Source organism: Phyllobates terribilis, unplaced genomic scaffold (assembly GCF_046119375.1).
Source record: "Phyllobates terribilis strain yellow unplaced genomic scaffold, ASM4611937v1 Scaffold_4__5_contigs__length_816908805, whole genome shotgun sequence".
In the NCBI taxonomy this organism is placed as follows: domain Eukaryota; kingdom Metazoa; phylum Chordata; class Amphibia; order Anura; family Dendrobatidae; genus Phyllobates; species Phyllobates terribilis.
In genome coordinates, this window is record NW_027362764.1 from 748,623,989 (window position 1) to 748,768,167 (window position 144,179).

The 144,179-nt window shown below is 44.4% G+C and overlaps 2 protein-coding genes and 1 long non-coding RNA gene across 4 annotated transcripts; 2 read left to right on the forward strand and 1 right to left on the reverse strand.

The window, feature by feature from the left end:
• Positions 1-13,039: 13,039 nt before the first annotated feature.
• On the reverse strand, positions 13,040-48,058 carry NTAQ1 (N-terminal glutamine amidase 1). 2 transcript variants are annotated; one of them, XM_073679852.1, is made up of 6 exons: positions 47,661-48,058; positions 47,484-47,583; positions 29,592-29,642; positions 29,050-29,198; positions 25,101-25,248; positions 13,040-13,407 (listed from the first exon to the last, which is right to left on the reverse strand). In XM_073679852.1, exons 1-5 carry the CDS (start codon positions 47,732-47,734, stop codon positions 25,116-25,118), a joined length of 507 nt encoding a protein of 168 aa, XP_073535953.1. In that variant the 5' UTR covers positions 47,735-48,058; the 3' UTR covers positions 13,040-13,407; positions 25,101-25,115. The 2 variants fall into 2 exon arrangements, with proteins under 2 accessions (XP_073535953.1, XP_073535952.1); XM_073679851.1 differs by having other exon boundaries at positions 25,124-25,248; positions 47,661-48,056.
• A 22-nt stretch (positions 48,059-48,080) lies between these two features.
• On the forward strand, positions 48,081-85,114 carry ATAD2 (ATPase family AAA domain containing 2). Its single transcript, XM_073679850.1, has 28 exons — positions 48,081-48,584; positions 58,721-58,878; positions 59,046-59,092; positions 60,565-60,730; positions 61,183-61,285; positions 62,968-63,058; positions 64,223-64,387; positions 66,223-66,346; positions 66,510-66,617; positions 66,705-66,813; positions 66,931-67,046; positions 69,095-69,269; positions 69,544-69,632; positions 71,209-71,368; positions 74,706-74,796; positions 74,900-75,211; positions 75,568-75,700; positions 76,067-76,253; positions 77,076-77,261; positions 77,405-77,540; positions 77,630-77,826; positions 77,964-78,123; positions 78,272-78,394; positions 78,937-79,083; positions 79,485-79,808; positions 80,945-81,078; positions 82,134-82,262; positions 82,450-85,114. Exons 1-28 carry the CDS (start codon positions 48,402-48,404, stop codon positions 82,483-82,485), a joined length of 4,089 nt encoding a protein of 1,362 aa, XP_073535951.1. The 5' UTR covers positions 48,081-48,401; the 3' UTR covers positions 82,486-85,114.
• A 48,255-nt stretch (positions 85,115-133,369) lies between these two features.
• On the forward strand, positions 133,370-143,122 carry LOC141266018 (uncharacterized). The gene is made up of 3 exons (XR_012320184.1): positions 133,370-133,526; positions 141,178-141,283; positions 141,361-143,122. It is a non-coding gene; the product is annotated as an uncharacterized lncRNA (long non-coding RNA).
• The last annotated feature ends 1,057 nt before the right edge of the window (positions 143,123-144,179 follow it).

A 144,179-nucleotide genomic window follows, 5' to 3' on the forward strand; every position in this document is an offset into this window, starting at 1 on the left:
TAGTTGCAGTTGTTCGCTCATAGTGCTGTCAGCTCTGCTGCTGAACTGTGCCTGATTACAATTAACACTTCTCCAGCTTCCATCTCACACACAATCAGTGTGGATGAAGAGGCGTACAGCGGAGTTGACAGCTTCATGAATGGAGAGCTAAAACTGCAGTTGTGTTTGTGTTTAGACCAAGTTCAGCTCTGCTGTACTGTGTTAGTTATACTCACACACAGCTCTGCAGTGAGATGAGGAGGACCGACTGTCAGTCATTATAGGTCTCACACTGGTAACGCCCCTTTCCTGTAAAATAATTTTTTATTGTACCTATCACTTAAATATGCATTTTTTTTACCTGATGTAAATGCCGCTGAATCCGGTGATGTTTTTCTTATTTTCCTGTGCCTCTCCGTTCCTGAGATATGACCTCCTCAGCAATATGTCTAAAATATGCCAATTAGGTGTGGTAATTAATAAGACAACTAAAAAGAAAAATTCAAAAACATGCCCAATTGGTTATAAAGACTTGATTCATATACAGGGTAGAGGAGGCCATATCTCAGGGAGAGGCGCAGGAACAAAAGAAAAACATCACCAGATTCAGGAGAACAGCAGCATTTACCCCAGGTAAAAGAATTATATATTTATGGCAATTCACAGATCGTCTTTAAAAACTACACTTGACATAAAAACCTGATTTAAAAAATCATTTTTTAACTCCCCTTTTAAAAACAGGAGTGCATGAAAACTTTTCTATCAAGTTTTTTTGTATTTATTTTTGTCTATTTTTTTTTTTTAATCTCTTCTTTTTTTAGTGCTATTAATTTAAGGGATAGATATAATTACACATACGGGTATTGGTGTTCACATTCCGGCCAGAAAACTGTTATTATAAGGCCCATATGTTGGTGTAAATCACATGTGCCCCAGCTGTGTGGGATGGAGACACCGCAGGACCTGGAAGCTGCGCTTATATTTATACCACGGCCAGGAAACTCCAATTACTGCAAACACTAAGCATCCAACAGCCTCCGTCAACCAAAGGGAAGGGCTCCGAGGCTAATTTATCACTACCAGAAAATCCCAGTGTGTACGTTGGTTCTAGGTTCTTTAACTCTTTGTATTTTTGAAAAAAAAAATACAAGTAACCCATTTTACTGAAATGGTGCAGAAAAGCAGCAACATCAAAAACTCACCAAAAAGCTCACTGTGGGGACGTAGCCTTATGGCTTTTGGAAGGAGGGGAGAAAATACAAAAGGTGTGAAAAAGTGTTTGCCCCCTTCCTGATTTTTTATTCTTTTGCATGTTTGTGCACTTAAATATTTAATTTTGTTTTGTGATCTGAAACATTTAACAAAAATAACACAAGTAAACACAAAATGCAGTTTTCAAATGAAGGTCTTTATTATTAAGGGAAAAAGAAATCCAAACCTACAGGGCCCTGTGTGAAAAAGTGATTCCCCCATTAAAATATAAATTAACTGTGGTTTATCACATCTTTGGGAAGCGGAGTTTAATTTCCCTAGCCAATCACAGGCCTGATTACTGCCACACCTGTTCTCAATCAAGAAATCACTTAAATAGGACTTATCTGACAAAGTGAAGTAGACCAAAAGATCCTCAAAAGCTCGACATCATGTTGCGATCCCAAAAAATTCAGCAACAAATGAGAAACAAAGTAATTGAGATTTATCTGTCTGGAAACGGTTATAAAGCCATTTCTAAAGCTTTGGGACTCCAGCAAACCACAGTGTTAGCCATTATCCACAAATAGCGAAAGCATGAAACAGGGATGAACCTTCCCAGGAGTGGCTGGCTGACCAAAATTACCCCAAGAGCGAAGTGACGACTCATCCAAGAGTTCATAAAAGACTCCACAACATCCAAAGAACTGCAGGCTTCAGTTGCCTCAGGGAAGGTCAGTGTTCATGACTCCAACATAAGAAAGAGACTCGGCAAAAATGGCATGCATGGCAGAGTTCCAAGATGAAAACCACTGCTGAACAAAAAGAACATAAAGGCTAGTCTCATTTTTGCCAGAAAACATCTTGAGGATCGCCAAGACTTTGGGGAGAATACTCTGCGGACTGACGAGATAAAAGTTGAAATTTTTGGAAGGTGTACTGTATGTCCCTTTACATCTGGCTTAGAAGTAACACGGCATTTCAGAAAAGGAACATCATACCAACAGTAAAATATGGTGGTGGTAGTGTGATGGTCTGGGGTGGTTTTGCTGCTTTAGGACCTGGAAGACTTGCTGTGGTAAATGGAACCATGAATTCTGCTTTCTACCAAAAAATCCTGAAGGAGAATGTCTGGCCATCTGTTTGTGACCTCAAGCTGAAGCGCACTTGGGTTACGGTGCAGGACAATGATCCAAAACACACCAGAAAGTCCAGATCTGAATGCCTTAAGAAAAACAAAATTAAGACTTTGGAGTGGCCTTGTCAAAGTCCTGACCTTAACATGATTGAGATGCTGTGGCATGACCTTAAAAAGGTGGTTCATGCTCGGAAACCCTCCAATATGGCTGAATTACAACAAATTGGCAAAGATGAGTGGCCAAAATTCCTCCCGAGTGTTGTAAAATGTTAGAACCCTCCTGTTTGTTTTTCCATCTTGTGTTTTGCGGTCACGTGACCATCTGCCTTTTTATTCCAGCTCCGCCCTTCTGGATGTGCTGGACTTAAGTATTTGACTGTCTCTTTAGCCAGATGCTTCGGTGCCTTTCTCTGTTAGTTCGCTTGGTCCTTCTGGGACCTCTAGTACTTTTTGTCAGTTTGTCTTTTTGTGTTCTGCAACAACTTCTCTGTGTAGGATGTGTCCCATTTTTGTCCCAGTCCTTAGTTCTTTTAGGGACCCCACCCTTAATTCTATAGGTCTTCGTTCAGACTAGCCCAGGACTAAGGCGGATCTGTTCGCTAGGAACAGGCAGCCCTCTACATCGTAGGGATTCAGCTTAGTCTTACTGTAGGGACAGCTTTCCCCTATCTTTCCTTAGTACATGTTGCAGATCATAACTGGCAATGAGTCTTTTATGTTATCACAAACGCTTCTTTGCAGTTGTTGCTGCTAAGGGCGGCTCAACCAGTTATTAGGTTTAGGGGTCAATCACTTTTTCACACAGGGCCCTGTAGGTTTGGATTTCTTTTTCCCTTAATAATAAAGACCTTCATTAAAAACTGCATTTTGTGGTTACTTGTATTATCTTTGTCTAATATTTACATTTGTTTTGTGATCTGAAACATCTAAGTGTGACAAACATGCAAAAGAATAAGAAATCAGGAAGGGGACAAACAGTTTTTCACACCACTGTAAATGTACGCTTAAAAACAAAATATTGCCTGGTCTGGAAGGGGTTAAAATTCTTAGTAGTTTGGGATCAGATATTAGCAAGTACAGGAATATCTAGAAAAGTCTAAGGCTGTGTGCCCACTATGCGTTTTTTAAGCGTTTCCGCAGCGGCAATTCCGCTGCAAAAATGCTTGGTAGAAGGTCTGCCATGTTCCCCAATGATAATCCGCATGTGCTGTGCACATGCTGCGGAAATTTCCGCTGCGGATTATCACTGCGGAACAATACGCAGCACTACCATTAATTGTGTGGAATCGCGGCGTTTTTGCCGCCATTGATTTGCATTGAATCGCTTAATATCCGCATGACTACATGTGCACATGCGGATATAAAGCGATTCAATGTGCGGATGGTACACGGGTCTGGAGAAGAGGAGACTCTCCTCCGGACCCGGGTACCATAGTACCTGTAAAAAAAAAAAAAAAAAAACCATTATACTCACCTTCTGATGGCCCCCGGTCCCCTGACGTCAGCGGTCGCGTGACCTGTCACATGACTAAATGACGTCATGGAAGGTCCTTTTATACTATCGGGGAGACCGGAGAAGGAGATCGGGGGCGAAGGTGAGTATACAGGTTTTTTTTTTTACCATTTTATTCTTTTTTTTAACTATTAACTTGGTCACACTATATAAATCCATGCCGGTTGCATGGATTTATATAGTGTGACCAAGTTGTCAATCACTTTTCCAAGTGATGCTAAAAATCGCTTGGAAAAGTGCTGGACAACCCGCATGCAGAAATGCATGCAAAAAAGCTGCTACCTGGCAGGAAAAACGCATGTACAATCCGCATGAAATTTTTTCTGCCAGGGAAATGTAGAAATGCTCAGGAAAAATCCGGAGCATTTTTGCATCGTGGGCACATAGCCTTATGGTTTGTTCTGTAAATCCAGCCACCTGTTTACGGTCAGAATTTCTAGATTAAAGGAACATTGCGTTACCTCCTGTATATCTGTAATAATGAAATCCTTTATTTTCAGCTTCGTAGAGGTCGTGTCCGACCTGTGAAGGACGATATGGACCCAATATGTCCCACGGTTCCCGTAAAGAATTTTGGCAAGTCGGAGGACTCCATGAAAGACTGAACGCTTCTTATAAATCAGGATTTCACAACACACTTAAGTCTCTCTGAGGATCAATTTTCCAGCTAAAATAGGTAAATTGGATTACCCAGCAAATCCCAAATATTATCCAAAAAACGATCAGAATAATTTTCTGTTCACACTATCGGATTATCAATCATATTTCCTAACCAATTTATCAAGAATACAAACAGAAAAAAAATTTTTTTTGGAGACATCCAGTAATTCAGAAAACATTAATGTTCCGTGGAATTCCACAAGAACCAATGCAGAAGATTCCACAGACAGACGATAGACGTGTTTTTATGGGACAACCGCTATTTTGCCTTCCTGCGGAGTGGTTTTCAAAAATCTCAGGTACAACTGCGTTTTATTTTTCCACCTCCGTGCCATTTACATTTCTACCTCCAGCATTTGGAAGAGTATCAGTTGAGCTGGACCAAATGACACGCTCAGCTCTGCTACATCGCATTCTTTGAATCAGTTCACACTGTATTTCCGTCATGTCAGTGATGAAACAAGCCTGGCTCATGAAGGACGTTTGCTTCGGTCGTCTCCCCGAGTCCCCAGCAGATTAGCGTTTATCGTGGGGTGGGAACATTCCCACGATCGCAGCTTCGTTCCTGGTGGATAATCAGAACAAATCTATGAGACCGGAGGGTCCAAGTTTCTCTGGACTGGACGACACTGATGTGTTTTATTAGTGATAATTTATCATGTCCTTATTTCACAATCTCAATATTTCATGAAGCTGCTGCACTACAGGGATCATCACTACACAGATTTCATGAAATATGCTAAAATTCGAGTATCTCGTCTCCCTAGAATTGGGCCAAATTTAGCCAGACGCCAACTATCTGCCAGAATAAACATCAGGAGGAACACAAAGCTGGCGAAACCTCCATCAATCATCAGTGCTTGTTCAGGAGGAGCAACTGGATGCTTGTACTATAGCACACCGTCCTTCTAAAGCCACATTCACACGTCAGCGTGACACATCCACGTTCTGCCCGTCTTCTTCACAGACGGGACACGGACCCATAGAGTGTCATTGATCCATATGCCTCAGTTTTCGGTCCGCAAAAATCGGAGCAGGTCCAATTATCATCCGTTTTGTGGATCAGAATGTCTGTTGGAACCCATATAAAACGGATGACACATGGAAGACAGACTTTAAACTCATTTTTCCATCCAAGTTACACCCATTTATAACTGATACAGTGTTAAGTAATGTCTGACCCGTCGGGTCCAACTGGTCACTGGGAAGACTGATCAACACTGATCTGACAGCTCAGACGAGCACCACCTCTCCAGGGTTTATCAGGTGCAGCTCCGCACATTTATAGCGGTTGTGCCTTGTATAAAAAGTCCACGGCAAACGCACAATTCAAGCCATTACGGGCGATAAACAGGAAGACTGGCGCTAAGTGCAAATACTACACATCTGTCCGCTTCCAGCACCATGTACTGCCCTGTCTAGTCCTATTTTCTCTTCTGTGCAATATGAAGCAATCCTATAATAATCCCTCAGCCATCGCCGTCGCAGCACCGCCAACTCAGCCGTCGCAGCACCGCCAACTCAGCCGTCGCAGCACCGCCAACTCAGCCGTCGCAGCACCGCCAACTCAGCCGTCGCAGCACCGCCAACTCAGCCGTCGCTGTCAGGGCTGTGGAGTTGGAGTCGGTGTGAAATGCACAGACTCAAACTCCTAAAATATATAATAAATTGGGTACAGTAGTTCAACGCAGTTTGTGGGAAATATTTTTTTCATAAGAATTTGGGAAAGTTATGAAATGTCCTATAAATGTCTGTCCCATTCCTGATCTAAGGGTCTAGACTTTTAGCTGAGATGAATCTGTGCTACAGTAAATTTATCACTTAAACATGAGCCATGTATGAGGGAGTCAGAGTCATGGAAATTGAGGGGTCAGAGTTGGAGTCGGAGGCTTGGCTGACCGACTCCACAGCCCTGGTCGCTGTTCCAGCTCTGCTCCCTCAGCAGCCGCTGTTCCAGCTCTGCTATATTAATCAGATGTATAAGGATCCACCTCATCAGCTAAGACATAGCAGGAACAGTCTGGCTCATTCTGTTACTTAATGATGGAGAAATTAAAAAAAAAAAAAAAAAAAAAAAAAAACAATTAATGGATGTTAAAAGATGGAGTGGAAATAAACAAAAGCGCGAAAACGGAAAATCGTAATGTGAAAAGCGCTCTCTCTCAAAAGGCATCTGTCATCTATTCCAGTGAGCAAGACTGATTGAGTAGTTTTTTCTTTTTTTTAGAGTGAATGGTTCAGGAGGCAAGGGAAGGAAAAGTGTCTCATAAGTGGAGAAAGAGGCTCATTTCTCCTATATTATAGATTACAAAGTTTCTTCTAGTCTCTTGTACTACAGATTTAGGTAAGGTTTGCTGAAACAACAGTGACCATGGTGCATTCCCTTTTTTGCTAAGATTAGAGGTAGTCCTGTTTCTGGAATCAGTAACAAGTGTTCAATTTCCTTTCAGCGCCCCTGCAGGAGAAATAAAGCACTGCCGGTACCCATTTAATCAATTATATGTCTGTATATTACTTGTTAAGCCAAAGTCGTCCAGTGCAATAGATACTCTCGTGGTCACCTCCAACTCTGCCATCACACATTTAGAAGGTGTTATTTTTAAATGGTGGTTGGTACCAGCCTCTTGCCTTTTTCATATACAATTGGCACAAAAACTAAAAACATCCGGTTGTCAAAACTCCCGTTGGTCTTGTCAATGATGAATGACAAATTGGGGCACAAAAACTGACTGTGGACAGTGCAGACAAAAATCATTGGAGCCTCTCTTCTTCCTGTGAATAGTACAGAGTGAAGATGGGACCACGGAGACCCTGTAGTCGTACGGTCTACTACACATCTACTAAACCAGCCGCAGAGTATCACACACGTCATACCTTTCTAGAAATTTGTGACTTTATTTTTCAGATGCATTCTCCACATTTCCAAACAGTGGGAAGAGGCGAAGGCACTTGCAGCCCAATGAATTTTATTAAGAGCTGCCATATTTTGATTTGTGGTGCACGGGCTGACCAAAACGAGAGGAGTTTATTCAGAGACATTCGTCATTTTGTTGATGTTTTATTTCACTGGGATTTCAAGAGCATCATATCAACACTGCCCGTAAGTAAGTGTACCCTTTGCTTCTATGCAGTACAGGGCAAAGCTTAAATCTGAGAGCCAAGTACGGCTTGAAGCTCCGTGCAACAATACCGAAACCTTAACAGCATTTCGCCCCGATGTAGAACATTCAGCCCCGTTGTATAACATCTTGCCGTTCGCCCCCGGTGTATAATCTCCAGGCCTCCACCATGCCGTTTGCCTTTACGATCGTAAAGCAGCTGGTGGTGAAGAGCTCACTGATACCAACACGGTCTTGTAATAGGAGCCACAGGGGTAACAAGTGACATTTCTCCTCCTGAATCTTCCCCCATCACCTGTGAGTGATATTACTGAGAAGTGGAAGGAACTGCAGAAACTCAGCCAAGAAGTGGAGACCCCAAAATGTCATAGAGTGGGGGGCCGAGTGCTGAGGGCAGAAAAGTTACCACAGCTCTGCTGACCCCATAACTGCAGAGTCCAGACCCCCTCTGGTAACACCAGCACAAACACTGCGCCCCCGCCGGGAGCTTCATGGTTGAGCAGCTGCATGCAGCCTTATATCCCCAAGCACAATGCCGAGCGTTGGATGGAGTGGTGTAAAGCCGCCACCACTGGACTCTGGAGGAGAAGTGTCCTGTGCAGTGACGGATCACACTTCTCGGTCTGGCGTCTGATGGAGGAGTCTGGGTTTGGGTAAATGCCAGGTACACATTGTTTCTCATATCTCCTGGATGCAGGGTTGGGTACCGCGTAAAACTACTTCTATCAGTGGTCTAAGCTCCTCAGTGCACCATTTTGTCAGGCCAACTCAACACGCTCCTCTGACATCACAATTCCAGGTCTTATAAACCAGCTCAGGTGGTAAGAGAGGACGAGAGTATTCAGGTAGTTGAGGTCTACATTGTTACCATGGACTACGTCTTTGTTTGACCTATGATTGTACTTCCTGACAAACTCAGCTCTGCTACATCACTAGGAACTAGATTACTTGGTAACGCTACTGTACTGGTGGCCAGTTCTGCCTTAAACAGTGACAAATTCAGTTGTCTATATCACAGAGTCAACATATGCCTGTTTGACTGACTCCTCGCTGCAGTCTCCTCTGCTTCTCCCTGGAATACAGCACCTTCACCTCTGTTGCTGTAAATTCAACTCTGCTTCATCGGATCTTGTGATGGAGGAGTCTGGGTTTGGTGAATGTCAGGAAACGTTACCCCCCGACTGCATTGTGTCTGCTGTACAGATGGTGGAGGAGGATGATGATGATGAGGCTATGGGCCTGATTTTCAGAGGTTATCACCGACCCCTTATTTCCAGTGAAATCTTAAAATTTCAGCACCAGACATTGTGGACAATTGTAGCTTCCAGCTTTGTGGGAACAGTTTGGGGAAGACCCTTTTTCTGTTCCCCATGACTGTGCCCAGTGCACAAGCTCCATACAGACATGGAGGGGGAGCTCTGTGTTGAAGAGCAGACCCCCAACCCCATCCAAAACCTTTGTGATGAACTAGATCGGAGATTGTGAGCCAGCCCCCCCCCCCCCCCCCAACATCAGTGTCTAACCTCACAAATGCTCTTTTGGATGAAAAAACTAAAATTCCCACAGTAACCTCAAAAATCTTATAGAAATCCTTCCCAGAAAAGTAGAAGCTGTCCTATCTATAGAGGGACCGACTTCATATAATGTCTCTAGATGTAGAATGAGGGGTCAGAAAGCTCCTAGAAGTGTAATGAGAAGGGGGCACATACTTTTCTCCATATAGTGTATATTGCATTATTAATATACATGTTCTCTCATATACGGAAGAGACTTCTAGGCCTATTCAGTAAATGATGCCACCCGTGATCCGATATATAAATCCACTCCTGCTGATGATGATTTACATATAAAGAGCATTCACTACAATAATGTGTATATACAAAAATACAACCATGAAATCCCAGACTGTAGAGCACAGAAGGGGCCATATTGTAACTTCGAGCTATGGGAAGATTGTCCACTTGTGTAATTGCAAATGACAGAAGCAATAGTCACTGTGATATATGTCGGTGTGATACATGTCGGTGTGATACATGTCGGTGTGATACATGTCGGTGTGATACATGTCGGTGTGATACATGTCGGTGTGATACATGTCGGTGTGATACATGTCGGTGTGATACATGTCGGTGTGATACATGTCGGTGTGATACATGTCGGTGTGATACATGTCGGTGTGATACATGTCGGTGTGATACATGTCGGTGTGATACATGTCGGTGTGATACATGTCGGTGTGATACATGTCGGTGTGATACATGTCGGTGTGATACATGTCGGTGTGATACATGTCGGTGTGATACATGTCGGTGTGATACATGTCGGTGTGATACATGTCGGTGTGATACATGTCGGTGTGATACATGTCGGTGTGATACATGTCGGTGTGATACATGTCGGTGTGATACATGTCGGTGTGATACATGTCGGTGTGATACATGTCGGTGTGATACATGTCGGTGTGATACATGTCGGCCTCAGGTTGTGTGCAGCTGATTTTATAATTATGTATTACATATACATACAGTAAGTGATTGGGGTAAGGCTGTGCCGTGCCAATACTTATCACAGTTTACTTTCTTCCAATCATTTGCGTTAATGTCACTCATTGCCAATACGTAAAAGGAAAGATTTCATTTCAAAATGTTCCACAGTCAAAAGAAAAATAAACTTTTCAGATGGCTCCTTGTATACAGAAGTAATGCTGGTTATGCACTATGCGCATTGTGTCTTTGGGATGTGATCCAATCTTATAAAAAAAGCTACAACAAATAATCCATTCAGTCCGAGATGGCAGAATTACAGCCAGAACCTGGAGCGCTGCTTCAGCCTTGGATCCATTACATCTCGAGAGCTCTTGTGAGTCCTGGCAGCGACGCAACACCTGGGAAAGCTCAGACCTGGTGAAGAACAGCGCGTTACCACCGGGAAGACAACACGCTCCCATCACAGATTACCGGAATACAAAGGCCATGGACTGAGCAAGAACAGGCACAGCAGAGATTGAGCTCAATGTAAGAGGAAAGCTGTATGGTAGACGAGTATTTCTTAATAAAAAAAAGTAATAAAAACTTATATCTAATTATTCAGAATGCCTCTTCCATCAGCCATCTGGACACAAGAATATAACTACTATAATACTGCCCCCTATGTACAAGAATATAACTACTATAATACTGCTCCTATGTACAAGAATATAACTACTAGAATACTGCCACCTATGTACAAAAATATAACTACTATAATACTGCCACCTATGTACAAGAATATAACCACTATAATACTGTCCCTATGTACAAGAATATATCTACTATAATACTGCCCCTATGTACAAGAATATAACTACTATAATACTGCCCCCTATGTACAAGAATATAACTACTATAATACTGCCACCTATGTACAAGAATATAACTACTATAATACTGCCCCTATGTACAAGAATATAACTACTATAATACTGCCCCCTATGTACAAGAATATAACTACTATAATACTGCTCCTATGTACAAGAATATAACTACTATAAAACTGCTCCTATGTACAAGAATATAACTACTAGAATACTGTCCCTATGTACAAGAATATATCTACTAGAATACTGTCCCTATGTACAAGAATATATCTACTATAATACTGCCCCTATGTACAAGAATATAACTACTAGAATACTGCCCCCTATGTACAAGAATATAACTACTATAATACTGCCCCTATGCACAAGAATATATCTACTATAATACTACTCCTATGCACAAGAATATATCTGCTATAATACTGCCCCTATGTACAAGAATATAACTGCTATAATACTGCCCCTATGTACAAGAATACAACTACTATAATACTGCCCCTATGTACAAGAATATAACTACTATAATACTGCTCCTACGTGCAAGAATATAACTACTATAATACTGCTCCTATGTACAAGAATACAACTACTATAATACTGCTCCTATGTACAAGAATATAACTACTATAATACTGCTCCTATGTGCAAGAATATAATCACTATAATACTGCTGCTATGTACAAGAATATAACTACTATAATACTGCCCCCTATGTACAAGAATATAACTACTATAATACTGCCCCCTATGTACAACAATATAACTACTATAATACTGCCCCATGTACAAGAATATAACTACTATAATACTGCCCCTATGTACAAGAATATATCTACTATAATACTACTCCTATGCACAAGAATATATCTACTATAATACTGTCCCCTATGTACAAGAATATAACTACTATAATACTGCTCCTATGTACAAGAATATATCTACTATAATACTACTCCTATGCACAAGAATATATCTACTATAATACTGTCCCCTATGTACAAGAATATAACTACTATAATGCTGCCCCTATGTACAAGAATATATCTACTATAATACTACTCCTATGCACAAGAATATATCTACTATAATACTGTCCCCTATGTACAAGAATATAACTACTATAATACTGCTCCTATATACAAGAAAATAACTACTATAATTCTGCCCCATGTACAAGAATATAACTACTATAATACTGCCCCCTATGTACAAGAATATAACTACTATAATACTGCTCCTATGTACAAGAATATAACTACTATAATACTGCCCCTATGTACAAGAATATAACTATTATAATACTGCTCCTATGTGCAAGAATATAACTACTATAATACTGCCTCTATGTACAAGAATATAACTACTATAATACTGCCCCTATGTACAAGAATATAACTATTATAATACTGCTCCTATGTGCAAGAATATAACTACTATAATACTGCTCCTATGTACAGGAATATAACTACTATAATACTGCCCCTATGTACAAGAATATAACTACTATAATACTGCTCCCTATGTACAAGAATATAACTACTATAATGCTGCTCCCTATGTACAAGAATATAACTATTATAACACTGCCATTTATGTAAAAGTATACTTACTTGCTTATTACTTTAAACCCTGTTACAGCCATTCTTACATGGGTTTGTCAGTGCATGCACACCAGCCTTATAAGATCTAAGAGATGTATTTAATAATAAATGCAATTTGTATTATAAAATCTCATGGCAGATTTACTCTAAAGGGAATGTCCAGGATTAGAGAAACATGTCAGCTTTCTTCCTACCGCCAGCACTGACCCAGTATTGCATCTCAGTTCCCTTCTCTTCAATGGGGCTGAATTGCAATACCATAACCAACCTGTGGTCAGGGGTGGCGTGGTTTCTGTAAGAAAGCAGACACGTTTTTCTAATTGTGGACATTGCAATTAATTCCGCCTACTCGTAACCATTATTGATTGGCTCTAAAGTTATACAATTGCACAAAGTGCAGATTTTACACAGCGGCAAAAACCAGATAAATTTTTAAAGCAACTTTCTTTGCAGAATGGCACGGAAGGAAATGACAGAAGAAACTAAAGAAAATGAAGCATTTAATGAACGTCTGGTCGACTGGAGTCCAAATTTCCCGAATTTGTGCAGCATTATTCCACCATCATATAAAATAAATACCCGCTTGATGACAGCTTTTATTACGTAGTTGTCCCCCTTCGTCCCTCCACTGGGAATCAGCCGAGCGGCGCTGCGTCTACAATGTCTCCGATGAATTATGCATGGTGGAAACTTGTTCTTCACAAAGGATTGTTACAATGGATTGTCCCCGTGAACTCGGAGGTATCAGACGGGTGTACCGAAACGTTGTGTGAAAGCGTCCAGTGTGTACACCGCGCCGTATCCTACCCGGGGGTCCATGCTGATGAAGTCGTCCAGGTTCATAGAAGATTCTGCAGAAAAGGATTGAAGGTTTAGTAATTGCTACTCTTGTGTTATGGACGGCGATGACATCTCCTGAAATGATCTGTTCAGCAGTTACTTGACAATGGCATTGTCACATGCAGCCCTGTCATCAAAAACAAACAATCACAATATAAAACAGGTCACTGTCACCCACAAAATCAGCACACTTATCTCCTGCTGTCTTAATCCTTCCTGCGATCTGATCCGGCACAAGGTTTTGTCATCTCCGCCTACTTCATGATACCTGCGGCATAGTCCACTCCCTGAATAATTACCTTGGTAGCAAGTCACTGCTGGCTCACATAATCACTACACTCCGCTCCTGCTGCAATCATTCTCATTAAATAATATAAAAACAAGTTTTACTGTCCCTGCTCTCCCTGCCAGTGGTCAATTAATACGGTCATCCCGGCCTGTGAGGGGAAAGCAGGTAGAGGGAGCTCTTCTCCTCCCTGCACACACCGGGATGTCACTTACACCGCTGTGGGCATGCTCCTTTTGCCCAGACACATTTATTGACGGCAGTCCCGGGCTAGTCCAAACACCGCAGGCAGGACGAGCAGGGACAAGTAAACTTAGGTTTTAGACATAAACACAGCAAAAAAGGACAACGGTATTTACCTGCCCAGGTCTCATAACGAATGCATCAGGATGTAGCTTGGGTTTGCGGCTTCCTTTTTTGCGGTGTTTATTCTTGAATTTTGGGGGAATTTTAATTACTCTTATTGCGGCTTTGCTTTTAATTTAGTGGGTTGCGAGTTTGCATATTTTGACCTAAATATCAATCAATAGCTCATATTATATACCGTATTTTTCGGATTATAAGATGCACTTTCCCCCCACAAGCTTGAGGGGTGCGTCTTATAATCCGAATTGTAGGTGCGATGCAGCTGGGTGCAAGGGTCGCTGCTGACGGAAGCTTCTGGCAGCTGAGGCAGGAGTGGGGCGATGGCGGCGGGCCCCAGGCCGGTAGGACGAAGTAGGCCTGGTGCTGCGGGGGCTCTGCCGACATTTTGTGAAAGACCGGAGCCTCGTACCTTCCATACTTTATGAGGTGGACTCCGGGAAAATGGCTGGTGGAGGCGGCGCATGCGCAGATTGAGATCTCATCTCCTGTGCATGATGCTCTGATTGATGCATACAACAGATGATTATCTTCTGCCATGTGCATTAACAGAGCAGCATTTGCCTTTTCACTTCACTGATCTTCCAGTAAACTCCTCTCAGCCGAGCTATATATATCCCTAGCCCATCCTGCAGTATAGTACTCCTCTTAGCCCCGCTGTATACCAGGGCTGTGGAGTCGAAGTCCATTTTGTTGGGAGTAGGTATAAAATGGACCAATATACACTGCTCAAAAAAATAAAGGGAACACTTAACCACTTCACACCAGAGCCTGTTTTTGCCTTCGGGACCGGGCCAATTTTTTCAATTCTGACCACTGTCACTTTATGAAGTAATTACTCAGGAACGCTTCAACGGATTCCCCTGATTCTGAGACTGTTTTTTCGTGACATATTGTACTTCATGATAGTGGTAAAATTTCTTTGATATCACTTGCGTTTATTTGTGAAAAAATCAGAAATTTGGCGAAAATTTAGAAAATTTTGCAATTTTCAAACTTTGAATTTTCATGCCCTTAAATCAGAGAGATATGTCACACAAAATAGTTAATAAATAACATTTCCCACATGTCTACTTTACATCAGCACAATTTTGGAACCAAAATTTTTTTTTTGTTAGGGAGCTATAAGGGTTAAAAGTTGACCAGCGATTTCTCATTTTTCCAACAAAATTTACAAAAACATTTTTTTTAGGGACCATATCATATTTGAAGTCACTTTGAGGGGTCTTTATGACAGAAAATACCCAAAAGTGACACCATTCTAAAAACTGCACCCCTCAAGGTGCTCAAAACCACATTGAAGAACTTTATTAACCCTTCAGGTGCTTCACAGGAATTTTTGGAATGTGGAAGAAAAAAATTAACATTTAACTTTTTTCACAAAAATGTTACTTTAGACCCAATTTTTTTATTTTCACAGGGGTAACAGGAAGAAATGGACCCCAAAATTTTTTGTGCAATTTCTCTTGAGCGTGCTGATACCCCATATGTGAGGGAAAACCACTGTTTGGGCGCACTGCAGGGTTCGGAAGGGAAGGAGCGCCCTTAGACTTTTTGAATGTAAAATTTGTCTGAATAATTAGCAGACGCCATGTTGCGTTTGGAGAGCCCCTGATGTGCCTAAACAGTGGAAACCCCCCACAAGTGACACCATTTTGGAAACTAGACCCCTTAGGGAACTTATCTAGATGTGTGGTGAGCACCTTGAACCCCAAGGTGCTTCACAGAAGTTTATAATATTGAGCTGTAAAAATAAAATTTTCACATTTTTCCCACAAAAACGTTTTTCATCCCTTAATTTTGCATTATCATAAGGGTAATAGGATAAATTGCACCATGAAATTTGTTGTGCAATTTCTCCTGAACACGCCGATACCCCATATGTGGGGAAAACCACTGTTTGGGCGCACGGCAGGGTTTGGAAGGGAAGGAGCGCCATTTGACTTTTTGAATGTAAAATTTGTTTGAATAATTAGCGGACGCCATGTTGCGTTTGGAGAGCCCCTGATGTGCCTAAACAGTGGAAACCCCCCACAAGTGACACCATTTTGGAAGCTAGACCCTTTAGGGAACTTATCTAGATGTGTGGTGAGCACCTTGCACCCCCAGCTGCTTCACAGAAGTTTAGAATATTGAGCCATAAATATAAAATTTTCACAGTTTTCCCACAAAAAATGTTTTTCATTCCCTAATTTTGCATTATCATAAGGGTAACAGGATAAATTGCACCATGAAATTTGTTGTACAATTTCTCCTGAGTACGCCGATACCCCATATGTGGGGGAAAACCACTGCTTTGGTGTACGGCAGGGTTCGGAAGAGAAAGGAGCGCTATGTTGGCTGGGATAGGCAGCAGACACCATGTCACATTTGAAGAGTCGCTGACATGCCGAAACAGCTGAAACCCCCACAAGTGACCCCATTTTGTAAACTACACCTCTCAATGAATTCATCTAGGGAAGTAGTGAGTATTTTTTAATTTTTAAATTTATACCATTGGGCAGTGAAGAAAACAATTATATTTTACCACAAAAAAATGTTTTCCCTCAGATTTTATATTTTCACACAGGGCAATGGGTAAAAATGGTGCCGAAATGTGTCACACAATTTCTTCTAAAAGTGGCAATACCCCATATGTGGCTGTACTGTACCGCTTAGCCATACGGCGAGATCTGGGAGGGACGGAGCGCTATTTGACAATTGGAGAACAAATTATTGTAGAATAGGCATTTGGATTTGGGAGCACGAAATTTTCTGAATTTCTTTTGGGGGGCAAGGGTCATTTTGCTTTTCCAGAGCCTTTCTGCTACCAGTAACTTGGAAGTCCCTTATATTTTTAACAGATGACGGACCTGAGTGGGGGCTAGCTTTTTTTGAGGACTGAGTTGAAGCTTTTATTGGGAACATTTTACGTAACATTTATCTGGCACTCTAGGCTGAGCACTTACATTGGGGTTTCCATCTAAATTTCCAAGTGATGTAATTCAGATGAAACCCCTGCGGGATCCATTCACTGTAATGAGGCAGCAGAGTTACTCTGGACTCCATCTGGCCTCTATTTAGCGGTGTCCTTTTTTTCTGAAGTGCACAAAACTGTGGCCAACTGCACTTTTAAGCACGCCTAAAACAAATGACACCGTGGGATCCCAGGCTAGACGGCGTCCACAGTGGCCTATATCTGCCTCATTACAGGGAATCTTCCGTCATGGGTTCCGTCTGAATCACGTATTTCAGAGATTTACACGGAAACTCTGGTGTAAGTGCTCAGCGCAGAGCGCAGGATAAATGTGAGCAGAGCCTTACTGCGATCTTTGGGAGACATAATAAACAAATCAGTAGCAGGTGAAGAATTGGTTTTATTTATTTTTTACGCCGTTCCTCGTGCGGTATAAGTGATGAGATTACTTTATTCTTCGGGTCGGTGCGATTACAGAGATACCAGATTTATATCGGGTTTTTATGACTGACAGCTGTCACACACTAAGAGATGCTTTTTTTTTGCAAAATCTAGTTTGCATCGCCATATTTTGAGAGCTATAATTTTTCCATATTTCGGCCGACAGAGTCATGTGACGGCTTGTTTTTTGCGGGACGAGTTGACATTTTTATTGGTACCATTTTTGGGTACGGGACATTTTTTGATCGCTTTTTATTCCGTTTTTTGGGAGGTAAAATTAACAAAAAACAACAATTCAGGAATTGTTTTTTGAGGGTTTTTTTTATGCCGTTCTGCGTGTGGTAAAAGTGATCAGGCAGCGTTATTCTTCAGGTCAGTACGTTTACAGCGATACTACACTTACTGTATTTTTTTTATGTTTTGGCGCTTTTACACAATAAAACAATTTTATAGAAAAAATATTTTTTTTGCATTGCTTTATTCTGAGCGCTATAACTTTTTTATTTTTCGGCTGATGGAGCTGTATGGCGGCTTTTTTTTGCGGAACAAGATGACGTTTTCAGCGGTACCATTTTTATTTCCATTTTGCTTTTTGATCGCATTTTTTTCCACTTTTTGTTTGGCGATATGAGGAAAAAGCATAGTTTTTTGCTCCGTTTTTTATTTATTTTTATTACAGTGTGCACAGAAGGAGTTAATTAGTGTGACAGTTTTATAGCTCGGGTTGTTTCGGACGCGGCAATACCAAATATGTGTACTTTTTTTATTTTTGCATAAATATACGGATTTATCGGTTTAATATTTTATTTATTTATTTTATTTTAATTTATTTTGTATTTTTTTTGACAGTTTCAAAACATTTTTTTTTTTTACATTTTTACTTAGTCCCTGTATGGGACATTAATTTTTATTTTTCTGATCCCATGTAATGTAACAGACATATATTACATTACATGAGATCTTCACTGACTTTCAGTCAGTCTCCTGCCAGGCTTCAGCTGCAGGCTGCAGACTGAGCCAGGCAGGACACCATATATGGCAGAGCTGGAGGCCATAGCAACCCAAGGTCCTGGAAGGTATCAGGGGTCGTCGGAGAGGTAAGTAAGACGACCCCCTCTCCTCCTGCTGTCTTCTATATGCCGCGATCACTATAGATCGCGGCATATAGAAGACAGCAAAGGGTTAACATCACTGGGACCTGATCCAATCAGGTCCCGATGATGTTCCCTGTCAGAGCTATCGCTCTGCACCGCTCCCGCAGCGTTTGCAGGACCCTGGGGGTCCTGAGCGCTGCGGGACCACCCACCGTTTTTAAACATCCGCGCTGCACAGAGCCCAGGCAGCGCGGACGTTTATCTACAGTGGGCGGTCGGGAAGCGGTTAAACAACAGAATATAACTCCAAGTAAATCAAACTTCTGTGAAATCAAACTGTCCACTTCGGAAGCAACAGTGATTGACAATCAATTTCACATGCTGTTGTGCAAATGGAATAGACAATAGATGGAAATTATTGGCAATTATCAAGACACCCTCAATAAAGGAGTGGTTCTGCAGGTGGGGACCACAGACCACGTCTCAGTATCAATGTTTTCTGGCTGATGTTTTGGTCACTTTAGAATGTTGGTTGTGCTTTCACACTCGTGGTAGCATGAGATGGACTCTACAACCCACAGAAGTTGCTCAGGTAGTACAGCTCATCCAGGATAGCACATCAATGCGAGCTGTGGCAAGAAGGTTTGCTGTGTCTGTCAGCATAGTGTCCAGAGGCTGGAGGCACTACCAGGAGACAGGCCAGTACACCAGGAGACGTGGAGGGGGCCGTAGGAGGGCAACAACCCAGCAGCAGGACCGCTACCTCCGCCTTTGTGCAAGGAGGAACAGGAGGAGCACTGCCAGAGCCCTGCAAAATGACCTCCAGCAGGCCACAAATGTGCATGTGTCTGCACAAACAGTTAGAAACCGACTCCAAGAGGGTCATATGAGGGCCCGACATCCACAGATGGGGGTTGTGCTCACAGCCCAACATCATGCAGGACGCATTTGCCACAGAACACCAGGATTGGCAAAGTCGCCACTGGCGCCCTGTGCTCTTCACAGATGTAAGCAGGTTCACACTGAGCACATGCGACAGACGTGACAGTGTCTGGATACGCCGTGGAGAGCGATCTGCTGCCTGCAACATCCTTCAGCATGACAGGTTTGGCAGTGGGTCAGTAATGATGTGGGGTGGCATTTCTTTGGAGGGCCGCACAGCCCTCCATGTGCTCGCCAGAGGTAGCCTGACTGCCATTAGGTACCGAGATGAGATCCTCAGACCCCTTGTGAGACCATATGCTGGTGCGGTTGGCCCTGGGTTCCTCCTAATGCAGGACAATGCCAGACCTCATGTGGCTGGAGTGTGTCAGCAGTTCCTGCAAGATGAAGGCATTGATGCTATGGACTGGCCCACCCGTTCCTCAGACCTTGATCCTATTGAGCACATCTGGGACATCATGTCTCGCTCCATCCACCAACGTCACATTGCACCACAGACTGTCCAGGAGTTGGCGGATGCTTTAGTTCAGGTCTGGGAGGAGATCCCACAGGAGACCATCCGCAACCTCATCAGGAGCATGCCCAGGCGTTGTAGGGAGGTCATACAGGCACATGGAGGCCACACACAATACTCAGCCTCATTTTGACTTGTTTTAAAGGACATTACATCAAAGTTGGATCAGCCTGTAGTGTGTTTTTCCACTTTAATTTTGGGGGTGACTCCAAATCCAGGCCTCCATTGGTTAATAAATTTGATTTCCATTGATGATTTTTGTGCGATTTTGTTGTCAGCACATTCACCTTTATACAGAACAAAGTATTCAATGAGAATATTTCATTCATTCAGATCTAGGATGTGTTATTTGAGTGTTCCCTTTATTCTTTTGAGCAGTGTATAATAAAGTGGGTTCATTAGTACAATGCAGGATGTGCAGTAAATGTTTTCATAAGAATTTGAGAAAGTTATGAAATGTCCTGTAAATGTCTGTTCTGTTCCTGATCTTGGCTTTTAGTTGAGATGAATCTGTGCTGCACTGTATGTACACGCTCAGTTGTGAGGCAGGGCTGTGGAGTCGGAAGTCAGGGAAATTGAGGAGTCGGTGGTTTGGCTTAACAACTCTACAGCCCTGCTGTATACAATCCCTTTCTGCAATATATCACCCTTTTCTGCCACTTGGTACACAACCCCATCCTGCAGTATATCACCCCTCTCAGATCCCCCTATATACAGCTCCATCCTGTAGAATATCTTACGTGTGAACCCTCTTTATACAAATGCTGTGAAGAAAGTTTCAGAACACCCAAAAAAGTAACAGCAAGTACCTGGATCATCTCCTAAAGAGGAGTCAGCTGTGGAATCATTGCAACACCAGTGCAGAGCTTGCTCTGAGATGGCAGCACGCAGGTCAGGGCATCTGCACGCACAGTGAGGCCAAGGCTTTTAGAAGCTGGCCTTGATTAAAGAAGGGCAGCAAAGCCGCCATTTCTCTCCAAAGAAAACATCAAGGACAGACTGACATTGTGCAGGAAGCGCAGGAATTGGACTGCTGAGGACTGGGGTAAATTATTTTCCCTGATGAAGCCCCTTCAGACTGCTTTGGACATCTGGAAAAATTATTGTCTGGGGAAGAAAAGGTGAGCGCTGTGTCTTCCAACAGTAAAGCCTCTAAAGACCACTCATGTGTGGGGGCTTCTCATCCATGGAAGGGGCTCACTCACAATTTTGCCAAATAACATGGCCAAGGATAAAGAATGGGATCTAAACTTTCCCAAGAACAACGTTTCCCAATGATCCAGGAGCAATGTGGCGATGATGCTTTTTCCAGCATGATGAAGACCGGGTCACAAGGCAAAAGTGATAACCAAGTGGCTCGGTGAACGAAACATTGATGGTGGCTCTTTGTCTCTCTCCGGCTTCTCTTCTATTTGTCCAACAGCAGACAGACAGGCTTTTTAGTTCAGGACAAGCAAAACATCAGCAATCGCAGGGGCAATACATGCTAGTGAGATAAATGAAGTTCCAGCACCCATAATGCTGGCAGAATGCTAATGAATAGTAACATCTCTCTGAAAAGAGTAGATGGACAGTTACAATGCATGAGACTTGGGACAGTTCCTGGTTAGACTTGTGGTTGCCTTGCTATTTTACAGGTTGTGTGTGACTGGACAGGCATGCCTTACTCGCCATCTGTCTATACTTTCTTGCACACCAGCAATGTCCACCAGAGTAAGATCTGCAGCAGACGTACTGATCGCAGCCTGATGTTTGTGTGACGACCTCTAAACATTTCACAGCAGCTTTACATAACTCGAGCACATCTGTCACATCTCGATCCAGAGCGGCTCATGACGAGCCAGAGAGATTTTGGAACCGGCCCCAAGAAACCAAAGCAAAGCTCCACTGCTGCTTTCAGGACTGCGGTGTGTCCAGCACTGTAAGTGGTAGGTAAGCAGAGGTAATGCTTGTAGGGCGCAAGGACACTGTCTGTTCAAGAAACACAACTTTCTAGAAGATCCCGTCCACATGTACTAAGTATACTGGAAATATCTATAGCAGAATTTGCAACACAAAATCCAGCACAGTTAAGAGTGCAGCTCTGGAGTATAATACAGGATGCAACTCAGGATCGGTAATGTATGTACACAGTGACTCCACCAGAAGAATAGTGAGTGCAGCTCTGGAGTATAATACAGGATGTAACTCAGGATCAGTAATGTAATGTATGTACACAGTGACTGCACCAGCAGAAGTGAGTGCAGCTCTGGAGTATAATACAGGATGTGACTCAGGATCAGTACAGGATCAGTAATGTAATGTATGTACACAGTGACTGCACCAGCAGAATAGTGAGTGCAGCTCTGGAGTATAATACAGGATGTAACTCAGGATCAGTAATGTATGTACACAGTGACTGCACAAGCAGAATAGTGAGTGCAGCTCTGGAGTGTAATATAGGATCAGTACTGGATAAGTAATGTAATGTATGTACACAGTGACTGCACCAGCAGAATAGTGAGTGCAGCTCTGGAGTATAATACAGGATGTAACTCAGGATCAGTAATGTATGTACACAGTGACTGCACCAGCAGAATAGTGAGTGCAGCTCTGGAGAGGAATATACTTATCCAGTACTGATCCTAATGTAATGTATGTACACAGTGACTGCACCAGCAGAATAGTGAGTGCAGCTCTGGAGTATAATACAGGATGTAACTCAGGATCAGTACAGGATCAGTAATGTAATGTATGTACACAGTGACTGCACCAGCAGAATAGTGAGTGCAGCTCTGGAGTATAATACAGGATGTAACTCAGGATCAGTACAGGATCAGTAATGTAATGTAAGTACACAGTGACTGCACCAGCAGAATAGTGAGTGCAGCTCTGGAGTATAATACAGGATGTGACTCAGGATCAGTACAGGATCAGTAATGTAATGTATGTACATAGTGACTGCACCAGCAGAATAGTGAGTGCAGCTCTGGAGTATAATACAGGATGTGACTCAGGATCAGTACAGGATCAGTAATGTAATGTATGTACACAGTGACTGCACCAGCAGAATAGTGAGTGCAGCTCTGGAGTGTAATATAGGATCAGTACTGGATAAGTAATGTAATGTATGTACACAGTGACTGCACCAGCAGAATAGTGAGTGCAGCTCTGGAGTATAATACAGGATGTAACTCAGGATCAGTACAGGATCAGTAATGTAATGTATGTACACAGTGACTGCACCAGCAGAATAGTGAGTGCAGCTCTGGAGTATAATACAGGATGTAACTCAGGATCAGTAATGTAACGTATGTACACAGTGACTGCACAGGCAGAATAGTGAGTGCAGCTCTGGAGTATAATATAGGATGTAACTCAGGATCAGTAATGTAATGTATGTACACAGTGACTGCACCAGCAGAATAGTGAGTGCAGCTCTGGAGTATAATACAGGATGTAACTCAGGATCAGTAATGTAACGTATGTACACAGTGACTGCACCAACAGAATAGTGAGTGCAGCTCTGGAGTATAATACAGGATGTAACTCAGGATCAGTACAGGATCAGTAATGTAATGTATGTACACAGTGACTGCACCAGCAGAATAGTGAGTGCAGCTCTGGAGTATAATACAGGATGTAACTCAGGATCAGTAATGTATGTACACAGTGACTGCACCAGCAGAATAGTGAGTGCAGCTCTGGAGAGGAATATACTTATCCAGTACTGATCCTAATGTAATGTATGTACACAGTGACTGCACCAGCAGAATAGTGAGTGCAGCTCTGGAGTATAATATAGGATGTAACTCAGGATCAGTAATGTAATGTATGTACACAGTGACTGCACCAACAGAATAGTGAGTGCAGCTCTGGAGTATAATACAGGATGTAACTCAGGATCAGTACAGGATCAGTAATGTATGTACACAGTGACTGCACCAGCAGAATAGTGAGTGCAGCTCTGGAGTATAATACAGGATGTGACTCAGGATCAGTACAGGATCAGTAATGTAATGTATGTACATAGTGACTGCACCAGCAGAATAGTGAGTGCAGCTCTGGAGTATAATACAGGATGTGACTCAGGATCAGTACAGGATCAGTAATGTAATGTATGTACACAGTGACTGCACCAGCAGAATAGTGAGTGCAGCTCTGGAGTGTAATATAGGATCAGTACTGGATAAGTAATGTAATTTATGTACACAGTGACTGCACCAGCAGAATAGTGAGTGCAGCTCTGGAGTATAATATAGGATGTAACTCAGGATCAGTAATGTAATGTATGTACACAGTGACTGCACCAGCAGAATAGTGAGTGCAGCTCTGGAGTATAATACAGGATGTAACTCAGGATCAGTACAGGATCAGTAATGTAATGTATGTACACAGTGACTGCACCAGCAGAATAGTGAGTGCAGCTCTGGAGTATAATACAGGAGGTAACTCAGGATCAGTAATGTAATGTATGTACACAGTGACTGCACCAGCAGAATAGTGAGTGCAGCTCTGGAGTATAATACAGGATGTAACTCAGGATCAGTAATGTAACGTATGTACACAGTGACTGCACCAACAGAATAGTGAGTGCAGCTCTGGAGTATAATACAGGATGTAACTCAGGATCAGTAATGTAATGTATGTACACAGTGACTGCACCAACAGAATAGTGAGTGCAGCTCTGGAGTATAATACAGGATGTAACTCAGGATCAGTAATGTAACGTATGTACACAGTGACTGCACCAGCAGAATAGTGAGTGCAGCTCTGGAGTATAATACAGGATGTAACTCAGGATCAGTAATGTAATGTATGTACACAGTGACTGCACCAGCAGAATAGTGAGTGCAGCTCTGGAGTATAATACAGGATGTAACTCAGGATCAGTAATGTAATGTGTGTACACAGTGACTGCACCAGCAGAATAGTGATTGCAGCTCTGGAGTATAATACAGGATGTAACTCAGGATCAGTACAGTAATTTATATACACAAGAAAATGTCCATAGAGGCACGAGACCCCTGCACTCAGCTACTGATGGAAGGTAATTATTGGCAGATATGGTGGATTTTGATGAACGTTGGGCCTGTTGGAAGCAGCAGAGCCGCACAAGCAGTACCAACCTGAAGAGAAGCCGATCACTCACCCGATGTCTTGATACAAGGATATGGGGGCGGTGGTTTCCTCCATTCATTGTTGGCGTCTTTCATATGGGATCGATCAGAAGCGAATGTCTTGAGATACTCATCTGCTGGTATCACCCTCAGTTTCCTAGGAGAGAACATGCGCGCTGTTATATCGTAGGAGCAGGGAGACGTTACATAAGAGATCTCCACCGGCTGCTCACGTCACCTTTAGGTCCCATGTTAAAAAAGGAGCAGCTCGGCCACAGCGAGGGGAGACCCCGTTATACCCATCTCTGGGGGGGTGGGGGGGGGTCGCACCAATCTAACATTCACCATCTGATCTGAGGATAGAGCGGCAAAACAAGCACATAACACGGAGGGGGGGTGGAAATCGGCTTTGTTGTCTGCAAGTGGCCACATTAAACTAGGCTAGAACCTTTTTTTTTTAATGCGTATTCCTTTTCTTTTTAAGTGTTTTTTTGGTGTGGATTTGATGCAGAGATTTTCCATTTACTTATTTTTAGCGCAGCGATGCTGCGACTCCGCACTTACAGAGTGAATTAGGATTTGCCATGTTATGCTGTAGCTCCCTATAAAAAGTCTATTGAGAGGGTGAGGTGGGGGATGCACAAAAGATTTTTTTTTTTTTTTTTTTATTTAAATAATTGCAAAAAGAATTTTCTTTTGGTCCTGCATTAAAATATAGTCCTAAAATTCTGATTCTAAAGTTCGCAGCTGGGGAGTTTCACAAAGCTATTTACCCAAATATTAGCAGGTTAGTAGCTTTTTTTTTTTTTAACTAATCTAATTAAATGCTGACATCATGTGGCCAGAATGGGAACTGCAACAACCCTTCGCAAAATCCTCACTGACATGTGAGGCTGTTGCCCACAGCGGGTACCACGCACGTGCCGTGCCAGGCCAGGCACACACTGTGGACGTGCAAAATTTCTGTCAGTTAAGGTAATGAGAGCGGATTTAGCGGTAAAAGCGGCACTCAGTAAAGACAGATTTTCTAATTATGGAGACAGGAGATGACAGTTGGTGCTTGTAAAATTCTATGGAGAGAGGAGGAGCTAGAGACAGACACAGACATTCTGCTGCAAGTTCTCCTGAAAAAACAGTTACACTTCTCCATAGAACTTTATGAGCACCAACTGTTATCTCTCTCAGTAATGAGGAAATCTGTATTCACTGAAGACACATTTTACCCGGGAATTGAGAATTTTGAGAATAAAAGAAGCAGATTCCTCTGATAAGATATATTAGAAACTTGCTTATTTTCACCCCAAAAAAAGAAATAATTAAAACAATGGTTACACTTTAAGTCTGTCACTTATTTGGTCCTCATACTTGTTTTATACCACAAGTTCTGTACTTATGATAGGCACTATCATAGGAGACAGAGAGACTATTTGCCAAGGAAAGTAAAATGAATCCCAAACTGTTCTTTAACTATATAAACAGTAAAAGGATTAAAACTGATGGCATTGGCCCATTGAAAAATAACCTGGGTAAAATCATAGAGGGCGATGAGGGTAAAGCAAAGCTACTCAATAGCTTCTTCTCCACTGTTTTCACAAAAGAAAACAATTTATCGGAGGAAATGCAGAGTGATAAAGTTAACCCTCCGCTAAATATCACCCACCTAACCCAGGAGGAAGTTCAGAAACACCTAAATAATATCAAAATAGACAAGTCACCAGGCCCAGATGGCATACACCCAAGGGGACTAAAAGAATTAAGTAATGTGATAGACAGACCGCTGTATCTTATATTCAAGCACTCTTTATGGACAGGGACTGTCCCACTAGACTGGCGCCAAGCAAATGTGGTACCAATATTCAAAAAGGGGTCTAAAAGTGACCCTGGGAACTATAGACCAGTCAGCTTAACGTCTGTTGTGGGTAAATTGTTTGAAGGATTTCTTAGAGATGCTATTGTAGAATATCTTAATGATAATAACTGTCTAACTCCATATCAACATGGATTCATGAGGGATCGCTCCTGCCAAACAAACCTGATGGCCTTCTACGAGGAGGTGAGCTCACAGCTGGACCGGGGAGAGTCAGTGGATGTTGTATACCTGGACTTCTCCAAAGCGTTTGATACCGTGCCACACAAAAGGTTGGTATATAAAATGAAAATGCTTGGTCTGGAGGATAATGTGTGCAAGTGGGTAAATAGCTGGCTGAGTGATAGAAAGCAGAGGGTGGTTATCAATGGAGTAAGCTCAGGGGGTGTCAGGGTTACTAGCGGGGTGCCTCAAGGGTCTGTCTTGGGCCCTATATTATTTAATATATTTATTAATGATCTAGTGGAAGGGTTGCATAGTAAAATAGCAATATTTGCAGATGATACTAAACTTTGTAAAGTAGTTAATACAGATGAGGATAGGGCACAGCTACAGGAGGATTTAGATAAATTGGGGAGTTGGGCCAAAAAATGGCAAATGGGGTTCAATGCCGATAAATGTAAGGTCATGCACATGGGAAAGAAAAACAGCAGTCACCCATACATATTAAATGGGAAACCGTTGGGGAAATCTGACATGGAGAAGGACCTGGGCGTCTTGGTTAATAGCAAATTAAATTGGAGTGCCCAGTGTCAGGCAGCAGCTGCGAAGGCAAATAGAGTCATGGCATGCATCAGAAGAGGAATAGGGGCATATGATGAGAACATTGTTCTTCCTCTGTATAAAGCGCTGGTAAGGCCGCACTTAGAATATTGTGCACAGTTCTGGGCTCCGGTGCTCAGGAAAGACATATTGGAGCTAGAGAGGGTACAAAGGAGGGCGACTAAGGTAATAAAGGGAATGGAGGGACTAGAATACCCAGAGAGGTTGTCAAAATTAGGCCTATTTACGATGGAAAAGAGAAGGCTTAGGGGAGACCTCATAAACATGTATAAATACATCAGGGGGCAGTACAGAGATCTCTCCCATGACCTGTTTATACCAAGGATGGTGACAAAGACGAGGGGGCACACTATGCGCCTGGAGGAAAGGAGGTTCCTGCACCAGCATAGAAGGGGATTCTTTACGGTCAGAGCCGTGAGACTCTGGAACTCTCTGGGAGAGGAAGTGGTGATGTCCAACTCACTTAATGAGTTCAAGAGAGGCCTGGACGCCTTTCTTGAGAACAATAAAATTACATTTTATGCTTAGTGATAGTTAATTAATCCAGGGATTTAATCTGACTGCCAGATTGGAGTCGGGAAGTGAATTTTTCCTCAGTGATGTAAATTGGCCTATACCGCATGTTTGTTTTTTTTTGCCTTCCCCTGGATCAACGCTGCGGAATAGCTGCAGTGCACAAGAAATAGGCTGAACTGGATGGATGCTTGTCTTTTTTCGGCCTTATAAACTATGTAACTATCTTTCCCATTTGCACTTCTTTAATTCACAGCTTCCTTAAACTAAATCCTCTAGGACATAAATAAGTGTGTTTTTTTTTTTTTTCAAGCTGAGTAGTTAATAGTAAAAAATAAAATAAAAAAATTATGCACTGTTCACTCCTGCGATGGACGGCGGCGCGAGGGCTCACACCACACATAGCGGGTTGTGTGTGGACTCACACTGCATATAGGGGGCTCATGCTGTATAAAGACGGGCATGGTGGGGGCTCATACTTTACATAGGGGTGTAGACATACTTGCTGCTGCGCAATGTTAAGTAATATAATTATTAATTGTAACGGTTATGTTAATATTAATACTGAGCAGAATTCATGTCAGCTTATTGGTTCGGTCTCTCATGTGGCCCCATGGACAATTAATTGCCCACCCCTGCTGTAACAGTACATAGGGCCTGGTGGGAGTCGCTGGTGTCCAGCAGGTCAGGGATCCGGCCCTGTCTTTAACAAAGCAGAACAGAACTAGAAAAGACCTGTGAAATAATGACATTAATGCAGTGGACCAACTCATGTGCTATAATCCAGCAGATTACCTTCTGAAGTTCTTGTGGATAATGTCGTCTGAGCGGAGAGCTTCCTTAATGTAGGTATCACAAGGACAGGGAAACGGTAGCACCGTGTCCAGATCATAGATGACCCTCTGCCCATCGCTGCCGTCATGAAGCAGAATGACATGATAATCCTGTAGGGGCGAAGCAAGATGCAGAGCGTTACCCCACACACTATAGTGCCGTCCTACCTGAAGCCCCCCCCGTACACTGAATTTGTGTCCATGCTCCACAGAGAAGTAAAGCATTTCCCCCCATTTCATCTCACATAGGTGGGTGTCAGAATTGTATCACTGCGAGGCGTTGTCGACTTTAGGAAACCAATGTTCATATTCCATATTAGAAATTCAGAGTTCATACAAGCGTCCGAATATCTTGGCCGTAGGGAAGAGCGGCACGGTGTAAATTATAAACACTTTTTTTTTTTTAAAGGAGGCAGAATAAATAGTAAGACCCCCATGGTAAGAAGATACTTCACATTACAGGAGCAACTAGGGACTTTGAGTTTGGGAGGAGGGAGAGCTCACCCATATTACTGGATCCTCGCCTTTTCCACACTTCTGTTTCCATATCGGAATCTGCAAATAACAAAATATGATGGATGTATAAGAGCGACAGGAACCAGAGCAGAAGGCTCGAAGCAGGAAAGAAATCACAAGATAAAGGTCTAATGGAAACGGCTACCATACACACAAACTGTTACCACTCCTAAACAGTATTATAGTAGTTATATTCTTGTATATAGGAGGCAGTATTATAGTAGTTATATTCTTGTATATAGGGGCAGTATTATAGTAGTTATATTCTTGTATATAGGGGCAGTATTATAGTAGTTATATTCTTGTACATAGGGGCAGTATTATAGTAGTTATATTCTTGTACATAGGGGCAGTATTATAGTAGTTATATTCTTGTACATAGGAGCAGTATTATAGTAGTTATATTCTTGGACATAGGGGCAGTATTATAGTAGTTATATTCTTGTACATAGGGGGCAGTATTATAGTAGTTATATTCTTGTATATATTGGGTTAAAACTATAGTAGGTAAAGATGCAAAATATATCATCTGACATTAGACTTTGATCACCCAGAGCAGCAAGATTAAGCCACATGAAAAAAGTAAGGGAATTGTAGAATGCAGGGCTCTGAGTTTAGATAAAAATTTAAAATTTTCAGTTTATTTCTCCATAATCCCCACAAATACCCATCAGTGTAGCAAGGCAAGATACAGAATGGCACATACAAAATTTGAAATATATTTAATATTATATTAACGAATATTAAATATAATTTATAGTGAAATGCTAATAAGAAAAGTGACCTTTGTATTAACACCAAAAGGGGACACAAGTGTTCAGTAGGATATATTTATTTCAGTAATTTTAGAAATCGCATTGAATTAAAACACAGAAAAAAAAACTAACACCGATGCAAAGATGGCATTTCCTTCCTGCAATGTAAGTGAAATTTCTATAAATCTCCTGCCCACTGCGCTTTTTTTTCCCTCAGCTTAAACTGACCTGCGGTGCGTGTTTCAATTCTGCAACATGTCAATTTCTCTTGCGAGTACACAGAGTTTTATGTGCAGATTTTCTCCATAGACTTGCATTGGAAGCAGAAAATCTGCAGGTAAAAAAGCCGCACATGTATTTAGTGCATTTTAAGTGCATTTTTGCAGTGGAAATGCATCAAAAACGCATGTAATTTGCACATGTCTATCAATAAAAAGTTTTGTCAAAGCCAAATAACATGACGCATCAAAAAACAAAAAGTCGCTTTGTTTAAAACTTAACGCACCAAAAAGAGAAAAAAACGCAGAGTCAAAAACGCATGTTAAAAATGAACAAAAAAAAAACAACGGGAAAACGTGAGTAACCCACAACAGGTGCGGAAAATCTGCAACAGAAGAAACTCAAACTCATCGTGGAAACGTAGCTTTAGCTGATGTTCATCCGCAACTTTTTTGCAGCTTTTTTTACGCAAATTAAAAGCTGTTTTTTACAATACCAGCAAAAGCTATGAAATGTCAGAAATCTTAAGCACGTTTTTTTTTCCTGATGCAATATGTGAATGGATTAGTTTTTTAAATCTGCATGTTCATTTTTGCAGCATTTTCTTTAACCCATAAAAAAAACAATGAGAAAGTGCAAAAAAAATTTCAACTTTTTTACAGAGTTTTTGAAAGTTTTTCGGCAATAAAAACTAATTTTAGTAAACATGTACCGTCGACAAAGCACATGTGTAATCCGAACCCGAAAAAGGTTGCCAAAAGCTCCACCAAAAACAGCACAAAATGGTAGTTTTGAATTGGCAAGAGAGCAGGTTTTGGCTGCAGAAAAAAAACTTGATATTTTTTTATATATTTTTTTGCTATAGTATTGGCTCGAGACAAAAGCCATCGAGGGTTTGCTCTATTTCTCAAATTGGAGCAAACTCTTTGGGCTTCGAGGATATAAACAATTGAATTGGAGCAATTTCGTTGAACTCTCACAACCTCCCCTATAGGCAGGGACACCTATGATGGAATATTTTATTGAATTTAATGCAATTTCTAAAATAATTAAAGCAAATGCCTTTATTGTTTATTTACACTACATCTCTTAACCCCGTCACGACCAATTTCCTTTTTTTTTTTTAGTTTTTTTCCTCCCCTTCTTCCCAGAGCCATAACTTATTTATTTTTCCATTAATATGGCCGTATTATTATTATAGCACCATTTATTTCATGGCGCTTTCCATGTGAAATGAAGGCTTGTTTTTTTGCGGGACGAGTTGTACTTTTGGACGACAGCATTCATTTTACCATATAATGTACTGGAAAACGGGAAAAAAAATTCTAAGTGCGGTGAAATTGCATTAAAAACAGCAATTCCACAATCGTTTTTTGGGTTTTCTATTTACCATGTTCACTATATGGTAAAACTGGTAGTATGATTCCCCAGGTCAGTACGAGGACGCAGACACCAAACATGGATAGTTTATTTTTAATTTAAGTGGTGAAACTCTTTCTTACCGAATTTATATGAAAATTTTTTTCCTAGTTTGTTGCCATTTTCCAAGACCCGTAACGTTTTCATTTTCATTTTTTGCACCCTGAGCTGACGTTTATATTGATACCATTTTGGGGTAGATACGATATTTTGATCACCTGTTATTGCATTGTTGCTGCGGAAAAAAAAAAAAGTAATTCTGGAGTTTCAATTTTTTTTTTCATTAAACCATTTACCGATCGGATTAATTTATTTATATTTTGATAGACCAGACATTTCTGAATGCAGCGATACCAAATATGTGTATTTGTTTTATTTTCAATGAGGCAAAAGGATGGTGATTAGTGTTGAGCATTCCGATACTGTAATATCGGGTATCGGCCGATATTCGCGGTATCGGAATTCCGATACTTAATTCCGATACTTTTACAATATCGGATACCGGAATCGGAAGTTCCCATAATGCCTGCGCTCTGCAGTGTCTGTGAAGGATGACAAGTTGGATGGCAGCGCGATCCAGCCTGTCATCAGAATGCCATCCCAGCGGGGGAGAATTCTCCTGATTGTTTAAAAGCCGGCGGGCGGTATAAAGCCGCCGGCTTTTAAACAATCACACAGCCCCATACTGCTTCCCCGCAGCCTCCCACCCCGATCCTCCGCTCCCCTCGCCACCTCCCATCCCGATCGTAAGTTAAGACCGGGCGGGGAGCGCAGCTCCAAGGAGCGGGGAGTGAAGGACCCGGGCGGGGAAGCCGGCAGTGAAAAGACTTCACCGCCGGCTTTCCCGTTCTGTGCTGCGCTTTCCCGCCGGTTATTTCAAATGAACAGTTGAGGTATCAGCTGATGCCGATCAGCTGTTCATTTGAATTAGCCGCGGTGCCCTCAGAGGGTTCATGTGAGTTCATGCTTGACTGCATGAACTCACATGAACTTTCCCACGGCCGCACAGGTCAGCCTCACCTCCCAGACGATCAGACCGTCATGATTAGTGTGTGTGCGGGGTGTGTGTGCGCGATGTTTGTGCGGGTGTGCGCGGTGTCTGTGCGATGTCTGCGAGTGTGTGCGGTGTCTGTGCGGGTGTGTGTGCGCGGTGTCTGTGCGATGTCTACGAGTGTGTGCGTGCAGGCAGACATAGGCCGATGTGACACTACTACTCCCATCGGCCTATGTCTGTCCCCCGTCCACTCCTGCCAGCAGGATCAGCTCGATGGGAGCAGTAGTTCCCATCAGACTGATCCTGCTATTTAAATTGCCCTACTGTGTCCCCAATAAATGTTAAATACATGTCATTGGTGGCCAGTGGTTACCTAAAAGAAATTAGTTCATACATTACCTGTCCCCGCCGATCGCCACCTAAAATAAAGTAAAAAATAAAAAACTACACCTATACTCACCAAGACACCTAATTCCCCGAAGCCATCGATCTCCTGTAATAAAATATAAAATAATAAACCACAACCTTATCCTTACCCCTCCGTAGTAGTCCACGAGTGTCCCACGAAGATCTCCAGTTCAGAGCAGCCACATAGAATGTGACCGCTCTGAACCGCTGCCGCCGCTAGAATGACGGGGCCGTAAGGGTTCACCGGAGTTCAGGCAGCGCTGCTCCGGTTAGCTCCTTTACGGCCCTGCTGTATCGTGAGAAATTCCCACGGTACAGCAGTGCCGTAAAGGAGGTCTCCGGAGCTGCGCTGCCTGAATGCACTCCGGTGACCTCAGTCAGGGGCTCCCGCTGCCGGGAGCGGACGTGTTCCCGGCAGCGTGAGCTTACAGCAGCCATGCACAGCTGTCACCATCTCCAGATGTGACAGCTGTGCATGGGAGATCAGCGCAGGAACGTGGACAGGTAACTATTATTTTTAGTAAACTAAGAATTAAATAAAATTGTGTGTTTTATTTCAAATAAATTATTTTTTTCTGGGTGTAGTGTGTTTTTTCTTTTTAACACTTTGTAGGTTAGTAATGGGGGTGTCTTATAGACGCCCATCATTACTAACCTGGGCTTCATGGCAGCTGGCGCTGACATGAACCCCACCACTATTACCCCCTGCCACCGCACCAGGGCAGCATGGAAGAGCGAGGCTAAGTGCCAGAGTTGGCGCATCCTATGGATGCGCCATTTCTGGGGCGGCTGACGACTGGTGTTTCTAGCCTGGGAGGGGGCCAATATTCATGGCACCCTTCCTGGGCTATTAATATCAGCCCCCAGCTGTCTGCCTAGCCTTTGCTAGCTATTAAAATAGGGGGGACCCCACGTCATTTTTTGGGGGGGGGTCCCCCATTTTAATAGCTAGTAAAGGCTAGGTATTCAGCTGGGGGCTGATATTAGTAGCCTGGGAAGCTCCGTGGGTTTTACCCCCTTCCCAGGCTTCAAACATCTGCCCCAGCCGTCTGCTTAACCTCCGCTAGAGACTAAAATTATGGGGGATCCCACGCCATTTTTTTTTTAAATAAATCCATTATTTTAACACTAAATGACATTTGAGGAGTTAATAAAGATGCAGTCCCTAAATTATTATTTATTTTTTAATTAATTTTTCCCAAAACTTTTGACGTGGGCTTCGCCATATTTTTGTATGCCAGCCAGGTACAGCATCCAGCTTCTATGAACGCGCCATTTTCCGGGGCGGCTGCGGACTGCAATTTTCAGCGGGGGGCAGAAAGCTTGGGCCTCCCTGCGCTGCAGATTCCATCCCCCAGCTGCCTAGTTGTACCTGGCTGGACACAAAAATAGGGAGAAGCTCCACGTTTTTTTTTTTTTAATTATTTCATGAAATTCATGGAATAATTAAGAAAAAAAGGGCTTCCCTATATTGTTGTGTCCAACCAGGTACAAATAGGCAGCTGGTGGTTGGGGGCAGCCCGTTCCTGCCTGCTGTACCTGGCTGGACACAAATATAGTGCGAAGCCCCACGTCAATTTTTTTTAAATCATTTCAGGAAATTCATGAAATAATTAAAAAAAATTGATGTGGGGCTTCGCCCTATATTTGTGTCCAGTCAGGTACAGCAGGCAGGAACGGGCCCTGGTGCGGTGGCTCACTGGGTAATAAAGGGGTTAAGGCCAGCTTGGCATTATCAGCTGGCCCTAAGCCCGAAATTCATGGGGTCACGCCAATATTAGACATGACCACCATGAATTTCTAGTAAAGTATTTAAAAAAACACAACACCCAGAAAAAAGTCCTTTAATTGAAATAAACACACAATTCTTTATTGTTCTAAATTAAACCATACTTACCATCACGCCCATTCCAGCTGAAGCCAACGATCTCCTGCAATAAAAGTAAAATAATAAAGCAACATCATCCTTACCTTTCCATGGCTCCCACGACAGCTTCAGCTCTGCTACATCGAGATGACAGGCTGGACCGCAGCAGAACGCTGCCATCCATCCTGTCATCCCGCAGACACTGAGAAGCGCAGGCATACTTCCACTCCTCAGTGTCTGGCTGTGACGGCATCCAGATGAGCCGAGGTCATGTCCAATGAACTCAGCTCACCTCATGTACGTCACTGACAGCGTGGGAAAATTCTCCTGCACTCAGCACTTCAGCGTGAGAATTTTCCCACGCTGTCAGTGACGTGCATGAGGTGAGCTGAGTTCATTGGACATGAACTCGGCTCATCTGGATGACGTCACAGAGAGACACTGAGGAGCGCAAGCATGCCTGCGCTTCTCAGTGTCTGCGGGATGACAGGCTGGATGGCAGCGTTCTGCTGCGGTCCAGCCTGTCATCTCGATGTAGCAGAGCTGAAGCTGTCGTGGGAACCATGGAAAGGTAAGGATGAGGTTGCTTTATTATTTTACTTTTATTGCAGGAGATCGTTGGCTTCAGCTGGAATGGGCGTGATGGTAAGTATGGTTTAATTTAGAACAATAAAGAATTGTGTCTTTATTTCAATTAAAGGACTTTATTCTGGGTGTTTGTGTTTTCTTTTAACTTTGACTATGGGGTTAGTAATGGGGGTGTCTTATAGACGCCTCTCCATTACTAACCTGGGCTTGATGTCAGCTGGCATTATAAGCTGACATCAACCCCAACCCTATTACCCCCTGCCACCGCACCAGGGCAGCGTGGAAGAGCGAGGCTAAGTGCCAGAATTGGCGCATCCTATGGATGCGCCATTTCTGGGGCGGCTGACGGCTGGTGTTTCTAGCCTGGGAGGGGGCCAATATTCATGGCACCCTTCCTGGGCTATTAATATCAGCCCCCAGCTGTCTGCCTAGCCTGTGCTAGCTATTAAATTAGGGGGGACCCCACGTTATTTTTTTGGGGGGGGTTCCCCCATTTTAATAGCTAGTAAAGGCTAGGTATTCAGCTGGGGGCTGATATTAGTAGCCTGGGAAGCTCCGTGGGTATTACCCCCTTCCCAGGCTTCAAACATTTGCCCCAGCTGTCTGCTTAACCTCCGCTAGAGCCTAAAATTAAGGGGAACCCCACGCCAATTTTTTTTTAAATAAATCCTTTATTTTAACACTAAATGACAAGTACAGTAATCAACACTGTCACTGTACTTCATATATATGTGACTGACATGTTTCTATCTATCTAATCTATGTGTGATTCTCTATTCTTTCTATTCTAAATTGTCGGGTACAGATGCTGAATTGCCGGCCGGCTTTCTTAAAGAGACGGTGCACGAAAACACTAATATTTTTTTTAATAAATCCTTTACACTAAATGACAAGTACAGTAAGCAACACTGTCACTGTACTTCATATATATGTGACTGACATGTTTCTATCTATCTAATCTATGTGTGAAGCTCTATTCTTTCTGTTGTAAATTGTCGGGTACCGGTGTATGCCGCTGATGAATTGCCGGCTTTTCATGTCATTCTACATTATTCTTAGTTGTTTTCCTTCATATAGAATTAACCTACAAGGAAAGAAAGGGTTTATTTTCATTCCGATATTTGTGTCCCATTGACTTGCATTGGTTTCCGGTATCGGAATCGGCGATATCCGATACTTTTTGGGTATCGGCCCGATCCAATCCGATACGATATTTCCTGATATCGGAAGGTATCGCTCAACACTAATGGTGATTTCATCTTATATTTTTAAAAACTTTTTTTTTTCTTCACTTTTTACTTAATTTAATAGCCCTCTTAGGGGACTTGAAGCTGTGATCGTCCCATCGCTTGTGTTATACATAACCACTGCTATGTATAGGAAAAATCAAAGTCTCCTATGAACGCAGATCACGAGCCGAATAGAAAAAGCTAACTGGTCTAGTAGAGGTGGAGACCATCCCCACACCTCCTTCTACTGGGGGCAAACTGGATTTTCCTGTTGGACACTTGTGTCCCTTTTGGTCTTGATAATAATAAAGAGAGACTTGATTTTGCATTATTTGTTCCTCGTCACAGCCTGTTCTACATAATGGTGAATAGAATGGGGTTTTTTCTTTTTTCCCTCAAAAACCTAGTGAGCTGTATTTTCATTGTTTGTCTATTCAAGTGTTAATTGTGTGTGAGCGATATCTGTAATTACCTCAGGTATTTAAATAGCTGAAATCTTCATATTGTTTGTCTCTGCTCCTCCTGCTCCAAACTAGTCAGAAAATGTGCTTCTGTGCATCCTGTCCTATCACACTGTGATAACGGCAAGAAACTGCTGCTATATCTTCATAGAGGCCCGGATTCTACTATTTATTCTCAGTATTATAGTAGTTATATTCTTGTACATAGGGGGCAGTATTATAGCAGTTATATTCTTGTACATAGTGGCAGTATTATAGTAGTTATATTCTTGTACATAGTGGCAGTATTATAGTAGTTATATTCTTGTACATAGGAGCAGTATTATAGTAGTTATATTATTGTACATAGTGGCAGTATTATAGTAGTTATATTCTTGTACTTAGGGGCAGTATTATAGTAGTTATATTCTTGTACATAGTGGCAGTATTATAGTAGTTATATTCTTGTACATAGGGGCAGTATTATAGTAGTTATATTCTTGTACATAGTGGCATTATTATAGTAGTTATATTCTTGTACATAGGGGCAGTATTATAGTAGTTATATTCTTGTACATAGGGGCAGTATTATAGTAGTTATATTCTTGTACATAGGAGCAGTATTATAGTAGTTATATTCTTGTACATAGGAGCAGTATTATAGTAGTTATATTCTTGTACATAGGGGGCAGTATTATAGTAGTTATATTCTTGTACATAGGGGGCAGTATTATAGTAGTTATATTCTTGTACATAGGGGGCAGTATTATAGTAGTTATATTCTTGTACATAGGGGGCAGTATTATATATATACACACACACACACACACACACACACACACACACACACAGTGGGTACGGATTCAGACCCCTTTAAGTTTTTCACTCTGTTTCATTGCAGCCATTTGGTAAATTCTAAAAAGTTCATTTTTCTTCTCATTAAAGTACACTCTGCACCCCATCCTGACTGAAAAGAACTGAAATGTAGATATTTTTGCAAATTTATTAAAAAAGAGAAACTGAAATATCACATGGTCATAAGTATTCAGACCCTTTGCTCAGACTTTATATTTAAGTCACATGCTGTCCATTTCTTTGTGATCCTTCTTGAGATGGTTCTGCTCCTTCATTGGAGTCCAGATGTGTTCAATTAAACTGATAGGACTTGATTTGGAAAGGCACACACCTGTCTATATAAGGCCTCACAGCTCACAGTGCATGTCAGACCAAATGAGAATCATGAGCTCAAAGGGACAGCCCAAGGAGCTCAGAGACAGAATTGTGGCAAGGCTCAGATCTGGCCAAGGTTACAAAAGAATTTCTGCATTACTCAAGGTTCCTAAGAGCACAGTGGCCTCCATAATTCTTAAATTGAAGAAGTTTGGGACCACCAGAAGTCTTCCTAGACCTGGCCATCCAGCCAAACTGAGCAATCGTGGGAGAAGAGCCTTGGTGAGAGAGGTAAAGAAGAACCCCAAGATCACTGTGGCTGAGCTCCAGAGATGCAGTAGGGAGATGGGAGAAAGTTCCTCAAAGTCAACTATTACTGCAGCCCTCCACCAGTCGGGCCTTTATGGCAGAGTGGCCCAAAGGAAGCCTCTCCTCAGTGCAAGACATATAAAAGCCTGCATAGAGTTTGCACAAAAACACATGAAGGACTCCCAGACTATGAGAAATAAGATTCTCTGGTCTGATGAGACGTAGATAGAACTTTTTGGTGATAATTCTAAGCGGTATGTGTGGATAAAACCAGGCACTGCTCATCACCTGCCCAATACAATCCCAACAGTGAAACATGGTGGTGGCAGCATCATGCTATGTGGGTGTTTTTCAGCTGCAGGGACAGGACGTCTGGTTGCAATTGAAGGAAACATGAACGCAGCCAAGTACAGAGATATCCTGGATGAAAACCTCTTCCAGAGTGCTCTGGACCTCAGAATTGGTCAAAGGTTCATCTTCCAACAAGACAATGACCCTAAGCACACATCTAAAATAAAAAAGGAGTGGCTTCAGAACAACTCTGTAACCATTCTTGACTGGCCCAGTCAGAGCCCTGACCTAAACCCAATTGAGCATCTCTGGAGAGACCTGAAAATGGCTGTTCACTAGTGATGAGCGAGTATGTTTTGTTAACCCTTTTGCCGAGTATGCTCGGGCTGAGAACCGAGTAGTTACAGCTGCTCGGTGATATGTTTGAATCACTTCCGTGTGCATGATTTGCGACTGTTTGACAACTTTAATACATGTGAGGAATGTCTATTTCTTACACATTCCTCACATGTATTAAAGCTGTCAGTCGCAAATCACGCACACGGGAGTGATTCAAACACATCACCGAGCAGCTGTAACTACTCGGTGCTCGGCCCGAGCATACTCGGCGGAAGGGTTAACAAAACATACTCGCTCATCACTACACCGCGTGCAGAATTATTAGGCACATGCGTATTTTGATCACATGATATTTTTTATACATGTTGTCCTACTCCAAGCTGCATAGGCTTGAGAACCAACTACCAATTAAGTAAATCTGGTGATGTGCATCTCTGTAATGAGGAGGGGTGTTGACTAATGACATCAACACCCTATATAAGGTGTGCTTAATTATTAGGCAACTTCCTTTCCTTTGGCAAAATGGGTCAGAAGAGAGATTTGACGGGCTCTGAAAAGTCCAAAATTGTGAGATGTCTTGCAGAGGGATGCAGCAGTCTTGACATTTCCAAACTTTTGAAGCGTGATCACCGAACAATCAAGCGTTTCATGGCAAATAGCCAACAGGGTCGCAAGAAGAGTGTTGGCCAAAAAAGGCGCAAAATAACTGCCCATGAATTGAGGAAAATCAAGCATGAAGCTGCCAAGATGCCATTCGCCACCAGTTTTGGCATATTTCAGAGCTGCAACGTTACTGGAGTATCAAAAAGCACAAGGTGTGCGATACTCAGGGACATGGCCAAGACAAGGAAGGCTGAAAAACGACCACCTTTGAACAAGAAACATAAGATAAAATGTCAAGAATGGGCCAAGAAATATCTTAAGACTGATTTTTCAAAGGTTTTATGGACTGATGAAATGAGAGTGACTCTTGATGGGCCAGATGGATGGGCCAGAGGCTGGATCAGTAAAGGGCAGATAGCTCCACTCCGACTCAGACGCCAGCAAGGTGGAGGTGGGGTACTGGTATGGGCTGGGATCATCAAAGATGAACTTGTGGGACCTTTTAGGGTTGAGGATGGAATGAAGCTCAACTCCCAGACCTACTGCCAGTTTCTGGAAGACAACTTCTTCAAGCAGTGGTACAGGAAGAAGTCGGTATCGTTCAAGAAAAACATGATTTTCATGCAGGACAATGCTCCATCACATGCATCCAACTACTCCACAGCGTGGCTGGCCAGTAAAGGTCTAAAAAATAATGACATGGCCCCCTTGTTCACCTGATCTGAACCCCATAGAGAACCTGTGGTCCATCATAAAATGTGAGATCTACAGGGAGGGAAAACAGTACACCTCTCGGAACAGTGTCTGGGAGGCTGTGGTGGCTGCTGCACGCAATGTTGATCGAAAACAGATCAAGCAACTGACAGAATCTATGGATGGAAGGCTGCTGAGTGTCATCATAAAGAAAGGTGGCTATATTCATCACTCATTTTTTTTGGTTTTGCATGTCAGAAATGTTTATTTCTAAATTTTGTGCACGGATATTGGTTTACCTGGTGAAAATAAACAAGTGAGATGGGATTATATTTGGTTTTTATTAAGTTGCCTAATAATTCAGCACAGTAATAGTTACCTGCACAAACAGATATCCTCCTAAGATAGCCAAAGCGAAAAAAAGCCCCCTCCAACTTCCAAAAATATTAAGCTTGGATATTTATGAGTCTTTTGGGTTGATTGAGAACATAGTTGTTGATCAATAATAAAAATAATCCTCTAAAATACAACTTGCCTAATAATTCTGCACAGTGTATTCACCATCCAACCTGACGGAACTGGAGAGGATCTGCAAGGAAGAATGGCAGAGGATCCCCAAATTCAGGTGTGAAAAACTTGTTGCATCATTCCCAAGACTCATGGCCAGCGTCAGACTGGCCCACTGGGAGAACCCCCGTGACGGATATAGTGGGGCCACCGGTAACTGGTCCTTGATCTTTCTGACCACGGGCCAATCAAAGGCCGCTGCGTGCCGGCCTCTGATGGGCCCGTGGTCAGAAAGCATACCTTCCTCTTGATGGCTGCCGCCGGGAACATCTACTCGTCTCTGCTATGCGATGCGCCGGTCAATCAAACCCACGTGCATCAGCGTTCAGGCTCTGATAGGCCGGCGGGCATTGAACATCACTGCTATGCGCCGGGCGCTGACGTCAGTGCGCAGCGCATAGCAGCAATGTGGAGATGGCCTCCAGGCTGCTGTCAGGGCGCGGCCTCCGATTGATCGGCGGCCCTGTCGCAGACCACACCGTTATGAAGCTGCAGAGGATGCCGCCGGGGGAGCGCAGGAAGCTAAGAAGTTTTTTTTTTCCCTATGTGAATGGGGGGGCGGATGGCACGCAGAGGCCCATGATGGATGGGGGGGGGGGGGAGGCGGGATATGACACACAGGGGCCCATGATGGAGGGGAGAGGGGGATATGACACACAGGGGCCCATGATGGATGGGGGGGGGGCAGGATATGACACACAGGGGCCCATGATGGAGGGGAGAGCGGCATATGACACCTAGAGGCCCATGTTGAATGTGTTGGGGGGATATGACACATAGCGACCCATGATGGAGGGGGGGGGGGATATGACACACAGGGGCCCATGATGGAGGGGGGGGGATATGACACATAGGGACCCATGATGGAGGGGGTGGGGGGGGGGGGGGAGCGGATCACACATATGGGCCCATGATGGAGAGAGGAGGAAAGAGGATGATACATGGGGACCAATGATGGGGAGTGATACGTACAGGCCCAAGATAGGTGGGATACATACAGGCCCAGGATGGAGGGAGGGCGGATACATGGGAGCCTTGGACTGGGGACATCATTAAATAAAAGGGTGCCAGGATGGGTGACAATTACAGTATGGGGGCCAGGATGAGGTATTATTAGTTTATGGTGGCAAGTAGGGACATAATTACTGTAGGGAACATCACTGCTGTAATATAATTTACTTTTGAAGATACTGTTCACCATGGGGGAGTAACAAAACGGGGGTCCTGTTACTGTGCAGGACGGCACTATGTCGCTTTTTTTCTTCATCTGGTGTAGTGTAGAAATCAGAGAATAAGGTTAAGTGCCCATGTAGAGAATAAGGTTAAGTGCCCATGTAGCGTTTTTACAGCAGCGAAAACGCCGCGAAAATGCTTGTAAAGCCGTCTGCCATGCAAAGCAATGTGAATTCGGATGTGCTGTGCACATGATGCGCTAATTTGCGCGCCGAATTCGCATTGCGTTGCAGCATGACCATTTCTACCGCGATTACGCTGCAAATTCGCGGCCATTGAGGAACATTGAAAAGCAGCAAACCTGCAGGTATATGTGGATTTGCTGCATTTCAATTAAATTGAATGGCCGCGAATTTGCAGCGTAATCGCGGTGCGTGTGGTATCCAGGATGAAGAGGAGACAACAACTCCTCTTCATCCCGGCTACCACGTGGTGAAAAAAAAAGTTTAAAATAAACAAAACCTGTATATTCACCTCTCCGGCAGCCCCCGGTCTGCTCCCAGCCAAGCCCTCTCTCCATGGCGTCCCGCGATGTACTGTCAGGACCTGCGGTGACGTCATTTAGTCACCTGATGGTCACGCGACCGCTGACGTCGGCGGTCAGGTGATGGTCGCATGACCATTAGCTGACTAAATGACGTCACCGCAGGTCCTGACACTACATCTCGGGACGCCATGGAGAGAGGGCGTGGCTGGGAGCAGACCGGGGGCTGCTGGAGAGGTGAATATACAGGTTTTTTTTTATTTTTAACGTTTTAATTCTTTTTTTTTTTTACTATAGATGCTGCATTTAAAGCATCAGTTGTTCACACATTATAAATCCATGCCGGTTGCATGGATTTATATTGTGTGACCAACTTGTCAAGCACTTTTCCAAGTGATGCTCACAATCGCTTGAAAAAACGCATGCGAAAACGCATGTAAAAATGCTGAAAAAACGCTTCTCTCTGCCAGAAAAAACGCATGTAAATTCTGCATGCGTTTTTTTCTGCCAGAGAGGCAAAAACGGTCTGCATCAAATCTGTTATGTGCGAACATAGCCTAAGTGTGGAATGTGCTCTAGAAGTGATCACCTATTGATAACTGTGTGTTATTTTCTGCAGCGACAAGTCCTGGCTGGAAGAAGTGATGGCGGTCTGTGCAGGATGAAAAAGAAAAGCGAAGATGAAGGACTTCAACTAGAGACGTCACTGGTGAGTCGGTGTATTACATGGAAATGCACACTATACACTGTATACAGAGCTCCTGTGTACAATGTCACTGGTGATCCCTGTACACTGACACTATATACAGAGTTCCTATGTTTAATGTCATTGGTGATCCCTGCATTACCTGTACACTGACATTATATACAGAGCTCCTGTGTATAATATCACCAGTGGTAATATTTGTGTTATTAGTATTGTGTTTTTTATTCATGATCCTTATTGTAGTACTAGATGGTGGCCCGATTCTAACGCATGATTGGTTGCGGCCGCCGGCCCCGACCAATCAGCGTCGTATTAGTGAGGACCGGCGCTGCCTGTGCGGGTACTTCCGCTGCGAGCAGCTGGGAGATGAGCGGCTGCTCGCAGCAGAAGCATCCCGACCGGCAGCGCCGCTCCTCGGTCCTCCGTTCACACTTGCCGTCGGGAGATCATAGCGCTGTTTAAATTAGGCGCCAATCTCGCTGATTGGTCGCGGTCGGCTGGCGGAAGCAACCAATCAGAGCGTTGTTTAAATTTGGCGCCAAGCTCGCTGATTGGTCGCGGCTGGCGTCCGCGACTAATCAGCACAGCAGTGTTTAAATGTGGCGGCAAGATCGGTGATTGGTCGCGGCCGCTATTTAAATGTGGCGCCCAAATCGGTGATTGGTCGCGGGCGGAGAGCGCGACCAATCAGCGAATCGTATTGGTGAGGACCGGGGAGCGGAATCGTATTGGTGAGGACCGGGGAGCGCTGCGGCCTGTGCGGATACTTCTGCTGCAAGAAGCCGGGACATGAGCGACTGCTCGCAGCAGAAGTATCCCGACCCGCAGCGCCGCTCCCCGGTCCTCCCTTCACACCCTAGCCGCTGATGTCCCCACAGTATCCGCATGGTATTACAAAGGTCCAGACATTTGTGTTAAAAATCGCTGATTGGTCGCTGGCGCTGCCCGCAACCAATCACCGATTTGGGCGCCAAATTTAAATATCTGCCGCGACCAATCACCGATTTTGGCGCCTCATATAAATAGCGTCCGCGACCAATCAGCACAGTAGTGTTTAAATGTGGCGCCAATATCGGTGATTGGTCGCGGGCAGCGCCCGCGACCAATCAGCGATTTTTAACACAAATGTCCGGACCTTTGTAACACCATGCGGATACTGTGGGGACATCAGCGGCTAGCGTGTCGAGGGAGGACCGGGGAGCGGCGCTGCGGGTCGGGATACTTCTGCTGCGAGCGCCCGCTCATGTCCCGGGTTCTCGCCACGGAAGTATCCGCACAGCGCCGCTGACATCCATGCGCCTAGGGTGTGAAGGACCGGGGAGCGCCGCTGACATCCAATTGGTCGCGGCCGCTATTTAAATGTGCCGCACAAATCACTGATCTTGCCGCAAAAGTTAAACACTACTGTGGTGATTGGTCGCGGACGCTGCCCGTGACCAATCACCGATTTGGGCGCCAAATTTAAATATCGGCCGCGACCAATCACCAATCTTGGCTCCACATTTAAACACTGATGTGCTGATTGGTCGCGGCCGATATTTAAATGTGGCGCCCAAATCGGTGATTGGTCACGGGCAGCGTCCGCGACCAATCAGCACAGCGGTGTTTAACTTTTGCGGTAAGATCAGTGATTGGTCGGGTCCGAAGACCGCGACCAATCATCGAATTGTCTTGGTGAGGACCGGGGAGCGGTGCTGCCTGTGCGGGTACTTCCGCTGCGAGAACCCGGGACATGAGCGGGCGCTCGCAGCAGAAGTATCCCGACCCGCAGCGCCGCTCCCCGGTCCTCCCTTCCGCATGGAGGTCAGTGGCGCCGGCGGTCGGGGTCCTTCCGCTGCTACCGGCCGGGAGATGAGCGCCTCGCGCCGGTCATCTCCCGGCTGCATCGCCGCTGAGCTCCGTCCCGCAGATGAGCCGCTAACGGCCGCCATCTTTTTTCAGAAATCCCGCGGCGCTGATCGGCCGCTGCCGGACCAATGAGCGACGCGGGATTTCCAGGACAGACAGACAGACAGGATAAGACGATTATATATATAGATTATTCGTTGACTATGTAATGGTAACCTGTGGTCTGATCATGGTATGGCAGTATTTGTTCCTTGTATGTGGTATTATTCGGTCACTAGATGATGCTAATATGTGGTCTGGTCACGGTGTGGCGGTATTTGTCCCTGGTTTGTGATATTATTTGGTTACTATGTGGTGGTAATATGTGATCTGGTCATGGTGTGACGGTAAGTGTCCCTTTGTATGTGGTGGTATTGGTCTTGGTATAGTGGATTGTGTTATGTAAGGCAGCCATTTGTTCTCTCTGATATCAATAAGGGGAAGATTCTTTATTTCCAATAGAGATAAATTGCTTTTACGTTTAACCCCTCCCTGTCCTGTGTCTATTACACAGTAGCAAATACGCACTTCCAGTAGGGGGTAATAAATGTAGAAGTGGTGACGTGTTTCTATTATACTTTTTCTCTGATTGTTCCACTCATGGTTTTGGCTTACAAATAAGTGATGTAAAATACTGAACGTGACCTAAGGATAAGTTATTGATTGGTTTGGGGCCTGACTGCTGGGACATGTACCTATCTGCAGAATGAGGGGCTTTTATCCCCATCAGACTGGAGCTCATGTGCGACTTGACCACTGATCAATTCATTCCCTCAGTGGCTGTTCCTGTTTATTTCTGGAAGCCCCAAAGAGAATGAATGGCGCTGCGGTCAGACGTCCCACCTGCCGCTGCATTTTAAAATGGGGATAAAAGTGTCCTGTCAGGGATAAAAGTTCCCCATTCTTCTGATCGATGGTCAGATTACACCGATCAATAAGATATCTCCTACCTAACCTGTGAATCGGTGATAATTTGTTTTCATCAAAGAACCCCTGTAATGTAAACTTGTACATCACAGTTACAACGGTGCACAGTATTTGTGCAGGAGCCGCTTGTGATTTATAGTTGACACTCCACTATAACAGGGGTAACAGGTATTTACATATAGATGTACGGTAGGCCCCGAAGATCAAATCCTCCTGTGGGCCCCAGACCGACCCTGCTCATGACTGTACGAGCTCAAAAGGAGGGGGCTTCTACTCAATACTGAGCAAAGGGTCTGAATACTTATGACCATGTGATATTTCAGCTTTTCTTTATTAATAAATTTGCAAAAATTTCTACATTTCTGTTTTTTTCAGTCAAGATGGGGTGCACAGTGCACTTTAATGAGAAAAAAAATGAACTTTTTAGAATTTACCAAATGGCTGCAATGAAACAAAGAGTGAAAGATTTAACGGGGTCTGAATACTTTCCGTACCCACTGTATACACACACACATATATATACACACACATATATATATATATATATATATATATATATATATATACACATACATACATATATACATATATATATATATATACATACATATATATACATATATATATATACATACATATATACACATACATATATACACATACATATATACACATACATATATACACACATATATACACGCACACATATATGCAGAGCAGTAGTCGAGTGGTTCTCATCTCTGGGCTCTCACCATCTTGTGGCTGTTGGATAGGAAGACGGTATGGCACTCCGGTAAGGCCCGCGGTGCCCGCTCTCGGATGGCCTCGCACAGTTTCCACACATTCTCCTCGCTGTGGGTATAAGCAGCAGTAATGACATTATTCCGGCCCCGGTGGTCCTGCCCGGTGCCGCCCATACACGGTCTTACCAGTAGCAGCCGGTGTAGCAGCAGTCCATGCGGTCCGGCAGAACAGGGGGAGGAGAGGCCGCTGCCTCCTGCATTGCGCCCGGGTGCGGCGCTCACACCTGAGGGCGGGGGAGGCCCCGGGTCAGTGCACGGCTCTTGTCATCGCCCGTACTCCCGAGTAACATTTTTCACAGGAAGTCGTTTCCCTGGTAACCAGGAAACGACGGCCGATAAGCGTAATCACGTGTTTAGTTAACCTCTTTCCCGCCAGACCGTTGTTCAGCCTACTTAACTAGCTCCCTGCCATACAACTACAAAATCCATGATTCCTTAAGTTCATTCCTATTTATTTGAATCATGGGAGTTGTAGTTCCGCGCCGCATTCCCCTCACTGAACCTACAGTGCTAGCGGCGCTTGTTTTCGCAAGAGGGGCGTGGCGTCACGAACGTTAACCAATCACATCCTTTTGTGACTTCCCGCGCTGAAACTGAACAGTTGTGATGATGTGCACATCCGCCGAGGATGTGTCGTAGCTGAAAGCATAAAGTTCATCCAAACGGACTGGACGTTGGATAAAGCGTTGTTTATCGAGGAGTGACCTGATAGAAAATTATATCCCGCTGTGGAAGGACGAGGTTTGGCCTCCGTTAGCTAGACGTAGGGGGAAAGAGGCCCATCGGCGGAGGGATCTAGGCTCAGCGCCGCGGTTCGTGGGGGGAAAGTTTGTGGCGCCAGAATTTGGAAGTGTTCGCGGTGAGAAGATGGTTCAGCTCCGGAGCTCGTCCGCTGCCAAGGGCGCTCCCGCCCCGGTGTATGTGGAGGGCGACTCCCTGCTGGATTCTAGCTCCGACTTCTACAGCCTGGAGACTGCGCGGGCGAAGTACACCAAAGGCTCCCAGAGTGCGCGCAGCGACCCCGGCCGGAGCAAGAAGGAGCGGCGCCCGGTGAGTGAGGCCGCCAGTGAGGCGGCGGCTGTGTGCGCGGCCGTCTGTCTGTATGACTAGCGGTGATCCGGCCCCGTCTGTCTGTATGACTAGCGGTGATCCGGCCCCGTCTGTCTGTATGACTAGCGGTGATCCGGCCCCGTCTGTCTGTATGACTAGCGGTGATCCGGCCCCGTGTGTGTGTATATACATATATATATTGGAACTGGCGGTGCCACGTGTTATGTGTGTGTCTCTATCTACAGTACGGACTAAAAGTTTGGACACACCTTCTAATTTTAAAGATTTTTCTGTATTTTCATGACCGAAAATGGTTTTCACTTCACAGGTGTGCCCTGTCAGGTTTAATAAGTGGGATTTCTTGCCTTATAAATGGGGTTGGGACCATCAGTTGTGTTGTGCAGAAGTCTGGTGGATACACAGCTGATAGTCCTACTGAATAGACTGTTAGAATTTGAATTATGGCAAGAAAAAAGAAGCTAAGTAAAGAAAAACGAGTGCCCATCATTACTTTAAGAAATTAAGGTCAGTCAGTCCGAAAAACTGGGCAAACTTTGAAAGTGTCGCCAAGTGCAGTTGCAAAAACCATCAAGTGCTACAAAGAAACTGCCTCACATGAGGACCGCCCCAGGAAAGGAAGACCAAGAGTCACCTCTGCTTCTGAGGATAAGTTTATCCGAGTCACCAGCCTCAGAAATCACAGGTTAACAGCAGCTCAGATTAGAGACCAGGTCAATGCCACACAGAGTTCTAGCAGCAGACACGTCTCTACAACAACTGTTAAGAGGAGACTTTGTGCAGCAGGCCTTCATGGTAAAATATCTGCTAGGAAACCACTGCTAAGGACAGGCAACAAGCAGAAGAGACTTGTTTGGGCTGAAGAACACAAGGAATGGACATTAGACCAGTGGAAATCTGTGCTTTGGTCTGATGAGTCCAAATTTGAGATCTTTGGTTCCAACCACCGTGTCTTTGTGCGACGCAGAAAAGGTGAACAGATGGACTCTACATGCCTGGTTCCCACCGTGAAGCATGGAGGAGGAGGTGTGATGGTGTGGGGGTGCTTTGGTGACACTGTTGGGGATTTATTCAAAATTGAAGGCATACTGAACCAGCATGGCTACCACAGCATCTTGCAGCGGCATGCTATTCCATCCGGTTTGCGTTTAGTTGGACCATCATTTATTTTTCAACAGGATAATGACCCCAAACACACCTCCAGGCTGTGTAAGGGCTATTTGACCAAGAAGGAGAGTGATGGGGTGCTACGCCAGATGACCTGGCCTCCACAATCACCAGACCTGAACTCAATCGAGATGGTTTGGGGTGATCTGGACCGCAGAGTGAAGGCAAAAGGGCCAACCAGTGCTAAGCATCTCTGGGAACTCCTTCAAGATTGTTGGAAGACCATTTCCGGTGACTACCTCTTGAAGCTCATCAAGAGAATGCCAAGAGTGTGCAAAGCAGTCATCAAAGCAAAAGGTGGCTACTTTGAAGAACCTAGAGTATAAGACATATTTTCAGTTTCACACTTTTTTGTTAAGTATATAATTCCACGTGTTAATTCATAGTTTTGATACCTTCATTGTGAATGTACAATTTTCATAGTCATGAAAATACAGAAAAATCTTTAAATGAGGTGTGTCCAAACTTTTGGTCTGTACTGTATATCTATCTCTGAGCTGTGGAGTTGGTATAAAATGGACAGACTCGTAAAATATATAATAAATTGGGTACAGTAGTTCAATGCAGTTTCTGGGGAATACTTTTTTCATAAGAATTTTAGAAAGTTCTGAATATCTGTCCTATCCCTGATCTAGGAGTCTAGACTTTTAGCTGAGATGAATCTGTGCTACAGTAAATTTATCACTTAAACATGAGCCGTATATGAGGGAGTCGGTGTCAAGGATATTGAGAAGTCGAAGGTTTGGCTTAGTATTTGCTGATAATGTGCTGCATTCATCTTTCCTTGCCAAGTTTCCTGTGCATTTGTAGCTCACACATCCTTAAAACATCAGCAGTCCACCTCCATGCCTTACTGTAGGAATGGTGTTCCTTTCATTGTAGGCCTTGTTGACCGCTCTCCAAATGTAACGTTTATGGCTGTGGCCAAAAAGTTAAATTTCGGTCTCATCACTCCAAATTACCTTGTTCCAGAAATTGAGGCTTGTCTCTGTGCTGTTTGGCGTATTGTAGGTGAGATACTTTGTGGTCAGTCAGTTCAAATGCAAGAGAAACATTCTGGCACCACGCTTTTTTTTCAGAAGATCAATCACCAGGGCATAATTCAGACTATGTGCTTCAAGACTTAAACGGTGGTGCACATCCAAGAAATATTTCAATCACAAGCAAGAATAGAAGGAAAGGCAGCACTCACCCAGTCTTCTTTAAAACGTTCCTTTATTTTTGTGTGCGGAGCATTTCAGCGCGCAGCATTGGACTGAGACCCCGAAGGGTATGCGGGAGAGAGGAAAAAAGGGACAACTGCCGTTTCGTTGCCTTCCGGTGCTTCAATGGGTCCAAAGACTTTTGACCCGTCTTTGTATTTTAATGAAATAATAAACACATGGTTCTACAATATTTTTTTTATTACCCTCCCAGACACCGAATACCTCGATCTCCTCCAAAAAAAAAAAAAGGAAAATAACAAACAACCATATCCCTCACCTGTCCGGCGTCAACAATTTAGTCCATGTACCTCCAGTGATTGTCCCACGACTATCTGAGTCACTTCTACAGCAGTGACATCAGCCATCGCTGATGTCACTTCTGCAGAAGGGAGCATTGTATACTGACAGGGATGTAAAATCACTCCTGTCAATATACATGCTGCAGGAGGTCACTGGGGTTGATCAGCCCCGGTGAGCTTACCACCCTGGGAACATTTTTGCGAATGGTCACGTGACCAATCAGCTGATCACTGATGTCAGCGCAGGTCCTGGAAGCACAGTATACTGCGGAGAGTGAGCCAGCTCCCCGCAGTATGCCGCCAGGAGGAGAGGATCAGGTGAGTATATAGGTGTTTTTTTTTTTTTTTACAGCACGTGGTAGCCGGCTTGGCTGAGAAGACTACTGCTCCTTCCATCCACACAGCTCCTGCTGTCGGGATGAGAGGAGTTGCAGTCCTCATCTCCAACCCGGGTACCACCCGCACTGCGTTTATGCCGCAAATTCGCGACCACTGACTTTAATTGAAACGCAGCAAATCCACATATACCTGCGGGTTTGCTGCGTTTCAGTAGACTTCAATGGGCGCCAATTCGCTGCGGGATCGTGCTAGAAATTGTCCTGCTGCGTTTTTTAACGCAATGCGAATCCGCTTGGAAAGCGCTTGACATCCCGAATGCTGAACTGCATGTGAAGATTGCTTCACATCCGCATGTCCCTGGCAGGAAAAACGCATGTACAATCCGCATGCTTTTTTTCTGCCAGGGAAATGCTCTGGAAAAAATTCGGAGCATTTCTGCATCGTGGGCACATAGCCTTATACAGTTCAACTACTTTTTCCTGTAGATCCGTTGACAATTCTTTTGCTTTCCCCATGACTCACAATCCAGAAACGTCATTGGAAAGATGTAAGTCTTTCTGGATCCCAGAAACTCGCTCAGCTTTTATGCACACACACTGATTACAAGCAAACAGGTCACAGGTGAGGATGTTACCTTTAGTAGCCATTCAAACCCATTTGTGTCAAATTCTGTGCATGTTATCAGGCCAAAATCACCAGGGTATGTGAACTTTTGATCAGGGTCATTTGGATGTTTTTGGTTGTGATTAAGATTTAAAAAGAGAAAACACAGTAGTTTGACAATAAATGGCTTCACCCAACCAATAACCATGAGTGGAGGAAAAGTTTGTTATTCATATTCTCTGAAACAAGGCCAAGAAATGAAAAATTCTGCTGGGGTATGTAAACTTTTGAGCACATCTGTGTGTGTATATATATCTCTATCTCTCGCGGTGCCCCCTGATCTGTCCTTGTGCTTATATACCGTCAATGCCAAAAGTGTTGGCACTCTTGGAATTTAAGTATTTCACAGAACATTATTATAATCACACATGTTTATTTCCTTTGTGTATTGGAACAACACAAAAAAGATGCAAATTAAACATAATTTCACTCAAAAATGGGCTGAACAAAATTGTTGGAACCCTCAACTCAACCCTCAGGTTGTCCACTACTACAGTTCCTTCTTATACCCCACACTTGGCACCGATAAAATAAAAAAAAATCTTATACACTCCTCCCTTCAAGTGGTGTCAGCACTCACAATCCTGGGACTCCCATGAGGCTGTTACATATGAGCCAGGGGCCCAATCAGCGCTGATGTTCACTGGCCCTGCCTTCAGACATACTGAACATGAAGAAGTCGTCAGATCAGTCGCAGCCTGGACTTCCTCTCCATGTTCAATTCGTAAGAAGGCGGAGACAGTGACGCCAGCGCTGATTAGGCTCTGGGCTTATGCCTCCCGGGACGGTGAGTGCCGACACCGCTGGCACGGGAGGTGAGTATAGTTTTTTTTTTATTATTATTATTTTACAGGGGCCAAACGCTAAGCTCAAGTGTTCGCTTCCTATAACCATCTGCAAGCTTCTAACCCCTCTCAACTGGAATTTTGGAGCACTCTTCTTTTGCAAACTGCATCGGGTTTCTCATTTGAAGGTGCCTTCTCCCAATAGCAATTTAAAGATCTCTTCACAGGTTTTCAATGGCATTTAGATCCAGGCTCATTGCTGCCACTTCAGAACTCTCCAGCGCTGTGTTTCCATCCATTTCTGGGGGCTTCTTGAAGTATGTTTGGGATCATTGTCCTGCTGGAAGACCCATGATCTAGGACGCAAATCCAGCTTTCTGACACTGCTCACTGCATTGCTATGCTAAATTTATTGGTAATCTTCAGGTTTCATGATTTGCACACAGTCAAGGCCCCCAGTGCCAGAGGCTGCAAAACATCTTTGATCCTCCACCATATTTGACTGTAGGTACTGTGTTTTTTTTTCTTACTTTGTAGGCCTCATTCTGTTTTCGGGAAACAGTACACTGCTGTGCTTTACCAAAAAGTTCTTTCTTGGTCTCATCTGTCCACAAGACGCTTTTTCAGAAGGATTTTAGCTTCAATACATTTTTTGCAAACTGCAGTCTAGCTTTTTTTCTGTCATCAGTGGGGTCCTCTTGGGTCTCCTGCCATAGTTTCATTTCATTCAAATGTCGACTGATAGTTTGCACTGACACTGATACACCCTGAGCCTGCAGGACAGCTTGAATTTCTTTGAAACTTGATTGGGGCTGCTTATCCACCATCTGGATTATCCTGCGTTGCAACCTTTCATCAATTTTTCTTTGCTGTCCACGGAGATTAGCTACAGTGCCATGGGTTGTAAACTTCTTGATTATGTTGCATACTGGACAAATGAACATCAAGTATCTCACACCATCCTTATTGAAAAAATGACCAAGTATGCAATGGACCAGGCAACTGTTAGGTGGATTCATAACTGGCTTAGTGATCGGACTCAAAGGGTGATTGTAAATGGCTTCACATCCAGCTGGATGAATGTCTCAAGTGGGGTACCACAGGGCTCCGTCCTGGGACGTGTATTGTTCAACATCTTTATCAATGATTTAGATGAAGGAATTGAGGGTAAACTGATTAAATTTGCTGATGACACAAAGCTAGGAGGGATAGCTAATACTAGAGAAGAGAGAGAGAGGATTCAAAAAGACCTAAATAAACTGGAGCAGTGGGCAGCAACCAACAGAATGTTTTTTAACAGGGAAAAATGCAAAGTACTACATCTGGGCAATAAAAATGAAAAAAGCATATACAGAATGGGAGGAATAGAGCTAAGCAACAGTACATGTGAAAAAGACTTAGGTATACTAATAGATCATAGACTGAACATGAGTCAACAGTGTGATGCAGCAGCAAAAAAGGCAAATACAATTCTGGGATGTATTAACAGAAGCATACAGTCTAGATCACGTGAAGTCATTATTGGTCTTTACTCCTCTTTGGTCAGACCTCATCTGGAATACTGTGTACAGTTTTGGGCACCACATTTTAAAAAAGACATAGACAAACTGGAGCAAGTTCAGAGAAGAGCGACCAGAATGGTGACTGGTCTGCAAACCATGTCCTATGAGGAACGGTTGCAGGATTTGGGAATGTTTAGCTTGCAAAAAAGAAGACTGAGAGGAGACTTAATAGCTGTCTACAAATATGTCAAGGGCTGTCACATTGTAGAAGGATCATCTTTATTCTCATTTGCACAAGGAAAGACTAGAAGCAATGGGATGAAACTAAATGGGAGGAGACACAGATTAGATATTAGAAAAAACTTTTTGACAGTTAGGGTGATTAATGAGTGGAACAGGCTGCCACGAGAGGTGGTGAGTTCCCCTTCAATGGACGTCTTCAAACAGAGGCTGGACAGACATCTGTCTGAGATGATTTAGTGAATCCTGCTTTGAGCAGGGGGTTGGACCAGATGACCCAGGAGGTCCCTTCCAACTCTACCATTCTATGATTCTAAGATCTCTGGAGCTGGACTTGTAACCTTGAGACTGTTGATATTTTTAAACGCTTTTGGTTCTCTAGTCCTCAGACAGTTCTCTTCTCATCTTTCTGTTCTCCATGCTTAGTGTGACGCGCACACACACAATGCAAAGATTGAGTCAACGTCTCCCCTTTTTATCTGATTTCAGGTGTGATTTTTCATATTGCCCACACCTGTTACTTGCCACAGGTGAGTTTGAACGAGCATCACATGCATGAAACACAGTTGTTTACCCACAATTTTGGAAAGGTGCCAACAATTTTGTCCAGCCCACTTTTGGGGTTTTGTGTGAATTTGTCCAATTTGCCTTATTTTTTTTCCTCTTTTTTGTGTTAGAATACACACAAAGGAAATAAACATGTATAAAAAACATGCTTAATTGCAATAACTTTCTGGGAAAAATACTTCATTCTCTGGAACAATTTCAAGGTTGCCAATTTATTATAGCGGTGCCCTCTCGTCTTGCCCCGTGTGTGTGTTTATATTATATTAATATATGTATGACTGGCGGTGTCCCCTTGTGTATACAGTGGAGGAAGTGTCAGTTGATTGCTGGCCATGTTGACATACTGTGTATTGTCCCCTCTAACATCAATGACAGCTTGAAGCCTTTTGTGGTAGTTGTGGATGAGGTTCTTTATTTTCTCAGATGGTAAAGCTGCCCATTCTTCCTTGCAGAAAGCCTTCAGTTCCTGTAAATTCCTGGGCTGTCTAGCATGAACTGCGTGCTTGAGATCTCCCCAGAGTGGCTCAATGATATTGAGGTCAGGAGACTGAGATGGCTTCTTTGTGGGTGAAAGTGATACATTGTTGTTGTAGCAGATGGGTAACCAGTGCAACGACTGGTACAGGGTGGCGGCATCTGTGTAGTGGCTGGACAGAAATGACCCAGGCTCCTGCTTTCTGAGAGATTGGAAATATGAGTTTAGTAAGAGGGAGACTGATAAGTAGAGAGGAGTTGTGGTTTTCCAGACAAGTATACATCAGAGCAACAGTAAACGTTTTTGTAGGCTGAAAGGTAAGAAAAAGTTGCAGTGTTTTTGAGGTGCAGGCAACATGAGTGATAGGATGTCGGGAGTAAAGGAAAGAGTGGAGTCAAATCACCCCATCCCCATGACAGCGAGTGTGCTGCTTTGGAACCATCCATAGAAATGCCAGTGTCTGATTTAGGCAGGTTAGTCGAGGGAGGAAATACAAGGCTCCCAATTCATTTGGATTTTTTATGTCCCTTTCCTATTTTTCTTCTGGTATTAGTTGCCGTTTTAAACTTTTCAAAATGGCGCAGATTCATCAATTGGGCGCAGAGTCAAAAAATTGTTCTGGGCCAAGGAGTTTAGGTTTGGAAAGATTCAGTTGTAGATACAGGGATGTTATACTGCCAGAGACAGTGAACAATCTCACTGGTATTGTGCAGTAATGCAGGGGTGATGTATCATTGGCTGTCAGTTACAAGTGACTAACAAACCAAATCTGATTTGTCCAATATTGGGTGGTATACAGAGTACAGGAGGGGGGCCTACGACTGAGCCCTGAGGAACCCCACAGTAAGGGGAAAGGGAGATAAGAGCCAGCAAATGATAGTGTCAAATTCTGCAGAGAGAACCAGAAGAAAGTGACTATTAGGTTTAGCTGTTACCAAATTGTTAGAGGCTTTAGGAAGGGCAGTTTCTGTACAGTGTAAAAGAGTGAAACCGGGTTGTAAAGGGTCGTTATCCGAAAGAGCAGATTTGATGGGTTCCAGGAGTTAAGAAATGAAGAGATGGTTAGAGACAGATCTGCAGTTGACAAGTAATGTTTTTTTGTTTTTTTTCTTTTAGTAACAGGGTTATGATGGCATGTTTGAAGGAGGAGGGAAATATTCCAAAAGAAAGTGGTTAAATATTTGTTTGATGTGCAGTGACCTCCGGGGAGAGGGACTAGAGGAGGTTAGAGAGAGTAGGGTCACTAGTGCAGGCAGAAGGGTGAGAAGACCTAGAGGAGCCTGGTTATTTCTTCTTTTGTGACCACCTCAAAAACTATGAGTGAACTTAAAGTGCGGGAGGGAAGGCGAACCATGTTATTAGGGGATTGGGAGAGAATTTCCTTTTGTGTTGTTTTTTTCTTTGACATAAGTGGCCAAGGAACAAACAAAGTTTATACATTTTAGTAACTGACTGATTTTGTAATTGGGTAAGGCAGAGGGGTGAATAGTTTTGATTGCAATTGTAAATATACGATGATTTAGGAAAATCATCTTGTTAGAATTACCAGTTAAAGAGGTTCTTGGGCCGGGAAAGAAATTGTATAAAATAACTACACATTTGGCCAAATATCCTTTTGCTGTTCCAGCGTCTGTGCTCCCAGCAGCCTTGGGCCTTTAGTCAGAACTGCAGCTTCAATCAGCGCTCAGTACATAGTGAGCGGCGGCTGTTACCGCGCCCCGGCACTGACTGACAGCCGGCTCTGCATTACATCAATGTAGCTGCTGCCGGCCGCGCATGCGGCAACCGAGAGATGCTACTGCACGGCCGGCGGGGCTGTTTTGTTACATGTAAATTTCTATATTTCTACCACAATTACACAGGCAGTATTTTTAAAATAGTAAGCAGGTCACTGAAGGCACAGTGTCATGTCAGAAGCTGTATATATCAATAAGTAAGCAGAGCACCAGATAAAGCCCCTTCCCAAAGGCCGCCCCGAAGCTCGAGCATATCCTCTCAAAAATGAAAATAAAAATGAACCACAGCACAGATTTAATGAACAAAGGTATAATTTTAATCAGTGTGAAGGCGCCCACCTGACAGTGTATGTGGTTTACTAAGCACAATCTTGCTGACAGGTGCACTTTAAACCTTCGATTCAGCTTTTGTCTTAAAAATATAACTTGCATGCATCTGTGGTAATTCAGCCCAAGGCTGACAAAATGCACATTGCGATCACTGAAATAAAGCTGCTGCCAGACACTAACATGGTAGTTGCTGTTCCTGAGATCAAAGTATCAGGAGTGTTGACTCATGACTGGAATCAGGGTCTCTGCCCCATACATTGCACTGCTCAGATGGCAAAAACCTGTTGACAGATTGCCTTTTAATGCAGCAGCCCACCCTTCAGCAGGGTACTCTTTTAGGGTCTATGTTTCGATAAAGTTTTGAGTATTGCAGGTAGATGGAGGATCAAGAAATGGAGCAATTAAAGCTACAGAGATAAAAAATTGAGTTCAACAGCATCACTATCAATAGGAGTAAAAACTGATCATAACAGCAAACCTAGCCGGTGTATAAGCAGTGTCCACGGTGCCGGTGTATAAGCAGTGTCCACGGTGCTGGTGTATGGTCTTGAGAAGTGGCCTGACAAGACAGCTGTCTGGTCAATGTGCAATATGTTGAAAAGAGTGACAATTCAAAACCAAATAAATTAAAAAATATGTACTTTTGCAACAATTTTTTTTTTCCCCTGCTCCACTTGTTAAACCTGCACTAAAAATACTCAGTGTGTGAATTTGCCTTAAATCAGGAGTAGAGATGGGTGAACCTGAACTTCCAGTGGTCTACCCATCCCTAATCAGGAAAATAACATTTTTCTCATATTCCCTTTTTAGAACTCTTTTTCCAACAAAAAAGATGATGGAGGCGGCCATGCACTGCGCTCACTGAGCAAGAAAAAACCTGAAAATGGACATAACCTTTCAGATTCCAGCTTTGACAAAACGAATGAATCGCCGACCATGGGTAACACAGAAGAGAAAAGGTTTTCTAGGTGCGTACACCTGACACTGACATGTTCGTTGTTTTTTTTGTGCATTTGTAAATTGTGTAAATAATTTTTTACTACACCATGCACACTGATATTTGCTAGCAAATTTAGCTGTATGTAACTGCTAAGCCGTAGCATTATCATTCATAACCTTTTGTCTCTCCTTTTAGGAGACTGGCCAGATTACAAGCAGATCCAACACCAAATGGCAATGACGGTACGTAGGGGGAGAGGTTTATTAAGACTGGTTTTCCAATATTAAAGTGCATTGTAATGTAATGTGCTAAATGTATCAAGAGCCGGGGATTTTGGTATACTGGTCCCATCTTGAGCTGTTCTTAAAGACAGATTGAAAGCTACGCTCGCTATGTACGAGCCAATACAGACTTGTGCTAGTAATTGTCGTTCTATATAATCTGTTGCTGCACCAACCACCCTTAAGTGGTGCAAGTGTCTCACGAAGTCGCCCCTTTAGAGTCTTTTATTTTCTGTTACTTTTCAATATATCAGATTACCTTAGATGAAAAATAAAATGTCTACAAAAGCTGTGACCACACGGGTAGATTCCTACAACGCTTACGGTCCACTGCTCTACATTGAGGCTTGTCAGTTGTTACGGGATCTGCATCACTTGGAGATGTCTGTACATAATCCTGTCATTAATCGGAGAGCAAGTCAGTAGTCTGTTCTCAAAAGTGGGCAATGTGTGTCTGTAAGAATAAGAGCGATAAGGGTCAAAAGCGTGATGACTAGACAGCTAGCTCAGAGCGTCTGATAGGTGTGTTCTCAGTGTACAACAAGTTTTTCTGGCTATTCCTGGTATAAAGTGGTTTTTGGTTAAAAAAGACAAATAATAAATTGGGAGCCAAGGTCATGGATGCACGGGGCAAAGGCTGTGCTTTCCATTCGATCCAACAGAAATGCTGCTTTGGTACAAGTTGAGTAAAGGTTACTGCTGTCTGATAAAAAGGGTGTCCGAACATACAGAGCATGGCAGCTCGCTGTGTGTGGACCTACATACCCACAGACCTGTCAGGGTGCTCGTGCTGACCCTTGTCAGAACTGGTTCTTGTGGCAATGAATGAAGCGGCCTGTTCAGATTATTCCCATTCTTGTTTGCACCACATGGATGGTCAGGTTGGTGTGCGTCGTTTACCTTGGTAGGAGATGGCAACGGTGCGCTGTGGAAGAAAATCCGGCAGGGCAGTGCGATAGGGCAATGCCGTTTTGGGTCATGTGGATGTGACATTGTACAGACTGAGTATCCGTGCTTTATGGCAGTATTCCCTCTTTGCGCTGGTCATACCACTCTCACACACTATAGAAATCACTCGGGAATGATGGAGGAACATAGCAGGGATCCAAATTCTCCAGCGCTCAATCCGATCACGTGTGGGATGTTTGGTAAACAGCAGTTTGATTAATGGAGACTGCTCCTCACCATTCACCTTCAGTGATCATTTGAGTTGAAACCTCCATTAATCTGCTTTTTCGGCGATATTAAGCAGCTGTTGTGGTTGATGTAGTTTCTGCAAGGTTCTCAAAACTGGTGATCTCTCCTGTCCAATAGAAAAAAAGTATCCTTGTGTTACCGCCGTAATAAAAGAATTATGCAGTTGGAAGCCTATTGCTTGTATTTAGGGGAAAAATGTTTAAATTTTTTTTTTTTTCCCCCCTCGTACAAATAAGACCATCTCCAAAGTGAAGAGAACAGACCGTTGAGAGCCAGAAGTGCGGAGAAAGAAAATACGCATGAAGAGAATGGAGATGTTGAGGTTCGCCGCAGTGGCAGGATCAGACGAAGCAAATACACCACCACAAACCAGTCTGTGCTATTTGACAAACTTATAACAAAGTACGTATAAGTCTCTAACGGTGTGTGCACACGGTGTCCTTAAGATGCCGGTGGAACCAGGTTTTTCAAGGCAAAAATGCTTCAGGAAAATACCAAACGTTTTCCTAAAGCCTCTTCACCTGCGCCTTTTACTTTCAAGTATGTAGAGAGGGCAGCCTCCATACAACGCTGTCCAAAGAATGAAAAGGTTACTATTAACCGCTTCAAAGTTTCCAAACTTTAAAGTGGTTAAAAAGTGACATAGTCCAGAACATGGGCACAGCAATGTAATTTTTGTAAATGTTTTTGTAGCCCTTCCTCAGGCTTCTTCTAGACTAAATTTGCCTGAAAGACGCCGTGTGCACGTACCCTAAAGATGAGATCAAACCTGGTGCAGCCTGGCTTTGTCAGGTCACATTTATGCATTTTCAACATCTGAAAAATACGAAGCTTAATAAGACGTTCTCTTTCAGTACCGCTGAAGCCGTTCTACAAAAAATGGACGATATGAAAAAAATGCGTCGACGCAGAATGCGTGAGTTTGAAGACTTAGGAGTTTTCAATGACACCGAAGAAGTAAATATTTCCTCTTTTTTTTTTTCTTTTTAATTAAGTCATCATTCAGATGTCTGTTTTTTCTTATAGGTGAAAAAGATAGCGTCCCCTAAATCAGGTGATTCCAAAGAATCCTCTCAGAACCAGGTTTATGCTGCCTAATTGTAAAGTAGTGACAGAGACCATGATTTCCAGTGGTGTCTCTTCTGGTAGGCGTCAACAGATCGTGCACCTCATCAGCCACAGTAGGAGTTCTGCTCTGGGGTCCTGTCTGTTACATGCCAGTAAGACCTCAATATTCACCAACTGAAGCCTTCACCTGTAGCCGTTTGCCCAGTTTCTCCATAGGGAGAAAGTTTGTAATTAGTGGGTGAAGTCTGGCAGCTCATGAATACCTGGACTCACTGTGGCTGATAAAATCATGCATTGGGAGAAGTTCCATGGTCTGATACATTATACTGCCTGCACAATAAACCTGGTAACCGATTCCCTTAAGGGCGCCTTCATAGATTAAAAAAACAAAAGATGGGGCTACATGTTTGCTGATAGTCAATAATGAAATATGAAAGGATTATTCTGAAGTTGCCTCTTGAGCAGCTAGGAAATAAGAGGGCTGGCAGGGTGGATTCTCCTTCAGTGACAGTTTTGATGAGGAACACAGCTGTTATATTAAAAGTATTCTAAAGCTCAGCACAAGTTCTGTAACATTCCGCCACGAGTGGTTTGTTCTGGAGTGTACAGTGCGATCGCTATATTTACACAGAGAAAATAAAAGGGCATTTAACCAAGCACACTGCTAGGATGACAAAAAACAAGATTTTGAGAACCACTCTGGAAGCTACATGTGGGGAATGGTGATTTTGCAAGATTTATAACAGCAGCTTGTCAGGAGCTGAGAGGGAGGTGAGCAGGTAGCTGGTATGTTGGGAGTTAACCCCTCTCCTGAGATGTAACTACTCCACACGCTGGGTAATCGCTTGTGGCCTGAGCTTCAAAGCAACCTGCTGTACACTATGTAAGATAATGACAACAGATGGAAAAGACAAGTCAGTTGAAAACTTGCTTATTTTCATACTGTCTAACTAAAGCAATTTAATAGCTTGAGAATTAACCTGGTGTTTAAAGAGAATAAAAGGTTATAGGTGTTGGAAAACACAGGTCATAAAGGCTATGGACACTTGAAATGGGAAAAAAATATATTTTTACATATGGTGGTTAATTTGAAGACTAAAAGTTGGCGCAGTCTTCATTCATTTTCAGACACTGATAAGCAGTTTGTAGTCTGATCCAAGTTTCAGATTTCTCTTGTGAATGTCTCTCCCAGTAATATTGGCTGAATGTGTCTATAGACCATTTCTCTGCCTTTCCTTCAACTGCACATGCATTCTCCCCTCTCCGCTGTGGATCTGTGTACAGTTTCCTCCCTGCTGCCATCTATAACATTGACAAGACAGGGGGAGAGCAGAGAATCAGCAGCAGCAGGAGCGTTGTTGGATTTGTATCAGTTTTACAGATCACTCTCCTAGATAAAGGACTTGCACATCGCAGAGGCAAAATGGAGAAAAAATATTGTCTATTTAGAAAGTTGCTTAACTTTGCCTTTTAGGAAGCGAATGAATAATAAAAAAAAAATAAAAATCCACCAATACAATTCATACAAAAGCTGGGATGGTCATTCAGATGCTGATTTGCTTGTTTTTCAGGAAAATATTGACATGTATTCTCGTGTGAAGCAGAAACGCAAAGAGCCTCAGCTCGATGAAGAAACTACAGACAATCAGGAAGAAAGTGGAGGTAACGGAGCCCGTTCAGTGTAGAGCATTAGATGTCCTCACTTGTCTGTAGACGTAAGCAGGTTCTGTGCTCACATTTAGGTGTGTTTCCTGAAGCCTCTTTTTTTGCCTGATTTTGCAGCCTTTTATTTTTTCTGTATATATAACCTTGTGAGCTGCTTGCCATACGGCTGAAGAATTATCACGTCACTACTTTTAGCTGCTTCATGGCATGAAACCTGAAGCTAAGAGCCTCTAGTAGACTGAACATATGAACAGTAAGTCATGAACTTTTTTTTTCTTTTCTTTTTTTAAAAGCACTTTTTCAGGCAGAATCCAACTAGAAGAGATGTGTGCACATACCCTAAAGAGGTTGTCCACGACTTTTACATTGATGACCTATCCTCAGGATATGTCTGATCAGCCAGGGTCCAACACCAGGCACCTTCGGCAATCAGCTGTTATCGTTGTTGCCGGCGTCCGGAAGTACTTGCGGAGCTGCCCGTCTACTTGTAGTGCCTGCCGCAGGGTACTACACATCCCATCCTATTGATTTGAATAGGCCATTGCAAATAGACAGGCAGCTCTGCAAGTGTAAGTACTTGCGGCCGATAACAGCTGATCAGCTGGGGTGCCATGTGTCTGACCGCGGCCGATCAGACATTGATGACCTATCCTAAGGATATGCCGTCAAATTAAAAGTTGTGGACAACCGCTTTAAGAAAAGTGGAGCCCATGTGTGTGTTGTTTTTTTTTTATACTTGTAAATGAACAGAGGAGGTGCCTTTCCATCCTGGGTCCAGCTTCTACTTTCTGCTGCTGTCCCAATCTGTTTTGACAACGGCATGAGCTCCGTGATTGGCAGCAGCGGTGATGAGCGCTGTTATGTCACTGCTGCAGCCAAAGCACAGAGGTTGAGAGCTGGTGCTGGACCTGCAGAGGGCGAGCACCTACACTTGTAAGTTACCGGTATAAGAGCATTCATGTGCCATGTGCGCTTCTAATAGCAGCTGGTGGAAGTCCCATGTCACTGGCAGTCACAGGCCTTTGCTTAAAGGTAATGCAAAAAAAAAAGTTTATTGTGCAAGCGGCTGGACCATATTGGTTTCTGGAATTGTTTTTATTTTGTGCAATTTATTGTTTCACGTGACGACATTGGTAAATAGGAATCCAATAACCCTTTTAGATTCCTCAGAAGAAGGCGAAGACAATGAGGATGAGGACGAAGATGATGATGAGGATGAAGAGGATGATGACGAGGATGAAGACGAAGATGGTGAAGAAGACAATCAAAAACGCTATGAGCTAAGACAAAGAAAAACCGTAGTGCCTTATCAAGTGCCTTTACAAGGTAATGCTGACAGCCGCCTATGGTGTGTTCAGTCCTCTCCAGTCCATATAGTGTGTTCATTTTTAACACATTATATACCAGTATCTGGCTCTGTGGCCGGGCTTGTTCTTCCACCAAACTCCCCCCAACCATGTCTTTATGGACCTCCCACCAAGAAAGGTCCAGTTGCTCTGATATTTACTAAACCCAGACTCCTCCGTCAGATGCCTGATAGAGAAGTGCGACCTGCAACTGCCCAGAACACGTCTCCTCCAGAGTCCAGTTGTGGCGGCTTAACAACACTCCAGCCGACAATCTCTGACAGCGGCATTTAACAGCGCCGCGCCGGAAGCTCGTCACCTACCCTGCCCATCGGCCCCATCACGTGATCGCGAGTCACCAATGGGTGGTCATGACAACCCTGGGTCTGCAGCAGACTTCAGTGGTTGTCATGAGCTGGTCGATATGAGCGCCACCTAGTGGTCGGCGCTCATAGCACAGGAGCATTTCTGCTACATACTGGTGATCTGCTGATCATCTGTATGTAGCAGAGGCGATCAGACAAGTGCTGCTTCTAGTCTCCTATGGAGACTATAGAAGCAAGCAAATAGTGAAAAGAAAAAAAATGTTGTTTTTTTAAAAAAAAAAAAAAAATTAAAATATAAAAGTTTAAATCATCCCCCTTTCGCCCCATTCAAAAAAAAAAAAAAAAAAACCTACATACACATATTTGGTATCGCCTCGTTCAGAATCGCCCAATCTATCAATATAAAAAAAGAATCCGATCAGTAAACGGTGTAACGAGAGAAAAAAAAATCTAAACGCCAGAATTACTTTATTGGGTCGCCGCAACATTGCAATAAAATGCAATAACGGGCGATCGTGCTCAAAAAATAAGCCCTCACCCGGCCCCAGATCCCGAAAAATAGACGCTACAGGTCTTAGAAAATGGCGCTGTTTTTTTTAATTATTTTTATTTTTTTATATATATTAAACTTTGGGATTTTTTTTCCACCACTTAAATAAAAAAAGAACCTATACATGTTTGGGGTCTACGAACTCGTAATGACCTGGAGAATAAGAATGGCCGGTCAGTTTTAGCATTCAGTGAACGTGGTAAAAAAAAAAAAAAAATCTGTGGTATTGCACTTTTTTTGCAATTTCACTGCACTTGGAATTTTTTTCCCGTACACGATATGGTAAAACTAGTAATGGCGTTGAAAAGTACAACTTGTCCCGCAAAAAATAAGCCCTCACACGACCATATTGACCAAAAAATAAAAAACTGCTATGGCTCTGGGAACAAGGGGAGCAAAAAACGAAAATGCAAAAACGACAAAACCCAAGGTTGCGAAAGGGTTAAACACCGGGGGAGGGTGCGAGGGGCCTGAATCAATAAAACTTGTCCTAATACTTTTCTCCATATAGCGTATGCAAAGAAAGTGTGTTTTCTACATCACTGTAGCCATTTCCTTGTGACTTTCATCCTTTATTATCCTAAGTAAAGTATTAGTGTGTGTAAGTACATTGCTACATGCTCCACTTAAATCTTACATTTTGTGATTATGTAGGAGACCTTTTTATGCTTTTGAACACATTTTTTCCAGGAGTGAAAATTGTTTTTGTAAGCTGTCATTCAGGTCCTCCAATGGCTGCCTCCGTAAATAACATTGCGCTCCATCACAAATCGTGTAGCTAAGCATTTATGTTGTAGAAGTGTTTTGGCCAAATGCTCTGCCCTACAGTAAACTTGCTGCCATGCGTGTGGGAACGCTTGTTGCTATCTGTTAAAGTCATGAGTGCGTCACCCACTGCATTTGTATGTTTGCTTGACTTGTAAAATGTTTTTCAAGCAGAACCCCGACATCATAAGAAGCGCAATATGTTTTACGCTGCTACTCCATCTCCTGTGAGGAGACGCACGTACCGGTTCGGATCTGCCGGCCCAAGAAGTCCTTATTGCAAGAGGCGACTCAACAGGTCAGGAAGCAAAAGCAGGCTTTTCTCATGACTCTTGGACAAACCCAGTCAATCTACTGATTCACCATTTCTCTGCTTTGGATCGAGAGTTTTTGTTCTTGTGTGTTTCCTAATACTTTTCATAACATTTACAAATGTATAATAATGAAATACTTTGGTTTAGGAGGAGACATGCTATACACAGCAGCGACTCCACGTCTTCCTCCTCGTCAGATGATGAACAGCACTTTGAGAGGCGTATGAACCGGAGCCGCAACAAGGCCATCAGCAGGTACGAGCTTTCCTTATTAAACCTAATGGATGTAATTGACTAGATACAGATTATTACTTTTTTCTTTGCCTTTTTTTTTTCTTAAAGGTGTCTTCCGATGAACTTCTTGAGAGACGATTTGAAGGGAATACAAAAAGATCGGTTGAAAATTGGGGCCAGCCTCGCTGATGTTGATCCAATGCAACTTGATACATCTGTAAGTGAGGACTCCTCATTACTTTTGCACGGTTTTATTTATTGTTGTGCATTCAAGTTTGCCTCTGTACGAAAGAAAATCTTATTTGTAGTTTTTTGTTGTGTTTTTTTTATATAGGTGCGTTTCAGCAGCGTTGGTGGCCTCTCTAGACATATAGCCTCTCTGAAAGAGATGGTGGTTTTCCCATTGCTCTATCCAGAAATCTTTGAAAAATTTAAAATCCAGCCTCCACGGTATGTAAAGTTGTGCCTCACTGGGATTTTAATGTATTTTGTTCCACTCTGTACTCCACAGTACCAAGTTGCATGATAACCTATATTAGTGATTTACCTTTAGTTAATAAAATTGCACTAAGCTTGAGTTTGCTATCCCCATTTTATTTTTTGACGCGAATATGCAGTTCGCAGCATAATCAAAGTTTCAGATTTTTCTCCTCTGGGAGTGTCTCAGTAATGTAGGCTGGATATGAGGTCTATGTGTAAACAGCGTGCGGCAGTCTTCAATGACTCCCTTATCACCTCAGCTTCTATCCTGCACGTTTCCCTCTTCATGTGCGGTTTTCTCTGTTCTCCCTGAGACTGTAATTACTTTCCATCCACCCCATGCAGTTGAGATCTATTTACTGACCCGCCCTTCTGCTGTCTCTAAAGGCCCCGTCACACATAACGAGATCGCTAGCGAGATCGCTGATGAGTCACGGTTTGGTGACGCAATAGCGATCTCGCTAGCGATCTCGTTATGTCTGACAGGTAGCAACGATCAGGCCCCTGCTGTGAGATCGCTGATCGTTACAAAGCTTCCTGGACCATTCCTGGGTCGTTGCGCTCCCGCTGGGCAGTGTGCATCGCTGTATTTGACACCTTGTCAACGACCTCGCTAGCGATTCAGAACTGAGACACATTGAGGTGCATAAATTGGACTTTTCTGCGTTCATCGTCCCTGATTGGTGGTCGCTACTGCGTCCTTGTTTTTTTCAGATCCCACCAGCGTTCTCCGGCTGTGACTCCACTTTGAACAAATCAGACATCTTTAGCGAAGTAGGTATTGTTTGGGGTCTCAAATGAGTTTCCATTTTTAATTCATTTATAGGACATCTACCAATTATCTGCTATCATTGCTCTTCAGGGAGGGAGGGCTTGGCTTCAATAGCGATCTCGTTATGTGTGACGGGGCACCAGGACCGTTAAAATACTGGCAGCAGTTGTCGCGGCAGGTCTTCGCATCATGGGTGTTTCTGCCATGTCCCACTGGTTGAAGGCCTGCAATTGCAGGATCGTTTGCACGCTATTCACCGAGCTCCACTTCCCCATTGGCTCGGTCCACAGAGTCCACAAAGCCAGGCGGATAGTACGTAATTGCATCACGTCGACGAAGAAAGTTTTGAAGCGTGCAACAGGCCAAAAGAACAGAGTCTATTGATTTAAGCTTCATGTTAATTGGCGTATGAAAAACTCTGAAGCGGTTGGCCACGACAGCGTGTCAGAAAACGTGCTGTGTGGGTGTGTGTGCACGAGACCCCTAAAATATCTGCCCATGCAAAAGCATATATATACAGATAGAAGCCAAGCCCTCCCTCCCTCCCTGAAGAGCAATGATAGCAGATAATTGGTAGATGTCCTATAAATGAATTAAAAATGGAAACTCATTTGAGACCCCAAACAATACCTACTTCGCTAAAGATGTCTGATTTGTTCAAAGTGGAGTCACAGCCGGAGAACGCTGGTGGGATCTGAAAAAACAAGGACGCAGTAGCGACCACCAATCAGGGACGATGAACGCAGAAAAGTCCAATTTATGCACCTCAATGTGTCTCAGTTCTGAATCGCTAGTGAGGTCGTTGACAAGGTGTCAAATACAGCGATGCACACTGCCCAGCGGGAGCGCAACGACCCAGGAATGGTCCAGGAAGCTTTGTAACGATCAGCGATCTCACAGCAGGGGCCTGATCGTTGCTACCTGTCAGACATAACGAGATCGCTAGCGAGATCGCTATTGCGTCACCAAACCGTGACTCATCAGCGATCTCGCTAGCGATCTCGTTATGTGTGACGGGGCCTTAACACTGAGATTGGAGAGGAGAAGAGAAACATCAGGAGTCGGAGCTCTGACTTGATTTGTAACATTTTTGCAAAAGTTCTCAGATACAAGAAAGAAAAGAACACTTTAGAAAGTTACTTAACTTTGCATTTAGAAAGCCAATGAATAGTATTAAATAGGTATGCAAAGATATACTTAAACTGCATTTACAACCTGTGTCTTTTTCCTAATTCTCATATTCCAGGGGGTGTTTGTTCTATGGTCCTCCTGGTACCGGCAAGACCTTGGTTGCTCGTGCTTTGGCCAATGAATGCAGCGTGGGTGATAGAAGAGTCGCCTTTTTCATGAGAAAAGGTGCCGATTGCTTGAGCAAGTGGGTCGGAGAGTCTGAGCGCCAGCTACGATTGTTATTTGATCAGGTAAATTACAGTTTGGGAATTTGGCCCTGAATCTTACAAGTAATTGTTTACGTGCAGCAATTTTTTTTTCCTATAGGATACTATTAATTTTAATAACACTTATCACCATCTGATCAAAACGGGCAGGGACAAATGGAGACACTTGATGATGAAAATGATTAACGTGTCCATGTAGCTTCCTTTCTATCATTAATGACGCTGACCACCCACCATTTACAATGAAAAGATGCAACAGGCAAAAAGTAATTCTTACTGATCTCTATTCTATGCACAGGCTTATCAAATGCGTCCTTCCATAATCTTTTTTGACGAGATTGATGGCCTGGCTCCTGTACGGTCAAGCAGGCAAGACCAGATTCATAGGTAAGATGGCAAACTTACCAATTTTACTTTTGCAATTTTTCCTTTTATTTTTTTTTAATGCTAAAGCTAAAAATTTGCAAGTGAGGATGTGTGCGTAGTATTAATATTTTGTTTATTATATTTATCTGCTATACAGTCCAAGAGGGATTAGGTGCACTAAATAAAAAGACCCATAAGAGTATTTTTGGTACCTGCCATAAAATCCCATACTCATAGCAGTCATTTGGGGGCACAGAAATCAATGAGTATACACTACTGCCACCAGGAGGCTGACACTGATAATTACAACTAAGAAAAGTCAGCTCCTCCCCTGCAGAACTATAGGTACCGGACGAAACAAGTTAACGAGAAAGCAGTAGAAGGTATATGACAACTAAAAACAGCACAGTAGAACAGAGGAAGTTATAGGCCACCGTGGAAATAAAACATCCCAAAAAAAGCCATTAGGTGGGTGTTGTCCCCCTCAATGAAGGCTGCGAGACAGGGATTTTACATTAAGTACCAAAAATTCTCTCCCCTCAGTTGCTTCATTGGGTCATACAAATGTCACAAGAGTGGGAAACAAAGAATGGCAAAACAAGAAGGTAATAGCCTGAGGGATCTGCCTTACTATCCTATAACCTGGGTGACTGCCTCTAGCTGCACATCCCTACCAGGCTTAGTCAGACAACGTGAAGGTAAAAACTCTGTAAATGGACGGCCAGGTAGCAACCTGATGGCGAACTGCCCAGGAGACCCCCACCGCCCAGGTGGAGTGAGCATTAACCACTGGCAGAGGCAGCAGCAATTGGAGCGGAGGAAGAAGTCCACGCTGTCGTTGAAGAGCACGCTGAGATACATGAATTGGGCATGCAGAGTAAGTGGCGGCAGACCCAGAGCCTAAGTTAAAGGCCTTGAAAAAATGCTGTTAATCTGCAGGTCAATAGCATTTTGAACCTACCCGGTGCTGGTACTTAGACCACTGCTGCCAGGAGGAAATGAACTTTATGCCTCCCAGGAGAATTCAGGTTTCAGTCATGGGGGCGGCGCTGGTTCAGTCTCCGCTCTGTATGTAGAGAGTGGCTGTAACCGAACCCTCGGCACTGACTGTCAGCAGGCACAACATTAGGGCCGGCCTGTGTCTACCTCCTAAATGACACTAAGCTAAATTGGTTTAGTCCCTTGTCTGCAGGTGGTGTAGCCTGTTGAGGAGGAGTCAATTTTTTTCTTTAATTGTACTTCTTAGCATCAGCATTCTGGTGACAGCAGCGTACACCCATGGTTTCTGGTGTCCTCCGACAAATGCTTTTTATGATATTAAATAAGAGGGCACTGCAATTATGCCTATAGATGCATTTCCCCAGAGAATTCAATGAGTGGCGCCCTATTGGTGAAGGCTATAAAAGTTAGCCCTAAATGAAATCTCTGGAACTGTGTACCGCAGATTTAAAGGGGGGGGGGGATGCAGGACATTTAATATAAGTTAAGAGTAAAAACTGGTCCCTTTTTGTCTTGGTGACAGGTCCTCTTTAAAAACAAAGAAAAACATACAGTAAGATTTTTTTATTTATTTTTTTTTCCCCTCTTTTAATGTCAGCTCCATAGTATCCACGCTGCTGGCTCTAATGGACGGATTGGACAGTCGAGGAGAGATCGTTGTGATAGGAGCCACCAACAGACTTGACTCCATAGATCCAGCTCTCAGGCGACCTGGCCGATTTGACCGAGAATTTCTCTTCAGCCTGCCAGACAGAGATGTAAGCAGTGCCATAAATGTGTATTTAATGTCTTGCTCCTTTTTTGTTTTCCCTAGCAGTTTTTTAGCAAAAATCATCAAAATGGGGAACAATGTTTGCAATTTGCTTCAATACAAAGGTTAACTCCTTTTTGACGACGTCAGTAATAGTACGTTGCTTCACCCTGGGCCTATAGGGCCAGCTACGTACTATTAAGCGGGCTGCGATCGCGCCCGCACTCACTGTGCGGGGCGATCGCCGCCGGATGTCAGCTGATTGTCACAGCTGACACCCGGTGCTATGTGCCAGGAGCGGTCCTGCACCACTCCTGGCACATTAACCCCCGAAATGCTGCAATACTTGCCACCTCTGCCGGTATCTCGCGCTGTCTGCGGCGGCTCCCGAATGTTGTCATGGTGACCCAATGTCTTTGACAGCATCCAGGTCACCAGACAGCAGGAAGTTACTTTGGTCATGGGCAGTGCATGACCAAAGTAACTCTCCTTGTATAGCACAGGGATGCTGCTGCTCTCTATGCTATACAGCCGAACAGGCTGCAAAAAGTGATAGTCCCACAGTGGGACAAAGTTTAAAAGTTAAATTCTTTGACTTTGTCTTGTCTGTTTTTTTTTTTTTTTTTTTTTTTTTTTTAATATTTGTAAAGAAAAAGTAATCCCCAAAAATATATTGTACCCATATTTATTATGAAAAAAAAAATAAACCAATAAAAGTACATATTTTCTATCGCCACGTGCAGAACGACCTGACCTATAAAACTGTCCCACTAGTTAACCCCTTTAGTGAACACTGTAAAAAAATAAACAAAAAATGAAGCCAAAAACTGTTTTATCATACCGCCAAGCAAAAAATGGAATAACGCAATCAAAAAGACGAATATAAATAAAAATATTACCGCTGAAAACATCATCTTGTCCCGCAAAAAACAAGCCGCCATACAGCTCCATCATCCGAAAAATAGTTATAGCTCTCCGAATAAAGCGATACAAAATTTTTTATTTTCTATAAAATAGTTTTTGTGTAAAAGCACCAAAGCATAACAAAACTATGTAAATGCAATACCGCTGTAAACGTACTGACCCGAAGAATAAAGCTGCCTTATCAATTTTGCCACACACGGAATGGCATTAAAAAAACACCAAAAAAGCAACTCCTGGATTTTTTTTTTTTGCTTGTTCGGACTCCCAAAAATTGAAATAGAAGCGATCAGAAAATGTCACGTGCCTGAAAATGGTACCAATAAAAATGTCAACTTGTCCCACAAAAAAAGCGTCTTTTAGTGTGCGACATCTGTCAATCATAAAAAGCAGATCTGAATCTGGTATCGCTGTAATCGCAGTGACCCGAAGAATAAAGACGTCTAATCACTTATACCGCACGAGGAACGAAGTGAAAGATGAACTCTAGGGTTAGATTTGTGCTATGGTTGGGGTTGTATTAAGTTAGGGTTAGGGTTTGGATTTTTTTCAAAAGTAAAGGAAAAAAAAAAAATGGCGACCAGTGTTAAACGCAAGTACTCGCTATTTGAGTTTGTATCTGGTGCATGGAGTATCGCGGGTGCTCGAGTTTCCGCCCCATAAGCTTTGCTGCCAGAAGAAAAAAAACTTGCAGGCATTGCTTGCCATGCACGAGTGATCCCCCGCATGTATTTTTTTATTTTTTTTGGGAGGGGGGGGGGTTGTCTAACAATTGTGAAACGTGGGGCAGGGACTCGAGCACCTGCGATACCTGAGTACCCTATGCAAACTAAGTAGCGAGCACTTGCTCAAGACTGACAACTTATTCAATATGATGATCTAATGTTAACAAATTCTGTCATAGCTCTGGGTTCAAAATGTTCACTATACCCCTTGATAAAATCCTTGAGGGGTGTAGTTTCCAAAATGGAGTCAGTTGTGGGGGGATTCCACTATTAAGGATAATCAGTGGCTCCCAAAATGCGACATGGCGTCCGCTCTTGATTCCAGCCAATTTTGCATTCAAAAAGTCACCCAGTGCTCCTTCCCTTCTGAACCCTGACAGGCGCCCAAACACTGTATTTTCCCCACATATGGGGTATCGCCGTACTCAGGAGAAATTGCACAACCTTTTTTAGATTCCATTTTCTCCTGTTACCCTTGTGAAAATAAAATATTTGGGGCTAAAGATAATTTTTGTGGAAAGTTTGATTTTTTATTTTTATTTTTTTTACGGCTCAATGTTATAAACTTCTGTGAAGCACCTGGGGGTTCAAGGTGCTCACCACACATCCAGATAAGTTCCCTAAGGGGTCTAGTTTCTGAAATGGTGTCACTTGTGGGGGGTTTCCACTGTTTAGGCACATCACGGGCTCCCTAAACATCCTCTAATTATTCAAGCAAATTTTACATTCAAAGTCAAATGGCGCTCCTTCCCTTCCGTACCCTGCTGTGCGCCCAAACAGTGGTTTTCCCCACATATGGGGTATCTGGTTGCTCAGGGGGAAATCGCACAACAAATTTTGGGGTCCATTTTTTTTTCTTTCCTGATACCCTTGCGAAAATAATAATAAAAAAAAAATTGACGTCTAAAGTAATATTTTTGTGAAAAAAGTTCATGTTCATTTTTCCTTCCCCATTCCAAAAATTCCTGTGAAGCACCTGAAGGGTTAATAAAGTTCTTGAATGTGGTTTTGAGCACCTTGAGGGGTGCAGATTTTAGAAAATACCCAAAAGTGACACCATTCTATCATAAAGCCTCTCAAAGTCTGTCCAAACTTTTATCCCTTATATCTCCCTAATACAAAAAAATATATCTATAATTTGGTACCAAAATTGTGCAAGTCATATCCAAGAAATTTTGCCATTATCATGAAGTGCAATATGTTACGAAAAATAAAATCTCAGAATCAGGGGGATCCGTTGAAGCGTTCCAGAGTAGTTATCTCATGAAGTGACAGTGGTCAGAATTGTAAAAATTGGCCCGGTCATTAACGTGCAAACCACCCTCGGGGGTAAAGGGGTTAATTTATTTAGAATCTGATAAATTGTGGCTCATTAGCCTTCAAAGGGCACAAAAAAATAAACTGGAGGGGTTATGGTGTACATTTACACACAAAAAAACTTTTGAAAGTGGCAAAAAAATGAGTGAAATAAAAAAATCCGCCCTCTTTGACAAACAAAAGTGATGACAAGATTAAAAGGCTCAAAACAGGAGGAAAATGCAAATTCAGTTCTTAAACTGCCACAAAGTCTAACTTGTGCTATGTAGTCCTTTGATTATTTTTGCATTATCAGTTTTAAGTGTTTGTGCTATTCCATTTAATTTTACCCTTTTTCTATTATAGCCTCACGATTATAACACTATTTCTCTATATTACTAGGCAAGGCTGGAAATTCTCAAAATTCATACCAAAGAGTGGAATCCCAAACCATCAGAAATGTTTCTGCAAGAATTGGCTGAGAAATGCGTTGGTAAGATTTTTTTTTTTATATATATATCTGTTAGTCTTGAGCATGGCCTCATAGCCTCGCATTTGCGTTTTTGGTAAGTGATTTCTTCATCTTCCTCCTGAAGGTTATTGTGGTGCAGATATCAAGTCCGTGTGTGCCGAAGCAGCGCTGTGCGCTCTCCGCAGAAGATACCCTCAGATTTACACCACATCAGACAAGTTGCTGTTGGATATATCTACTATTAAAATTACTGCCAAAGACTTCATATTAGCCATGCAGAAACTTGTGCCTGCGTCACAGAGAGCGGTGGTTTCTCCAGGCCAAGCGTTGTCCTCCATTATTCAGCCTCTGCTGAAGAGCACGCTACACAACATCCTGGTCGCCTTGAGGAAAGTTTTCCCACATGCAGATGAAGGACTCAAGAGTAAAGCATCCGGTATGTAAACTGTTTAAAAAAATTTGTTCTTTGTGATGACTGTACACATTGATAAATTTTGCTGCAAAATCTGATTGTAGAACATGTCGTGGATTTCACCCTTTTTATGGCAAAAAAAAAGTAAAATCCAGTGAATAATTATTTTCCTGTATTGTTTTGGGCAACATCTGTTTAAAATCTCATCCTCTGTGGATTTTTTTTCATCTGGATGTAAAATTAATTCCGTTCTCCATGAGCAAAATCCCTAACAGGTTGATTAGTATTAAACCTTCAGTCCTTTTATGGCAGTTTGAGCCTTGTTTTGTCATTTTCGGTACATTTTATTTTTATTTATCTTAATTGTTTTCCATTTTTAGCATCCTCAAGCGCCATGCTGGATGAGGACTTGCTGTACAGCGATGATGAGCAGCCGTCTATGTTTGAAAATGGGATTATTCACAAGGTCACTAACAACCAAAAAGAAAATCGCCCGTTTCTTCACCTCAGTGTGTGAGTATTGTACTGTGATGGATCTTTGTATGTAGGTAACTTTTTGTTTCTAGCATTGACGCAGTGCAGCTGGATTGGGGGCTAATGGCTCCAGCTAATGGCTTCAGAGCTGTACTTACAAGCTAGATTGGAAAAAGCTTGTAAGCACGGCACACATTCAACCACCGCTAATAACTGCAGTGATGGCTGATAACCCATTCAACAAGCAGTAAACAATAACATTAAAAATCCCTTTTTGTTTTAAGATCAATTAAGTGCAATTTTACTTGTTTTTACAAGTTTTGCAGTTTTAAATGTTGGCAGACATGAGACCTACCCCATAGATTACATCTATGCATGAGGAATAACCCTGTCGTTTTATTTCAGGAATGCAAATCAACAGCCGACATGTTACAGACCCAGGATGCTGCTTTCGGGATGTCCGGGGCTCGGTCAGGGGACGCACTTGGCTCCAGCCATCATTCACGCTTTGGAGAAGTTCACAGTATACACACTGGACTTGGCCGTTCTTTTTGGTGTCAGTGTCGTGTCTCCAGAGGAAAACTGTGCACAGGTGATGACGAGCGTGTTTATGTAGGAAATTGCAATGCTCTTGCCTTTTGTAAAGGTAGAGATGAAATTTCAAAGACTTAAAGGGGTGTATTTCCATCTCCAAGATCCTATCCCAATATGTAGTGGGTATAATGGCAAATACCTCCAATTACAAATGTAGTATAGTTCTTCTGATTCGCTATGTTGCTCACACTATAAGGCATTGCAGTAGCTTGGGCATCCATGGTTACTACCATTCATAGTGACAGTAGTTAATGGTCCTAACAATGGATACCTAAGCTATTGCAATGCCCTGCATATGGGGTAAGCAACATAGCGAATCAAAAGAACTATACTACATTGCTAATAAGAGGTATTTTGCTAATACTATTACACCTACTACACATTGGGATCGGTGTTTGTAGATAGGAATAACCCTTTAAGCACCCCATACACTTCAGATAGCTGCCCGCCGAATGATTAGCCGTACCATCGATCTCCCCAGACTCTTCCATATGCATGAGCGCTTGCGTGGATGTGCATGAGGGGTCTCCCCACTTCAGTGCTGGGGCATTTCAGTGGATAAACAGCAGTGATTGGGGCTAGCTCCTATCTCTTCTGCTGGTGGCAGGTTCCGGCTGTAAAACTCAGCCGACACCGGCACTGTGTGGCGTGAGCTTGGCCCCTAAGCCTCCGTGATATACCTACACCTCGATGGTGTAATATTATGTCATGTAGAAACGACGAGTTCTTTTCCTTTCGAAATAATGTGAATGTTACAATTGCACATATTACCTGAATGTGGTAATTCTTACACTTTTCACTCTCCTCCCCTTCTATATAGCTTTTTCGTGAGGCAAAAAGAACCGCCCCAAGCATCCTATATATTCCACACATTCATCTGTGGTGGGAGACGGTCGGCTACACGCTGAAGGCAACGTTCATCACTTTACTCAAGAACATCCCGTCCTTTTCTCCAATTCTTCTCCTTGCGACCTGTGATGTCAATTACGGCGATCTGCCCTCCGAGGTAAATGAAGAAAACCTATCGATGCTTTCCCATACAGCTACTGGTGTACAACAAGGGGGGAAGGAATCTGGAAATTTACAGGCAAAAATCTCCATCCAAGAAATGTAGCTGTATCTCACAGATCAGTGTTTTTTTCTTCATAGCTGCAAGAACTTTTCCTAGATGATTATGGTGAAGTGTTTCACGTTCCCCTACCCGGCAAGGAACAGCGGACCGCTTTCTTCGAGGATCTTCTCTTAAATCAAGCTGCCAAACCTCCAACTTCAAAGAAAAAAGCCGGTTAGTAAAATCTGCTTTTTGTACGTAGGCGTTTCTGGTAGGTTATAATGTTAACGTGCAGATATGAAGGGGTTTCTCCGATTTATTAGTTGTGCAGGCCCTCGAGGTTTTGCCGGTGGCTCCCCCTCCTGAACCACGGGAGCTGACTGTCGAGGAGTTGAAAAGATTGGAGGAGCAGGAAGAAGACACTCTTCGTGAGCTGCGACTCTTCCTTAGAGATGTGACCCATAGATTGGCTATTGATAAACGCTTCAGAGCTTTTACAAAGCCAGTGGACCAAGAAGAGGTAACAATATTGGTGCATGTTTTTTGGCTGACGATTGTATAAGGACCCTGTAAAGAACCGCTGGCAGAACACCGGTCTCTGAATTGTTTTTCATTAAATTCTGCTTTCTAAAGGAAACTTCTATATTCTTTTGACAGGTTCCTGATTACGTGACGGTGATCGCACAACCGATGGACCTTTCCACTGTCATAAGCAAAATTGATTTACATAAGTATCGAACCATAAAGGAATATTTAAAGGATGTAGATCTGATATGCAGCAACGCACTCGAGTACAATCCAGACAAGAACCCTGGGGGTACGTTTCCACTTATGTTCTCATGTGGACGATGCTTTAATACCAGTCTTCCCACCGTGCACACAGTCCTAAAACACTGGTATACTAAAGACTTTCTGTAATGAGTACGTATGTTTAATTGTCATGGTGATCCTCCATCCCTTTTTAGACCGTTTAATCCGCCACAGAGCCTGCGCTCTAAGGGATGCCACGTATGCAATAATAAAGCAAGAGCTGGATGAAGAATTTGAAAAGCTTTGCGATGAAATTCAGGAATCTCGAAAGAAGAGAGGTCAGTGAAATCTGTTTCTTTTGCAGTATGTAGATGGATGCAAAAACTTTTTTTTTTTCTGTACGCAGCTTTAATTAAAGTAGTGATGTAAGATGCACGTCTCCTAATGAATTTTTGCACATCTTGTAACTGGCTTCATTTATGACACTTGAGGCGTAAATTGTTGCATATTTACGGTTATAAAAATTTCAAATTGCGCAGAAATTTTACCAATATTTCAAGGCGTTTTACACCAGAAAGCTAGTGAAGCTCCTTGAATGAACCGGGTCCAAAGACTTTCTGTAGACTGCATGTGTTTGCCTCTCCAGGGAAATTTAGTCACCGCCACAACGCTGGATCCCTTTGTAGGGATCATTTTGCAGTCTCTGTACATCCACCGATCAAAACGTTTTGATGTGTGAATTTTTATATCTTTATTATTCAATGAGATCCTTTATTCAACATGTATGGGGTATGTCAATTGCAGGGAGCTTTGTGCATTAATTGTTAAAAGGTGTTGTTTGTTTGTTTGTTTTTTTTTTTTTTTTGTTTTTTTTTTTTAGGCGTTTCATCTTCCAAGTACATACCATCTTATTACCATGTGCTTCCTAAAACTTCTACGGTTGATGATGGGAAGAAAACTGATATGGAAAATCCTGAGAAAACGTGCCGATCGATGGTACCTGTGACAGCAAGTACTCCTAGCTTAGGTGTGTTGGGAAAGGCTGGTCTTTTTGTAATCTTAAAACAACGTAAAAGTCGTGAGGGGAAATTCTGATCGCACGTGCCTCTCATGCGGTGTATGTACTGCACTGTAAAAGCAGCTGAAAATACACAACGTGAAGTTACAGGTCTTTTTTGTTACATATTTCCCTCATCGCATGGCTATTAATTAAATCCGCACTGAACCTTCACTGACTGCAACTCCTTTGTGGCTTAACACCCCATTCCTATACATTGTCCGCTATTTAATATGTTGTGCTCCCTAGTGTTGTCTGATCCAGCAAGTCGTAGCCCTTCTCTAAAGTCTAATTTCAGCCATTCTTCCATCTACATTTGCTTTTTAGTTATTATCTTCGTGTTGTTTTTTTTTTTTTTTCTCCTTTCAAAGGAAAGAAAAAACATAAGCGGAAGAGTCGTTGGAGTTCTGGTTGTCTGGCTAAAATAAAAAAAAAAATCCCTCGGTCTGAAAAAAACGAAGAACATGGAAGCGACGCCGACCACGAGCTCCAGGAGTCCAGTTTAGATCAGACTGAATTAGAGCTGATAGACGAGTCGTCAATGGAGGCAGAGAACGGTAATGTGGAAAATGGAGGTGTGACCAAAGAAACCGCAAAAGCCTCTCCTACCAAGGATTCACCTAAATCTGTGGCCCCCGAGGGACCTGTGGAAAATCATGCACCTGCTGAGAGTGATGATCATGAAGAGGTGAACGGTAAGGCTCTTAATTCGCCTATTTTGTAATTGCACTTTAATTTTTGATCAGTTTTGGTATTTAATAACGTAGGATAATTATTTCGTTTTTATAATATCTATATAAATGCCACAGTTTCTAGTTAGCGTAAGTACAGTAAAACTCCCATTTATTTCCATAGTGCCTGGTGTTGCTGTGATGTTGAGGTACAATATTATGTCATCAATGCACGGTTTTCGTCAATCACTGACCTCAACAACACTTTGGGAAAGGAAGAGAGTATTATTGATGAAGTCATTATTTTTTTTTTATATATTTTTTTTTTTTACAAAAATACATGTATTAAGCTAAAAAACATTTTTACAATTGGTTTCCATTAAAAACGTTGCACCATTTTCCTTCTATAAGCCTCTATTGGCTGGAGAATGAGTTGAGTGATAATTAGAATTTGTGATTATCTGTGTTTTTCCAAGCTCCTCTCAGATAATTTATGACCACAGACCATATCTGTTATGTACAGGGAGACGAAGAACCTGTAAAAGACCAACTGCAACTTTTTTTTTTTTTTTTATGAAACACAATTGCAAAAAATGTTGTTTTTTTAGCCCTAAATATATGCCTTTAAAACAATAAAAATGTTATGGTTTCTACTCCATTTTCTGACTGTCACATTTTCTGCACAAAACTTTTCTTTGCTTTTTAAAAGAAGGAATTTGCTGAGGTCAGATACTTCAGGAGTGGCTCGGCCTCTTACTTAAACTTGCCACATATAACTTCGGCACTTTGCGTTAAAAAATAAATAAATAAAATAGATCTGGATCCCAGACCCGTGTCTGCCTCCTACCGATACCCAGCTAAAATGGATCTTGGTGCCAGTAAGCTGTTGTAACCTGCTGAGGAGGAGTCAACTTTTTTTTTTCTTAGTGGCAGCCATGGTTTTCCCCAATGAAGCTGAAGATAAGTTTGTTCAGGTCGGGGTTTGCTTATTCAAAATAAGTCTAGTCTGTTTCTATAAAGACTGACATAATTGATATTTTAATTTGTTTGCAACCCCCTGTTGTGGAATATAAGTTTGTTTCAGAAATGGGAGAGATGGCTATTAGACATAAAATAAATAAAATCTCTAATTTTTTTATTTTTTTTTTTGTTCTAACTAGACTTGTGTGTTTTGCGGATGACCCGCGGGAGACAAATGCAGGTGGAGCAGCAGCACCTTATCAGCGTGGATAAAATCATGGATATTCTTTCTGAGCCAGCACAAACCTTCCACGTCAATCACGAGCACCTCAAGGCAAGTTCCTAATCTTTCTTTTTTTTATTAATGTCAAAAGTATAAACATATTGCTCAAGAAGATTGAAGCCATAAACTTTGCTTTTATTTTTGCTAATTGTTTGCTTTTTATACTTTTAAGAAGTGCTTAATAAACCTAAAACTGCTGAGCGCCAGAAATGTTACTCCAGTCAGGAAACTGAAGCAAATTTTGATTAATTTGCTGGGTGGGTTTTTCCCCGTCCTGCTCAAGCTCTGCCCACTTTTTGGTGGAGGTGGCTAGCACTGGCGTAAACCCCAAGCCGCTACGTTTTTGCACAACTTCCGAGTTGCGCAAACTTTTTTTTTCAACATTTCAAGAAAAATGGCAAAGCAAACCTGGATGAATCGGGTCCATAGCCTCCATCAGAGGGAACATGCCTATGCTGTTTTCACGTGATGTAAATTCAACCTGGGACGATTTTTCAAATGTTCGCGTTTCACAGGCCACTAAGGGACTGAATGGCCACAAATGTCTTGATCAACGCTCAATAGCCTCATGTATGCCAGTGTAATGCCGAGTTCGGGTCAGGACACTTTCGGCTGGTATAGAAATCTGTACACAGACTATGGAAAAGTGGTATATCCCAGAGTGTAATAATATAATATCCAAAATAATAATCCTTATACTGACTGCCACCCATCCAGTCCTCTTTGGATCACTGTCGGCCGTGCTGAAATCCCCAGATCTCTTGCACTATAGGTCGGGGTTTATTAGACCTGGGAAGGGTCCTGACTGCAAAGGAGCCACATCATGACAAATGTGGATTTTTGTAAAATTAAATTCCACTCAAATGTATTTTCTCATCTCCATTTACCACGGGCATAGAGTTCTCCTTTTTATTTCTGTAGTAGTATTTACCTCCGCTGGTCCACAGCAAAAAAAAAAAAAAAAAAGTTGTGTGACTTACCCCAATGAACAAAAAAAAAAAAAATTACACATTTTCCTCTTAGCAATTCTACTATTGCAGGAGACGTGTATGAATAATTTTTGTAAGGAATGCATTTTAATTTTTAATTTTTTTTTTTCTTTTCAGGTACTCTTAAACAAAGTTGTAGATAACAGCAAAGGATATAATGTATTACAGCTGGAGAAGTTATATGCTCTGCTGAGCCAGTGTATTTACAGACATCGTAAGGAATATGACAAGACACAATTATTACAGGTAAGGAGGTCGTACGCAGAAGATGGCATCACACAAACAATTGGGTGATTGCAACAATATTGAAATATCACATGGCCTAGACTGAGCCTCCTCACAGGTAGAAGATGAAGTATCGCAAGTGGCTGAAATACCTTCATATTTGTTTTTTTTTTGTGTCTTAATCTTTTTTTTCTTATTCACCTTTTAGGAAATGGAGCGTGAGATGACGCATTTTAGGATTTGAGATGGCTCACCGAACTTGTAAATTGACTCAAGATATCGTCTATCTAATATATTAAGTGTTTACTTGTACATATTCTAAAAGTCCCCTAATACCAAATGTTTTGAGGGTTTTTCTGGTTTTAAAGCTTCATGATATTTTTACGGATAAACCAATGTATATATTCATTAATTCTATTTAGACTTGAGCCAAAAGATTCGCAGGATCTTGGTTCAGCGGCCACTTTGTAGTCTGTGCTACTAGCCCATAACCCTGGCAGCCACTTGTCTGCATCGCTGGTGCCTCTTATTAGTAGGACTGGCACACGGTCATTATGGCTTGAGGTTGTGCCGGGCGGAGAGCCTGGCATTTAGGTTTGCAGGGCCGCCGTTTGTCAGCCACAGATTACAGCCCTGGCCGCTGGTTCAGGGTCCGTCTAATCTTTTTGCTTAACTTTAATTACTTTGTTTTGGGTTTATAGAAACTGCTTCATTAACAGCCTTATGTGGAGTCTCCGCTTCTTACATGTACAGAATGCCATATTAAGCTTCCACCAAAACAAGGGGCCTGCGGACCCCCATTGTCTGCAGATACAAGGCAGTTGCAGCGACCGTAGAATTCAGCAGAGGATTATCTTCCTCCTCTATTAGTTTGTGAAAGTTATGGAAGTCAAAAGGCAGCGAAAGGGATCACAGGACTCTCCCAGCAAGGGAGCAGCATAGAGGTGGGACGCTTATCTGATCAGACATTTATGACATATACTAGGCCACCTGATCATCCCCTCTCCTGCGATCCCTTTTTGCTGTGGACATACAGGATACTATGTTAGAAATACACGACATCCATCTTTTCTCCAATGTATTTTGGCCCTTTCTGGATACTGCTTTAATCACTAGAGACGAGCAAAGATTTGTGGCAACCTCTGTTCGGACCCCCAGTTTCAGCCGCCATCCCCTGGTCGCCTCTGCCGCTTTCTGTGCAGACGAGCATTCAGTGACAGCAAGCAGAGATCTTTACATTAAGAATTTAACAAAAAAAGCAGCATAATTATAGTTGTGTAGTTCATAGTCATTTATGTTTTCCTGATGGGGGGGATGCCTGTATTGTAACCTGGAGATAAAATTTTGCTTATATTCTGCTAAGGCCCATTTACACAGGCTGACAGTACACCTTCAAGAAGGAAAAAAAAAAACACTTGCTTCCAATCACGGACCCTTGTAAACATCCAACAGATCAGCCACCAAACAAGGAAAGTGCATGTTTATCAGCAGATTATGTGACTCTCCATCATGGCCCTAAATTAGTGATATATAGTCGCCTACCAGGTGGCCAGTATTTGCCTCCTGTTGACTTCTCTGCTTAATTTCTAGTCATCCTGCGTCTCCAAGATGGATGTCAGTGTGTCTAATTCATCATCGGTGGCATTTTTGCCTTGTGTAAACAGGTTGTGCTGCCGACCATATGCATGCTGTATGGGAACAGAATGACGGTATTAAGGATTTTTCTATACCCATACACTTTGGGCTGCATTAATTTATTAGCAGAGATTTGATTGTTCCTTTTAAGTTTGTAATCAATATAATGAAAAACCACAGATGGCCTAACTCTGGGTTGCACACTGCTACATCTAAAGAATACAAATTCTGTGTATAAACTATTCCAAACTAACTTAAATAGGTATTCCCATATCCAAAATCCTATCCAAATATCTAGTAGGTGTAATAATAGCAAATGCCTCCAATTAGAAATATAGTTTTTTGATTAGCTATATCACTTACCCCATGTGAACGGTGTTGCAGTAGCTTAGGTATCCATGGTTACGACAACTAACTTTCACGGAGTGGTCGTAACTATGGATACCTAAGCTACTACACTGCCCTACACATTGGGTAAGTGACATAGCTGATCAGAAAAACTACCCTACATTTCTAACTGGAAGTATTTGCTAATATTATTTCACCTACATATTGGGGATGGAAAATACCCCATTAAATATTACAATCCTATTTTATTAGTAACACGACATAATTAAAATGCATATATATTCGAGACGAGAGGAAGTAAGTTGATGCATAAGCCAAATGTAGTCGCTAATGGCATAGTGGTGGTACTATAATATATTTAAGTACATTTAATAGTAAGTGATTCAGCAAATATACTGAGGAATAGCGTACTAACCACTCATAATGAAAATAGTGTCACTGGATCAGCCTCCACCTCAGACCCCGACATGTGTTTCGACTCAACTTCATCCAGGGGTGAAACATACACCTGGGGTTATCTAGGACTTCTTTACTCGTTTACTGTAAAGGTGAATAGAACTTATTGTTCCCTGTTATCAGCCGATCCGACTGGGACAATGCTGACTGTAATGTAGGAACTCCAGGGAAATGCTCCTTCAGAACTTCCACATTTCTCGTCGCTCGCTCCTGCCCATTTATAAGCTGTGAACAGGACTCGGGTCTTGTATTTTTACTAATTAGAGAAATTCTTAAAACGCGTTAAGTTGTTGCAAACTCCTCGTTACTTGTTACCTATAAAATGTGTTCATGTGTATAAAGTACATGTCTGTCCCTTCTCTCCTCAGAGCTGTTTTATCATGTGTTACATGTTCGCATGTCCTTCTAAATAAATAAGTCATTGTTAATGGAAATGCAGAGAACTGTGTGGTTTCTTCATTTATAGTACAGTCATACATCAGCACTGTGTACACGTGATATATATGAATGTACTCCGTTTTATTTTTATACAGGAAGAATGGTATACCCTGTGGGGCTATTCTCACAGTACAATGCTCCACACAGTAAAATGTCCCCAAAGTAACACCCAATGACTACACTCCGTGTTTTTTTTTTTTGTTTTTTTTTAATTACTGGGTTTTATTTTAAAAAAAAAAAAAATCATATCAAGAAGAATAATTTCATAACTTTTTTCACCTTTTAATGTCACCCATAATCTGCATTGAAAAGTAAACAAATCTTTTTGGGTGAAAAAATGTTTACTAAAATGTGGTTGCATAAGTCTAGGCACCTCTAAACTAATACTTTGTTGAAGTGCCCTTTGAATTTAAGACAGTAGTCAGTGTTCTTGGGTAAGAGTCTATCACATGGCACATACAGAATTGGCAATCTTTGCCCACTCTCACTTGCAGTAGCTTCACATCTGTCAGATTGCGGGGGCATCTCCTGTGTATATCGCCCTCCCTCTTCAGGTCACACACAGATTTTTAACAGACTTCAGGTCTGGACTCTGGCTGGGCCATTACAAAGCTATGATCTCCTGGTGCAGCCATTTTTTTTTTTTTTTTAATTTGGAGGTTGCCTGGGAATGTTTTGCTGAAATTCCCCCTCTTCAGCTTTTTAGCAGAGACCTGAAGGTTATTTTTTGCAGAATTAACTGATATTTGCAACTGTTCATAATTCCTTCCACCTTGACTAAAAGCACGAGTTCCAGCTGCTGGAAAAATAGCCTCAAAGCATAACGCAGCCTCTGACATGCTTCACTTTAGGGATGGTGTTCTTTTGGTGATGTGCAGTGTTGGCTTTTGCTGTAAAATGCAACAAACAAAATGTCAGGAAAATCTGTCTTGGAACAGTGAAACTTTATAAGGGGTTAATCAGAATCCCTTTAAATAATGGCAGCTGTGCACGGACTATGTTTAACGTGAGTTTTCCTTTCAAAATTATTTCAGCTTTTTTTTTCTTGTTGGATTTGTACAGTTTCCCACCACTCTCCCACTCATGTTGGTGGAGGTCTCCACAGCCGTCACACAGTATGATGGCCTTCTATAGTACATACACTATACTCACTGATGCTCCCTCACACTTGCCTCTTACATCTGTTTGCTCCTGTATTACTGGTCTCTGTTGCCAGTTTAGGTATTGCCTGAAAGCCTGCCAAGTCCTACAATTCATGCGCCAGTCTTGGGTAAAGTGACAAGTCCAAGCTCTACCTAGACAAAATAATGGCACGAGGACCTGTTGGCTCCCTACTCCATTATATTACCGACATGTGACATACAGTTGCATCATACTCCGGCACCCTGACTCCAATATACAGCTGTGGGTGGGATGGAGCCTGTTGTGACTGTTCTCCTGTGGACGTCAGCTTCTGGCAGATGTTTGGATGAGACCATGATTTTCCCCTTCTCCCATGACAGCACCACCTGAGAGAGGGTGTCTGCCCACCAAGGACAGGAACCTACTGAATAAAAAGGCGGTACCTCTCTTCCATATCAGTTTTGGTTCCTGTCCTTTATGGGAGCCTCTCTAGGTGGTGCCTCGCCTACCTGTTCCTGGGATCTGGAGTTGGATCCTGGGATCGATGCGACCTGGAGGCCGTGAAGAAACAGCAGATGGGTCCTCTGTTCCCAGCCCCATCTTGCTGGTACCTAGGTCTGCGTGCGGGGGGTGGGGGCACCTTCCGGGGTCCTCTCCCGCGTGCGCTGGGTCCTGCGGCCGGGTCAGCGCACGCACCGTGGCTGTGGCTGGGCGCGCCAGCAGGCCTTTTGGGCTGTGCACATGCAGGATCGCGTCGCGCCCAGTGACGTAGCGGACCGGAAGCCCGGGTCTGCGCTTGCGCGGGGTGCGATTTTCAGGCATCCCCGTTTGCAAGTGTGCCAGGAGCCGCTGGGTCTGCGCACGTGCAGAAGGGATCCTGTAGCATAACGCGCCAGCTGGCATGTGGAGAGAGAAAACAAAATTTATATTTTAGTGAAATATATATATATAATATATATATTTATATATATTATAGCCTTCCCAGCTCCTATGCTAAGAACCTTTGCTCTGATTGTATCCAGAAAACTATAGCAGCGGAGTCCCCTAGTTTTTCCATGTATTTAAGAACCTTAATCCAGACGGAGGTCAGGGGAGGAGTCCTGAGGAGATAATTTGCATTTTGAAGCTTTTTTTTTAAGCTTTTTTCACTGTTTTCAGAACATTAACAGAACATGGAAGAGTCCAGGAGCCATTTGGTGAGCTGCATATCCTGCTACATGTTCACAGACTTGCCAGTGGAAAAGCCAAACTTCACATGCCAGAAATGCAAGCTTGTGTCCCTGTTGGAGGAAAAGTTGCGAAATCTAGAAGAGAGGTTAACTACCTTGAAAATCATTAAGGAAGGTGAAGAGTTCTTAGACAGAGCAGAATTATCTCTTCATGATTCAGAAAGAGAAGAAATTCGAACTGCACCTGACGAAACAGAGGAATGGAAGCATGTGACCCACAGAAGCAGGAGGATCGAGAGGCAGTCAGCACCCATACTGCTCAGGAACCAGTACCAGGCTCTCACGCAGGAGAACCATGAAGAAATACAGCAAAATAAGACTTTGCCAGCAATGAATAACCTTGTAAGCCCTCAGAATCCTCCTGGATGGAGAAAGAAGAATGTTGTGAAGAAAAAACGGAGAGTGGTGGTCATGGGGGATTCCCTGTTAAGAGGAACAGAGGCCGCTATCTGCAGACCAGACATAACCTCAAGAGAAATGTGCTGTCTTCCAGGAGCAAAAATTAAAGATGTGTCTGACAGGATATCAAGACTCTTCAGACCTACAGATCACTACCCATTCCTGCTAATACATGTGGGGACAAATGACACCGCAAGAAAGGACCTGGAAACCATCTGCAGTGACTTTGAAGACTTAGGCAAGAAAGTGAAAGAATTGGGAGCGCAGGTGGTCTTCTCATCCATCCTCCCAGTGGATGGCCATGGAACAATGAGGTGGAATAAGATTCTACAGGTGAACAACTGGCTACGTCGATGGTGCCGTCAACAAGGATTTGGATTTCTGGATCACGGAATGAATTACCTATACGATGGACTACTTGCTAGAGATGGGGTGCACCTTACGAAGACTGGAAAACATGTATTTGGAAGTCGCCTTGCTACACTCATCAGAAGAGCTTTAAACTAGAACAATGTGGGAAGGGAAGCAAAAGGCCAGAAAAAGCCATACAGCTGACAAATACTATTGAGATCTCTGCTACTGAAAGTGGAAAGGAAGAACAAAGACAAAACAATTTTTAAATAATAAAAATATGGGAGGAAGAGAAACCAATCACAAACTAAAATGTTTTTATACAAATGCACAAAGCATGGGCAACAAACAAGGAGAATTGGAACTACTAATGCAGGAAAAGGAATATGATGTCATTGGAATCACTGAAACTTGGTGGGACGATACACATGATTGGAATAAAAGGCTAAAAGGATACAACTTATTTGCAAGAAACAGACTTGATAAACGAGGAGGAGGTGTTGCATTGTATGTTAGAAAAGCGTATATCTGCACAGAGATTGAAGCTTCAGAGACTGGGAGTTCTGTGGAAACTGTTTGGGTAAGAATACAAGGAGAGCACAACGGAAAGGACACCATTGTAGGCATTTACTACAGGCCACCTGGGCAAGCTGAAGATATGGATGAACTCTTTATGTATCAAATGACCAAGTTCTCCAAAAAATATGACGTAGTGGTCATGGGAGATTTCAACTATCCAGACATTTGTTGGGAATCTCTCTCAAGTAAAACTAACAGGTCAAGCAAATTCTTATCCTCTCTTGCTGACAACTTTATCTTCCAAAAGGTAGGGGAGAAAACAAGGGGATCTGCTACTTTGGATCTAATCCTTATAAACAGGGAGGAAATGGTTGAGGAGGTAAAGGTGGCTGGGACCCTAGGAGGCAGCGATCATGCTATTATAGAATTTTGGATAACTAGAGGAGGAAGACATGTGAAGACTCAAACTTCAAGGTTAGATTTTAGAAAGGCAGATTTTAAGAGACTCAGAAAGAGAATAGGAGGGATCCAATGGCTGGATGTCCTTAAGGACAAAAATGTCCAGGAAGGATGGGAAATTTTTAAAAATGAGATTCTCAAAGCACAATCGTTAACAATCCCGAAAAGTAGGAAGAATGGGAAGCATTTAAGGAAACCAGGATGGATGAACACAGAACTTAAACACATGCTAAAAAGAAAGAAAGAAATGTTTATTAAATGGAAAGAGGGAGGCATATCTAAAGAAGATTATAATGCAGTCTGCAGATCCTGTAGGGCACGTATCAGGTTAGCTAAAGCTGACAATGAATTAAGGCTTGCAAGAGATGTCAAAAGCAATAAAAAAGGATTTTGGGGGTATGTCAAAAGTAAAAGAAAAGTCAAAGATGCTATAGGATTTTTACAGGATGAAAATGGAGAAATGGTAAGAGAGGATGTTGAGAAGGCCGAACTTTTTAATTCCTATTTTGCATCTGTTTTCTCTCAGAAAGAAAATGTAACATCAACTGATCTTCACTGTCCTTTTAAAGGAATAGAGGAATCCAAGTTATCTGTAAACAAAGATTGTGAGGGAATATTTAGCTAACATAAATGAGTTCAAGTCTCCAGGTCCAGATGAATTACACCCCAGAGTACTGAAGGAGATCGTAGAAGAAATTTTAGAACCACTCTCCATAATCTTTGAAAATTCTTGGAGAACAGGAGAAGTCCCAGAAGACTGGAGAAGAGCAAATGTTGTTCCTATCTTCAAAAAGGGGAAGAAGGTGGACCCAGGGAACTATAGGCCGGTGAGTCTGACTTCTATACCAGGAAAGATCTTTGAACGAATTATTAAACAACATGTATGTAAGTACATGGATAAGAATGAAGTGATTAACCAGAGTCAGCATGGGTTTGTAACTAACCAGTCATGTCAGACTAACTTAATTTCCTTCTATGACAGAATCACTGACTGGGTGGATCAGGGAAATGCTGTAGATATAGTATATCTTGACTTCAGCAAAGCATTTGACAAAGTATCTCACACCATTCTTATTGAAAAAATGACCAAGTATGCAATGGACCAGGCAACTGTTAGGTGGATTCATAACTGGCTTAGTGATCGGACTCAAAGGGTGGTTGTAAATGGCTTCACATCCAGCTGGATGAATGTCTCAAGTGGGGTACTTCAGGGCTCCGTCCTGGGACCTGTATTGTTCAACATCTTTATCAATGATTTAGATGAAGGAATTGAGGGTAAACTGATTAAATTTGCTGATGACACAAAGCTAGGAGGGATAGCTAATACTAGAGAAGAGAGAGAGAGGATTCAAAAAGACCTAAATAAACTGGAGCAGTGGGCAGCAACCAACATAATGGTTTTTAACAGGGAAAAATGCAAAGTACTACATCTGGGCAATAAAAATGAAAAAAGCATATACAGAATGGGAGGAATAGAGCTAAGCAACAGTACATGTGAAAAAGACTTAGGTATACTAATAGATCATAGACTGAACATGAGTCAACAGTGTGATGCAGCAGCAAAAAAGGCAAATACAATTCTGGGATGTATTAACAGAAGCATACAGTCTAGATCACGTGAAGTCATTATCGGTCTTTACTCCTCTTTGGTCAGACCTCATCTGGAATACTGTGTACAGTTTTGGGCACCACATTTTAAAAAAGACATAGACAAACTGGAGCAAGTTCAGAGAAGAGCGACCAGAATGGTGACCGGTCTGCAAACCATGTCCTATGAGGAACGGTTGCAGGATTTGGGAATGTTTAGCTTGCAAAAAAGAAGACTGAGAGGAGACTTAATAGCTGTCTACAAATATGTCAAGGGCTGTCACATTGTAGAAGGATCATCTTTATTCTCATTTGCACAAGCAAAGACTAGAAGCAATGGGATGAAACTAAATGGGAGGAGACACAGATTAGATATTAGAAAAAACTTTTTGACAGTTAGGGTGATTAATGAGTGGAACAGGCTGCCACGAGAGGTGGTGAGTTCCCCTTCAATGGACGTCTTCAAACAGAGGCTGGACAGACATCTGTCTGAGATGATCTAGTGAATCCTGCTTTGAGCAGGGGGTTGGACCAGATGACCCAGGAGGTCCCTTCCAACTCTACCATTCTATGATTCTATGATTCCTTAAAGAACTTGACATCTCGTAAGAGGAGGAAACAAACGGGTTTCCTCGGAATCAGAGGAATCATTAGAGTTCCGTTTCACTAGAGAATATCCTTCCCCCTCTGACCTCTCTTCATCAGAGTCTTCGGATGATGATGGAGGGGGGTAGGCCTTGTTTTTCGGTGGACAATACTGAAAGGTTGGTCAAGGCTATTAGAGTGACTATGGATATTGCCGATGCCAAAGCTCCCAGAACAGTTCAGGACGTCATGTTCGTGTTCGGGAGCTTAGATCAGAAGAGGAGATGCACATTCCCAGTTAACGAGAGGATCAAGACTCTTATAGATACGGAATGGAAAAAAACACACAGAGTTGTCGTCTTCTAAGCGGAGATACACTTTTGAAGAGGAGGATGCAGCTAAGTGGGACAAAACCCTTAAAATTAATGTGGCCATTGTGAAGTCCTCAAAGATCCACACTGCCCTTTGAGGATTTGGGGACCCTAAAAGATCCGCTTGATAAAAAGGCAGAGTCTTTTCTAAAACAGGCCTGGGAGTCCTTAGCAGCGGCTCTGAAACAGAGTGGCAGCCACCTGCACCGCCAGGTCTATGATGATCTGGCTTCAACAGTTAGAGGACCAGATCAAAGGGAATGTCTCAAGAGAAAATTCTGTGGGGTCTTCCTCTTTTGCAGGGGGCGGCTGCTTTCCTTGCAGATGTATCGGCAGATTCAGTTAGGCTGGCTGCCAGGTCAGCAAATCTTTCTAATGCAGCCCGTAGGCCATTATGGCTCAAGAGCTGGCCAGGGGATGTGCAGTCGAAATCTAAACTCTGCTCAATCCTTTGCAAAGGGGACTTTCTTTTCGGGAAGGCCTTAGATGACATCCTGGATAAGGCCACGGACAAGAAACGTGGGTTTCTTACGGTGTCTGTTCCCCGATATAAGAGCTCCTTTTGGAAGAGGAAATACAATCAGAGCAAGTTTCCCAGAGACCATAGTGGTTGGAGAGACAGGAAGCCGAATAACAGAGGCCGCCGCCCCTATTTCTCCTGTTACCTTCCCACACACTTTTCTTAGCCTGGCCTGCTTTAGGGCAGCATTGGACGAGCCCACCAGAGAACCAGACTCCTCCGGTGGGCCCTGGCTTCTCCATCAGGGGAGTTGAGAGTGCCAAGGTGAGGAGTATGATGATGATGATGATGATAGAAGTTAGCATGTGCTTTGTTTTATTGGAATGCATGTATGTAGTAGCTGCTAGGCCTGAGGTGGTCAGCGTTTTGGCGCATATCCTACCTCCTCCGAGGATTGCTGGATGTTTTCATGCTACTATCCCAGTTCTCCAGTTCTATGACTTCCGTTAAAACAAAGCCTCAGGTGATAAATGATGAATGAGGTGGTGGCAAAGGAGAAAGAGCAGGAGGAACAGGGACCATTCACATCAATATCAGGCCAGACAACCACACATGTCTTGTAGGATATGTTTCTGTACCAAAAGGAGCGGTTCAGCTACACAGTTATAGGGCATACAGTGAGTGCAATGCCTACCAAAAATTTAGAGGCACTCCAATGCCTCTTGGAAGTGACATGGAGGTCAGAGGGCCTTAACTAAACCATTTTTTCCATTTGTAGCAACTGGGTCTCCTGTGCACTGTTGACCTAAGCAGTGAATGTAAGGCTTTCCAAAAATTATGAGGAACTGTTTTAATGCCTTTTGGAAGAGACGTGGAGGTCGCAGTAGCTTAACAAGACGGTTTTAATGCCCCTTGGAAAAGTGGTGGAGGTCACAGTAGCTTAACAAGACAGTTTTAATGCCCCTCGGAAGACGCACTGAGGTCGCAGTAGCTTAACAAGACAGTTTTAATGCCCCTTACAAGAGCCATACAGTACAGCATCTTAAAAATATTATTCCCATTATTGGGGAGTGGATCTCCCACAGTCTTTGCTTATGCCTTCCAAGCAAAAGCTGACAAAAATAAGGACGGAGGAACTTTCAATAATGGCAACACGGACCACGGTCACCCTGGTGGCATAGTGGTGGTGGAGGCTGAGGATAAGGAGAAGAACATAAAACAGCCGAAATGAGGAAGCGTATACCTATGTGTGGGTGTGAAGCGGTGCATGTGAGTACACCTCCCGAAATAACAGTGGATTTGACTTTGTTACTCTGCTGTCATTTGGTGGTGATGAGAAGTCTGGCCCAATCCAGCCCTTGTTCATTTTGATAAGGATCAGCTTGTCAGCATTGTCAGTTGACAGGCGAGTGCGCTTTTCAGTTATAATTCCCCCAGTGGCACTAAAAACACGCTCCGATAACACGCTAGCGGCAGGGCAGGCCAGGACCTCCAAGGTGTACAGAGCGAGTTCATTCCAAGTGTCCAGCTTGGATACCCAATAATTAAAAGGCACAGAGGAATCACGGAGGACGCTGGTACGGTCGGCAAGGTACTCCCTCACCACCTTTTGAAACTTTTCCACTCCTTGTGAGAGTACCCCGCGCCTCAGATCTATCCGAAGGGAGGGTCTGAGAAAACTGTCCCAGAACGTTGATAGTGTTCCCCTGCCTCTGCTGGATTGGAGTTGCGTCTCTCTCGCATGTCTCTCATGTACGCCTTGGTTGGACAACGAACTGTGACCTCTGCCGCTAGCGTGTTCAGATGGGAATTTTTTAACAGTTCTGCAGCAAGGGCCTTCTGGTACTGCCCCATTTTTGTAGACCTCTCCACCTCAGGAATAAGAGAGTGAAAGTTCTCCTTGTAGCGGGGGTCTAAAAGTGTCACCAACCAGTAATGACTGTCACCCAACATTTTGACAACGTGAGGGTCACGGTTAAGGCAGCGTAACATAGTCAGCCATGCGTGCCAGACTGATAACGGGCAAGTCTTCCGTGTCCTCACCAAGATGACGACTGACCATGCTTTCCTCCTCCTCCTCCTCCCCCCCCCCCCCCCCCGTCCTCAGGCCACTCACGCTGAACTGACGGTATGACAGTTGTATAGGTATTACCGGCTACAGCGCATGATACAAGCTCCTGTTTTTCCTCCTCCTCCTCCTCCTCCTCTCCCTCATTGTCCCCCAATGCACGTTGGGATGAGATGAGGCTGGGCTGTGTGTAATCGACCGTTACGGCTTCTTGATCCATCTCATCATACTCTGGCTGCAATGCCTCCTCTTTAATTCTCTGCAGAGAGCTTTGCAAAAGACAGACAAGTGGAATGCTGACGCTAATGATGGCGTCATCGCCACTCACCATCTTGGTGGACTCCTCAAAGTTTGTCAAGATGGTACATATGTCAGACATCCATGTCCACTCCTGAGGTCTTATGTGTGGAGTCTGACCTGAATATCGACGGCCTTGTTGCAGCTGGTACTCCACAACTGCTCTCTTCTGCTCACAAATCCTTTGCAACATGTGGAGGGTAGAGTTCCAACGTGTGGGGACATCACACACCAGTCGGTGTGACGGAAGCTGCAAATGCTGCTGCAACACAGCAAGGGCGGCGGAAGCTGTAGCCGACTTGCGAAAATGAGCTGACAGGCGGCGTACTTTGACGAGCAGATCTGGCAACTCGGGGTACGATTTAAGAAACCACTGAACCACGAGGTTAAGCACATGAGCCAGGCATGGTACGTGTGTGATCTCGCCTCGCCTCAGAGCCGCCACCAGGTTACGGCCATTGTCACACACGACCATGCCTGGATGTAGGTTCAGCGGTGTCAGCCACAGATCTGCCTGCTCTTTCACAGCTGTCCACAACTCACAAGCAGTGTGAGGTTTATCACCTAATCTTATGAGTTTCAGCACAGCCTGTTGCCGCTTGGCTGAGGCAGTACTGCAGTGCTTCCAGCTTGTAACTGATGTGGTGATATCTGAGATGGAGGCTGAACATGAGGAGGAGGAGGATGATGCGCAGGAGCTGTACACTGTGGGGGCAACTCTGACTGACATAGGGTCCGCAATCCTCGGTGTGGGGAGGATGTGTTCCGTCCCAAGGTCCGACTGGGTCTCGGCTTCCACTATGTTTACCCAGTGTGCCGTCAGGGAGATGTACCGTCCCTGGCCACAAGCACTTGTCCACGTGTCCGTTGTCAGGTGGACTCTCCCAGTAACTGCGTTGTTGAGGGCACGGCAGATGTTTTGGGACATGAGCTTGTGTAGTGCGGGGATGGCACACCGGGCAAAATAGTGTCGGCTGGGGACCGAGTACCGAGGGACGGCCACCGACATAAGGTTGCGGAAAGATTCCATCTCCACCAGCCTAAAAGGCAGCATTTCCAACGCAAGCAGTCGTGAAATGTGCGAATTTAGGACTGTGGCCTGTGGGGCGTTAGTTGCGAATTTCCGCTTTCGTTCAAAGGTCTGGGATATGGACAATTGAACGCTGCGGTGGGACGTGGACGTGGACGTTGATGCTGTTTCTTGAGAAACTGCCATGACAAGTGAAGACTGAGAGGAGGGGGCATCTTTGCATGCAGTATGGACAGGGGATTGCCTTGCACACACAACAGGGGGTTCTATTGCACGCACAACAGCGGAAGAAGCAGTGGTGACACCCGCTGACACTGGTCGTGGACCCTGGGGTTCGCCCCACAAAGTTGGGTGCTTTGCTGCCATGTGCCTGATCATGCTGGTGGTGGTCAGGCTGGTAGTTTTGTCACCCCTGCTGATGCTGGCATGGCAGGTAGCCATGGCAGATAACCCCTGTTTGGGGTTATCAGCAGTCTTTAAAAAAATTCCAGACTCTGGAAGACCTACCGCTTGTACTGGCAACGTCCCTCGTGTTGGTGTTACGGGGAACAGTTGCCCACCTTCTGTCTGCGGCCACCACGCTGCTTCTTCCTGCCTGTTGGGGTACTCTGCCTCCCTCCCCCTGTGTGCTGCTGGCCTCACTCTGCATGTCCTCCTGCCACGTTGGGTCAGTTACTAGATCATCCACCACCTCCTCCTCTTCCACTTGCACACCACGATCCTCCTCCTCACTTCCTGGCAATTGTGTCTCGTCATCGTCCACCTCTTGTGACAAATTGCCAGCGTCGACTTCCTGTGCCCGTGGCTGTTCAAATATTTGGGCATCGCTACATGGGATCTCCTCTTCCACCACTTCAAGCGGAGCAGGCGAGGGGCACAAATCTGGAAATGGACCAGTGAACAGCTCTTCAGAGTGTCCAAGTGTGGGATCAGCTGCTGTCTGACGACACTCGGCATGGTGGGAGGAAGGAGCATCAGGGTGAGGAGGAGTATGTGTGGCGCCCAGCTGCGATTGGTACCACAGATCCTAGAAGAGTGCATTAATGGAATCCTCCACAAGAGGCCCCCATAAACATTCACACATCTCCACCTTCCACCTCAGACCAGCAGAGGGAGTCCGTTAGGGATATAAATAGGGAAGGTGGAGCTAGGCAGTTGAGAGTTCCTCTGAAGAGTTCCTGCAGGAGAGAAGCCTGAAAGAGGTCTGTTTGCAGTGGAGCTCAGTCTAGTTTAGAGAACTCAGCTAATAGTCCAGCAGTGGAGCACGAGGCTCCTGCTAGCTAGATTCAGGGAGCTCAGTTAGAGCCCAAGGTGTGCCGACGCCTGTAAGAGCGGCAAGCTGCCGTTAGTGTGAGTAGCCTAGTGAGGGCCCGAGCGTGGCCGAAGGCGAGTGGGAAGTGAGTAGCAGTGGGGGCAGAGGAGCTTACCCAGCTCACCCCGAAAAATATACCGGACACCGGGTCCGAGCTTACCGGGATCTCTATGACCCAGTAAGGCATAACCGGAATCCCTGGAGAACTACAGGTCCCAGGCTCACCAGAGAGCTGATACATAACGGAGCCAGGAGACACATAGGCCCCATAAGCTGGGAGCGTGCACTCCAAGAGAAGGCTCTACCACAACGTCAGCCGGTGCAGGACAGAGATAAAGTTAGGCCTAGCTCCAGGCAGGTCAGAAACTTACTACGCAGATGCAAGAAACAGGAGGCCCTACACCCGCTCATTGGGGAGGATCCTGATATGCACCCTTCAACCTACAGTGCTCCGGGATGTGCCCGAATTACCACCAGTAAAAGGTACTGAAGTGACTACTGTGTCTGTCCCCGTTCTTGCTCTGACCCGACTGGGTCTCGCCTGTCCTGCATCCCCTTCTCCGTACGCTGCCCTGAGGCCTAGCTCCACCTGTGGGGAGCTATACCATCGAGCTGCCTTATCACCGGCCCCAGTGGACTGCCGCAGCGCTGGTGATTCTCACCAGGAACCACAGGTGGCGTCACGAACTTTCATAAAATTAACAAACAACCCCCTTTTAAAAGCTGACCCCAGGGTACGGGCCCGGGAGCCGACCACCGCGACATCCCCAAGGCCAGGCAAAGGCCCGGGTACCGAGTCGTCCCCATCCCTCTGGGCGAGTCATCTTTCCTGGCGTCACGAACAGGATCGCGTGCCCACTGCAACGACGGAGTGTTATGCCCGTTGCCACCGGGTACTGTGCGCCTTTAATTAAAAACTGTGTACGTTAAACTGTGGTGAAGATTGCCGCCATTGTTGGGCCGCCGAGCGAAAAGAAGGGCGTAACCGCGGGAAACTGAGGGGCGTAGCTGCAAAAGCGCGCGAAGCCCCGGACACGCCTCACGCCTCGACGTCAAACCAGGAAGCGCCAGGTCCTGGAAGGAGCGTCGCTGAACGCTCTGACGTAGGACGCAAGCGACGCAAGGTCCTGAAGACGACCGTCACCTGCGGAGCTGCGGCCTACCGGAAGAAAAGAAGGTAGGCCACGATTCGCTAGGGGGGCGCCAGAATGTCCGAGAAACAGCACAACGCCGGAATACCGGTTAATGGCCCTGATGTTCAACCCGCGCCTGACGCCGGGCAGGCCGAGACAGCCGCTCCACCAGCAGCGCCTGTAACTCCTGTCATCCCTATAACTCTACCGTACATTCCTGGAGCAAAGTGGCTCCCCCAGTACAACGGCAAACCAGATACCCTGTCTAGATTCAAACAGAAGATATGCGGTATCTTGGACATGTACTCTATGACAGGCAAGCAAAGGACCGCTGTTGTATTAGGACAACTGACTGGTGTTGCGGAACGGGAAGTGGAAACATGGTTAGCCGCAGACCAGGAGTCAGTGTCTGCAATCTTTAAAAAGCTACAGACTGTTTTTGAGGATCATGCTGAGGCGGATCTCCGGATGAGGTTCTACAACTGTTCTCAACAGCCGGAGGACAATGTTCGGGACTATGCCTGGCGTCTACAAGGGGCCTGCGGGCTCTGAAACAGGTTAGTCCGACCAGCATCGAAAATGAAAACAAATTGCTGAAGGAACAGTTTGTCCGGGGACTGAAGTCTCCAGAGGAGAGCAGTACTGTGCGTTGGTGGTCCTTAGATCATCCAGATGCCACCTTTGACAATCTTAAGGACATGGCTATAAAAGGACTGCAGCCCCTGGAAACAAATGCCATCCAATGTTACCAGGGTGGGGTTACCCCAGTGCCTGCTACACCCACCTTTTCCCCAGTGGCTGCTGAAGCTAAGGTTCCAGCAACGTCCCCTAGAGAGCTGGACAGTCTGCGCTCTGAAGTGCGCCAGTTGAGCAAAACCCTGACCACTGTGCTGAGTGCTCTGCAGCTGTGGACGGAGCCCGAGGAAGGAGAGAAAATCCTGTTAGCCGATAGCCCTGAGGATGTCCCCTGGATGCGAAGGAGGAGGAGGACAACACCACCCTCTACGAGAATCAGTGACCAGCGCCGTCCACAGAAGGACCCTACCTGCCGCCGCTGCCGCAAGACCGGACACACCGGCCAGAATTGTCCTTTAAGCGAGAAAACCCTGGGGCCGAGGGCCGACACCCAGGAGTAAACTCCCCAGGCCCTTCAGACTGGTACAACAGGTTCGTCGGAGGAAGACCTTTCCTGTCCATTGTGCTGGACGGCATCCCGACGCACGCTCTGCTGGACACAGGATCTCAGGTAACCATAATGCCTGACGTCCTCTACAAGAGGTTCTGGTCCATGGACGACCTACGTCCGCCAGCTCCAAATCTTTCTGTTTATGCCTCAAATGGACTCCCCCTTAACCTAATCGGGGTTAAGAATGTGACAGTAAAGGTGGGGAGAGTGGAGCTGAAGGACCAGGGACTAATTGTAGTAGAGACTAATCCTGATGATACCAATCCGTATATGGTACTAGGCACTAACATTGTTGGTAACTGTTTGGGAGAAGTTGTGTTCTTGCTCCAACAGATAGCTGACACTGCCAGGCCAGGACAGGGGAGGGCGCTGCAGAAGGAGATCCAAGTCCTGATGTACCAACAGCAAGTAAGGTTAACAGATGGTGAAATCGGTAATGTGCGGGTGACGGACCCCATACCCATTGTGATCCCCCCAATGAGTGAAATGCTTATCTGGTGTAGAGCTGCTATAGGTCTTAAAGGACAGAGCGAACAGGTGGTAGTAGAACCCCTTTGCTCCGAGCACAGACCCACGCTCTTAACCGCCAGAGGAGTGGTAGATGTGCGCAATGGGAGGGTTCCCGTCCGTCTTCTCAACTGTGGGGAAGATGAGGTCAGATTGCCACGTTTTGCCACTGTTGCCAAACTGTGAATGCAGTTGTAAATAACAACTGCATTCACAAGGCGGAGTCGTTAACCTCTCCAGACGAAGTGGAGGATGATGACCCTGCAACCCAGGTGGAGGATTAGTGTCAACAGCTCCATGTTGGGACAGACACCACTCCTGCCCATCAGAAACAGGGTGTACACCGGGTGGTTCAAGAATACGCGCAGGTGTTCAGTAAACATCCACTTGACTTCGGGAGGATTAAGGGGGTTCAACACCATATCCCTGTGGAAGTGAGGTTCAAAGGACCGCGACCCTTTGCTTATCCCTTGCCAAATTAACTTATTCAAGTGTATACGTGAAGCTTTGATATCGGACAGACAGAGTCAGATACTGAACTTCTCTTGAAGAGAAATGGCGCAGAAAAGATGTGTTTATTATTCCAGCATAACATATATATGTTCAGTATGGAGGAAGGTCCCAATAGGGTGTCACCCTGAGGCAATTGAGCAATCACAGTAGTCTCTGGCCCATGGTATAGAGAAGTCTCATTATCTTGTCCTATGGGGTTAAATGTTTCCTCCCCAGATATTCTCCTCATTCCTCAGGATATTCTCTTGGGAGGTGTCATGTTGAATCCTTTGTCTCCTCTCCTTCTTGTAAACAATTTGAAAGTCCACCTCTATAACCAGCTCCAACTAATCCTTTCAGGATATTTATATAGTGACACACGAGTACAGATATCTGATATATATATATCAAGGTTTTCATAATATATTAAAGTGAGGGTATATATGACTAAATGATATCCAATATAACAGATATATGCAAAACAAGATTCATAACATATAACAGAATATAAATATAGATATTTAGTATACATCAGAGTTTCATATAATGTTTTTTAGTAGATTTTAGAATCTCATCTTTAACATCCCCACAGGTGACCATCCACCCATCAAATAATAAACCAAAAAACAGTGAGTTCCTAAATCCATATCACCACACTGGTGATCTATCGTTATTATATTCCATTAGGAACAGACAGGAATTCAAAACAAACTGTGGGGTCAGTTTTCTGAAAAAATAATAAATTTTATTTAACATAGTATAAATATACAACATAGAAATAGATTATGTAAAGGTTTGGGATGAAAAGAAGGAGAGGACTGAAATTACATTATATACAAAAAATTTTTGAAATGTCCATCACAGTAAAAGTGTTACAGAGACACACTAGATCCCATGCATATAGTTGCTGGTAATTAATTTGATAAGTCACCACAAAGGATTATACACAACCCAATACTATCTTTCTATGTCCCAATATAGGCTCAAGGACAATATATAATATAGGAATTACCTTATATCATTTAGAAAATGTTAGGGGTCCGTATGCTAACCTCAAATATCTATAGCAGTAAAAAAGTTTCAGAGACATACTGAATCCCATACATATGGGTAAGGTTTCCTAATAATCATATAGAGCTATGGGGCATGCTAAAATGTCGCTTGTAGTTGATCTTATGGGTCATCACAAGAGATTATATGCAGCCTAATTCTGTCTCTCAATGTCCCAAAATGGACTCAGAGACAGTAGAGACAGTACATAGTATAACAATTAACTTGTGTCATGATGTGCGATAGATTAGGGTATGCTAGGGGTCCGTGCGCTAGCCTCGACGCGCGTTTCACCTTCCGGCTTCGTCAGGAGGCGTGGTTTAGAGATTAAGAGCAGGTGCTATATAGGGGAATGGGATAACTCGCCAGCGAATCGGCGCGCAACTCGTCATGTTGCCCCTCCCCGTTGCGCGGCCAGCCGGCGTCCGCAAACAATGACGGGGAGGAGGACAAACGTCATCCCCCTCGTCACCCCAGCAACCCGTCCGGCCAGCGACGCCACACGGCGCGAGCAGCGCATGTACGAGGCGCGTCTGCGCCATATGAAAAAAGAAGTGTAATGAAAGTAAGTGTATTTAGATGTATATATACCTGCACCATTGTCTATATTAATAACAGAAGAATATATCGAACTCTCCCCTATCCAGACTGGACCCTTCCACACCTATGATACTATGTGGAAGGAAAGAGTGACATTACCTAGATATTACATGTAATGTTCTCCCCTGATATAGCAGATAGATAACTTATACATGATTTTATATCACAAATAACAGTGCCATCAGCAATATAATATCCCAACCAGATATGAGGTATCACCATTAACCATAATAAATGTAAAATGCAGGATCATATTACAATCTACAATCGTATGACATAATTTCCAAATAGAATGGCTATTTCAACATACATGTAATTGCACACACATATATATATATATATATATATATATATATATATATATATATATATACATATATATATATATATATATATACATATATATACATATACATGACGCACCCCTGGGCCTGTGTCGCGCTGCGTTGCGCACGCGGGAGCTTACCCGGAGCCGGATCTCTTTAGGGTTGTAGTCTCGTGGCGGTGATCCGGTCCGTGCCCAAGGAGTCAGACTAAGTGGCGCTGTATTAGCGGTAGATGTTGGACGACTACGCCACCCGTTGAGTACAGCTAAGGAGCTGCTGCTGCAGGGCAGACCGCTGAGGCCGGTGGTAGGATTGTGCAGCGTGATAGTATAACCCCCAACGGGAGGGGTATGGCCTCAGGGCAGCCGACGTGGATGATGGGGGTAGCAGGAACCACTCAGAGACGGTACGGTGTAGTTCAGGGTCTTTACTGGTGACAAAGATAGACCCTCCCGGAGTACTGGCTAGCGATTGGGGCCTGGTCAGTCCTTGAGCAGATGGGATCTCCCCTGGCCAGGCGGAGTTGTAGGCCTCCCAAACTAACGATACTCTTCCGGCTACCTTGCTAGAGGCGGGTATAAGTAGCCCACGTCCCTGAGTGTACCGTGTGGTGCTCACCCGTATGGCCGGTGACTCGGGGCCTTCTAGTAGCTTCCGCTCCACGACGGCGGTGCTGGTCCCACGCGTGTGACCGTGCCTTCGGGTTTCTGGGCCAGAGGACCTGCAATCCCCTGCCGGTCGGTTTCTGCTGCTGGATAGGAGTTAGTCCCCACAGCCTCGGACTCCAGGTCCGGTGATAACTTCTCAGTCAGGGCGAGCTCTGCAGCTGACAGCCCCTGACTCCTTGTAGCACTGCTCCCACAGAGCTCCTGATGTTCTTTTCCTATATCTGCTTCTCTGTCTCTACTTCTTCTCTACTCACTAACCCTGCCTCAGCCCTAGGTTTATATAGGGGAAGTTCTTCCCCTCCCAGGACTGGGCAGGAGGTGTGGCATGCATAGGATCCCTGACCAAGAGACCTCCCACCTGCTCTCAGACATAACATTGCTGTTACTGTGGAAACCAGACCCCTGGGGTGCCACATTCCCCCCTAGTGAAATTTAGTACTCCGGGACTAAACATATTTTTAGAAAAACATAACAAGGTATAAACAATAATAATACAATAAGAAAAACACATAAAGATGGTTACGGCGTGTCCGCAACCGGGTGCAGTTTTGAAGAAAAGCAAAGTGTCCATTTCACCAAAACAGGGAGACGTAACCAGGTAGGGGTCTGTCCTGCCCCGAGTCCTTAACAGTCTTTAGTCCATTCCTAGGTTACGCTCCAACCAATTGTACAAGGATTCCCGGTAAATCCACCAAGGACTCCTAAAAATAACTAGAAACACATAATTATTTACAAGTAACAAGAAAAACAGGTAACCATAAATAAAACAACTTATACACTTCAAATCCTCCAACGTGCGGGTAACTGGCCTCTAGTGGCCCTAGTGGACCTACGGAGCTGACTGTCTAGCCACGAACTACAGGGTGTAGGAACTGTCAAGGGTAAACTGGGCAGCTGTCCACGGGCCCTTTGGCTCACTAGAGGCATGGCAGGTTCACTATAAGCAGAGGGTTGATCCTCCTGGTCTGCTGGTGTGGGGTCTTCTGCCTCCTGGACCGGCTGTTCTTCCAGCTCTACCTGTTGCTCCGTAGGTGCTTGGGATGCTGGTTGGAGGAAGGTGAGTACGGGTACCACAACTGCGCCATTGACTTGAGTCTAAGACCGAGGGAAGTCTCCGAGCACAGTACTAACCATATCTTCCCTTTCCTCTACGGGTCGAGGGTCTTCTTGTTCCTCTTCAGGGTTCCGTAGCTGTTCGGGACACTTCTTCAGGTGATCCCGGGATACAATGGTTGTGGTTTCCCCTCCGTCTTTACTGATGGTACAGACCTTTGGGTTGTCGTGGCTTAAGGGCAGTACGATGTACGGGTCCTTCTCCCACTGGTCGTCCAACTTGTGGAGCCGCCTTTTCCTCTTCAAGACCTGCTCTCCGGGTACCAGGGGAACAGCGGGAGCATACTGGTTGTAAGTTTTCTCTTGTCTTTCCCTAGCTTGACAGAGACTTCGCTCCACGCTCTCCTGTACTTTCCGGTACTGCTGCTGCCTCTCTGTGTCCCAGTCTGCTTCTGGTGAAGTGTCCTCGGGTGTCAGGACTCCCATCTCCAGGTCAACAGGTAGCTTACCAGGTCTTGCCCTCATCAGGTAAGCCGGGGTACAGTTGGTGGAACCTACCGGGATGTGGTTGTATAGGTCCACTAGGTCGGGCAGCCTCTCAGGCCACAGACTGCGTTCTTCCAGGGGCAATGTTTTCAGAAGATCTATCACCACCTGGTTCATTTTCTCACAAAGTCCATTAGTTTGCGGATGATAGGGTGTCGTCCTTATCTTCCGGCAGCCATACAGAGTGCAGAATTCTTGGAAGACCTCCGCTTCAATGGCAGGTCCCTGGTCTGTCAACACTTGGTCCGGGTACCCGTGTGGACGGCAGAAATGCTGCTGGAAGGCTCTAGCTGCTGTTCGAGCGGTTAAGTCCTTGACGGGGACGACAAACAAGAACCGGGAGTAGTGATCCACGATGGTTAGTGCGTAGACGTAGCCACTTCTGCTTGGGGTCAGTTTTACATGATCCAAGGCTACCAGTTCCAACGGCTGCCGGGTGACGATGGACTGCAGGGGAGTCTTCTGGCTGGCACGGTCCTTCCTTCTTAGGTTGCACGGGCCACAGTCTCTGCACCACCTCTCGATGGTTCCCCTCATGCCTACCCAGTGGAACCGCCCGCGCAGCAGGAACTCCAGCTTCTTCCATCCGAAGTGTCCAGCCCCGTCGTGGTATGCCTCCATCACCACGGCTGCGTCTCTTCGTGGCACCACTACTTGCCAGATTAGTTCATGCGTCCGGGAGTTAACCATTCGGCGGCACAACTTCCCCTTATAAAGGAACAGTCGACTCTTCTCAGCCCACAGTTGCTTGGCTTCCTCCGGAGCGTCTGGGTCAAGGCGAGCCTCTGGCCGAGTCAGCATCTCCTTCACCAGTCGGACGGCAGGGTCACTGTCTTGCGTTTCCTCCCAGTTGTAGTGAGGCAAGGGGTTAAACGTAGCGGCTTGCTTACTCCTTACCCGATGGGAATACTGGATAGTCCCATGACGGTGGAACGCGGGGAGTTCGACTTCTTCCAGTCCCTCTGGATCTTCTCCTACGTCCGGTAGGTTTGGCATCCTGGACAGGGCGTCCGCATTGGTATTGGAGCGTCCTGCCCGGTATTTGATTGTGAACTCGTAGTTGGACAGACGGGCCATCCATCTCTGCTCTAGGGCACCGAGTCTTGCCGTGTCCAGGTGTGTCAATGGGTTGTTATCCGTGTACACGGTGAACCGGGAAGAAGCGAGGTAGTGCTTAAAGCGTTCGGTGACTGCCCACACCACTGCCAGGAACTCTAGCTTAAATGAGCTGTAATTCTCAGGGTTTCTCTCGGTGGGTCGCAGTTTTCGGCTGGCGTAAGCGATTACTCGTTCTTTCCCCTGCTGGATCTGGGACAGCACGGCTCCTAGCCCGATGTTACTTGCGTCGGTGTAGAGGATAAAGGGCTGGCTGTAATCAGGGTACGCCAGGATTTCATCCCCCGTGAGGGCCATCTTCAGCTGGCGGAAGGACTCTTCTTCTAACTTCTCCCATCTGAAGGGTGGCTTCTGGTTCTTGGCCTTCCGGGACTGGCCTATCAGGAGGTCCTGCATAGGAGCTGCCTTTTTGGTGAAACCGGGGATGAATCTGCGGTAATAGCCTACCAACCCGAGGAACTGCCGCACTTCCTTTACACTGGAGGGACTTGGCCATTCCTTAATTGCGGTGATCTTATCAGGGTCGGGAGCCACTCCATCAGCGCTCACCACGTGTCCCAGGTACTGCACCTTTGGTTTCAGGAGGTGACACTTGGAGGGTTTCACCTTTAGGCCGTAGCTTGCCAGAGCTTCGAACACTTCCGCCAGGTGTTTCAGGTGGTCCTCATACGTCTTGGAATATACGATGACATCGTCCAGGTACAGCAGGACCGTCTCGAAGTTTCTGTGGCCCAGACAGCACTCCATTAATCGTTGGAAGGTTCCTGGTGCGTTGCAGAGTCCGAACGGCATGCAGGTAAACTCGCTAAGTCCCATCGGGGTGGTGAATGCGGTCTTCTCCCGGTCCGCCTCTGCTACAGGAACCTGCCAGTACCCACTAGTGAGATCCAAGGTAGAGAAGAAGTTAGCAGATCTTAGAGCAGCCAAAGACTCCTCTATCCTTGGTAAGGGGTACGCATCCTTGTGTGTGATACGGTTGATTTTCCGGTAATCTACACACATCCTCATGGTGTTGTCTTTCTTTTTGACTAAGACTAGTGGAGCTGCCCAGGGGCTACAGCTATCCCTGATCACCCCAGCCTCCTTCAGGTCTCTAAGCATCCCCTTGGCGTGTTGGTAGTGTGCAGGGGGTACGGGTCGATACCTCTCTTTTATGGGAGGATGGTCTCCCGTGGGGATGTGGTGTTCTACCCCCTTGACTCGCCCGAAGTCTAACAGGTGTTTACTAAACACTCTCTCGTACTCTTGAACCACCCGATAGACTCCCTGTTTCTGGTGTGAGGGAGTGGAGTCAGTACCCAAATGTAGTTGCTGACACCAGTCCTCCATTGTTTTCTGAGAGCCGTTACCTTCCTCCGGGGAAGATGGAGGCAAGGGTTCTACGGACTGTATGGAATCTTGATTGATGGTATACAATTTGGCTAGCGTGGCATACCGGGGCAGGTACACTTCCCTCTTCCCGATATTTATTATGCGAACGGGCACCCTCCCATGGGGTACATTGACCACCCCCCGTGCTGTCAAAATGGTGGGCCTACTGTCTGAGTAAACTGGTTCTACCATTGCCTGGTAATCTCTACCTCTCAGACCAATAGCTGCCCGGCACCAAATCATCATTTCACTTTTGGGGGCATGGCAATAGGGAAAGGGTCACACATTCGCACGCTACCAATCTCACCACCGGAGAGTTCTAGCTGTTGCCGTCGCATCAGTGCCCGGATCTCTTTCTGGAGCACTCGCTGCTGGCCGGAGCTGGCGTTCTTGGCAACCTGCTGTAAAAGGAAAATCACCTCTGCAAGACAATTTTCAATTACATTAGTTCCTAGAGTTATCTTTGGGTGACTCTCGTGTTTGTCAATGTCTACAATGATCAGTCCCTGTGCTGCCAGTTCGACTCTACCGATTTTAATGGTCACCTCTTTAAATCCAATCTGTGGCACGGGCTGACCATTGCTGGCGATGATACTCAAGTCGTCGTCAGGGTAGCGGGTGATATCCGAGTCATTCCAGTACTGCTTGAAGAGCACGTACGGGATGGTGGTGACCTGTGACCCAGTGTCCAGTAGGGCACTCATAGGAATGCCATCCAGTACCACGGGTAAGACTGGACGTCCTCCCACATATTTGTCGCGCCAGTTCGATGGGCCTGGTGATCTTTTTCCTGGGGGTTGGCCCTCTACCCCAGGTTGTGCCAGTTTAAAGGACAGTACCTTGCCATATGTCCGGGTTGATTGCAGCGGCGGCAGATGGGTCGTCCGTCCTCGTTGTATCAGTCGCTGGGTCTTCCTCTGGCCTGTGGGGTCCTCCTTGGTCGACACCACGGGATGTCCTCCGGTCCGGATGCCAGCTGGATCTTCCCTGGAGTGGAAACCTGTAAAGACTGCACAGTTCGGGTTAGCGCAGCAACGCTTTTAGCTAGCTCTTGGACCTGATGGTGCAGGTCTGGAGCCGAGTCATTGTTCAAAGCCTGCGCACCAGCTCCCACAGGCCCTGCCGACAAGGGCGCCGCCTCCTGGTGGTAAGTGGTAGTGGGGCGTCTGGGGGTCACAACGCCACCTGGTGCCGGTTCTCGAAGCACCCGGATGGCTCTGTCCTTGAACTGTGCAAATCCCAGATGAGGGTCCTGTAAGGCCATTGCCCGCAACTGGGTTCGGTGGGCATTGCAATATAAACCCTCTATAAATTGTTCAGTCAACAGCCTGTCCTCGTCTCCCACGCCGTCAGGGTCGGTCTGCTTAATGGCTCTCAGGGCCTCTTGTAGGTTCAGGGCATAGTCCCTTATACTCTCATGTGCCCGCTGTTTGCACCCGTAGAATCTAAGCTTGATCTCGGCTGAGGTGCGGGTATCAAAGGTGTCCCTCAGCCGGGTTAGTATCCCTGCGACAGTCCTCCCCCCAGGTGGCCAGGACTTTACCTCCCTTTGGGCTGCCCCGGTTAATTGGGCCACCAGGATGCTCACTTTTTGCTCCTCTGTGAGGGGGTACACCTGGAAGAGGCTATCCAGCTTTTCTCTAAAGTCATGCAGGGTATGTGACTCCCCTGAGTACTGGGGTAGCCAGGCTGCCCCCGGGATATAGGGCATGGTGAAAGGCATGACCGCAACAGCGGTGGCGCTGGCGGGGGTTGAAGCGGTGAAGCTCTCCTCCGTATCCGACATCCTTCTCCCCCCTAGTGGACCGTGGCCTACCTTGCGATGATCCTCTTCCGTAGGCCGCGGCTCCGCAGTGGATCGTCAGGGTTGAGGACCTTCCGTCGCGCTCCTGTGACGTCGGCGTCTGCTGGGCTCCTTCCAGGACCTTACGCAATGTCCGGACGTGAGGCGGGGCTTCAGTTCTCGCGCGCTTTCGGAGTCCACGCCCCTCTTCTTCCCGCGCGGCGTCCTCAAGATGGCGTCCAATGGCGGGAAAACTCCACATATGGCGGGAAGAAGGCCGAAGATGGCGCCGGATGGCGGGAATCTTCACCACAGGTAAGTTTGAACAGTCTTTTTCAGGCACGCAGTACCCGGTGGTTGCGGGCACGAAATCCTGCCGACTACGCCAAAAGTTGATGCTCCCCTGGGCCTGTGTCGCGCTGCGTTGCGCACGCGGGAGCTTACCCGGAGCCGGATCTCTTTAGGGTTGTAGTCTCGTGGCGGTGATCCGGTCCGTGCCCAGGGAGTCAGACTAAGTGGCGCTGTATTAGCGGTAGATGTTGGACGACTACGCCACCCGTTGAGTACAGCTAAGGAGCTGCTGCTGCAGGGCAGACCGCTGAGGCCGGTGGTAGGATTGTGCAGCATGATAGTATAACCCCCAACGGGAGGGGTATGGCCTCAGGGTGTAGTTCAGGGTCTTTACTGGTGACAAAGATAGACCCTCCCGGAGTACTGGCTAGCGATTGGGGCCTGGTCAGTCCTTGAGCAGATGGGATCTCCCCTGGCCAGGCGGAGTTGTAGGCCTCCCAAACTAACGATACTCTTCCGGCTACCTTGCTAGAGGCGGGTATAAGTAGCCCACGTCCCTGAGTGTACCGTGTGGTGCTCACCCGTTTGGCCGGTGACTCGGGGCCTTCTAGTAGCTTCCGCTCCACGACGGCGGTGCTGGTCCCACGCGTGTGACCGTGCCTTCGGGTTTCTGGGCCAGAGGACCTGCAATCCCCTGCCGGTCGGTTTCTGCTGCTGGATAGGAGTTAGTCCCCACAGCCTCGGACTCCGGGTCCGGTGATAACTTCTCAGTCAGGGCGAGCTCTGCAGCTGCCAGCCCCTGACTCCTTGTAGCACTGCTCCCACAGAGCTCCTGATGTTCTTTTCCTATATCTGCTTCTCTGTCTCTACTTCTTCTCTACTCACTAACCCTGCCTCAGCCCTAGGTTTATATAGGGGAAGTTCTTCCCCTCCCAGGACTGGGCAGGAGGTGTGGCATGCATAGGATCCCTGACCAAGAGACCTCCCAAATGCTCTCAGACATAACATTGCTGTTACTGTGGAAACCAGACCCCTGGGGTGCCACATACACAGTGCCTACAAGTAGTATTCAACCCCCTGCAGATTTAGCTGGTTTGATAAGATGCAAATAAGTTAGAGCCTTCAAACTGCAAACGAGAGTAGGTTTTATGAACAGAAGCATAAATCTTACAAACCAAAAAGTTATGTTGCTCAGTTGAATTTTATTAAATTTTAAACATAAAAGTGTGGGTCAATTATTATACAACCCCTATGTTTAATATTTTGTGGAATAACCCTTGTTTGCAATTACAGCTAATAATCGTCTTTTATAAGACCTGATCAGGCCGGCACAGGTCTGTGGAGTTATCTTGGCCCACTCCTCCATGCAGATCTTCTCCAAGTTATCTAGGTTCTTTGGGTGTCTCATGTGGACTTTATTCTTGAGCTCCTTCCACAAGTTTTCAATTGGGTTAAGGTCAGGAGACTGACTAGGCCACTCCAACACCTTGACTTTTTCCCTCTTGAACCAGGCCTTGGTTTTCTTGGCTGTGTGCTTTGGGTCGTTGTCTTGTTGGAAGATGAAATTACGACCCATCTTAAGATCCTTGATGGAGGAGCGGAGGTTCTTGGCCAAAATCTCCAGGTAGGCCGTGCTATCCATCTTCCCATGGATGCGGAGCAGATGGCCAGGCCCCTTGGCTGAGAAACAGCCCCACAGCATGATGCTGCCACCACCATGCTTGACTGTAGGGATGGTATTCTTGGGGTCGTATGCTGTGCCATCCAGTCTCCAAACGTCACGTGTGTGGTTGGCACCAAAGATCTCGATCTTGGTCTCATCAGACCATAGAACCTTGAACCAGTCTGTCTCAGAGTCCTCCAAGTGATCATGAGCAAACTGTAGACGAGCCTTGACATGACGCTTTGAAAGTAAAGGTACCATACAGGCTCGTCTGGAACGGAGACCATTGCGGTGGAGTACGTTACTTATGGTATTGACTGAAACCAATGTCCCCACTGCCATGAGATCTTCCCGGAGCTCCTTCCTTGTTGTCCTTGGGTTAGCCTTGACTCTTCGGACAAGCCTGGCCTCGGCACGGGAGGACACTTTCAAAGGCTGTCCAGGCCGTGGAAGGCTAACAGTAGTTCCATAAGCCTTCCACTTACGGATGATGCTCCCAACAGTGGAGACAGGTAGGCCCAACTCCTTGGAAAGGGTTTTGTACCCCTTGCCAGCCTTGTGACCCTCCACGATTTTGTCTCTGATGGCCTTGGAATGCTCCTTTGTCTTTCCCATGTTGACCATGTCTGAGTGCTGTTCACAAGTTTGGGGAGGGTCTTAAATAGTCAGAAAAGGCTGGCAAAAGAGATCTTTAATCCACACATGTGAAGCTCATTATTCTTGGTGCCTGAACTACTTCTTAATACTTTAGGGGGACCAAACAGAATTCTTGTGGTTTGAGGGGTTGAATAATAAATGACACTCTGAATTAACTTTTAACGTTCTAAAAAAAAAAATAAAAAAAATTTGCTGCAGTGCATTTCCCACTTCCAGGCTGATCTACAGTACAAATGTCACAATGCCAAGTTAATTCCGCATGTGTCAACCAGCTAAATCTGCAGGGGGTTGAATACTACTTGTAGGCACTGTATAAAGAAATCTACGCACATATATAAAGTGCACGTGCCAGCACTGTGTGTATGGGGATGATCACATCAATAAAAAATATATCACAGCTATCTGTAAATACAATTATCTAATAATGTACATACATCCACAGACACAGAGATTACACATAAATATAATATGCATAAAATCCTATATGTGGATCCACACGCATACATGGACCGTGCGTACATCCTAAATGCACGCATCAGCATCATATAATGGAAATGGCCACATAACAAATCTGTCGTCATTATTAATGTGTATATTAATTACTTGATCATACACGTATATTAGCGTGCACATAAAAACTGCGTGCATATATCCAAAGGTGTACATCCTAGTGTCGAAATAGCTACTTTTCAGATAAAATATCAAGCGGTAATGAATGTCATATCTTATCATAATATACATAGAAAACCACCGTATAGACAAATATGGTAATGGTAGAAAACATGAAATACATGTCAGATGAAGGGATTATCAAAATTCGATCATCAGGGAATAGAACAATAGTAGGTCTTCTTAAATGTTTATCAGATGAAAATGGATCATTGGAGAATTCCTGATCAGAAGAATAAGGGCAGGCGATTAAGCTTGTATTCTTCAAATGGCTACAGGATGGAGGATCGCGGCGAGGGAGACTTCCAAAACTAAGAAAAATCAGCAAACAAAAATAAAACACAGATCTATATAAAAACACACACCAAGCACCTGCGATTAAAATAAAGAAAAAGCAGTCAAGGAAATTAAAGAAAAGGCTTGAAACTGATGGCTTCATTAAGGCCGTTGGGGACTAGTGTATCCAATGTGACCATCCATTTTGTTTCTTTTTGTAAGAGTTTTTGTTTAATGTTCCCACCTCTAATCCCCATATAGATAAGGTCAATGCCACATGCCGCAAAACCCTTAGGGCTGCAATTATGGCGTTCAAAGAAATGTCTGGGGATTGTTTTAAGTGACTGAGGTTCAGTACAATTGATTGCATTTTAAATATCTCGAATATGTTCCTGTATTCTTATTTTTAATGCTCTGGTGGTCATGCCTATATATATAAGCCCGCAAGGGCATTTGATATAATAGACCACTGCTTCCGTCTCGCATGTAATATGATGGACAATTTTAAAATCCTTGTTGTTTTTAGAATTGGAGAAGGATTTAGTCCTCAGGATGTATTTGCATGCCGAGCAAACTCCGCATGTAAAACATCCCCAAGGGGGACCGGGGCTATCAAATAGAAATTTACTTTTGGGTGGTACATAATGGCTTTTGCAAAGGATATCTCCCAATGTACGCGATTTTCGCCAGGTGACAGATGGATATTTTGGGAGTTCGTATTGCAAACTTCTGTCTGTCCATAGTACTGACCAGTGTTTAAATAAAATCCTTTGTATGTCTTTCCAATTTGTGTTGAAAGTAGTAATAAATCTTGGTGGAGCATGCATTACGGGTGGTCTTTTTCTATCTTGTCCCATTAGAAGGGCCTGTCTGTTAGTTTCCTTTGCACGATTAAAACCTCTGCAAATGTCTCGATATTTATAGCCCCTATGTAGAAATCTACATGACAGATCCTTTGCCTGCTCATAAAAACGTGAATCATCTGAGCAGATACGACGGGCTCTAAGATATTGGCCTACTGGGATAGATTTCTTCAAATTGGGTGGATATGATGATTCAAAGTGCAAAAGTGCATTGGTTGATGTTACTTTTCTAAAAATATCTGTGCTTATGGTACCATCCGGTGACTTGATGATAAATAGATCAAGGAAATCAATTTGAACTTGACTATACTTCCAAGTAAGCCTGATATTGATATCATTATTATTAAGTTGGTTAAGTAACATGTCAAGCTGCGACGCGGAGCCCTGCCACACAAACAATATGTCGTCGATATACCGCGACCATGAGACCACATTCTGATGACCAAATGTGCCAAGGACCGTATCCCTCTCCCACAGCCCCAGGAAAAGGTTGGCATATGAGGGCGCACAAGAGGCCCCCATCGCCGTTCCCTGGAGCTGAAGGAAGGGGCGGTCCTTGAACACAAAAAAATTATGTGTCAGAACGAATTGTAATAAGGATACAATAAAAGTAATCAGATCTGAGTCCAAATTAGTCATGCTTAGATAGAATCTTGCGGCCTCAATCCCATGGTCGTGGCATATCGACGTGTAAAGGGACTCCACGTCGCAGGTGACAAGCCACATATCTTCGTCCAGAACGATCCCCTCAAGTCTCCTCAGTACGTCAGTAGTATCCCTCACAAACAATGGAAGGGTTTCTACGCATTTTTGTAGATAAAAATCGATAAATTGGCAGGCAGGTTCACAAAGACCCCCTATGCCGGATACTATGGGTCTCCCCGGTGGGCAGAGGGGGTCTTTGTGAACTTTGGGGAGCAAATAAAAAGTGGGTACGATAGGGTATTCAGGTAAAAGTGCCTTTCCCATTTTTGGGGGGATGATGGATGAGGCAACTCCCTCATAAAGTAAATCAGAAAGTTGTTGTTTAAATTTGGATAGGGGGATTGTATCTAATTTTTTATACCAGTCTCTTCTATTTAATTGTTTGAAAGCCTCCATTTCATACATATCCACTGGCCATAAGACCACATTGCCACCCTTGTCCGCTCTCTTAATCACAATATCCTTCATACTCTCCAGTTCTCGTATAGCTCTCCTAATTGGTCGTGAGAGGTTATCATGGGTGATTCTAGAATCTAGCTTTGAAAAGTCTTCCCTGACCAATTTGACGAAGATCTCCACGGATGGACAAGCGGACAAGGGTGGAAATGTCTGGGACCGTGGATATAAAGATGTAGGCATAGAGGGATTATCAAGTGGTGCATTTTCGGCTACCAATGATTCCAGGTCATGAAGGGCCTGAAATTGAGTGTCCATTGTAAAGGATGTCAGATCAGGACAAAAATATTTTTTAAAAATAAGTTTACGAGCAAATAGCTCTAAATCCTTAACAAGGGTGAAATAATCGGAACCCACCACCGGTGCAAATGAAAGGCCCTTTTTAAGAACCTCGGTCTGTGTATCAGATAAGTGGTGCTTAGATAAATTAATTACCTTTAAAGTTTATTTGTTTTCTTGTCTCTGAAATAATATGGATGATTCCTGCCTTTTATATTTTGGGGTCTGGAAAATCTTGTCTGGATTTTGGTGGTTCCATCATCGACTGTGGTTAGTCGTTTGTCTAAAAAACGCTCTCCACATTCTTCTTCCGAAGTAGTAGAGGTGTTAGAGATAGATGAAATTCTTTGTCTAATTGTGTGGCGTTTTTGATGCCAGCGATATATATTTTTGGACTGATAGTCACCAAAATCTCTCTGATATTTTTTGGTTTTATTACCTTGTATTTCTAATTCCCACTTAGATAAGTCCACTTCCAAAGACTGATCAAATATTTTGTATTCGTCCGTTGTCAAAGCTGCCTGAATTTTACTACGTACGTCTTCAATTTCTGTTTCCAAAAGGTCTAATGACCTCTTATCTGCCCCTATCAACAGCTCCAATAATGTACGGGAGCATTTAGTTAGAGTCTCTTCCCATTTATTGGTAAATGTAGAATCTTCCACATCCAAAGTAGGAAACAATTGGATGCGCAGTCCCCTAGGTATTATGTCCTTATGTAGATAATTTTCGAGGGCGGCCTTGTTCCACCACGTTTTTATCCTCTTTTTTAATAAATCTTTAATTTTCAGTTTCAAGTCTTTTATACCGTGTGTCTCATTAACTGTAGCAGTCGTTTTCTCACCAAACACTGTCCCGAGTTGATTAACCCAGGCTTTATCGCGTTTCTTATAATCCATGTAGCCTGTGGGCGGATCTATGAACATAAGTATGATCACAACATATACACCTATAAAGATATCACTAAAAAAGTGAGATCAATCCCCAATATAATAATAAGCCGAAAAACAATGAGTTCCTGAATCCATATCACCACACTGGTGATCTATCGTTATTATATTCCATTAGGAACAGACAGGAATTCAAAACAAACTGTGGGGTCAGTTTTATGAAAAAATAATAAATTTTATTTAACATAGTATAAATATACAACATAGAAATATATTATATAAAGGTTTGGGATGAAAAGAAGGAGAGGACTGAAATGACATTATATACAAAAAAATTTTGAAATGTCCATCACAGTAAAAGTGTTACAGAGACACACTAGATCCCATGCATATAGTTGCTAGTAATTAATTTGATAAGTCACCACAAAGGATTATACACAACCCAATACTATCTTTCTATGTCCCAATATAGGCTCAAGGACAATATATAATATAGGAATTACCAGGGGCGGACATAGACTGTAGTGGGCCCCTGTGCAAGAAATTTTTGGGGACCCCCCCTGCCCTTCATAAGGCAACAAAGTTATGTAAACATAACCCCCCCATGTGCAGCTCTCATCCCCCCCATGTGCAGCTCACCCCCCCATGCATCTCTCATCCCCCCCCGTGCATCTCTCATCCCCCCCCGTGCATCTCTCATCCCCCCATGTGCAGCTCACCCCCCGTGCATCTCTCATCCCCCCCATGTGCATCTCTCATCCCCCCATGTGCATCTCTCACCCCCCCATGTGCATCTCTCATCCCCCCCATGTGCATCTCTCATCACCCCCCCATGTGCATCTCTCATCCCCCCCCATGTGCATCTCTCATCCCCCCCATGTGCATCTCTCATCCCCCCATGTGCATCTCTCATCCCCCCCATGTGCATCTCTCATCCCCCTGTGCATCTCTCATCCCCCCCGTGCATCTCTGATTCCCCCCACTCCTAGTTAATTAATTGTATTTAAAAAAAATAAAACTTGTTATACTTACCCCCATGCGATCCCTGCAGAATCCTGGCGCTCGTCCACGTCGCTGCCACCAGGTTCTCCTGACGTTCGGCCATGTGATGGCGCCACATGCATAGTCAGCAGCTTTTGTTTTGGCCAAAAGATTTTTAAAGCCGCCACCATGATAAGGTAGACTCTTCTGGCCGGGCCCTACTCTAACCTATTAAAATTTTCTTAAAATATCCAATACTCTTTTTAGATATATTTTTATTTAGTTTTCTTTAAGGGAATGTGTCATATACATTTTTTTTTAAAATGACCAATAATACCACATACAGGGAATACCGCCACACCATGACCAGACCACATATTACCACAACATAGTGACCGAATAATACCACACAGAAGGGAGAAAAACTGCTACACCATGACCAGACCACATATTACCACCACATTACTAATATTACCACCACATTACTAATATTACCATAAGTGTCATTATACACGGGAGCTCTATACATGGTATGTATAATGTAAGTGTCCAGGTAATCTAGTGATCACCAGTGACATTATACACAGGAGCTCTGTATATAGTGTCAGTGTACAGGTAATACAGTGATCACCAGTGACATTATACACAGGAGCTCTGTATATAGTGTACAGGTAATACAGTGATCACCAGTGACATTATACACAGGAGCTCTGTATATAGTGTACAGGTAATACAGTGATCACCAGTGACATTATACACAGGAGCCCGGTACATAGTATATAGTGTAAGTGTACATGTAATACACTGACTCACTGGTGACGTCTCTAGGTGAAGTCCTTCAGCTACGCTTTTCTCCTTCATCCAGCACAGACCGCCATCACGTCTTCCAGCCAGGACTCGTCTCTGCATAAAATAACACAGTTATCTAGAGCACATTCCCCAACTTCTACATTACGCAGCTTAATACAGACGTGCATCCACCATCAATATATGGTTAGTTATTATACAACCTACCATTCCAAATATAAATTGTAATCCACCACGGTGCCCCCATTAACTGTAAATAGGCACTTAATATATAATTTAATTAGAACCTCTACTCTTTCCGCCAATTTGTTACCAGTTACACTCCTGCATCCGCAACGCCCCCTACTCTATACTTCCTGCTCCCCGCATTCATTATTTACATGCACCCCCTGCCCCAATTCATTATATCATGTCCGTGCTCTCCCCACCCCATCATCATTTACTCTCCCCCACCCCACATTCATTATGTGCAGCTCATTATCCCCCTACTCCCAATTCCCCCATGTGCAGCTCATTTTCTCCCAATTCCCCCATGTGCAGCTCTCATCCCCCCCATGTGCAGCTCTCACCCCCCCATGTGCAGCTCTCACCCCCCCCATGTGCAGCTCTCACCCCTCCATGAGCAGCTCTCACCCCTCCATGTGCACATCTCTCATCCCCCATGTGCACATCTCTCATCCCGCTCCCCCACATGTGCACCTCTCTCATCCCCCCCATGTGCACATCTCTCATCCCCCCATGTGCACATCTCTCATCCCCCTCCCATGTGCACATCTATCATCCCCCCATGTGCACATCTCTCATCCCCCCCATGTGCACATCTCTCATCCCCCCCATGTGCACATCTCTCATCCCCCCCCCACATGTGCACATCTCTCATCCCCCTCCCCCACATGTGCACATCTCTCATCCCCCTCCCCCACATGTGCACCTCTCTCATCCCCCTCCCCCACATGTGCACCTCTCTCATCCCCCTCCCCCACATGTGCACCTCTCTCATCCCCCTCCCCCACATGTGCACCTCTCTCATCCCCCTCCACCACATGTGCACCTCTCTCATCCCCCTCCACATGTGCACCTCTCTCATCCCCCTCCACCACATGTGCACCTCTCTCATCCCCCTCCACCACATGTGCATCTCTCATCCCCCTCTACCACATGTGCATCTCTCACCCCCCCATCACATGTGCATCTCTCATCCCCCCCACATGTGCATCTCTCACCCCCCCCACATGTGCATCTCTCATCTCCCCCCCACACATGTGCATCTCTCATCTCCCCCCCACACATGTGCATCTCTCATCTCCCCCCCCACACATGTGCATCTCCCATCTCCCCCCCCACATGTGCATCTCTCATCTCTCCCCCCCCACAAGTGCATCTCTCATCTCCCCCCCCCCACATGTGCATCTCTCATCTCCCCCCCCCCACATGTGCATCTCTCATCTCCCCCCCCCCACATGTGCATCTCTCATCTTCCCCCACTTCTAGTTAATTGTATTTAAAAAAAAATAAAACTTGTTACATGACCGGAAGTCAGGGGAATCATGAAGGCGCTGCCGCAGCAGCGCAGCGCACCTCTGAGATGTCCCGGACCCGGCGCTTAGCATGGGGCCGGGGGCCCCATGAGGAGAGAGACGCACAAGAGGGGGGCCCCCAACGGGGCTCCGAGGGGGCCCCTACCGGCTGGGCCCCATACTGGAGTCAGGGCAGTCATGCCCTGATGGCGGCCCTGCTGGAGGCTGGAGGGGCCCCCTCTCCCTCGGGGCCCCCGTTCAATGAACGGGCTGCACGGGCAGTAGTTCCGCCCCTGGGAATTACCTTATATCATTTAGAAAATGTTAGGGGTCCGTATGCTAACCTCAAATATCTATAGCAGTAAAAAAGTTTCAGAGACATACTGAATCCCATACATATGGGTAAGGTTTCATAATAATCATATAGAGCTATGGGGCATGCTAAAATGTCGCTGGTAGTTGATCTTATGGGTCATCACAAGAGATTATATGCAGCCTAATTCTGTCTCTCAATGTCCCAAAATGGACTCAGAGACAGTAGAGACAGTACATAGTATAACAATTACCTTGTGTCATGATGTGCGATAGATTAGGGTATGCTAGCGGTCCGTGCGCTAGCCTCGACGCGCGTTTCACCTTCCGGCTTCGTCAGGAGGCGTGGTTTAGAGATTAAGAGCAGGTGCTATATAGGGGAATGGGATAACTCGCCAGCGAATCGGCGCGCAACTCGTCATGTTGCCCCGCCCTGTGGCGCGGCCAGCCGGCGTCCGCAAAGAATGACGGGGAGGAGGACAAACGTCATCCCCCTTGTCACCCCAGCAACCCGTCCGGCCAGCGACGCCACACGGCGCGAGCAGCGCATGTACGAGGCGCGTCTGCGCCATATGAAAAAAGAAGTGTAATGAAAGTAAGTGTATTTAGATGTATATATACCTGCACCATTGTCTATATTAATAACAGAAGAATATATCGAACTCTCCCCTATCCAGACTGGACCCTTCCACACCTATGATACTATGTGGAAGGAAAGAGTGACATTACCTAGATATTACATGTAATGTTCTCCCCTGATATAGCAGATAGATAACTTATACATGATTTTATATCACAAATAACAGTGCCATCAGCAATATAATATCCCAACCAGATATGAGGTATCACCATTAACCATAATAAATGTAAAATGCAGGATCATATTACAATCTACAATCGTATGACATAATTTCCAAATAGAATGGCTATTTCAACATACATGTAATTCCACATATATATATATATATATATATATATATATAAAAAGAAATCTACGCACATATATAAAGTGCACGTGCCAGCACTGTGTGTATGGGGATGATCACATCAATAAAAAATATATCACAGCTATCTGTAAATACAATTATCTAATAATGTACATACATCCACAGACACAGAGATTACACATAAATATAATATGCATAAAATCTTATATGTGGATCCACACGCATACATGGACAGTGCGTACATCCTAAATGCACGCATCAGCATCATATAATGGAAATGGCCACATAACAAATCTGTCGTCATTATTAATGCGTATATTAATTACTTGATCATACACGTATATTAGCGTGCACATAAAAACTGCGTGCATATATCCAAAGGTGTACATCCTAGTGTCGAAATAGCTACTTTTCAGATAAAATATCAAGCGGTAATGAATGTCATATCTTATCATAATATACATAGAAAACCACCGTATAGACAAATATGGTAATGGTAGAAAACATGAAATACATGTCAGATGAAGGGATTATCAAAATTCGATCATCAGGGAATAGAACAATAGTAGGTCTTCTTAAATATTTATCAGATGAAAATGGATCATTGGAGAATTCCTGATCAGAAGAATAAGGGCAGGCAAAGGCCCGGGTACCGAGTCGTCCCCATCCCTCTGGGCGAGTCATCTTTCCTGGCGTCACGAACAGGATCGTGTGCCCACAGCAACGACGGAGTGTTATGCCCGTTGCCACCGGGTACTGTGCGCCTTTAATTAAAAACTGTGTACGTTAAACTGTGGTGAAGATTGCCGCCATTGTTGGGCCGCCGAGCGAGAAGAAGGGCGTAACCGCGGGAAACTGAGGGGCGTACCTGCAAAAGCGCGCGAAGCCCCGGACACGCCCCACGCCTCACGCCTCGACGTCAAACCAGGAAGCGCCAGGTCCTGGAAGGAGCGTCGCTGAATGCTCTGACGTAGGACGCAAGCGACGCAAGGTCCTGAAGACGACCGTCACCTGCGGAGCTGCGGCCTACCGGAAGAAAAGAAGGTAGGCCACGATTCGCTAGGGGGGCACCAGAATGTCCGAGAAACAGCACAACGCCGGAATACCGGTTAACGGCCCTGATGTTCAACCCGCGCCTGATGCCGGGCAGGCCGAGACAGCCGCTCCACCAGCAGCGCCTGTATGTCCTGTCATCCATATAACTCTACCGTACATTCCTGGAGCAAAGTGGCTCCCCTAGTACAACGGCAAACCAGATACCCTGTCTAGATTCAAACAGAAGATATGCGGTATCTTGGACATGTACTCTATGACAGGCAAGCAAAGGGCCGCTGTTGTATTAGGACAACTGACTGGTGTAGCGGAACGGGAAGTAGAAACATGGTTAGCCGCAGACCAGGAGTCAGTATCTGCAATCTTTAAAAAGCTACAGACTGTTTTTGAGGATCATGCTGAGGCGGATCTCCGGATGAGGTTCTACAACTGTTCTCAACAGCCGGAGGACAATGTTCGGGACTATGCCTGGCGTCTACAAGGGGCCTGCGGGCTCTGAAACAGGTTAGTCCGACCAGCATCGAAAATGAAAACAAAATGCTGAAGGAACAGTTTGTCCGGGGACTGAGGTCTCCAGAGGAGAGCAGGACTGTGCGTTGGTGGTCCTTAGATCATCCAGATGCCATCTTTGACAATCTTAAGGACATGGCTATAAAAGGACTGCAGCCCCTGGAAACAAATGCCATCCAATGTTACCAGGGTGGGGTTACCCCAGTGCCTGCTACACCCACCTTTTCCCCAGTGGCTGCTGAAGCTAAGGTTCCAGCAACGTCCCCTAGAGAGCTGGACAGTCTGCGCTCTGAAGTGCGCCAGTTGAGCAAAACCCTGACCACTGTGCTGAGTGCTCTGCAGCTGCGGACGGAGCCCGAGGAAGGAGGGAAAATCCTGTTAGCCGATAGCCCTGAGGATGTCCCCTGGATGCGAAGGAGGAGGAGGACAACACCACCCTCTACGAGAATCAGTGACCAGCGCCGTCCACAGAAGGACCCTACCTGCCGCCGCTGCCGCAAGACCGGACACACCGCCCAGAATTGTCCTTTAAACGAGAAAACCCTGGGGCCGAGGGCCGACACCCAGGAGTAAACTCCCCAGGCCCTTCAGACTGGTACAACTGGTTCGTCGGAGGAAGACCGTTCCTATCCATTGTGCTGGACGGCATCCCGACGCACGCTCTACTGGACACAGGATCTCAGGTAACCATAATGCCTGACGTCCTCTACAAGAGGTTCTGGTCCATGGACGACCTACGTCCGCCAGCTCCAAATCTTTCTGTTTATGCCTCAAATGGACTCCCCCTTAACCTAATCGGGGTTAAGAATGTGACAGTAAAGGTGGGGAGAGTGGAGCTGAAGGACCAGGGACTAATTGTAGTAGAGACTAATCCTGATGATACCAATCCGTATATGGTACTAGGCACTAACATTGTTGGTAACTGTTTGGGAGAAGTTGTGTTCTTGCTCCAACAGATAGCTGACACTGCCAGGCCAGGACAGGGGAGGGCGCTGCAGAAGGAGATCCAAGTCCTGATGTACCAACAGCAAGTAAGGTTAACAGATGGTGAAATCGGTAATGTGCGGGTGACGGACCCCATACCCATTGTGATCCCCCCAATGAGTGAAATGCTTATCTGGTGTAGAGCTGCTATAGGTCTTAAAGGACAGAGCTAACAGGCGGTAGTAGAACCCCTTTGCTCCGAGCACAGACCCAAGCTCTTAACCGCCAGAGGAGTGGTAGATGTACGCAATGGGAGGGTTCCCGTCCGTCTTCTCAACTGTGGGGAAGATGAGGTCAGATTGCCACGTTATGCCACTGTTGCCAAACTGTGAATGCAGTTGTAAATAACAACTGCATTCACAAGGCGGAGTCGTTAACCTCTCCAGACGAAGTGGAGGATGATGACCCTGCAACCCAGGTGGAGGATTAGTGTCAACAGCTCCATGTTGGGACAGACACCACTCCTGCCCATCAGAAACAGGGTGTACACCAGGTGGTTCAAGAATACGCGCAGGTGTTCAGTAAACATCCACTTGACTTCGGGAGGATTAAGGGGGTTCAACACCATATCCCCACAGGTGACCATCCACCCATCAAAGACCATTACAGGCCTATACCACCAGCACACTACCAGAAGGCTAAGGAAATGTTGTACGACATGAGAAAGGCGGGGGTAGTAAGGGATAGTTGTAGTCCCTGGGCAGCTCCCCTAGTGCTAGTTAGGAAAAAGGACGGGAGCATGAGAATGTGTGTAGATTACCGACAAGTAAATCGCATTACACATAAAGATGCATACCCTTTACCACGCATAGAGGAGTCGCTAGCTGCCTTAAAGTCTGCAAATTACTTTTCCACCCTTGACCTCACTACTGGGTACTGGCAAGTAGCTGTGGCTGAGGAGGATCGGGAGAAGACGGCCTTCACTACCCCGATGGGACTCTACGAGTTCAACAGTATGCCGTTTGGACTCTGCAATGCCCCTGGAACGTTCCAGAGATTGATGGAGTGCTGCCTGGGACACCGCAACTTCAAGACTGTGTTACTATACCTGGATGATGTGATAGTGTACTCCAAAACGTATGAGGACCACCTGAAGCATCTGGCAGAGGTATTTGAGTCACTGTCCCGGTACGGGATGAAGTTGAAGCCCTCAAAGTGCCACCTGCTCAAGAGAAAGGTACAGTACCTGGGGCACATTGTCAGTCCGGAAGGGGCAGCACCAGACCCGGAGAAGGTCACTGCCATCCAGAAGTGGCCGGAGCCGAAGAACCTCAAAGAGGTGCGTCTTTTTTTGGGACTAGTAGGATACTACCGGAGGTTTGTAAAAGACTACACCAAGCAAGCAGCTCCTCTGCAAGACCTCCTGGTAGGACAGTCCCCCAAAGGCAGAAATCCCCCATTCCACTGGGGTAAGGAGCAAGCAGAGTCATTTCAGGAGATGAAGGAGATCCTGACAGGCGATGAGATCCTAGCCTACCCTGACTACAGCCAACCTTTCCTGCTGTATACTGATGTCAGCAATTAAGGACTGGGAGCTGTCCTAAGTCAGAAGCAGAATGGTCAAGAGAAAGTGATCGCATATGCAAGGAGGAAGCTCCGCCCGACCGAGAGGAACCCAGAGAACTATAGCAGCTTTAAGTTAGAGTTCCTGGCCTTGGTCTGGGCCATCACTGAAAGGTTCAAGCACTATCTAGCCTCAAGTAAGTTCACTGCCTTCACTGATAACAACCCCTTGACCCATCTTGAGAAAGCCAAGTTAGGAGCCTTGGAGCAACGATGGATGGCTCGGCTGTCAAACTACCAATTTACAATTAAATACCGGGCGGGCCGCAAGAACGCCAACGCCGATGCCCTGTCCAGGATGCCTCACCAGTCAGACACAGAGGAAGAAGTGGATGACCTGGAAGAGATTGAGCTACCTGCCTTTCACCGGAATGGGATGATCCACGAGCAACGAGCCTCCAGGAGGCAGCGTGGAAAGACGTTAAACCCCCTGCCTCACCACAGCTGGAAAGAGACCCAGGACAGTGACCCGGTTGTTAGCCGCATGAAGGAGCTGATAACCCAAGAAGGTTCCTCCCTGGAAAAAGAAGCGTCTCTGCAAGCAAAGTAGCTGTGGAGCGAGAGAAGCCAGCTGTTTATCTACCGTGAGAAGCTGTGCCGGAGGTACGTCAATCCAAAAACCCATGAGATGGTATGGCAGATAGTGGTCCCCAAGACAGACATCCAAATGGTGTTGGAGGCCTACCACGATCAGGCGGGGCACTTTGGCTGGAAAAAGCTAGAGACCCTGCTGAAGTGTCGATTCTACTGGGTAGGAATGCGCAGCTCCATTGAGCGGTGGTGCCGGGACTGTGGACCCTGTGGCCTCAGAAGAAAGGACTACAGCAGCCAGAAGGCACCCCTGCAACCTATCAAGATGACTCGACCCCTGGAGATCGTGGCCCTGGACCATGTCAAGCTGTCCCCCAGCAGGTCAGGGTACTCTTATGCTCTGACCATGGTGGATCACTACTCACATTTCCTGGTGGTCACCCCCGTCAAAGACCTGACGGCAGAGACAGCAGCAAAGACGTTCCAAGTGTATTTCTGTAGACCCCATGGTTATCCTGAGCAGGTGCTGACGGACCAAGGCCCGGCCTTTGAGGCTGAGTTGTTCAAGGAGTTCTGTCATCTATACGGGTGTAAGAAGATAAGAACTATACCGTATCACCCACAAACCAATGGTCTCTGTGAGAAGATGAATAACATCATCATCGACCTGCTAAAGACCATACCACTTGAGGAGAGAAATCAGTGGCCAGACCTACTACCTGACCTAGTCGATCTGTACAATCACATACCAGTAAGTTCCACCAACTGTACTCCGGCATATCTCATGCGAGCAAGGCCAGGAAAGCTGCCCATTGACCTGGAGCTTGGTGTTGTAGAACCAGAAGCGGATGTGACCACTGAGGACTGGGACACGGCCAGACAGGAGCAGTACAGAAGAGTACAAGCTTGTGTTGAAGACAGTCTCACTCGGGTGAGGGACAAGCAGGAAGCTCAATACAACAGAGGTGCCCAAGCAGAACCCTTCACACCTGGTGAAGTAGTACTAAAAAGGAAAAGAAGAAACCACAAACTTGATGACCAATGGGAGAGGGAACCCTACACTGTGTTGAATTCAAGATTTGATAATAAGAAGACCTGCATAATTAGTAGAGACGGAGGAAGGACGACTGCAACAGTATCCAGGGATCACCTAAAGTTGTGTCCAGATCTGCTAAAACCCCAAGAGGAAGTGCCTCTCGTTATCCTGGAGGAGCCTAAAGAAGCAGTAATACACACTGACTTAGGAGATTTCCCGGCAGATTGGCCCCAACTAGGAGGAGCAGTAATCATCCCTGTAATCACCTTCTACTCACAGCAAGAAGAGCCTGTAAGTGCTGAAGAGGAGCCAGCTCAAGAAGAATCCCCAGACGAAGGATCCCCGGTAGGAGAAGAGCAAGAAGGCCCAGCCAATGGTGAACTTGTCAGTCCAGTAGAGAGGTCAATACAGCCTTGCAGCCCCTCCACACCTAGTACTGACACATTGGGAGGTAGAGCACCTATTAGTGCCTCACGCATTCCAGTACCACGCAGGTCCACGCGTAGTACTAAAGGTCAACCCCCTGTCAGATATACTGTGTAATATAGCTAAACTCTGACAAATGTAGATAGTTACCCCTGGGGTATTGAACTGTATTTCTGTGTGTTTTCATGCATATGTATATTATTTTGTGCTTTGTTTTATTACTGAACAGTTCAAGTTATATGGACACTTTGCCTAATGACTTCCTTATTTATCTAAGAACTCCGTGGCTGAGGACTGTGTGCAGCCCAAAAACTATTTCTTGTAAATATTTGCACTTCCTGGAGTGCCCTTTTAGGTGACCTCAGAAGCAAAACCTGTCTGGAGTGGCTCTACTGGAGGTCCAACTCGGGATCTTCATGCCCTGCAGCCACCCCAGGGCCTACGTTGAGGGTTTGGGACAGGTCCCTCAAACCACCAAGTACTCTACCCTGTGAGATGGGCATCCTGTCTGGGAACCTCACCATAAGAGACTTGAATTCTGAGGACGCTTTGTACCTGTTTATGTTATTATGCAACATTTAAGAAATGTGCCTCCCATAAAGGGAAGAGTTATTGCATTGTTCATGTTTACTATTGTTGTTTTAAAATGTACTTCAGCCCGGGAGTGCTGAGTTTTGCTAGGGGGGAATGTGGCGCCCAGCTGCGCATGGTACCACAGATCCTAGAAGAGTGCATTAATGGAATCCTCCACAAGAGGCCCCCATAAACATTCACACATCTCCACCTTCCACCTCAGACCAGCAGAGGGAGCCCGTTAGGGATATAAATAGGGAAGGTGGAGCTAGGCAGTTGAGAGTTCCTCTGAAGAGTTCCTGCAGGAGAGAAGCCTGAAAGAGGTCTGTTTGCAGTGGAGCTCAGTCTAGTTTAGAGAATTCAGCTAATAGTCCAGCAGCGGAGCACGAGGCTCCTGCTAGCTAGATTCAGGGAGCTCAGTTAGAGCCCAAGGTGTGCCGACGCCTGTAAGAGCGGTGAAGAGCAGCAAGCTGCTGTTAGTGTGAGTAGCCTAGTGAGGGCCCGAGCATGGCTGAAGGCGAGTGGGAAGTGAGTAGCAGTGGGGGCAGAGGAGCTTACCCAGCTCACCTCGAAACATATACCGGACACCGGGTCCGAGCTTACCGGGATCTCTATGACCAAGTAAGGCATAACCGGAATCCCTGGAGAACTACAGGTCCCAGGCTCACCAGAGAGCTGATACGTAACAGAGCCAGGTGACACATAGGCCCCGTAAGCTGGGAGCGTGCACTCCAAGAGAAGGCTCTACCACAACGTCAGCCGGTGCAGAACAGAGATAAAGTTAGGCCTAGCTCCAGGCAGGTCAGAAACTTACTACGCAGAGGCAAGAAACAGGAGGCCCTACACCCGCTCATTGGGGAGGATCCTGATATGCACCCTTCAACCTACAGTGCTCCGGGATGTGCCCGAATTACCACCAGTAAAAGGTACTGAAGTGACTACTGTGTCCGTCCCCGTTATTGCTCTGACCCGGCTGGATCTCGCCTGTCCTGCATCCCTTTCTCCGTACGCTGCCCTGAGGCCTAGCTCCACCTGTGGGGAGCTATACCATCGAGCTGCCTTATCACCAGCCTCAGTGGACTGCCGCAGCGCTGGTGATTCTCACCAGGAACCACAGGTGGCGTCACGAACTTTAATAAAATTAACAAACAACCCCCTTTTAAAAGCTGACCCCAGGGTACGGGCCCGGGAGCCGACCACCGCGACATCCCCAAGGCCAGGCAAAGGCCTGGGTACCGAGTTTTCCCCATCCCTCTGGGCGAGTCATATGCGGTCGAGACTCACGGCTACTAAGATTTGACCGTGTGGAAGACAGACCGGAGGTGGTGGTGCCCAGGTAACTGGAAGTATTATCTGCTATCCAATATAACCTGTTCACACTGATCAGTTCGCAATACTGGTGTTGTTCTGTGCTTCCCTAGTAATTCGGTCAAGAAGTGGAAGCGAGAAGGTGTGGCTGTTGGTTGTGGCACATTTTCACCTTGGCCACGGCCCCATCCTCTGCACGCACCATCACCAGAACGTCCAGTTCCACGTCCCTTGCCACGCGCCTTGCCCATTGTAAAGGAAGTAAAATAGCTTACACTCGCACTATCAATGGAAAAAGGGTAATAAAAAGTAGATTAGAACCGTGGAAGAGGAAAACCACAGTTCTATTTCTCTGGCCTACACCCGACTCTTTTAAACAATCTGAACAATCAGGGAGAAACTATTACTGTTTTTCTTTACGGAAAAAATACCAAAAGCTGGATAATAGAGATTTTTACCGTGGGACGGCAAAACCACAGTTATAATTCACTGATGTATACCAGATTCTTTTAAAAAGATATATTGGTGTTTGAACAATCAGGAGACACTATTACTGCTTTTCTTTACGGAAAAAATACCAAAAGCTGGATAATAGAGATTTTTTACCGTGGGACGGCAAAACCACAGTTATAATTCACTGGTGTATACCAGACTCTTTTAAACAGATATATTGGTGTCTGAACAATCAGGAGACACTATTACTGTTTTTCTTTACTGAAAAAATACCAAAAGCTGGATAATAGAGATATTTTACCGTGGAACGGCAAAACCACAGTTATAATTTACTGGTGTATACCAGACTCTTTTAAATATATATATATATTTGCGGCTGAACAGTGAGCGACACACTCAAACTGTTTTTTTTTAGGTACAAATGGCCCAAAAGTGGATAATACAGAGGTTTGAACCGTGGAACTGCAAAACCACACTTCTGTTTCTCTGGCCTACACCAGACTATTTTAAACAGATATATTTGTGTCTGAACAATCAGGGAGACACTATTACAGTTTTTTTTACGGAAAAAAATGCCAAAAGCAGGATCATAGAGGTTTTTTACCGTGGAACGGCAAAACCACAGTTATAATTTACTGGTGTATGCCAGACTTTTTTCAATATATATATTTGCGGCTGAACAGTGAGCGACACACTCAAACAGTTTTTTTTTTAGGTACCAATGGCCCAAAAGTGGATAATACAGAGGTTTGAACCGTGGAACTGCAAAACCACACTTCTGTTTCTCTGGCCTACACCAGACTATTTTAAACAGATATATTTATGTCTGAACGGTCACAGACACTGCTTCCCTATTGCGACTACTACCACTAGTGAGTTAAAAGGAAAAGCAGATCCTCAGTGCCCAAACCTAACAGGTAATACCAATTCATCCTACCTGCACTGTGCATGTCCCAACCCCTCCCCCTCCCCCCCACCACTTGGGGATTTATAGATGATCCAATAGCACACTAACATTAGTACCTCTCAGGAACTGCAATATACACTAGCTCTCCATCACCCGGAACCGGATAACATTAATCAAGACAGCCGATACTTTCACGTGCAGCCTTGAAACCCAGTACCTCTTACAGGTAAAAAACACATTCTTCCACCTGTACCACCTATACCCCCCAATACTGTATAACTAACACTACTCTGTTATTCACCAGCAATACCTCCCAATCCCGCTGTCCAAACATCAAGGGAACGATCATCACCCACCAAGACAAGCACCAGCAATCCATATTACGATTTTAACATGGATCTACAACAGGTAAATCACATCCCTCTCACCCGTTAGACCAGTTAACCCAAATCTGGAAGGGAAAATTTGCCCATTAACCCCTCCTCTCCCTTCTCTTTTCCACCCAGGAACCATTTAGACCACAACCCCTCCACAACTGGCCCAGAAACCCATGAGGCTACAACTACAAGGAATCTACACAGAACCTCTACCTCAAAGAACCCACCATCTACCCCTATTTTAATATTTTAAACCCTTATTGTGGATTTTAACGTAACTTTTATGTGAGATTTACTATCCTAAATAAAAACCCTTTTTTAAATAAAAACCCTTTTCTTATTTATCACATTTTGCATTATTTTGGTCAAAAAAAACCTCCCCCCCTCTCCGCTACGGCCTAACCTTACAAGCGCAGGATTACTTATTTTTTTATCCGTAAATTTCTGTCTACCTCAGGTCAGTCCGCCAAAGGGAGGGTTCCTATTGGGGCCATCCTGGAATTCCTTCAGAAAAGCTTAAGCATGGGGTTAGCCACCAGTACCCTTAAGGTACAAGTATCAGCTCTGGGGGCACTATATAATTGCGACTTGGCAGCGAATAGGTGGATCATCAGATTAATTAAAGCTTGCAGTAGATCTAGACCTATTCCTACTCCAAGTTTGCCTCCTTGGGACCTTAATCTGGTTCTAGAAGTGCTAACCAAGCCTCCCTTTGAGCCCTTAGAGGAAGTTTCGGAGAAACTTCTCGCCTTAAAAACAGCCATGCTGATAGCTCTAACGTCAGCTCGTGGGGTTAGTGATCTGCACGCGCTGTCAATTAACCATCCGTTCACTCAGGTGTGTATGGATAGAGTAATCTTAAAACCAGACCCAGCCTTCTTTCCAAAAGTAGCCTCCAAATTCCATAGGACACAAGTAATTACTCTCCCTTCCTTCTATCCTGATCCTAGAGATTCAGAGGAACAAAAACTTCACACTTTAGATGTTAAGAGGGTATTAGTCCAGTATTTGGAGGTGACGAAGGCCTGGAGAAAAAGTGACGCCTTATTCATCTAATTTCAGGGGGCTAGGAAAGGGCTTATGGTTACAAGGGGGACCATAGCTAGGTGGGTCAGGGACACCATTGGCTTAGCGTGCTCTTCTATCAATCTGCCAGTTCCAGAGAACATGAAGGCCTACTCCACCAGGGCTGTAGCTGCTTCCTGGGCTGAGAAGGCGGATGTGCCCATCGACATCATATGTAAGGCGGCAACTTGGTCATCAGGTGGTGCTGTCATGGGAGAAGGAGAAAAGATCCTAGTTACTTACCGGTAACGGGATTTTACAGAGCCCATGACAGCACCCTATTAATTCCCTCCCCTTTATCACTTATGGTGTGCACTTCTTAGTGTGTTTTATTAAGAAATGTTTAGGTGGTAGTTATGTACTAACCTATTTTTCGGAGGCCCTCTCATGCTCTGAAACAAAAACTGATGCGGAAGAGAGGTACCGCCTTTTATTCAGTAGGTTCCTGTCCTTGGTGGGCAGATACCCTCTCTCAGGTGGTGCTGTCATGGGCTCTGTAAAATCCCGTTAACGGTAAGTAACTAGGATCTTTTTGCAATATGCAGCAGTACTGTGGTGCTCTATATAGCACAGGTTCAAGTCCCCTAAGGGGACGAATAGATACAGTGAAAAGTAAAAACAAACAAACGAAAAAATGTAAATTCAAATTACACCAATAACATTACACATGTGGTAGCATTACATTCGTAAAAGCACAATCTATCAAAATGTAAAATTAATTAGATCAGTAAACTGTGTAATGAGAAAACTGCAGCAAAAAAAAAAAGTAAAAAAGTCAGCGCGAGACATAAAAATATAAGCCCTCACACAGGCCTGTTGACCAAAATTTGAAAACGTTACGGGTCTCTAAAGATGCGACACAAGCGACGAGCTGGCAAGAGAGAGCGCACTCAGTGCACATTGTAAAGGAGAGAGCCGAAACTAGCCCCCGAAACAGAAGTCACTGATAGTCATTGATGATATCTGGGCTGGTATCTGTTCTCCATGCTTGCAGCGTTCATGCCATACAATGTGCACTTACAGTGCACTGTCGAGGGAGTGCACTGTCACTGTGCATTCAAAGGGATATAGTACTTTCAGCAGAAGCATATTGAGCCTGCATCGGAATTGACAGCAGGGTCTAGCCCAACCCCTGAATCTGACATCACTAATGATGCTTTATTTCAGGGTGGGGAAAGCTGCGGCTGGATTAGATAAACTGCTCAGCGGACTGCACTGTGAGGGGTGACAGGGAAATTGTAGCTCAGAGCACAGCACTGGGCTACAATAAAATGGCGCATTCCCCCTCCACTCCTGAGCTATGGACTGGGCAGCCACAGTGTAAGAGATACGGTTGGATGCCCTCCTCAGTCTCCTGTGCCCAGGGGCTGCTGTATTTGTGGGGTCGTGCTCGGTTACACACACCAGTAAATGCAAATGGCAGCTTGCATCTTTCCCTGCACAGATTCAAGTCCCCTAAGGGGACTATTAAATCCAGTGATAAGTTAAGAAGAAAAAGTTTTAAAAAATATGAAAAAAACAAAAACACAAGATCAAATCTCCCCACTTTTGCCGCATTAAAAAAAAAAATACATGTGATATAAAGTCGAATATATGAAAATATAAGTAAATTAATCCGATCGGTAAACAGCATAATGAGAAAAAAAAAATCAAAACATCAGAATTGTTTTTTTTGGCAGCTGCAACATTGCAATAAGAGGTGATCAAAGCATCATATCTACCCCAAAATGGTTTCAGTAAAAACTTCAGTTTGGGGTGCAGACAATAAGCCCTCACCCGGCCCTATATCCTGAAAAATGAAAACCTTACAGGTCTCAAAAATGGTGATAAAAGCAAAAAAATTTTTTTATTTTTTTACAAATTTCCAGTTTTTTTTACCGTTATCCACGTTTGGTATCTGCGTACTCATACTGATCTGGAGCATCATATTGCCACGTCCGTTTTACCATATAGTGAACACTGTCAATAAACACCCAAAAAAAACTATTGGGATATTGCACTTTTTTTTTTTGCAATTTCACTACACTTGAAATGTTTTTTTTTTTTCCATTTTTCAGTACATGGTAAAATTAATGGTGTCATTCAAAAGTACAACTCGTCCCACAAAAAACAAGCCTTTGTATGGCTACGGGGATGGAAAAATAAAAAAGTTATGGCTCTTGGAAGAAGGAAAGGAAAAAACGGAAAATGGCCGTGGCAAGAAGGGGCTAAAAATGGTGCCAAATTTTATGTATTTGCTCCAATCTTAGCAATGTGGGACCATGATTTACTATAGTCACTTTTTATTATCAGTGATATTATAGGGATTTTTTTACACTTTCCTGCCCAAAGCCCCCTGATAAGTTTACAGCCCCCTGATAAGTTTACAGCCCCCATTTCCTCTCTCCTCACACCTAATTTGCATAGCCAGCATTTTCATCTCCGTTTTTGTCCCCTCATGTAATGATTAATTATAAGTTACTTAATATTTTTGACTAAAATTAGCATATGGAGATGTGATTCCTGCGGTTTCTGTGATTTTTCCTCCACGTTTGTCCGTGTTTAGGACACGGTGGGAGGAGAGCTCACGTTACAGCCATTTACCACTCCTCCTACTTTGCCGCCAAAAGAAAAAAAAAAAAAAAAAAACACAGCCCGATCCGCCATTATCTGTGGAGAGTGAGGAGAGCTGAGCTGACGACGGGAGCAGGTAATGGCGAGGATGAGCGCTGAGGACGGCGGCCCTGTCACCTCCTCCCCGGGCCTGTGTGATGTGTGAGGCCGCGGGGACCGGGGACAGGCCCGGGCCGCCATTACACTGCGCACAATGACAGGACGACGAGGCTGGGGCCTGCGGCTCCTGTATACGTGCTGTGTACTAACATAATGGAGGGAACATAGCATATATACGGCATGTATATGCTATCTGTATTATTACAGTGTATATATGTATAATACAATGGGGTATGTAATATACGGAGTATGTACAATAATAGAACTAGTATAATGGGTTATACACAGATTATGTACATCTGCACTATACTACGCTGGGATATACAGATACAAAACAGTGCAAAAGCTTTAGGCATTAATAACAATATAACTTATAGTCCCACCAACACCCCCCCCCCTTACAACCATGGAAAATAAAGAGATTAAAAAAAATAATAATACATATTCTATCATTGCAAATATGTCTGTAAAAGTCCAGTCATCAAAATATACAACTAACCAGATCGATAAATATTGTATAGAGGAAATCAGTTTTGAAACGCCAGAACGGCAGGGTAATAAGCGATCAAAACTCTGTGTCTATCCTGAAATGGTATCAATAAATAATATAAAAATATATAGTAATATATAATTAATAAAAAAAATTGTATAAATAAATACTAAAATATAATAAGTAATACATGTATTATATTTAATACTTTTATCTATAAATATATATTAAATGTGTGTGTATATATCTATAATTAAGTGTATTCATAAATAATACATATAGTTCATTAAAAAAATGGTATCAATAAATAATATACTTCATTATATTGTATAATATGTAACACATTAAATATAATATAAATATATATTACATTTTTATCAAATAAAATATATAAATGTAGTAATATAATTAAAAAAATGTATCCATAAATATCAATACCGGTAAATATAATAATAAAATATAGTAATATATTAAATATAATATAAAACTATAATGAATAAAAATTGTTTTAATACAATTTTTAATAAATATTTATTTTATCAAATAATATATAAATAATTAATAAAATGTCAGTAAATATAGAATACTAGATGGAGGCCCGATGCTATCGCATCGGGAGGGCGGTGATGTCACGATGGGGGCAGGCTTTGCAGCGTTGGGAATCCCCCCCCCCCCCCAATGCGCTCACCCAGCTATCCACTCTCTTTCCCCCATGTGCTGACCTCTCCTGTCTGCTGTCTCTCTCCTTCCTGTGCTCTCCACTCATGTTCTGTCCCGTTTGAGCTCTCTCGCCACTGTGCTCTGTCTCTCTCGCCACTGTGCTCTGTCTCTCTCGCCACTGTGCTCTGTCTCTCTCGCCACTGTGCTCTGTCTCTCTCGCCACTGTGCTCTGTCTCTCTCGCCACTGTGCTCTGTCTCTCTCGCCACTGTGCTCTGTCTCTCTCGCCACTGTGCTCTGTCTCTCTCGCCACTGTGCTCTGTCTCTCTCGCCACTGTGCTCTGTCTCTCTCGCCACTGTGCTCTGTCTCTCTCGCCACTGTGCTCTGTCTCTCTCGCCACTGTGCTCTGTCTCTCTCGCCACTGTGCTCTGTCTCTCTCGCCACCCGCCTCCCAACGCAGTAAATCTGACCGCCGTCATCTTTGTGCAGGCTGATAGCGGCAGTCACATTAAAACTGCACATGCGCTCCTCCTGTACAAAGATGGCGGCGGTCAGTGAATCATTCGGCTGATCCCAGCGGCAACTTGTACGGCATGTTCGCGACGATGTTCCGCTGGTGGTACTGCGCAAGAGGCTGGTACCACCAGCGGTTTCCATATTGAGACACCCATCACTTGGGTGTCCCAATATGGCGGTCAACGAACTTCCGCCGCTTGGAATTCTGGGATCCGAACACATCTGGACGGAACCGGATGTGAAGACATTACAAGGTAAGTATATTATATATATTAACTATAATATATAAATATGATGGTATCAATAAAATATATAAACAATAATATATGGATATAATAAATGAAATATAAATATAAAAATTGTATCAATAAAAGCTTGCCTTCACACAGCTTCGATGGAAAAATAAAAATGTTACGGGTCTCAGAAAATGGCGACAAAAGAAATGTTTATATTTTTTTTCAATTTTTTTTATTATTTATTTTATTTTACCATAAGAGCGCAGTCAGATGGCCGTATAAATCGGACAGAGACTGGAAAGCAGTGCACGGACTGGTCGGCGGCTCTCCCAATCTGAGCGTGTCCTCTTCATGTGTTTCTATGCAGCTGTCATGCTTGGGTCGGGCGAGCCGCCGGCCAGTCCGGCTTTTCGTTCCGATCTCTGCCCGATGGATACTACCATCTGATTGCTCCCTAAAAATAATTTAAAGAAAAATCTTTTTGGTTGATCGACCCATACGTTATTGTTTTTTTTTTTGTTTTTTTTTTCTGTACACAGAGTAGTTTTAGGACTTGCTTTTTTCAAGACAAACTATAGTTTTCACTGGTGCCATTTTCGGTGCATGTAACTTACTGATCACCTTTTGATCTTTATTGTGTTTTTTTAATTCATCCTTTGAACATAAATATTTTTTACAGCACTCTCCCTGCAGTACAATTAACATGTTACCTTCATTCTGCAGTTTGAATTTTATGTACATACAGTGGGGCAAAAAGTATTTAGTCAGCCACCAATTGTGCAAGTTCTCCCACTTAAAAAGATGCGAGAGGCCTGTAATTGACATCATAGGTAGACCTCAACTATGAGAGACAAAATGAGAAAACAAATCCTGAAAATCACATTCTCTGATTTGGCATGTTTGGAGGAGAAAGAATGCGGAGTTGCATCCAAAGAACACCATACCTACTGTGAAGCATGGAGGTGGCAACTTCATGCTTTGGGGCTGTTTCTCTGCCAAGGGACCAGGGTGACTGATCGGTGTACATGAAAGAATGAATGGGGCCATGTATCGTGAGATTTTGAGTGCAAACCTCCTTCCATCAGCAAGGGCATTGAAGTGGGCATTGCGTGGGTTTTCTCCGGTTTCCTCCCACACTCCAAAGACATACTGATGGGGAATGTAGATTGTGAGCCCCAATGGGGACAGTGCCCATAATGTCTGTAAAGCACTGTGGAATTAATGGTGTTATATAAGTGAGTAAAATAAATAAATGAAACCTGGCTGGGTTTTTCAGCATCACAATGATCCCAAGCACACCGCCAGGGCAACGGAGTGGCTTTGTAAGAAGCATTTCATGGTCCTGGAGTGGCCTAGCCAGTCTCCAGATCTAAACCCTATAGAAAACCTTTGGAGGGAGTTGAAAGTCCGTGTTGCCCAGCGACACCCCCAAAACATCACTGCTGTAGAGGAGATCTGCATGGAGGAATGGGCCAACATACCAGCAACAGTGTGTGCCAACCTTGTGAAGACTTACAGAAAACGTTTGACCTCTGTCATTGCTAACAAAGGATATATAACAAAGTATTGAGATGAACTTTTGTAATTGCCCAAATACTTATTTTCCACCAAAATTTGAAAAATGCTTTCCAAATCAGAGAATGTGATTTTCAGGATTTGTTTTCTCATTTTGTCTCTCATAGTTGAGGTCTACCTATGATGTCAATTACAGGACTCTCTCATCTTTTTAAGTGGAAGAGCTTGCACAATTGGTGGCTGACTAAATACTTTTTTCCCCACTGTATATCTTTCTTTTTGGAGAAAAATCATATTCTGAGCAATAACATATTTTTTTCCCCGCGCTGTATAAGGGGTTATTTTTGCATATCGAGCTGTACTTTTTATTGGTACCATTTTCATGTGCATGGAGTTTTTACATCCTTTTTTTTTTTTTTTTTTTTTTTTTTTTGTGAGGATGATAAACAAATATAGCAATTTTGGATATTGTTTTTGAAAGATAAATGATTGTTTTATAGTACAGGTCGTTATATCTGTGCCACCAATAATTCCATGTTATTAAAACTAAGTTTTAGAGCCTTTTTAGATTTATTTTTTTTTACACAAACTTTTATTTTTTAAGTCTTGATTAATCCCTTAATGGGACTTATGCTTTGATCACATTGATAATTCATTGAACAACTTAACAGACCCTGCATCTGGTGTGATCTGGTAGGCTGCTGTGTATGGCAGACACAGAGGCCATTGTTCGGCCTCTGGCTGTCATGGCATCCAGTTGGCACCCCTCGATCGCGCTGCTTGGGTGCAGCTGGTCTGACAAGGCGATCTCTCTGGCAAAGTCTTTACATGAATGGTCTGTGCGAACAGAACATGTAAAGCTTTAAACAGCCAGGATTACGCATAGCTTTGATCCTGGCTATTACATACAGCTGGGCTCCACTGCAACAGTCTGTTCCCGTTGTCGATGGTACAGGCATAGTTCTTGTGCTCGTTCCATCCCAGCGCCGTGCATGTATGGCATGGTACGGTAAATAATATTTCACCATGGTGTTCATGTGTGGCAAAGTGAACAAGAGAGAAAGCGTAGTCAAACGAATACTTGGCGTGACCAGTTTTCGCTTTCAAAACAGCATCAATTCTAGATACACTTCCACACAATTTTTGGAGGAACTTGGTAAAGAGGTTGTTCCAAACATCTTGGAGAATTAAGCACAGATCTTTGGATATGTCTTGCGCAAACCCTTGAGCTGATGGCACTGTTGGACATATTTACAGTGGGTACGGAAAGTATTCAGACCCCTTTAAGTTTTTCACTCTGTTTCATTGCAGCCATTTGGTAAATTCTAAAAAGTTCATTTTTTTTTCTCATTAAAGTACACTCTGCACCCCATCTTGACTGAAAAAAAACAGGAATGTAGAAATTTTTGCAAATTTATTAAAAAAGAAAAACTGAAATATCACATGGTCATAAGTATTCAGACCCTTTGCTCAGAAACTCATATTTAAGTCACATTCTGTTCATTTTCTTGTGATCCTCCTTGACATGGTTCTACTCCTTCATTGGAGTCCAGCTGTGTTTAATTAAACTGATAGGACTTGATTTGGAAAGGCACACACCTGTCTATATAAGACCTCACAGCTCATAGTGCATGTCAGACCAAATGAGAATCATGAGCTCAAAGGAACTGCCCAAGTTTTTTACACCTGGATTTGGGGATCCTCTCCAGTTCCGTCAGGTTGGATGGTGAACGTTGGTGGACAGCCATTTTCAGGTCTCTCCAGAGATGCTCAATTGGGTTTAGGTCAGGGCTCTGGCTGGACCAGTCAAGAATGGTCACAGAGTTGTTCTGAAGCCACTCCTTTGTTATTTTAGCTGCGCTCTTAGGGTAATTGTCTTGTTGGAAGGTGAACCTTGAGCCAAGTCTGAGGTCCAGAGCACTCTGGAAGAGGTTTTCATGCAGGATATCTCTGTATTTGGCCGCATTCATGTTTCCTTCAATTGCAACCAGTCGTCTTGTCCCTGCAGCTGAAAAATACCCCCATAGCATGATGCTGCCACCACCATGTTTCACTGTTGGGATTGTATTGGGCAGGTGATGAGCAGTGCCTGGTTTTCTCCACACATACCGCTTAGAATTATCACCAAAAAGTTCTATCTTCGTCTCATCAGACCAGAGAATCTTATTTCTCATAGTCTGGGAGTCCTTTGTGTGTTTTTGAGCAAACTCTATGCAGGCTTTCATATGTCTTACACTGAGGGGAAGCTTCCGTCGGGCCACTTCCATAAAGGCCCAACTGGTGGAGGTCTGCAGTGACAGTTGGCTTTGTGGAACTTTCTCCCATGTCCCTACTGCATCTCTGGAGCTCAGCCACAGTGATCTTGGGGTTCTTCTTTACCTCTCTCACCAAGGCTCATCTCCCACGATTGCTCAGTTTGGCTGGACGGCCAGGTATAGGAAGATTTCTGGTGGTCCCAAACTTCTTCCATTTAAGGATTATGGAGGCCACTGTGCTCTTAGGAACCTTGAGTAATGCAGAAATTCTTTTGTAACCTTGGCCAGATCTGTCTTTGAGCTCCTTGGGCAGTTCCTTTGAGCTCATGATTCTCATTTGGTCTGACATGCACTGTGAGCTGTGAGGCCTTATATAGACAGGTGTGTGCCTTTCCAAATCAAGTCCTATCAGTTTAATTAAACACAGCTGGACTCCAATGAAGGAGTAGAACCATCTCAAGGAGGATCACGAGGAAATGGACAGCATGGGACTTAAATATGAGTGTCTGAGCAAAGGGTCTGAATACTTATGACCATGTGATAGTTCAGTTTTTCTTTTTAATAAATTTGCAAAAATGTCTACATTTCTGGGTTTTTTTTCTGTCAAGATGGGGTGCAGAGTGTACTTTAGGCTGTGTCCACGATGCGTTTTTTTAAGCATTTCCGCAGCGGCAATTCCACTGCGGAAACGCATAAAAAACGCTTGGTAGAAGGTCTGCCGTTTTCCCCAATGATAATCCGCATGTGCAAATTTCCGCTGCAGATTATCATTGCGGAAAAATACGCAGCACTACCAATTATTTTGCGGAATCGCGGCGTTTTCGCCGCCATTGACTTGCATTGGACCGCATGAAATGCTCATCACTAGATAAGCACATGCGGATTTCATGCAATTCAATGTGCGGATGGTACCCGGGTTTGGAGAAGACGAGACTCTCCTCCAGACCCGGGTACCATAGTACCTGTAAAAATAAAAAATATATTATACTTGCCTTCTGATGGGCCCCCGGTCTCCTCAGTGATGTGTCTTGGCTTGCCGGCAGCTCGCGATGGTCTGAAAGGACCTGCCATGACGTTATTTAGTCATGTGACGGGTCACGCGACCGCTGATGTCGGCGGTTGCGTGACCCGTCACATGACTAAATGACGTCATGGCAGGTCCTTTCAGACCATCGCGAGCTGCCGGCAAGCCAAGATGCATTTTCTGAGGAGACCGGGGGCCATCAGAAGGTAAGTATAATATTTATTTTTTATTCTTTTACGGTCACACTATATAAAATCCATGCCGTTTGCATGGATTTATATAGTGTTACCAAGTTGTCAAGCACTTTCCAAGTGATGCTAAAATCGCTTGACAACCAGCATGCGGAAATGCATGCAAAAATGCTTCACTTCCGCTTGTCCCTGGCAGGAAAAACGCATGTAAAATCCGCATGCGTTTTTTTTCTGCCAGGGAGATGCAGAAATGCTCAGGAAAAAATCTGGAGCATTTCTGCATCGTGTGCACATAGCCTGAATGAGAGAAAAAATGAACTTTTTAGAATTTACCAAATGGCTGCAATGAAACAAAGAGTGAAAAATTTTAAAGGGGTCTGAATACTTTCTGTACCCACTGTATATTTGAAAATGATCATTTATCTCCGGTTTGGTATAATTGGTTACTCATACACATGACTATAATCCTATAAAATCCCTGAACTTGTGCAAATGTACCTAGAGGAAGTGATGCTGTTTTGAAGGCAAAGGATGCTCATACCAAATATATATATATATATATATATATATATATATATATATATATATTTATTTATTTATTTTTGGTTCATTCACTTAATTGATTAAAATAAACAAAATGCAAACTATTAACACTTCTATTTTTGAAATCATTCTTACTTTGCAGCATTTTTTCACACCTGCCTAAAACTTTTGAAACAAACCAGAATGTGTTAACCCTTAGGTTCCTCAAAGTACCCCCTTTTATTCTGAAGACAGCTTTACATCCCCTTGGCATTCTCTCAAGCGGCTTCATCAGGTCGTTACCTGGAATGGCTTCCAATGGACAGGTATGACTTGTCAATAGTTAATTTGTGGGGTCACCAGCCTTCAGAAAATGTTTTTGACCATCACGTGTGTTTTGCAGAAGCAGTGTTGATACACAGATGCATCCTGTGCTAAGCCCTAATCCACGACTGTCCTAAGCTAGAATATGGCAAGATCCGCTCAAATAAGTAGAGAGAAACGTCAGTCCATCATTACTTTAAGACTTGAAGGTCAGTCAATCCGGAACATTGCTAGAACTTTGAAAGTGTCCCCAAGTGCAGTCATGAAAACCATCAATCGCTGTGATGAAACTGGCTCATATGAGGACCGCCCGAGACAAGGAAGACCAAGAATTACCTCTGCTGCAGAGGATAAGCTCATCAGAGTTACTAGGCTCAAAAATCGTAAATTGACTGCTCCTCAGATAACAGCACTCATAAATGATACATCCAGCACCAGTAGCATCTCAGCATCAACTGTCAAGAGGAGACTGCGAGAAGCAGGCCTTTATGATCAAATTGCTGCAAAGAAGCCACCAGGGAGGACTTCAAATAAACCCACCCCCACTTCCTGTAGAAATAAAGACCCGCCCCCACTTCCTGTACAGAGACCAAGCCCTGTCCCCATTTCATGTAGTTCATTTCCGTGTGTGTCTGTTGATAGAGATGGATTACACTTGACAATAAGCAGTGGACAGCAGGGTATACAGAAGGTAGACACTTAGTGGCCCGCACTTTGGAGTAACTAGAGGTAAGCGTTTCAGATAGTGATTTACCAATTGTCCATGACAATATCGATCAAATTAGAACAAGTCTACAGTATTGTGACATTTTAATCACTTGTTATCTATCAGTTTTAAGTTTTTATATCCATTTTTTTTTACTGAAAGTTTGAGATTTTGCTTTCTTTATACAAGTGCCACACAAAAAGTGCACCCTTGACAAAATGAGAAGGGCTCTATAATCCTGTTGCTCAATTCCCTCTCCTCACACTGTGAATCCAACTACCCTAAATAGTGGCAGATGCGGGGTCATCTGACGTGACACATTAATCTTCAACTGCCATTGACACACACTGTGCATCCATAAGTATCCAAGATGAACATGTGCCAAGTGCTGATGGATGGTAAGAGATTCGTGGGCCTCCCGTCTAGCTGCCTAGTACCGCTGATCTGGACACTGGACTGGAGTCCTGCGAATTGCTCCACCCATGTCTAACATTTAGTCCGATTTGATTTGTAGTCTTGGACAGGACTACTGATCGGATGTGTCGCATGTCTGTGAATCTGTGACCATTCTCTGGACGACAGGATGTGTTTGTTGATTTTGCTGACAAGGTGTGTGGCTTCACAAAATAATCATGCTACAACACTTCTTTTTTTTAAAAGATATGTATTAATTTCCAAAAACACTATTCACTAAACCATCTCAGATGTCTGTCCAGCCTCTGTATGAAGACTTCCATTGGGGCAGCACATGGCAGTGACGTTATGCACTGCCCGCGATGTGCTCGCAAATATCAACTGACAGGCTGTGACAGGCCAGTGGCTCTCTGTACCACAAAAATTTTAACTGAATAGGCATCTAAGGACAATCATCCAGCTGAAATAGGCGTCAGTACGCCCCCATCCCCCACAGGCTCGGTCGCACCCTCTGCTACCTTGATTGTTACTCACATGGTCTTATATGTGGTCACATACTGTAAATTAATGAGAAGAGGGCCGGATGTTTTCCGGAAGACAAAATGTTAAGTTCTTTGGAAAGATTCTGTGTAGGGCAGAGTCATGTGAGTGTTTAGTTTTGTGGAATGTTATATTGAATATATAACAGGACATAATAAAGGAATGTTCCTCTTCTAATCACTTTTGTGTTTGTTTTTATGCTGGAGCCATTAATCACTAGCATCTGATAAAAGATAATAAATTGTATGCTTTTATTCAAAAGATTATGCAACGTGATGACAAAAGAAATTACGATTTGGAAAGTGGGAAACTAATGTAGAATAATTGGCCATATAGTTCCTCAAAATCCATGTCCTATACGGTAGCTAATGAGCTCAGAATTGAAGTGTTAATGATTAAATTAATTGCACACGATTACAGGAAAATATCATTGTGTTTAAATTACTATTGCTTGTATTTGTTTCTTGCATATTTCGTATTTTCTCCCACATCGGGCTGTCGGAGTTGCCAGTTATTGTGCTGGGTTTACTCATTGAGGACCGATGCTATATTTTAGTTGTTTCCTTACTAACTATCTTGCTTGTGACCCTGACTACTTCTGTCTCGGTGATCTCCCCTGATCTTGACCTAGCCCTGTCTGAATTTGTTTTTCTCTAACTTTTTTGGTATCTGACCCTGGCTCTTTCGCGAACTATGGTTTTGGCTCCTGAGTCTGTCTCTTTAGTTACTGTCATCCTTGCCTTAGGCTTGCTGATCCAGCCAGCTGCTTCTCCATGAACGCATCTAAGGGAGCCCTGTTTTAACTCCAGATCCCTATGTAGGGGATAAAGCTGGAGTTACTCTGGGACCTGGTAGATGCAGTGGCTAGCACCAAGAGTGTGCTAGGTTGCCTTTTTGATTTTACACCTTCTCTACCCAGGTAGCTGCTCTGATAGCTTTACATTGTATTCAATCCAGGCCTTACCTTTGTATATTTCTTTTGCCTATGTGCAAGTTGATATTAGGTCTACATTCAGACAAGCCTAGTGAATGTATGAAACTCTCCAAGGAGAGGAATCAATAGAAGGAACAGGAATCGTAACCACTGAATCTAGAGGAGATTAATGAATTTTAACAGATTGGCACAGATTCACATCAGTCACTACAGCAAAGCTGCAGACATGGCAGACCTGTGCTCTCATATCACCACATGAGGGATTATTTACATAGTTACATAAGTTTAAAAAAGACCTGGGTCC

Bases quoted from the DNA above. Each gene is read 5' to 3' on its own strand.
- NTAQ1 (XM_073679851.1), bottom strand. From the start codon at position 47,734: ATGCAGGAGGCAGCGGCCTCTCCTCCCCCTGTTCTGCCGGACCGCATG. The intron at 29,643-47,483 runs GTGAGAGCCCAG...TGTTATTTGCAG, and splicing joins TATCCAACAGCCACAAGATG to ATTCCGATATGGAAACAGAA. The intron at 25,249-29,049 runs GTAATCTGCTGG...GTTCTCTCCTAG, and splicing joins ATCCACAAGAACTTCAGAAG to GAAACTGAGGGTGATACCAG.
- ATAD2 (XM_073679850.1), top strand. From the start codon at position 48,402: ATGGTTCAGCTCCGGAGCTCGTCCGCTGCCAAGGGCGCTCCCGCCCCG. The intron at 71,369-74,705 runs GTAAGCAGTGCC...CTATATTACTAG, and splicing joins TCAGCCTGCCAGACAGAGAT to GCAAGGCTGGAAATTCTCAA. The intron at 78,124-78,271 runs GTACGTTTCCAC...ATCCCTTTTTAG, and splicing joins TCCAGACAAGAACCCTGGGG to ACCGTTTAATCCGCCACAGA.